A 144,179-nucleotide genomic window follows, 5' to 3' on the forward strand; every position below is an offset into this window, starting at 1 on the left:
ACTTCCGTCTGCTACATATCTGAATCAAATAACGAAGGGGAAAGGTATTGGTGATAGGTTCCAAACCGATACAAATATAACTGACATGGATTCCAAGATGTTAGATCCAACCCATTCAAGCTGGCTAAGGATTTTGTTTATGTACTGAAAAAGAGTTAACCTGACAGTACTGCAAAGTGTTTTACTATACTGTCATACCTGGTATGACAATCTGGTGTATTTTTAGAGGCATTGATTATTAGATTTTTACAGATTATTTCAAATCTGATTTGTATTTAGATTTGTGACTCTGTTGGACTGGCAAAACAGGTAGCTTTTCATGCAGAACCGGTAATCTTTTTTAGGGGAAAGTACCCTCGTGAATGGAAAGATGGTATATATAGCATGTGTAATAGAATATGTTCTGCAAGGTGCTTCTAGATGCAGTGAATGCTGCTGTGCAGTACTCTAAGGGATCTGTTTTACTGAACTTAAACCTGAGATAAAAAGACTTTGAGCCATGTTTACTTAGGAACAATATTCAAGATGACTTCTTAATACCTTTACCAAACATACCTGTCCATTAAGAGAAGACTAATCAAGTGTTTAATGGTTTTGAACACGTTTTTTTCATTGAACGCGTTTTTCAAAGTAATATCTGTTTACACCTCGTAAGCCTGAACTCCATGGTCCATACCCTGTGTAATATTTATTTTGTATAATACTAAATGTGCATTCATCTTTTGATCCAGAAGAGAAAACCTGTTTGAAGTAAGAAGAAATATTTATTTTTGCACTAATTCCTGGAAGTACTAAACTCCAATGAAACAGTTGTCTCTCTGATAGGGGCCTCAAAGTAATAGGAAATGTAGAAAGAAAAGAAAATACTTATAATCCAGGTTGTGTTATAAGTTCTGACTGTTTTATAGTTTATTGCAGGGTGTTTCTGGTGTTCAGGAATGGAAGCAGTCTTCAGAATATTTCCCACCAGCTGGTGATGGCCCAGTCCTTCAGAGCTAGAGGCGGTTGGCACTGATGAAGGAAGGAAGGGAGGGAGCTCAGGACCTCTCTGCTAGACATCTGGAGGTGCACAGAGGGAACGCTATCCTTAACTCTCCTCACACACAGGAGCTGGGGCTAACAACGGCAATCTCCTCCTGCTCTTTCTGCTGCAGATGTTAAGTTCTATGCAGAAACTTAACTGCATCTGGCTCCTGTCGCAGGAGAGAGAAGGGAGCAGTGCCTGCTGCAGGAATAAGTCTGCTGTGTTGGGGCTGCTACTGCAACAGGAGCTAGAGCAGCTCGTGGGATGCCACAGGCCCCATAGCATATAGAAGGGACTGAGCAGCCATGGAAGTGGTCACAATATTCCTGCCTTAAAAGAGGAGGTGGCATGGGAGGCTGAGCTACAAAGAGACTTGAGGCTCCCTTCCCGAGGTAGGTAGCTCCAATGCCAGCATGTTTCACCCCCGCAGCAGCCAGTTGCAGAAGTACCTGCTTTGGGGATTGCCCAGTCGGGCCCAATGGCATCAGCCTGTGGCCAGAGTTGGCCAGCACACTGTTACATGGACCATACAAATCTGAGGCTTTTTTTTTTTTTTTAAACAACAACAAAAATGGCATTTTTGTTTATAGTCTTGTATTCTCATCTCATCTGTAAGAGACTGTTTTTAATTCTTTTGAAAAAAAAAAAAAAGTACAGAAAGGCAGCAAATGCATCTTTTCTTTTTTCTCCTTTTTGGACCTAGATACAGGCTTACAGATAGTTGCATGGCAGCCAGTTTCTCTCTGGAAACAGATCCAGTTTGTGTTTCTTTCTCTTATGATCTTTGTTTTTTGCACTATTTCTGCTTTCTGTCAATCAAATAACATGCCAACACAGCTCAAGGTTATTGTGTCTTCCTTAAGTACATGCTGAAGACGAAGTAAGTGTGAAACAGCTCAGGAAGAATGTGATTAGTGGTATCCAGTTTCTAGAATCTAGTCACCGAGCTGTCAGAGTAAGATTAGCTGGAATAGCCAACGCTCCACGGGGAGGACAGATAATACATTAGCAATCTCACCAGAAAGCACTGCTGACAGAGAATTGATATTTTTTATTGACCCCAACCATTAATGTCTTAGAATTAAGCATGTAACTATGAGGAAGAAATCAGGAGAAAAAGATGGGACATGAAATAATTGTTAAGGAACTTTTCAGATTTCACTACTTATGATTGGAATTGCTTCATGTTTAGCTCAGGCTTTCCCATCTATTGCCATTAAATCTAGTTTTCTAAAATAGTGTAGGAGTGAATTGCATTTCTCTTGCAGTGGATGATTCTTCTCTCATAACCACTGAAAATAAGTTAATGAGGAGAGCAGTGCTTAACAAAAACAATGAGATAAGGTGAATGAAATCAGGATTTTCTGCTTGTTCAGGAGACTCTTGCTGGTATAAAATGAGTAAAAAGATAGAAATGCATCCAGGAGAGTGACACAAGCTGCAGGAGCAAATGGCAAGTCAAGAAAAGTCAGGCAATTAAAGTAGAACAGAACTAATTCACTGAAAAGTGTTTTTGTTAATCAAAAAACATAAAATGCTAAATATTTACTTTGAGAGTACAATTTTTAACATGAACACCTTAAGTCCTCCTGGAAGCTACTGGTGTAGAATTTCACCGTCTATTATTGTAAGAAAATTACCGATTGGTTTCCATTCCCATAATTTAATTCTCCTGATTAATATTTCCTGTTACTTTTTAATTAGGGCACTTCCGGGCACTTTCAGCTGAAGCTGTAGTTTGCTTCATGTGAACCTGGTATTATTTCAGAAAGTATTTTTTCAAGTACACTATTTTAAAAGGATGTTGCATAGGTCAGCAGTGTTTTTTAGGACTAAGTTATGTTGCTAATTCCAGCCTAACAGTTACTGATTTTTTTTTTCCCCTTGGATAAGGGTATTAAGTTTATCACGCTATGAAGACCATGCAAGTCTTGCTGCCAGTTGTTTCAAGCTACCTACATTCTTTATGTATATAACATCATGAATATCAAGTCGCATAAGAAGCATGGACAAACTATGGAAATGCATTTTATTGCATTACAGATAATACCTAGCACTCCCTCTATGGCCAGGAATATATTTCTTGAAGTCTAAACTAGAGGACAAGCTAACGGTCTTATGCAACTTAGCCACATGGAACTGGTAACAAGTGTGTTGTATTAACTAACGTAGATTTGATAGTCTATTATTTCCTTAATCTTTTTAGGTTTTAAACTATATCAAGACAACTTACTATCTAACAGTCAATAACGTTTAAGAGTTCAAAAATATTTCCCTTCTACAATCCAGTCAAATTTCATCTTTATATGGATGTGAACCCACAGCTAAAAAAAAAAAAAAAACTGATATGCTAAACCATTTATAAAGATGTAATTGATGTACACTGATATAAAGAAACAAAACTGACTGTGCATATGTTTAAGGTGAATTCTGATGAATTACAGTTGCACAGAATGTAGGGAAAGCCACTGGAGGATGTCTTGTTATATAGTCTCTTATTATTTCAGAATTCACAAAGAGAACAAAAATCTGCCTCTGCTTACTGAGTTTAGTTAACATCTAGTCTAACAGCAAGAGCTGATATTTTATATTCTTTCCTTTGCTCTATTTTTAAAAATTTCTTGCAAGTCAGGCAGTCTCCAAGGCTTCTTTTTTTCCCACCCAGGTACTAAGTGTTTGTTGTTGTTGTTGTTGTTGTTTTCCCTGCCACAGTGGTATCTAAGTTCTTATGACAAGAATAAGTTGTTGTGTCATTGTGAATGCACTTGTATCCCTAATGAAGTCTATATTGTAAGCCAAGGATTTTGTAAAATCTTTCAGGTTATTTTTATGATACAGTGGAGTGGTCAAATTCTTACGATAATGTTCTGGATTGGTCCTTTTCTAGTGAAGTGTAATTTTTGCAATGTTTGAGACTAACACATTTTTTCCCTGAATAGCTGTATTAAAGCCTCCACTAGTATACTTAATTTAGCTTTGATTGTTGTGTCTTAATCTTGGAAGCATGAACAATAAATCATATATTATGCCAGAGCTTCAGTCAGCATTTTGTAGGTTAAATAAAAGCTTAAGTATAGTAACTTCCAGGGAGGAATTTGTACTGATGCGAAAGCTGCCTGCTTATTTCATAATACTGATTTTGAGGATGCTCCATTACTGGTGACAGGATGCATTCCCTCCCACTGAATGAAGTTTTAATGTGCAGTTGAATCCCTCTGTTGTCAAACCATATCTCAATTCCCTTAAGTTTAATCTTATTAGCCAGATATACTCGGAGGAAGTTGCTGTACTTGGGAATGCTGATAACGTCTGCAACAATTAAAGACTGAACATTCATAGAAAATCCTTACTCTCCTAGCTGGCTGTTTTAGCGCACATGTTGCTCTGGTTACCTGACGATGTGTAGCACTTTGTACAGAGCTGTCATTATGGTAATGATCAGAATTCATGTGTACAGAAGCTATACCAGCACAACTATTAACATGGGTACTTACATATTTTCACTGGCTTCATTAGTTTTCTTAATTACATGACAGACACCATGTAAAAAGCAAGGGCCATAACTATATTATGGTTAAATTTGTATTTTATAAAATCTGTAGATTTTTCTGGAGAAAAGCAGACTTTTGAATTATGTAACTTTAAGTGAACACAGATGCATGTATAACAAGAAAATCTATGCTTACCTGATAAATACTATTAATACCACCTGTGTTGATTTTTTTTTAAATACACAGACTGGCATCAGTACTATTTTTAGAAAGAATAAGCATGCTACAGGTCTGCGTGTATCATGTAAGACTTTAAGACAACAGTGGTGATTGCTCTCAGGTAAATGCTTTCTAAGCTTAAGTTGCAACTGTTTCAAGAGCAACTCCAAAAAAATGCAAGCATGTCTTGGGACAGCACTGTAAAAGGAAGCTAGTTGTAGAGAGAGCAATCCAATACATAGTGGATGAGACATGTCAATACCTGAGACTGAGATGCAGAAGTAACCTGTTTCAGAAGTACTGTTGCCTTGTTGAAACATTGGTGTTTCACACTAGCTGCTGTAATAAGCAGGCATCTGTAGCTGTTAATCCCAGCTTAATGCTTAGGAAGTGGGATCATGTAACTGGGTGAAAAAAAAGACATCTACTTATGCTGCTTTCTAGAACTTTGCTGTAGGTCTTCATAAATAAAACCTCTACTTTGGGGCAATAGAAGGGAAGGTACAAGATTTAAAAACAATTATGTCCCTTCCTGGTTTTAATTAACTTCATGGCCTTCAACCAAAACTTGAGTTTAACCTTGCAGTTGGAGGTAGCATTACATGTTATGACAGCCTTTTACCTAGCAATAATGCAAGGTTTACAGCCCTACCTCTGATTTTAACAGTTCTTTAAATTTTCACAGTAAGTATTTAAAGCAGTATGGCCATAACTTTCAGATATTTTATATTCCACCGTATTCATATAGAATGGGATCACCAATACTTACAGTTTGAGGTTGTCCCCATTTTCTTCAGGGGTAAGGGGGGATGCTGAAACTTCATATTCCTTAATTTACATATGAGATAAAAATCCCCAAATAAAAAAGAGATGCATAAGGTAGTCTTACCCACTTCACCATTCCCTCCAAATTACAGAGCTAATAATTAAGTGCAGTTGAGGTTGGAGGTTCCTAGGTAGTTTTTCTGTCCATAAAGATCATATTCCTTGTATAGTATGTAGTCTTTCAGGCAGTTTGGCAGTGGAAGGAAGGTCATGAAGACAGGACAACGGAGACGCAACCGACCCATGCATTCTCGTATCTTCAGACGACAAAGGTGCTTTAGAGAGCGAGGATTTGCTAGAAATAAGAAGGTGAGATTGATAAGTTATTTGTTTCTGTGCAATTATTTGCCTACACCTCTCAAAAACGTTGCTCCAGTTTTTACTACATGTTCTTTCTGTGAATTGATGGATAAAATGAACGTGACTGTCCCTGGATGACTGCACCTGTCAGGATCTAGCATTTTTACCTCAGCCCATGCCTCTGAGTTATATTTACAAGCACTGTCAGCTAAAGCAACAGACTGTGTTTCTGTCAAGTTAGCTAAATGTGTGGTAAAGGAGTTTAAGTAGTCCAAGTCGAGCAAACATCCTTTAACCCCAAATAGTTGGTCAATGTTCTCTGCCAAGCTGAAGAAGCTACTAAAAGTAGAATTTTGATTTATAGCTTTTTAATCTGTGTACAAATGAAAAGGACATAGAGTTGATCTAGACTGGAATTCCAATCACTCAGTTAAAGACACTAATTTATTAGTTATTCCATCACCTTGAGATGGGGGAAGAGCTTTTCTACCCTTGAAGAGGATTGTGTTGTCTACCTTGTAACTGAAGTTCCCAAGTCCTCCACATGGACTGTGCAGTCTGTCAGACTTCTGAAAGAGACTTAATTTAAATGCTACACAGACTGAGTTATGTTGCAGAGACACCTCATTGTCAAAACGTAACTTCTGGCCTAACAAGGGTCAAGAATAAATAAAAATAATGCCAACAACAAAGGTTGCAATCCCAGAACAACTTGTGTATCATTTCACATCTAAATATCAGATACTTACTTAAAATTGAATTGATGTCTGCCCAGAGTTCCTGTTCTTTGAGAACTGCTTCTAGCTTCCAGCAGATGTTAACGTGATCGACATAATCTAACATTACTCTCACCACTTTCCCAGAAAGATGCTTCAGCCATGACAAGGTTATCACTTCACAGAACTGAGGGAACAAAAACGTTTAGTAAGAAAACATTCAATACTCCTGTGAATGACTTCCCCCTCTGCAGGACAAGAACAATTATTTAACTTAAGCAGAATGCTAGGAAGAGTAAGTGTTCAGTCTGTTAGGGAAGCTTTAGAGGTTGTCACAGCTTGTGTTAAGCCTCACTAGTACAATCTGAAAATCTGAGAGACTTACTCTGTACTATATCCAAAACTGAACTTAAACAGCTACATATTTGGTAACTAAGTAATTAAACGGAAGTGCTACCATTCCCTAAGAGAAATGCCAAACCCTCAGTTGGGAATTTAAACTTATGGACAGTGCTGGTGCTGGAGGAGACCTATGTCCCAATATGCTGGAGAGGGAACCTGCCAGCCTGGTGCATGCTGCACCCCTTTATCTTGGGAGCAGAGGGGCAGGCGCTGATCTCTTCTCTCTGGTGACCAGTGATAGGACCTGAGGAAAGAGGTTGAGGCACAACAGCGGATGGATTCAGGCTGGGTATCAGGAAAGGGGTGGTTGGGCACTGAAACAAGCTCCCCAGGGCATGGCTCCAAGCCTGCCAGAGTTCAAGAAGTGACAATACTCTCAGACACATGGCCTGATTTTTTGGTGGTGCTTTAGGGACCCAGGAGCTGGACTTGAGGACCCTTGTGGGTCCCTTTCAACTCAGGGTATTCTATGATTTTATGATCTTCAGGTTAAATAAAGATTTATTACATTCAAATGGACTTTATAAAAAAAATACACTAACTCTGATGGGTGTCTCTAGGAACCTGTTTAGATCAATCCAGGTTTGTTAATTTTTGCTCCCTGTTTATCATGCCAGATTAAGGGAGTTGCTACAACAGGCTTCCACTATTAGTGACGAGATGCAGGCTGGCTTGCTGGGTTGTCTTGTAAGTCCCTGCTTTCACAGCATGGAGAGCAAATTCTGTACTTATCAACAGCGTATCATTAGCTGTATTTTCACAGTTCTGTAGCATTGTTTATGATAGATGTTGCCATGAGGCCTCATTCATGACAGCAAACTACCTTATTTTAAAACCTTTATGTGTCACTGTTCCAACATTTCCTTTTTAGACAGATCACATTTGGAAGTATATTTTCACATAGTTGTATGAAGGATACTGGCAGTAAAACACCAAAATACAAAGCCACCTTATACGCTTACCATTGTATCTTTGATAACAGTCGAAGTCCATCCATCAGTCACGTACTGCGAATGGGAAGTGTTTCCTCGAGGGCAATCAAAGCAGCGGTGCACATCATAGCCATAGTTCATCAGCATTCTCAACATGACTTCATCTTTCAGAGCATACTGTAGAGCTGATGGGAAATGTGTTGTATTCACTCTGCAGAAGTAATTGACATTAGCCCCATGTCGGAGCAGTAGATTCATCAACTCATAGTTGCCCATTCTCAAGGCTATTTGCAGACAGTTGATGGGATCTTGGTTTGGCAAGGCTCCAGCATTTAGCAGCAGCTGTGTTGAACAGATATCCCCATTTGAAACAGCAAAGTATAAGGCTGATTTTCGGCGGTCATCGTAGCCTTTGCGAATTCTTTGATCCAACATAAAATTGGCATCAAACCCAGATTTGAGAAGAAACTCAAGGCACTGAGGATGAGCTCCTGCTGCTGCTGAGTGAATCGGACTTATTCCACTTTCTTTAATGGCATCAAAATTAGTAACCGGAACTAAATTCTTTAAGGCACTGAAGAAGATGAAAAAAGAGAGAGAATCTTGGAATCTGAAGCACACTGGTTCACCTACCTCGATCTTTGAATTTCTGTGTTGCTGGGCTTCAAAATTTATCCTGACAGTATTCAATGTCTTAATTAAGAAATCAGTACCATGGCATGCTATACCTCTGCATTCACTTTAATTGCTAAGAATTAGATAGTTAGCCAGCAATGGATACTATGAATTTACACCAGCTTCTCATAAAAATGTATGCTATTATTCATGGACAGCCCCAGTCCTTGCTAGAGGAATAGTTGTTCCTTCTCAAATAAAAGCTTTCCGTGAATGCTGAGAGCAACGTTTTGTTGTTTAACCTATAGGAATCAGGGAATTAATACAATATATTCTAATATTAATACCTACATAGTACAACATAATGTTTAAATTAATACATTATATTTAAAAATAGTTTAAATATATGTATTAATAAAGGAATTAAAAATCCTTAGATTCTTAAGCACCATGGAACATTCCCAGTATCAAAGAGTTGTTTCTTACTTAGTGGTTGCGATTTTAACATCACTATCTTCAACTGACTTTCATGTCTTTAAAATAGGGATAATCCATGTCTCCTAAACCTATTAAAGTATTTAGTATGTTTCTGTTCCTATGGTAGGATGGAGATGAGATTTATCCAAAGAGAGTATGTTCATCCTAAACTGGTGACGCTTTTATACTGATTGGTCTCTTACGTTCAGACAGAAAACTCCTATTTACTTGGCTGGTTTTTTTTTTTCTGCAAAACTACAGATTCACCACCTGCTTTTAATATGGCAGAATTAGCAAAACTGGTATTTTTGATGTCATTTTTAGTTGTTTTTTAAGTATATTAACTTACAGAAAGTGTCCTCTATATGCAGCTCTGTGGATTGGCAAATGACCTGAGTGCTTTGGTACATTGGCATCAGCCCCATATTCTAGCAAAAGGCTCAGGGAATCAGGATTTCCTCCTCCTGCTGCTTCAAATAATACAGAAGAACAGTCCATTGCCTGTGAAAGAACATCAGCACCTGAAAAGAAGGATCAAGGATTTTCACAGTATTCATTGTAAATTTTCAGCAATAATTAGTATTTCAACCCTTCTCCTCCAGTGACAAGACATTGTGAATTCTATTCTTCAACACATAAAAAACCATTATGTCATAAGCTTTTATATTGGATCCTTGATTTTAAAAGTGATTACATAATCTGGAAACAGGAAGGTCCAAATTACTTTGAACTCCATAACACAATAAGACTTGATAGGAGAGCATTAGGCAAGCAAGAGGTTTAGTTCTTATTCATAAAAATAATTGTTGTTTGTTTGTTGTTTTTTTTTTTTTTTTGCTTACACACAATGAATTTCAGCTCTCCTTTACGAAGGCCTAACAGATATAACAGGAAATGTAAGAGTCCAGTGCTGCTGAGCATCACATATAACTTCCCACCACAAAAGTCTGTCAGGCCTTCCCTCAGGTTAGCTGTCTACCTGAGAAAACAATATTGCATATTAAATAAAAATTACAACTACTCACCAAAACATTAATGTATGGCTTGAATATTACAAAGAGTGTAGTCTTATTAGACCTTAACTAAACCACAACAATCCTTGGGGCACAGACAGTATTTTATTTGCTTTAGTAATGAAAGTTACTTTTGCTGTTAACTCTAAAGGCATGTCTTGCAATAACTGGTTATAATCCAATCACAAAGCTTTGCAAAGACCAATAAAATGTGTGTAACTAGGATAACTATTTTAGAGGAAAGATATATAGATGTCTTATAACATGAAAATTAGATACTATGAATTCTTCTGGCATACCTCAATCCATGTGATTTGGGATTTAACAGTTTCAAACAATGTAAGACATAATTTAGTAATCACCCAAAAACGCAAACAGAACTCTCCTGCAATGTATCAGTTTTGCAAAGCACTCACTGGTGACTATAGTTGGCTGTAGAAAAAGTAATCTCTCAAAATAGATATTATATGTTTGTTTCTGTTATCATCACAGGCTGTATAATCAATAACGTAACAGTCCTTTCATTTCCTTTCACTTCTGTAAGTGAAAGAGGATTCACTTTGTTCCATTTGGACTTTAAACATTTCATATAACATGTAGCTTACAATTTCTATTCTCTGGACCAACAATGAACCTATATGTTACTAAATGAATCTACTGCATTTTAAAACAGGTCCACTGATCAGCTGAGGTTGGAAAAGACCTCTGGAGACTGTCCAGTCCAACCCTGTGCTCAAGCAGTGTCAGCTACAGCAGACTGTCCAGGTCCATGCTTGGCTTTAAGGATTTCCAAGCATTTCCTAGGTTTCAATTTGTGTCCATTGCCTCCTGCCCTTAATGGGCACCACAGAGAAGCTGGGTCTGTCTTCTTTACAACCTCCCCTCAGATATTTATGACATTGGCAAGATTCCTCTGCCCTGAGCCTTCATTTCCCATAACATCTTATATAATCAAGTCTCACCTTTTTGCAATAAGAGTTCCATGATTTCTGTGTGTCCAGCTTGTGCAGCCAGTGCAAGAGGTGTGAGCCCATATCCGCTGCGAGGGTCAGGATCTGCTCCAGAACGAAGCAGAAGCTTCACCAGATCCTTTCTGCCTAGTCTGGCTGCTTCATGCAAAGCAGTCCTCTTGTGGACACACTGCAAATTCACTTTTGCACCAGAATTTATCAACAAGGTGGCAATCTCATATGAATTGTATTTAATTGCTGTAATAAAAATAAATAAATAATTAAATAATAATAACAAAAAAAACATTAGCCAGACTGTTAGCCCACACTGTTCCGTGTAGCTTGGCTTCTGTTAGGTGGCAGCCCAGGAATGCTCAAACTGTTCCCACACTGCTATTTATACAAGAAGCAATGTCACTATTTATACTGCAAGACATGCCAAGCTACACTGAAAGGTTTAACTTCTCACCACGTTTGTTCTTCGTTTTCAGGATAAAAAAATATATATACAAAAGAATAATTTTATGGTAATCTCTTTTCCTCTCTCTACTCATCTCATCTGTTGCGTTTGCTCTTCTAACAGAATGCAAGGTTCCCTGCCACTAGATTGAGATCATATACGTGGGCTTACTGCAGTCAGAAGCCAGCCTGCTGTAGTTAAATTTCATAGGCAGTTACCATAATACGAAAAAGTTTACAATGACTGTGCCATATACCTTCTCATCCTAATAAGCCACAGCTGTCAAGACAGTAAGGATCTTTTAAGAGTGATTTGCATTGGCTCCAGCAAATGGAATTAATAGGCAACACCTTCCTCTCCTCTCTTTGATCTTCCTGGCTGTGCAGGACTGAATAGTGTGCCACAGCTACCTGAAACAGCATTCACAGCACACCGTAACCCGTGATGTTCCATTATCTGTAACCTGCGTGGCTGCTTTAGGTAGATCTCACACATTCCCTTTTTGGGGGATGATGCACTTTAATATAGTGCACTTAAAAGTATCTAGGAATATTCTGCATCTTGTCTAAATGGGTAGCCCTGAACAGAAGCTTTAGTCATTTCAAATGAATGAACTGAGTCCTACAGATGGTTCATAGGATTTTTCCTCTTTCTTTGACTATTGTTTTGAAAAAAGCCACCCTTCTAACAAGGAAAAACTTACAGGTTTGTTCCATAAACTTACAGAGCTCCTCCAGAACTCAGATAATGAGAACAGACCTTCCTTTTATTGGCTAGAACTCAGCAATAACAATAGCATAATAGTCTAAATCAGAGAAGACAATGTACATAGAAGTGTTCTGAAAATCATCTTGGCAAAATACTAGGACTGGTTCTTTACAAATCAAGGCTTATAGTTCTTGTGCATGATTAAATTAAAATGGCATCCACATGGAGAGTAGTATGAGCTACACGACTTTCTCCTTAGATTTAAAAAATTCAAACAGAAGTGAATCAAGAATTTAGGCCTGGCTCACCTCATCACTTATATGTGGATTAATTCCAGTAGTGCCTGAACTGCTTTATGGTTGATGTAGTGCACGTAAATCAGCCTGCTTTGCTACTGCTTTTGAAAAGCAAAACCAATTACTTTGGTGGATTGTTTGTTTGAGAAAGAGGAATTGATGCAATGAAAGTGATACCAGGAAGTAGAGAATATGAATGTTTTATGCCTGCAGACATGAAGAACAGTGATAGCATGAAGAAGCCAGCGGACTTGGTTATCTGGCACAACTACATAAGTGATGCCAAGGAGAGCAGAGGAAGGCACTCTACTACTTTATGAAGAAAGTTATTTGATTCTTTAAGGAAAAAGATGCATGTTCAACCTGAACCTCAAATTCGTGATAGAAAATAGTTCACCTGGAGCTCCTTGCACTAGATCAGACACTGGGGAAAGACTTCTAGTTTCTCCTAGCTCTGTGCTTCCCACACTTCAATAGACCAATAAGGACAATAATTAATAAATAATGCTAAGAACCTTGTAGTGACAGTTCCTATCTTGGAATGTAAGCTCTGTAAGCTCATTTAAAGCCTTAGATCTTCTAAGAAAAACAAACAAACACATTAAATACTGAGATTAACATTTTTTGCTCCTTACAGCAAAATATTTTAGATACTGGCACAAGTCAAAGAAGTCAAATTGCAACCTAAAACATGTAACTATAATCTCACTTCATTCCCTCATCTCTCCACCCCAAAACAAGATATTCACCTACAACTAAAGGAGAATCTCCCTCTTCATTCTTAACATTGGGATTGCAGCCATTGAACAGGAGAAAGCGGACATTGTCTACAAAGCAATTTCTTACTGCCACCAAGAGAGGTGTTTCCCCTTTTAGTGTGGTCTGTTCCCACGTAATGGCACGGGAGGCTGAAATACAGAAAAGCAGAACACATCTGAAGCTGAATCCTTCTTTGTAATACTTTTTAGTGGAAAACCAGGACGACTCCATACCTTTGAATGTTATTTCAAGGATGTTCATATTTAGCTGTGATGCAGCTTCATGCACGGGAAGCCAGCCTTGCTGATCGGCCTCCTCAAAAGCCAAACTGTGCCTCACCAGCTTCTTCAGGACCTCTTCTTGGCCTATGGTATTTTGAGACAGACACATATTTGATTACTCATCATAAAACAAAATTAAGGCAACTAATATATTGAGTGCTATTTATCCCAGTGTATCAAGAATAAAAAAAACATTTTGAGAAAGCAATTTTTAATCAAGGGGTTGTTTACATGAAAAACTGCACTTAAATCAGCTGATCAAACACATAAAATGTAGGCATTGCTCAACAATGCAGTACCAAAGTGATTCCTAGGATATAGGCTTAGTGCAGTGTATTTGTACTTAACTGTCCGAATTGCTGCAATTATCATTCCACGTTCCTTACTGGCAACAAACTGGAAACTGCATAAACACAATAAAAATAAAGTGCTATAATTAATGAGAAGTTCATGATATAATTATACCTTAGCTTACATTCTGAAGACCATGTTACATTTCTTTGAGTTATGTAGGTTTTGTCAGACTTTAATACATCAAAATGCATTTTTATTGGTCTGCCTGTGCCACTAGAAATATTGGGTTTTCACCCAAAGACCACACCAACCTATTTTTTATATCACATCCTAATCTTCCTCAGTGAAGCCTTGTATTCATCTAGATATTAGATAAAATGTCACCTGACAGCTTCATACATTCCATATTTTTGAGGAAACACGTATACTTTTCCAGGGAGAACTCAGAACAAACAAGATACAAGTGGTTTCTACTATCCATGACACAAGGCCAGACATAATAATGCCAGTAAAACACCCAAAACAGAAGTAATAACACATTACCTTTCATCCTCTATTGCATTGGCACTTGTTTCATTTTTATGCATATCTTGTAAGCTTTCCTGAATAGCTTGCTGGGTAGGGATTTCATCATCAGAATTATCATCAGATATATATATAGCATTATACATGGCCAGTCAGCACAACTTGGATCACCTTTTTGTAGTAAAACACTGCCTTTTAATTGGACACAGATGTTAAGTCTTCAGGTTATGTCTGGAGTAATAGAAACAGCAATTGTTTTTTAACTATCAAGAGAAACAAAGCATAGCCTAAAATAAATGAATCATACTTCTTGTCAAGCTACCATCTTCTCCCAGGTATTCAGTCTGGAACACTACTGCATAGAGAGCTGTTCTACTCTAGAGCAGAATAAAGGTCTTCTAGTCCAATAGTATGTGCCAGCTTTTATCTCTATTCCACACACTGAACGTACAGAATAAGTACTTCATTGGCATTACTACTAGAAAGAATAAAAATAAATGAAATATAATTTTCAGATAGTTTAAATAGTCCTTCCCCCTTAAATCTTTCAGACACTCAAATACCACAATCATTCTCTGATGCTTCCTTAGTAGGAAAGCAGATCTGCAATAAAATTTGGGATGTTTTTTTGGTTTTGTTCACAAAGGGCCTGGAAGTGAAAAGTAGCTGAAAGACAGGAGATTTGTTAGTAATACCTTTTGCTCAACGTGTTTCAACAAAGATATCATTAGAGACGTATCTCGTAGTCAGAAAAAAATATTGCAAATTTTTGCTATCATGTACTTCAGTCTTTCAACTGAAACAACATCATACTCTGTGGCTGAAAAAAGACCAAACTTACCACCTTATGTACATCATCTGCAGCCATTTGGAAGAGAGAAACCTACAACTGTGCATTCTTCGTTAATGCATACCTGTGCTTGCCTAGCAGTTGTGACCACTATATATAAAAATATTGCAACAATATAAATTAAAATATACACAGAAATTAAAAAAACACTGGTGTAATCACAATAAAATTAATAATAATAATAAAAAGCTTAAGAACATCACCACAGTTAAAAGAAAAAGAAAACATTTACCAAATTGAAAGGATTCAATTAAGAACATTTTTAGGAATCTTTTAAGATTATAAAGCAAACAATGTAGCACAGAAATCCCATTTATACAATTTAAGTCTAAATGTTCGAATTAAAAAAAAATTGGAAAATCTTTACACGCAAATAGATCATTAAATATTATGTGTGTAGATGTACACTTTTTATACGCATAATCTGTAGCACTATTCCTTTGTGTATTTGGCTATGTTACTAGAGATTAAAATCAAAGATGTTCTGTTAGACTCAAACCTTTCATCCATTTTACCTCATCAAAACTTGGGCCTCTGTCTTTCAAGGGAGTTGAGCTGAAAACAAAACAAAACACTAAAAACACACGGCAGAATAAAATAAAATGAACAAATAAAACTGAAGACAAATAAATGTGATAAATGATTGAGTCTCAAATAGAATTCCAATTAAAGTTAGCAATTTATTAGCGGAATAAAGGCAAGCAAACAGCACTGGGTGCGCCAGAAACCTCTGCTCCACCAAGACGCACACCCCACAGGAACCCATTCCGGGCTTATATCCTCTCTACTTATGCATATTCATTAGGGGGGCATGTCCTCCTTCAAGCATGCCTTCTTCAGCTTTTGGAATCTTTTGGAATCTTCTGGACCCCAGACCACATGCATGCTCCCACCCCCCCAGCCTTCTGCCTAGCAACAACACTGGTCCAGGCCGTTCCTGTCCGGTGACCATTGCAGAACACAAGAACTGTATGCAGACATTAACCACCAAATGTAAAAACCATATACATACATTGATCACCAAACACAATAACTATATACAAACATTAACCATCTCCCTTTCTCCAATCTTGTGGTTATACAAGGATGTATAAGACAGTCACATTCTATCATGTGGCCCTAGCATTGCTCCACATTGACACAAATCAGATGAACACATCTCACATAAATAAATGAGAAAATGAATAAGCACAGCAAAATGAGGAAATGTCAATACAGCACTTGGAATAATTCTGGAAATGTCTTAACATTGAGCAGCAGTAATTCATAGCAAACCTGCATCATTTCATTTGTTATGCGATCCACCTAACGTGTGATTGCAAGGCCTTGCTCTGTAATTGCATATGTATCAAGAAAGAGAAATTTAGTAAGAAAACATACATACAAGTATCTATTAGCATTCAATTATACCTATAGTAGTACAATGTGTACATAAACACTTTTTTTAAAAAGTACTAATTTTCCTAGGAATTGAGAAAAAGCAGTTTTTCCTCACCTTGTGGAAGACTTCACACTTTGAAGAAGTGATTATTAAGTTGAAAGCAATATTTGCAGGATAGAAAATGATCTCAGTACAGTTTGTGTCTGTTAATAGCTCACTATAAATAACCTATCATAAGATACTCTGGGACTTTCTCCATGTTTCTTTCATACAGGTTAGTTACATTTCATAACGTGATCTGACAAATGGTACAGCAAAAGAAGGAATTTGAAGTTCTGTTTATTTACAAAATACTCTTGTTTAAGTTTTTGGAATGAGAAGCTGAGAACTGCAAGTGGTAAGTATTACCTTACGAAGAGAAAAAACGTATTAGTACTTCACAAGAGTTAATGACAGATACTGGCAGGAGCTTGTTTAAAAATTGGTAAGGCGACACATAAAGAAAACAATACAACCAATAAAAGTAAGTATAAACTATCAAATAAAATAAAGAGATGACGCTATTAAAATTACTATGCACCTCTGATTGCCTAATCACAATTTACATATAAATATTAATAGAAATGCAAACAAAAATAATACAGTCTGTAGAGTTTTTCAGAAAGAAACGTCCCAAACCTCTTCTATGTGTAACACACAGCAAGCAATGAAATGAAAAACAAAGTTGTCTAATTATAACGGTGATGGTAGGCTGGAATGAAACTTGTCTTTGCTTAATTCACTCACTGTATTTTGAGGAGGGGTCCTTACAAAGAAATGTTGATAGCTGTGTCTGCATGCAAGGTGAAAATAGATCTTTAGTAGAGGAGAGCTAAGGCAGAATGCTTGACTAATTATTATTATTATATTTTTTTTTTTAGAAAACTGAAGTATAGAATCATTGAAGGAATTGAAACTGGACTGCCTCTCTGGAGCAACAAAGAAGCAGAAATAACATTTTACGGCAGGCAGTCATAAGGGAAGTTTTGATCATTTCTGCTTAATGGAAACTGTTTGGAAAAGGAAAAAAAAAAATCCAAATTAAATCCTGAACAGATTAATTTGCTGAGCAAGGAAGAGACTTGGTAGTGCCTAGTACAGATAGTTTAAAAATTTCTCATACTGCAGTCTTCATTGTTGCAGAACAGAACATAGGCTATGTATAACACAAGACTGAAATCCCCAAACTTACTATCTATTGGGTTTCCACTCACATAATTCAGCACTCTTAATGCTTCAAGTTCATTAATTGTAATGTTTCTCACAGAAAGTGCAGACGCTTTGCTTTCAGTTAAGATGTATTTAGCAATATTTTAGTAATGCATAAAATTTATGTTTACACTTTAATAATGTTTCCAAAGGTTAAAAGCCTAGACGTACCTTTTACAGATTGTACTAATAATAACACATACTTATTTAAGGCAAAATACTGAGGATCAGAAAACACATGCCCTCTTTTAAGATTAAAAAAAAAAGTCTCTAAGTTTCTGTTATACAGCATGCTCCACCTCTGTAAGCAAACAAAAAGAAAGGTATCTTTTGACATTTGTATCTGAACTGTTCAAAGTTAGTCATCCAGCTGGCAGAGCAATGCAACACCTCGCTTGATCCAGTGTTGGACTGGTTTATCCGTGTTAAGCGTCAGAGCAATGACAAAGTTAGTGGAGTGTCCCGTAGTAGATAAGACTCCTTTACGCTCACTTGTCTTGTAGAGAGGGCAAACGTACGCATTAGATTTCTTTACATCCGATTTTGCAGCTTTAAAAAAAAAATAAAGGAAACCAAGATATTACGTACAGCAGATTTATTGATAGGAATATAACCTTCACATTAAGTACTAATCTAAATATTAAGTACTTACAGTAACATCCTTAAAGCTAAGTAAAAATAGCAATATTGCTTTGTGAGCACCACAGTATCTTTTTTTTTTTTTTTTTTTTTTTCCCCTTTAAAAAAGCCAGAAAACTAGTTTAATTGCAATTTGTTTTCAGGAATTGATGCTTTTCTGCAATTCTACAAACTTTATAATAATTCAAAAACACATTCAAATCTGAACAGTTGCATAATGAAAGCATTTTGCATTCTGCTTTCATGTTAGGATTAACATTTAGACACAAGCTTTTCGAATTTCCCTAAGAATTATGGTCCAGCAGCCACAGAGCCTAACTGCAGTTCAAATCACTGGAGATTCAACAATCCTCGTATAACTAGACTGTTCACGTGCAACTTGCACAGTGTTTAAAATCGTGCAAGCCTGAGAACAGATTCACCCAATGCCAGAAGGCACAGACAGAAAAAGTGGAAACTTTGTGTGACTGCATATTAGATAATTACATCTAAGTTGCAGCAACTGCAATATAAAGTCTTACCTAAGCAAATAAATGAAAATCAGCTATATACTGTTCCTAATCAAAGAAAAGAGTCATAGAAAATATTTTACTGGCATCACAGAAAACTAGGAGCAGATAAAAATGATCTGAGCAAACCTTGCTAAATCATGCAAGGTAAAAGAGTAAGTCTTTGTAAGTCAATTCAAAGTTCTCCTCAACCTGAGTAAACCAGGAATTCAAACACCATGTGTTTTTCCTACCAAAATTATCTTTTGGTTGAGAAACAGATCAGGTTAATCTAAATAATCAATTTGTCAAATTAATAATTACAAACACCTGTGGAGAGGGGGACAGGCCTATTGCTCAGATGAGTGAGACTGTGGTTGCCAACTTGACTCATTCAATCTTTTATGTAAAAGTCAAAGATCAGGTGCATGTTTGGGTGCTTTGGTGAGGGTACGAGCATTGGTCTTCTGTAACAAAGGAATTCATTGTTCAAATATCTTGTCAAATAGCACATACTTCAAGGTAATTATACTCACTTGGCTTTATCCAGATGATTGGCATTATATCAAAGAGCAATTTGGGATACTGCTCAGCTAACATTCCCCTGGTGAGAGAAAGCAACAAAGGCATTATTTGTGGCTTGGTATTAAACCAAGCCAAGGGTGAGAGAAAAAATAACATCTCAGTGCTCTTTTTTGACATTTGTTTTCCATTTGCCATACATGAAAAAGTATTTTTATATATAAAATGCTTCTATCTAGCAATATAATGTTTATTTGAGGAATTTGTAAGAAAACCAAAGGAAGTGCTACAGTCACACCAGTCTTAGAGTCTTAAGATGACTCAGGCTAGCTACCAATTATTGGTTATTTTTTTTTTTTTTTTTTAAATGGAGTATCTGCTTGAAATCCTTCTGCAGCTCATGCTGGCAGAAGATTTTTTGAAGGATTTATATTTTAATGCAGATTAGCACATCCCAACAGCAAAATAATATTTAAAAGAGTCACTGTTTTATTTTCTTATCCTGAGACCATGAGAAGAATGAATATATTTTCAAGTGTGTTATTTTAATAGTATGAAAAGTAACACTTAAAATACTTAAATCTTGTTTTAGCACTTAAGAATGCTTTCTAAAACTGTACTAAAATAATTTGTTACTGACTTTGTCCTGTCCCAGCGAGCTCCATCTAAAAATAATCCGTGTATATAAACACCATCTACTGGTGCAGTATCAGCAGTGTCCTGAGGAATAACCTACAAGAAATAAGTGATCTGTGTTAATAAACTTTCATAAGTGTTTGCTTTTTCAGGTATTATACCTACTGCCAATTTTCCGAAAATTGATCCAAAATCAGAATAATGTAGTACCTTATTTTGGGTACTACTTTTATACAAAATCATAAGGACAAAAGTTTTCTGTGGTTTGTTAGTTGCCCTTAGTGTAGGTTATAAGCTAAGGCTTTAATCACACAGACAAATACACACTGTGTAGGCTGTTTTTTCTCTGAGTGGAGGCCCAGGTCCAATGAGAGAACTACTTTCAAAATTTATTTTTGAAAAGAACTACTTCTCAAAGAAAAATTTCTTTTTGAAAGAACTACTTTCAAAATTTCTTTTACAGAAATGTGCCTACCTTATCACATAATTAAATGTATGTCTTCAGTTGCAGCATGACAATTGCAAAATGAACATTTCAGTCAGGATTTACTTAGTGCATCTCACTGTAACATCAGGACCCAGATTAATAAAATACACACTTATAATTTATCTGTACCTGAAATTCATATCCCAGAAGGTCAATAGGGATTCTGTGCTTCCTAGCATAGTTTTGCATAGCTCCAGTTAAAAATGCTTGAGTAAAATAGAATCCTGATAGCCAAAAAACTGTGGGCTTCCCTAATTCATACCAGTCCTGGAAAGAGGAAAATGATACATTCAATAATCAGAAAGAGACAAATCCTGTGTTCTTTGATCACTTTCTACATAATTGGATTTAAAGAATCTAGCAAAATCTATCACTGCTTTCCCAGTATTCCTTTAACATAACGGGCAAGTTATATGAAAAAAGAAGATTACATAATTAGTAGTACTGCCTCTTGTACATTACCTGTAAAAATTTCAGTCTTTCCAGAAAATCTAGAATATAGCTCCCTAATGGTTTTAGACTAGGATATGAATGCTTAGCCCACTTCTCAGGAACTTTTCCAATAAGTAGACTGCCACACAGAGCCTCCAATTCTGCATCCATAACAACCAATCCTTTAATGGCTTTCTTCAGGTTAATTAGCGTAATACGAATAGTTCGGATTAAACTAGAATTAAAAAATAAGACAATTAATGTTAAGTTCTTTATGATTTGTAAGATACTACATCTTCACTGAAAAAAAAAAAAGGACTATGGAATGATCTATGGAACTTGTATAACTAGTATATAACTGTAACTGCTTCTTTAAAGACACACATTTAAAGTTACAGAGTTATTTAAGACTACAAAGAGTTTAATACATTATTTTTTTAATCTTTAATATAATTTATACTGTATGGTAAGAAGATAAATTTGGAACTCCAAATGTATATACATTGTATACTAGATGAAGGAAAAAGTTTTAGATTATAAAATAAGGGGTGGGTAAGGTCTGAAACAAAGGAAAACTTGGAGAATTAAGGCCACAGAGTATTATTAAAATTTTGGGAGAAACTGAAGTAGAAGAGGTGAAGAGAGAAATAAAGGAAAAGGAGAACAGAGAAAAATAAGGAAGAAAGAATGGAGGAGCAGGGAGGGATAAGAAAGAAAACTAGGAAAACAAAACAAGAGAGAGATTAAGGACCCAAAGAGAAAAATAAAAATGAATAGATACGTAATCCGAGGAAAAAAAAAAAAAAGAGAGAGAGAGAGAGAATTATAGCAAGAAAGGCATCAGGAAAGGGGAAAAAAGAAAGAATTTAAAAGCAAAAGCATATGAGATGATATAGAAATAAGCAGACATACTTCCAGCTACCAAGGAAATAATCTGTGTGAAGATTACAGTTTCTTACCCCTTTGCCCTGCAGGCCAGAAATGTGAAGGAAGAAAGTAAAATATAATGAAATACATTGAAAAAGTAGTTAAAAAAAAATAAAAACCATAAAAATATTTACATTCTTTTAAAATGCCTCCTTAAGACTCTTCGACTCCCTTCTTCTACCATGCACTTTTTCAGTTCATTTTGCCGCCAGACCATTTTCCCCAAAATGTATCCTACACTCTGAATTTCCAGTGTTTACGGTATATGAGTGGCAGAAAAACATCCTCTGTTAATGGAGTTGTTTGGGTTACATTTAATAAAATTAAACTGTCTTACTTGTTAAATCTTTCCATTTCTTGCACCAACACAGTGTTCATACTTTCTTCGTATCTCACAGGATATTTAGTTAGGCAACTTTCAATGTCAAAATCATTTGGAAGCTGTAAATGTCAACACATTTAGAAATCATTCCACATATTGTTATAAATTGGAGTTATATTAAAAGCATGCAGATATGAAAAGCTGCAGAGTAATAGGTACCATTAAACTTACTCATGAGTATTTAATCAATACTGTGTTTAGTAGCATAATCCAAATAAAAGCAATTAAATTATATTTATCTTTTAAAAACCACCAAGATTTTTCCTTACCATGAAAAATTACAAATACATTTCCATTTTCTTTAATTTTAAACTTGTTCATGTGAATGAAACAACTATTCTTTCAAGCTTCATTTGCTGTTTTCTCTGTCCTATCTCCTGTCTACTTTGTAAAAATAATTTCAGATGGAACGCAGCCACACAATTTCTTACTTTCATATTGCACTTAATTCCTTCCAGTATATTTTTCCTCCAATATGAAGTAAATTTTACAGTGAAAATTCTGTCTAAAGAATTTCTGCTTTGTAAAAAGGTAAATTGGAGTCATTGGTATATTACAGTACCTTGCTGAGAATATCATCTGCAATTTCATAAAGAGTGCTGTCACCACCTCCAGAAGAAGTTCCCTGAATGTCTCCTCCTTGTGTTAAAAGCAGAGATTCAAAGAGGATCTTAATTTGCTGAAGATCTTTTGAAATATCCACATTTTCATGCAAACCAAATACCTCTGGTTCCTGACTAAAGGGAAGACTCTAGGACAAAATACAGTAAACATTTGCATGAGATATAGCAACAGACTGAGAATTAAATCCAAGACTTGTTTAGAAGCTGAGTGAAAAACTACTACTGACTTCAACAGAAAGTGGGTAAGGACCTTAATGATGGGTATTAACAGACAATATTACTGGTGATAGAGCCATCAACACACACACAGAAAGCCATTTCTAAGGAATTCTTGATTATCTGTGCTACATCCTCCTATCTACCTTAGTGAGTCCCTCTCCCTCGCAGAAACACATACTAGACCATGGCAAGGATCTTACAAGGATGTTAGGCAAGAAGCCAAGCACACAGTTAAACATGCTGCAAACCCCTCCCTCCCCCCTTTTTTTTTTGTTTTGTTTTGTTTTGTTTTGTTTAATGCAGAGAAGCTTTTAAGGGATGTGTTCTTAGCCCATCTTCATTATGACAGTGCTACTTTTTACCTTAATAAATTCAATGTAGTCCTCATATGTGCCTTTTGGTGGAGCATAATAGATTCCACTGGGAGAAAAAGTGTAACGAGGATTATCAATTATTTCAGGATTATAAAAGTCATCCAGCATCGTCAGCAGTAAGCGTCTGTCCCAGTCATCTGTCACACGACCTCCATAATTGCACTCACCAGTTAGGTAAGATACAGCTTCAAACGGAACATGGCTATATTCATTTATGAATAACTGAAACACAAGAGAGACTTGAAATATCTGCAGAGCGAAAGTCTGACCTACAAAGTGAACACCTGGAAGCTGTAGTGCATGCAAAACTGCCACTTACAGAGTTTTCTCCCCACTTAAGTGTTAGAATTTCCAAAGTTCTGACACCCACACCCTCTACCCGCCAATGCCCGTCCTAGGTAAAATTAACAGGAGTTAGTAGTAAAAGCTTCTCATGAACATCAAAACTAATAAATCATTCAAGTCATTCTTGAATTATTTACAGAGGGATAGTTTCTTCAACCTAAAGTTTCTAGAAGGACACTTTTCTTTCATGTGCATGAAGAAATGTGTTTCACACAATATTTCTTCCAACCTTCAGAACCTTCTGATCTCTTTCATTAATTGCTTGATAACTTCAACAGCTCAACCTTGACTTCTGTAAATCAGTTTTAGCTCTCCTGATTTTGATCTATTAAAGGACCTGCAGAAGACTCAAGGCCAAGCAGTGTAGAGTACTTTGTTTTAGGGGACAACAACAGTCTGGGACTCTGTTTAATTAACATTACATATATAAAAACAAAATTCCTTTTGCTAATCACAAAAGCCACCATAATAGGTGACTGTTACTAACATGGTGTTACTTATAGTACAATGAACTCTTACATATGACAATTTAAAATGTATTGTACTTATATATACTCATTATATGCCGTAAGTCCATATGAACCAAAATCTCATGCAGAACAATTTTATTTCATTTGTCATTCTGAAAATATTTATAATATGATTGAAGTTCCTTGCCTTTGTGGGTGAAGTGAGGTCATGGAAGTCTGATTAAAATTCTGTAAACATTTGATATAACTGAAGTGGATGATCCTTCCCGACTATCAGGCTCTTCCTATGGTTCATAAAATCAAAGATTAAATAAAAGCAGTGATAGATGATTTTACCTGCAGCTGTCTGATACTAATCCTCAAGTCTGATTCATTAAACCCATAGGGTATATTCCAACCAAGAGGCCCAAATTTTCTTCTCTCCTGAACCAGGGCATGGAAAAAACAGACTCCATAGAGCAGTTTCTCCCATACCTTCAAGAAAAACAGAACAGGACAAAACAAAAAAGTATCATTAACTGACTTACATGTTCATGTTATTCAGGAATTTATACCAAGAAAAAAGCATTTGATTACCACTCTCTGTCCAGTGTACAAATACAGGCAACTATGAAGTACATCATGATTATTTGACTTGGGAATAGATACGAACACATTTGCCGCGTATGCAAGCACACTTAGGTGTGCCGTTATCATAAATTTCACAGAATGGTTTGAGTTGGAAGGGACCTTTAAATATCCTCTAGTTCCAATACTCCTGCCATGGGCAGGGAGCATTCCACTAGACCGGTTGCTCCAGGTCCCATCCAACCTGTTCTTGAACACCTCCAGGAAGGGGGCATCCAGAGCCTCTCTGGGCAACCTGTTGCAGTATCTAACCATCCTCACAGTAAATATTTACTTCCTTATATCTAGGCTAAATCTACTCACTTTTATTTTAAAACTATTTCCCCTTGTCCTGTCACTGCACACCCTGATAAAGAGTATGCCCATCCTCCCTGTAGTCCCCCTTTATGTACTGGAAGCTCTCCACAAAGCTTCTTTATGCTAAACAACTCCCAGTTCTCTCAGCCTCTCTTCATAGAACTGTCCCAGCTCTCTGGATCATTTTTGTGTCCCTCCTGTTGACATACACTAATAGGTCCACATCTCTCTTGTACTGGGGGCCCCAGACCTGGATGCAGTATTCCAGGTGGGGTCTCATGAGTGGGCAAAGTAGAGGAGAATCACCTCCTTTCACCTGCTTGCCATGCTTCTTTTGACGCAGCCCAGGACACAGTTGGCTTTCTGGGCTGATAGTACACATTGCTGGCTCATATTGAGCTTCTCAACCATCAGAACCCCATGTCTTTCTCTACAGGGCTGCTCTCAATCTATTCATCACCCAGTCTGGTAATGTTGTGGATTGCTGACCCTGGTGCAGCACCTTACACTTGGCTTTGTTGAACTGCATGAGCTTTGCTTGTGTCCATCTCTCAAGCCTATCAAGGTCCCTCTGGATGGCATCCCTTCCTTCTGAAGTGTCATCTGCACCAGCCAGCTAGATGTCATCTGCAGACTTGCAGAGAGGACATTCAGACCCACTGTCCATGTGACCAATGAAAATGTTAAAGTTTTATACAAGCTTTTTCTCTTTTTCCATATAAAGGGGTGCTGACTTCATAAAAATTCAAATATCAGATATTTAATTTTAAGCCTCAATAGACAAACATATAAAATATAGTTGTACTGTTAAATGTAAATCCTTAGTTGCACCCACTCACAGCTATATATAATGATTACAATATTCTTTGCTGACTAATCCTGCTGTTTTTTCACTTCCTTCACAGGTGATGATTACCTAAGTGGTTCCTTACTTATCAGGAAGAGATATGGGCACTGCAGTACTAGTCCCTGAGAGCAAGAAAAGGATTTGAGTGCTTACCATCTCAACAGTGATAATGCTTATATTTATCCTAATTTTGTACTTTCAAAAGGAAGTTTGGCTTTGCATGTGCTTCTGTTTGGAATGGCATTACAGCTGAGTTCTGCCCCTCGGTTACACAACTTGGACAGGTATCCTCTTCTGATAAATGTTCGAAGTTCATGCAAATTGTATAATACGTACATGTAACATTTTAGTTTTGTGTAATTTAATAAAGACAAAGAAAATATTCTAGCTATTGCCACATGAAATTACCCAGTATAGCAATTCTCAGTTCATCATTTTAATCATTCTAAAACCTAAACTCACAATCGCTTCAGCTTATGATATTCACTGGACAGAAATCAGTGTATCTGTGGATCAAAACAAAAACAGCCAACAACAAAAACACCACTGCCACACACAAACAAACAAACAGTCAAGAGATAAAGAGATGAGAAAATTACCAGCTCCTTTTCAGGGCATCCAGAGAAGAACACAGGATCAGAAATAGGATCAGAAAGAAATGACTGAAGTAGGTTTAACCGGAGACCAGTAGGAGGTTCATTTGTCATCTTTACTCCGTTTTGCAGAATAGTTACTGGGAACTAGAAATTAAAAAATAGCAAAACTGCACTCAGAAAGTATGGAATATACCTTATATTATCATAATATATTATTACATTGTGTTTGTTATATTATCAATTATTTGTAAGAAATCACATTTTAAACATCAACAGCTTAAAAAAGTACTCAAAGACAAAGAAAGCTAAGACTATGTTGTAAACTACAAACCTGTATTTTAAAGAGTTTTGTTGGTATTCTATACCTTACAGGTAAAATGTATGCTGCAAAATTAAATTTTTCCATTTATGTGAAAGAAAACCTCACAGACAACAAAAAAACTCCTTAATTACCCATGCTGGCAATATGCAGTTCCATTCACTACTATACAAAATATCACACATCATAATATCAAAGTATTAAAAAAGAAGATTGCTATTTTTATTTTTAGAACTAATTTTTAAATGACCTTTCTTGATTAAATTATCTCTTCAGCAGCCTCTAAGCATTTTAGAGAAGTTCCACATTATTAGTTCCTTCAGGGATATAAAAATTTGGCTTAAAATTTCACCAGCTTTTCCCTTCTATAAATAAATACTGTTTGTCAATACATGTACCTTTGGGGACGGGTAACTAGTAAGCCAAAGTCTGAAGGCTGGATGACATTTTTCACTGCTAAACTCTTCACATATTTTCTCCAGTACCGGCATCCAGGAGACAGCTAAATGACAATTTTGTAAACAAACCCAGGTTCCTTCTTCCATTCCTTCTTGAATCATTTTCGTAGCAATAGGTCCTTGTCCTTGTCCTAATGAGATGGACTGAAAATTATTTCCAACCATCTCTTTGTCATTTGCAAATTTCAGAAGGCCTTGAACAGAAAGCATACTATTTTAGCATCTTCATTAAAAAGAAGTTATGTCATGAAAAAATAAAAAATGTTAATTACTATTGTATAAAAATGTATATACAACAAGAAGGTATAGTTTTGATGTACAGTGTAATTATTCAGTATTAAATACCATTGTCCTTTTTAAGGAGCATATGATTGTATCAGTCCAACATAATGCACTCAAATCTACTTGTACTAAGGGCAAAATAATCCCCATTGTGTACTGAAGAGGAAGCGCAGGTCTCTAATCTGAAAAATTGTTCTTGGCTTTCATTTTCTCTTTGTGTATATACTTACTGGACATGGGATCTGCTCCTGGAGATAGCACAAATATTAGAGGGATTGTAGAATTTGAATCTAAGTAACTTTTTGTTAGATCGAAAGGTGGTGGCTCTACAAATTTCTTCCCCAATTTATCTGTTACAAACGTTGTTATAGCTGGACCAATCTGGTGAAGTAAATACAGACTATTAAATTAAATCAAAAATAAATGAGTATTTCGCAGCACCTTCAAAGTACACTGTACCCTAACTCAGTTGAATTCCTCAGCAAAACACCCAGAGAGACCTCTCTAGTTTGCACAGATGTAAGACTAGTTTTGCTGAATGCTTCAGAAGCATAGATTTCAGCTCATGTTGTCACCCCCTCCCTTTCTTTTCTTTTTTTTTTTTCTTTTCACCCACAGGCGATAAAAATGTTTTTAAAAAATAAAAGGTAAAATAACTCATATGAGCAATACTGAATCATACTAAGACTTTAATTGAGGCTTTACCTAGTGTGAAAGATGACCATGTTTCCCCCTTAGAATTAATTATAAATAATTACACTAATGTTCACTAATAGACAGTTGCAACACGTACTTTAAATCCTAACATTTTCCTAAACAGCACACAATACAATTTGCTAAATGAAATAAGGAAGAATGTGTTAAAAGTTCTATTTGGCTGTTCAACACATTTCATCTCTCTATTCGCATTTAACCCTTAGTATGAAAGCACATGGTACTGGAAACTCTGTGCATTTCTTCTTGTTAACATGTCCTACTCTTAGGTATAAGGGGTGCATCAAAGAACAGACTGAACACAAATGAGCACTTGAAGAAAACTAGAACAAATAGTATACTCTGAAAAATGCATTAAAATCACATCAAATGGAATATATCAGATGATGCTTCCAGTGTTTTAACTGCTTAATTGAAAAATAAGAATAGCATTTATTTTCTTAATAACCAATCTGTTCTTCATCATATTTTCTTTTAACAACTATTGCAAACTATGGTACAAGACCTACAACAGTCTCCAAACACATGATAATGTATCATTTTACCTTGTCTGGCCTTAAGCACCGAAGAATTATCATCTTTTGTAATTCATTTAATGTATTATTCCATTGTTCTGGTAATGGAAAGCTTTGTGGCTCTTTGCTGTCATAAATTTTTTGCCATTCGCCTATATTTTCAGTCACGTTATTCCTAGAGAAAAAAGTGCTTACAATTACTGTAAATACCTGGAGTGTTTTTTGATGTTTATCAAAAAGACATCTATATCAGAAAATAATCCAACAGCTCAATGAGGCTCTTTCCCTAGCATGCTGTTGCAGACATAGAAGACTCCACCTGAAAGGTTCTGAATTGACAGTAAGCTCTGCTTCCTTTTCTATTCAGCATTGTGGTACTTGAAAAAATCACAGATGTGGGATGATGGCATGAATTTTTGGCTTCTTGTATTTCAGGGAAAACTCCAGAACATTTATTTTCAGCATGTTAAGCGTAATTTGGTCAAAAACAATTATGGATAATTCATATCATTTTACTATACCTCAGTCCTTTTAAAGCAGGGATTTCACTTGCACGACATAATTCATCCCAGCTCTTATCTGGTAGCCAAGATGGATCTGGATTCTGGTATTTATTCTTGAGACCCACACCACCAGTTAGTAAGAACATAAACTCTTGACGTTCAATTTCATTTTTAGCCCTATATTCCAGGTGGGGGGAAAAAAAAAAGAGCTGGATAATATTCTATTATTGCGATATAATTTTATATGACAAAGAGTTTTTTTTAATGAATTATACTTCACTGCCATTTAGCAATACTTCTACTGCAGTAACAGCTGAGATCAGATCACAGTATTCTAGGCAAACAAGAAATTGTATGGTAAACAATGACTGATAACTACAGTAACAGTTTCAAGATGTAAAAGGATATATCTACATATTTGTTTTTAAAAAGTGTTATTATTCCTAATTTTTAAAGGCTTAATAGAAAAAATAGATTCTGGGAACACAATAAAGCAACAAATTGGGCCATATACAGGTGTTTACACACTGTTATTGAATAGATATGTGCATTATAGTCACAACCATGCTATTTTGAATTTATCTTTCCTTTCACAATGCATTAGCACAAAATTACCAAAAAAAAGCACAGAAGGACAAATAAAAAGACAGCAGACAAGAGATGACTACAACTGAGATCTCATGATGGATGCAAAATGGTATAAGAGGAAGACGAGGGAAAATGGGAAAAAAATAAAAAGACAAAAGCTTAGAAGTTGCTAGAATGGCACAATAATATCAGACTTTATTTATAAATTTGGTCTTAAGTAATAGCAATAGCTTTTGATACCACGTAGCACTATCCATTTTCTTTAAAGGGATATATTTTCTTTAAAAGCTGTATCAGTGACAAAGCCATTGGTCTAAATATGAAGAAAAACATTTTTTCCATAATGTGCCCAAAGGCAGTGATACATGTACCTACATCTCTCACTTGTACATATTATGAGTATTAAAACCCCCAAATATTCTTGACTTTTTCCCCAGTAAGAAAATCATCGGTTTCTGTTATTAAAAAATTTTAAAAAATGAGCTTACATGAGAAGATTACAGCAGAGTAAAAAGGAAAAGAGCAGCTTGTCCTTTTCAAACAGTGAGCGACATACATTGCAGTACAAATTGTATGTAAAGTGATCAGTTAGGTATCGAAGTCGCTTCTCCAAAATTTTGGATTTGTTACTAAAAAGAAACAAATGATGTGAGACTTCAGATTTAATAATTTAAGCAAATCAGTTAAGAATCTAAATCTATTTAACATTGTGGATGAATCATATTAAACCTGCATGCTCCACAAGAGACTTAGATGCCCATTTCCCCCCAAATTCAATTATACTCAATGCTTTACAGCTCTGTTGAGAGTTCCAAGCAAAATAATGAACTGATTCGCTGGAGTTAGGTGGCAGCACTCTTGTAGTGTTCATGCTTTCTATAAGCAACATTCTTAAAAATACTTAAATATTAGATTCCAGTGCATGCTTACAGTTCATGATTTGCTCAAACAGTGACTAAAAAGAATGTTTATTTTACTAACAAATTATACTTTGTCTCAAAAACCTACATTTAAAGAGGGCTGAGAGGTTTAAAAACAGAAGGAACTGTTCAGAAGAAGAGAATGAAAACACCTTATTTTACACCAGAAATATTGTATTTACCTATCATGAATAGAGTTGATGAAGAGATTAACAAACCAGATAAGGGAGTATTGGTACATGGGATCAATGTTTGCCAGGTCTGCAATACTGAAGAACAGCACCGATGAATGCTTTGCAATTGGTCGATAGCCTTCTCGAGATTCAGCTATTTTAAGTTCCGTTTTCTCTGCAACCTACATATCAATAGTAATTTCAAGTTGTTGTTTTTTTCCAAAGACAAGCTTTCAATATTCTTTTTAGAACAACAATGTTCCTACCTAATAACATCATTAAAATATTTCTACACAGCACTTTCTAACACCACAGTAAAACAACTTTAATGTTCCAAAATGCACAATCACAATAGGTGATGCCTACACTAGTAAAATGAGCACTTTAACGCAGTAGTGCCTGATCTATTTATCTATACTGCAGGATGCAGTAATCAAAACAAAGGACAAACACAGCACAACAGTTCTGATGCATCATTTAGCAGCAACTATTCTAGAATAGTCCAAACTTTATTTTTTCATTTCACAAGCACAGGATTTCTTCCTTGCATCTAATCCAGTTTTTTGCTAGTTGCAAATTTTACATTTAATTTCTACATATTATTAAGGAAAAACATTATCATTCCTTACCTGCTGTTTTTTTGTGATTTCGTTAGCCATTATTTTAGCAGAATCCAAGATCTCAATAGCACTCTCATCTTCCAGAATATTCCCTTCAGATGACTGTAAGGTTTCTAAAATTTTCCTCTCGATTTCTTTTAGTTTCTTTTTATTGGCTGCAGACTGAAGGATGAGAATATTTCTTTCCTCTTCTAATTCTGGTCTGATGAAGAAAAACACGTATAGCAAACAGTCAATTCTCATCTTCCACTGACTATAAAGGAAGCCCATGAAGACATCTCTCTGTTCCCACCATAAACATTTGTGAGTATTCTTATCAGTTTAAATGGGCTGCTACTGTTGAACATATATTTATAACAGAGTACAGATTTCTTTGCATAACTTCAGTATTTGAAAATGAATTACTGAGTTTTAACATCTTAGCACTTTACAAATGTCGGCACATCCAAGTTTTACTTCACTATATCTCTGGTGTCTGAAAAAAAAGTGTGATATACAGAGTACATTCACTCCTGGAAGCACTTTTTTAGCAAGCAGAATTTAGCCCAATTTCATAGACAGTTCTGTATTACCCAGAAACTACTTTATGTCTCTGTGAAGGTTCAGATAAGACCTGTATTAAGTTTCAGAGGTACTCTGTCTTTACTTAGAAATTAAAACTAAATCCTAATACTTCAGCAGCTATGTCTGGAGGCTGAATCAACTTGCAAAAACACAGTAATGATTTAAACATAGAAAACTATAAAATATTTAATTATTTAAACAATCAAGGAATATTACAGGAGAAAATTGCCATTAAAAACAAACAAACAAAAACAATGATTTTACATATGCTATTTTGATTATCCTGTTGACACTTACCTCACAGTAAACATGACGTGATCTACTTGCATTTCAGTGAAGTCCTAGCAAACTTTGTATAGGACAACTTAGAAAACCAAAGGTTTTTTTTAGGCTGTTACTGAGCAACACTTACAACACACAATGTTCATTTTGCTTTACAACAAATTCACCTGTCATTTCCTTGGAATTATGCCATAAAATAGTTTAAATGGTGGTTTTTCATACAGAGACACTTACCTCTCTTTCGCTACAACAATACCTAGCAACTGGTCTTCAAGTCCCTCTGGTGTTATCATAAAATTGAGTAAAGAAACCTTTGTAGCAAGTTCAGGCAAATAATGTGGATTTCTCAGTTTTGTGGTAATAAAAAACTTGAAATCACTGGAATACTCAATAATGATCTCACCAAGCCTGATACAATCCATGCCTCCTAAAATTAAGATCAGAAACATTAAGAAAAACTTTATGTCAATTGCTTATAGAAAAAAAATATATATATTTCTGTGATGAATTAAAAGCAAGTTTCTTTTCAATGACAATTTTCTGAAAAGTAAAAATAAATAAGTCTGATACTCTGCAAAATTTTCACATTGAGTGAAATTTTCAAACTGATTCAATCCAATTTCTACTGTACTTTCAATGTACATACACAATACCAGAGATGGTAATTGAGAACAGTGAAATTATTCTCAAATACCAAATTCTTAGGGACTACCCTTTCCTTCAATTATCTCTCTGAAATAAACTCCAGTGAACAGTGTTTCAATGTTTCCCCTTTTTATTTCAGAAGGGAGGAACACATACTTACACAAGTCTGCATTTTGCATTTTCCGTCTTTTTCCAGATAAAAGAGAAAGAAAAGTTGAAAACCAAAGTCACAGCTACTCAGCAAGGTTCAGAGAAGCACAAGAAAACTGTGGAGGTAGCAGTAAACCAGGAAGTAAACCAGACAGTACCATAGACTAAAAGACGAACAGTAATGTAATCCATGATTCAAAATTAATTTTTATGTACCTTGCTTAAAAGTCTGTTTAAGTAGCAGAGGTTCAAGTGATGGGTCTAGTTCTTCCCCAACATTTTCCAGCAGAAGTGGAGTTCCAAACTGAATGCAGTTCTCCAGGGTTCTCATATAATCTGTGTCACTGACCTTGATAACATTCAGGCGGTTTTCTTTCTCAAGATTCTTGATCCATTTATTTGCTTGACCTTGAGGATCAATCATTAATGGCCTAGAATATATAAGACAATTTTCTCAGTTCTTGCAGAAATTTCAAGCTATCTTAAAAAGTTTCTGTGTCAGGTAGTCAAGGGAAAAGTAATAAAATCTTGATTTCAGTTATTTTAAAGCTTCACTGACAAATGGATGTACAAGTGTTTTATCACATCTTGAAAAGTAATAGCAAAAATAGCTTTAAGGGGTGCAAAAAATGTTCATAACTTTTTTCATAAAATACACCTGAATGCAGAATTCTATGAAAATCTTGTTCTGTCCCTCCACTTTAATTATCAGCATTTATTTATCTATATTTTAAATTAAATTTATTTTTACAAATTCTGATAGTTTTGAGTTCTCTCTCACATATCTTTGCACCAAAAAAAAATCAACTATCAGTTGCAATTTGAATATGAGACATTAGTGTATTAGTTGGTATAAGATTGGAATTGTAAGAAGGGCAGAGCAAGATGACTGTATTTTAATTTTGTTGAAAAAAAAAATGATCCCCTTTACTCTTGCTGATTTTATCCATATTTATGTATTTTAACAGAATGAACAACATCAAACATCTCCTCTTAGTGCACCCTTCAGAGAATTTAAGTAACATTCGAAGAATGGAATTACACACTGTAATCCAAATGCAGCCTGAATCTATAGTTAAGACTCTTAAGATAACACAGATCACAGGAACATTACTAGGACGTTTTATAATCTTATGTTCCGGCTGAGTGCAGACTATTCGGAGATATCTAATGGGAGCTTTCACAACACTGCACCTCCTTAAAGCTTCCAGTAACTACATACTCAAATTCCTCTAGTCTAATACCTCTCAAATTTATTAAATTCACAGGACCAGGATAAAAGGTTTCCAGCTCTGCTTTCTGGTACATTGTATTTACAAAGGCTAAAGTGTCTCTAGATGTTTGGTTTTTTGTTTGTTTTGTGTGTCTGTGTCTGTGTGTGTGTGTAAGTGAAATCTTGTTTTTGTTTGGATGTGAATATTAAGCCTTTTTGTCACCTACCAACGTCTTGAATTCTCAACAATGACCCCATTGTCTACAGAAAAGACATCAGTTGGTAAACCAGCAATATTCCAGGCTCTTATTTTTATTGGGTCACCAAGAGTATTACTCAAAGAGAAATTCTCAGAACAAGGGATATTTTTCTCCTGCAAGAAAAGAAAAATAGAAAGAAAAAAAGAAAGAAAGAAAAAAAAAAATGAACCTTTATTACATGTTTCTTTACATCTTGTATTAAATGCCTTCAATTCAGATGGACAAAGTACATTTCCTTTTAAGAGTTTTTTTTAAGAGGTTTTAAAGTTAATTCTTCCATTTAAAGGCAAAAGAGAATATTCTGAGATTATATTTAAATAATAATCAAGCCTCACAAAGTCAATGACGTGCTCTCAATTTCAAATATGTTACTTTAAGTCTGAGGTAAATTCACTGAATCAGTGAAGTCTAAATTTACAGAATATTGGATTAGCAGAATTTATCTCACTTATTTTAATGAGCTTTATTAGGCTAGTAATAAATTAAAAGGGATTTTAGGTTTAGGCACACATTATGAAGCCTTTTGCAGTAGTCTGAAAAAAAAATAAAAATAAAAAATAAGATAATGTTCTAACCTTGCACAGCTTGCTCCAATCTTTCGTACATTCTTGTCGAAATCCAGCAGTAAATGCTCCCAGATAAGCTATCACACCAGCTGATATCAGAACATCTCCTGTCAAATTATCATACACATCTTGAAGATCATTTGCAGCGTTATTCCATCTATGACAAGCAGAAGTTAAAGAATAAAATGGTGCTGAAACCTCCACATTTATGGCATTGATGACAAACATCAACCTTTTTATTGCTCTTGTATCATATATGTATGTACATGTTATATCTATATCTCTATACAGAGAGATGTTGTTATATATATATTACATTGTTGTTTCTTCACATTTTGAACACTCTCTACAATTCCCCCAATGTTGCTGCCTGCATTTTTATATTACTAATAATTAAGGATCTTTCAAGGGCCCAAACAGTTACAATCCCAAACTATACAGCCTTCAGACAGCATTAAAGGCTTAGAGAACTGATGTAGAAACTAATGTTACTACAATAGATACTATATCTGACTTTTGAACTTTAATCTGACCTTGATTTCTCTCCACCAAGGCCTCCAATCAACTTCTCTGCTCGTTCTAGTTTTTTAGCACACAGATCAACCTGGAATTCTAAACGAGCCTTTTCTTCAGTTTTCTCAGTAAAGGTTCTTTCCAAAGCAGCCAAACGATTTTCGACTGCTGCAAGTTCATCTCTCTTCTGATTCAAGAGTGCCAGTGTCTCTGCTAAGGATTGCTGTGCCTCTCTCAAACGATCTTTCTTGGGTGCAACCACCTAATCAATTGCAAAAAACACACAAATGCACATTTTGTATATTTATTATTTAATAACAATGCTTAAGGTGAAGATATCAAGCAAAGGAAAAAATTCATAATCACTGTGGGATTAGGATCAAAAACTTACCTTTGCAACCCTGTCATACACCTCCATTGCCATTATCCACTTACACAATCCCTCTGCTGCTGAGGAAGCTTTAGCCACCTTTGGTGGATCAAACTCTGGATTAGTCAGGTATTCAGCCCGAATCTTCTGCATGACAGCTGCCTGGATAATGAATGCATTACAGGTCATTCAAGTTTTCATGTGGGAAAGGCTTGCTGCTGACACTGATTGCCATTTCTCTATACATTGAAATAGTAAAGAACTGCTCTGCATTTATCAATTGTTGTAGAAATCACTTCTCATTTGTTTCCTTAAATTTCCCAGTCACTCTTTGCAATCTTTCATGTTTTCATCCTAATCCTATCCTTATCCTTCATAGCCACACAATTAGTAGAATAAAATAATATTTTCTATTTTTTCCCCCCTGGAAGAAAACATATACATGGCAAAAACTACTGAAAATTTAAACAAAAAACCATACCGGAATATTGTCCTTGTCATACTCTTTCAAATCCTTTAAGAAATTCATGTCACCAAGCAGTTTCTTGCTTGGACCCCAATAATCTAAAATCTACAAAAGAAAGCAGGAAATAACTTTTCAAACTTTAAAACAAACACACACAAAAAAGAGAAACCTTTTCTAATTAGCTCATGTATATTTAATACTGATGATCTTTAATCTCATTGACACAACAATGAAGTCTATCATATCAAATATTTTCCCCCAACCATATCTAAAAATCAGGTAGTGACTCAAGGAAGAATCATTTATTATCTCTTTACCTATATATGAGTTAAGCAAACAAGTGCTCTGTGTTGTGACAAAGAACATGAATTACACTTTTATTTGAAACTCAAAGTCAGTCATACTACCTTGCCTCCAGTCCCTGAAGGATCTGGAATTCTTTCAGGTTTTATGTCTTTCATGACACAGACAGCAGCCATGACAAGTTTGACACCAGATGGAGGATTTTTCATTGATTTGACAATTGATATATCAGAAGGCTAAAATAAAAATCACATTAAAAAAAAATAAATTATGATGTTATGCTTTTCTCACCATAAATGAACAGGAAATAAATAAATAAATAAAAAGGAAATTACAGCACCATTGCCAATGAACATAATTATAAAGGACTTTAAGGACTTTTAGAAGGGATGATACAGCATTAGCAAGACAATTAAAAATACCCATTAATTTATCCTATGCAGAGGTAATAAAAATGAAAGAAATAGTAGTAACTGTAAACTAATGATTAACTAAAATTATATTTTTAAAAGTCTGGGTCAGAATACTTTCATATGCTTTCATAAGCATAATCTAATATACATCTCATATACTTCATAACTCCTACAAAGCAAGTCCTGCAGGACTTTGTAAAAAATACTGCTTTCAGATAATGTCTAAGTCATGACAAAGTCATGACAAAGAGGAAACCTTTCACTTAAAGATCCAGATAATTCTTAACCACAAACGTAGGCCTTCTTACACATTAGTGGTCAACTTTAACTTCGCTGAAAGAGACAATTCAGCTGATACCACTTCAGGTTTTGGGTAGTTTCCCCACAAGGTGGACTTTCTTGCAAGGGAACAAACAAAATTTTAAATGTACAACCCCTCTCTCCCCTTCCCTACCCACCCCCCTCCTGTAATCCGAGTACATTGGAATGAACATCTACTGAACCATAACTGTTAACAGGTATGGTATCTCTTTTGCCAAAACCCAGGAAATTTAGTACTTTTTAATATCCTTTCATCTCAGTGCATTCTTTCCCAAATAAATGGAAGAGTATCATCATATTAAGTAACTCTTCTGACTGTTGAAGTTTAGATTAGCTTGCCTTTAAAGTGTCAAGAGCATTAAGTGCAGCCTCCAGCGCTGGGATCGCCTCTGCCAGATCACTTTCACACTCATTTTTCAAAGCCTGAGCTTCTTCAGCTTTTTCTGTCGCAATTTCTTCATCTACTTTTACAATTTTTCTTTTTTGTTCTACTTCTGCAGATTCTATTTCTATAGTCTAAAGAAAAAGATATGGGTGAGCTTCCTATTGAATGATGAAACAAATGGAGATTACCTAGGTTAGTAGTTACGGAGTAATTTGATATTCTCTTTTTATTTATTCAGTATTTCAATATTTTCATGTATTTTCAATTTATGTTAAAGGAATAATTTATTTCTTAGCATTGTTATGGATCTTGCAGCACTGTTATGGACCTTTAACAGTAGGTACACTGCATGAAATCAGATTACCATCAATAAAAGCTAAAGTATGTTCAAAGTTCATGAAAGAAAACAAGTTTGTGCATAAGGCTGTAATTCAAAAATGACTAGCTTTTACAGTGAGTTTTCATAGCTTCAGTTTGTAATACTGACTACAGAAATTTATTTTCTGTTCAGGGACATGTCAACCCTTCAGCCCTTCACTCTCTCTTCAGTTCTGCAGAAGTTATATTTATTTTTCTTAGATGCTGTTTGCTGGTAGTGGTGGAGCTGAAATCTCAGTTTCTTAGAGTAGGTAGAAGACATACCGCTGTATCTGTAAAAACACTTACAAGCATCAGAAGCAGGTGCACAGAAATGTTACTCAAATTTCGCTTTTTTTGTGATACAACAATAATATACCAAATAAGTGTCTTTTCTCAAGTCAGAGTTTTCAAATACACTTAAGGGACTGTTCCCAAATCCCAATAAATTTCTATGAAGTTACTCCTTTTTAGGATCCTCTTAAATATCAAGTATATAATCCCTGTGCATGCAAAGACAAACCATGCAATACTTATTTTGTATGCTGAAAAACTACGATGTTTGTGAATAATTGTGAGAAACCCAGTCTAACCCCTATTAGTGTGAATGTTTCTCTAACATCCTTTAGCACGGAGCTTAGGCAAGGACTGTATATTCATTTGACTGTATATGTATTTTAGATAAAAAGTAAAATTTTCTTCCAGTTCAAAGGATATAAACACAAACAGCGCCAAATTTTACAGTACTGCTAACTGCAGTAAACAAGAAGCTCAAAAACCTAAACTCAGTTCTTATTTCCTAAAAGGTACATATCAGTAACCATATGTAGGCATATTCTTTAGAATCTGTCAACAGTCAGCTGAGACACGAAACTACACTGTATGATTAGATTCCTCATTCAAAACTAATTACTATGAAGGTGAAATTATGGATACAACATATATATATGCACATGCCTGTGTTAAAAATACAATGTTTTATGCAACTCTACCTTCATCATGTTTGCATTATCCAATTTAGCCTCTTCCAGTTTGGGCTGCAGCTGAACTAGCTCTTGTTTCATCTCACCAACCTATACATATGCAAAAGAATTATCAGGATTCTGAATTGCAGAATATAATTTCCAACAATTTATTTAGAACCCAAATTTTATCCAATGACTAATATATTGGTGGAAGAAAACAACATTTGTTTTCAAATCAAAACACTTTCAAATCAAAACACTTATTTTTATCTCGTGTACAATCTCTAATTTAAGAAGTACATTCATTTTTAGTACATTCACATAACTATTTAGGAAGGGAAAGTCTGTTCACATACTGCTTAGAAATGCATGCTTAGAGGCCTTTGGACTCTAACATGAGAGCTATGAATGCAGGTAAAAAAGACAAAACAAATTGTATTTTTACTGTTTAAGATTGATCAGAATCTTGAGATAATTTGTTTGAAATTAATCACACAAATTATTAGGTATAACAGAAAAATAATATATCATTAAAAACCTGTATGGGTCACTTGTATTTACTGAAATGTACTGCCCCTCATCGTTAGAAAATATATTTTTCAAACGAGAAATATTTTGTTCACACGAACCCAAACTAGAATGCAAATCATTTCTTAATTTTAACCAGATTTGGAACCAGAAAATTAATGCTGCTCCCCATTTTAAGCATTTTAATCCATTTCTAAACTTCCACATATTTAAAGATCTGAAGTAGTGATTTTGACTTATCTCTCTAGCAAAAGACCTCCTTCTGCCAACCACTCTGTATTTTCAGTTCCACTTCCGTCCCAAATCACCTGTGATTCAGCAAAAGCTAGTTTATCTAGTCCATTCATGTATTTCTTCTTGGCTGTCATTACAGAGTCTCGTTTCTCAGTCAGAAGTTTCCGAAAGGCAGCAATAAGTTCAAGATAAGAAGTTGGAGTAACATAATTATGGCGTTTGAGACTTTGAAAAAACCTATTAGAAATAAAGAATACCTTTAATTGTTGTTATTATTTTTAGCTTAACTATTGGTAGAAAAGGTATGCAATTAACTATTTGTCAATTAACAGAAGTAAATGGTTGCCACAATTTTATATATTTTAGGCAGACAAAGCTTATACATTAATTTATAAGACAGAAATAAGTAGTAATGAAACTCGGCCTCCTATCTTGTTTCTTGCCTCTTATAAATCAATTTTTGAGTTCTCTGATGTTCATTTTACTCCTTTCATTAGCATAATCCTTTTCTTCTTAATATTTCTAGAAATTAACACGTTGTTTTTAAAAGAAACAGACTGACCTTGAGGAAAGTGATAAAACTGAAGTATGAAAGTACTGACAGATGGGCACAACCTCCTGACGCTCTCTGTCTGTGAGCTCAAGTGTTTCTAAGAACTTATTTGCCACACGCTCAAGGGCATCTTCGGGCCATGGCTGATGGGGAAATGAGGAGAGAAGAATGTGTAAAATTTAGCTGTTAGCAGTATTCATAGTTTGAAATACCAGTATGAGATACGCTAGTCCCAGCTAGGTCTGAGGAATGATGAACTGATATGAGAGTTACATCAGGCAGCAAGGTCACTGCCCATGCAATCTGTTCTGGTGACTCCTGGATGATCTTCTAGTTAAAAGCTGCATATTGTCATGCTATCCAAACATTTCTGCATCTATGTTATCCTTTGGTAGATTAATCAATTGACTTCAGCACCAAGCCAAACTATAAAGCTAACTGCACTATAATTGAGAATAACTTTGCTTTTTAGCAAGGATCAGTAGTTTTCCGAGTTTTATTCTGATACAAAAGATTTACTTACAGTATTCTAACAGGACTTGTATTTGCTTAACAAACAGCAGGAACTATGACCATACTCACTACTTTAGAAGTGTAAAATTTGTAGCAACAAAACGTGAATTTCTTTAGTTCAAGAAATACTGAGACTGCACACCAAAGAGCTCCCAAAAATATTATCAAAACTGTCAATGCTATTTCAAAATTTTGAAAAACAGAGTAATTCTATACCATGAAAACACAGAAATGGTTAAAAACTTATATAGTTCATTGACAAAAAAAAAAAAAATCACATACCTGGAACCAATCAATAGTACAGCAGTTGATGAGTGAGGGAAACTGTCTCAGACGATTGCGGAAAGCATCTCCAATTGGGCTGAATGCTACCACTATATGGAGATTTTCTTTGCAGCGGTTCACAAAAAATGCAAATAAGGCCAAGGGACTGAGTTCTTCATGTTTATTGCCAGCCTGAGCTAGTGTACGAACACCCTTGGGAATGATACATAGGGTAAAAGCTGTTATATAATTTCTCATTAAGTACTTCTGAAGTCCTTTAACGATCGTGTTAATGATAGTAACACCACAAAATATATTTTTTTATTTGATAAATGAAATAAGTAGTATAAACTAGAAAGAAAGAATGAATACTAAGCACTAGTTGAGAAAAAGTAAATGAATAAATATTGTAAATATTTATGAGTATGTAAATATGAGTAAGTAGTACATTTACTGTAAATCTGTGACACTAACAAATAATTCTAGAAAAGATCACCTGTTGCACTGAACAACTGAGAAGACATCAGAACAAAAATTGAAAAAAAAATAGATTCCAAGTTCCAGATAGACAAGACACATTAGGATAAGACAGATGGCTAAGACACATTTGGAAAATCAAAATTTTAAATTACCTCCCTCATGAAATAAAGGACAAAAGTCTTCAGGTGATAAACAAATAAAATCAGACTTAATTACAACCCATCTTCAGTCATTCAAAGAGATTTAGGACATATGAACAGATGAGGCAAATTACTACTCTCATTACACAAAAACACATGTTGTTTTCATCTACATTTTAAATGCTATATAAGTTCCCTAAACAGCACGTCACGACATTAACTTACTGAGAACATTTTCAATATTAATATTACACTAAAATATGCTGTATTTACCTAATTGGAAAGGAATATTCAAGTTTCAAACATATTCTATTCATTTATTTTTTGAAAAAAAAAAACTCCTCTTTCTCAAAAAAAAAAAAAAAAAAAAAAAAAAGACTACTTCATAAAAGTATTATCCTCAGTCAACAATCCATGAAACACTTAGGTCTTACTGTAACTCCCTACAACTCAACTTATTCCACCACAAGAGCATGTATGCTTTACATAACCCTGCAATTAAAGTAAATGACAAATTCAGATTAGTAGCAATAAAGTGGAAATATTTTGATGAAGTAGATTTAAATGAGTAACAAGTAACTTTGTCCCAGTTGGCATATTACAGATAGCTACCAAGCGCTAGCATACACCAATTGGATATGTTTGTACAAAGTGTAAAATTGTAAAAGGGACACATTATGTATATGCAACTTGAGATATACAGAGATTGATGCCTCCACCTCCCCCAACCAGTGATTGCTATTTTGAAAATTCCAAGCATGATTTAAGTTATTTTTGTTTATTTATTAATTGCCCAAGTACAATGCATCTTCACTTCTAAGCCTGATTTCATGGAGCACCCTCCCCCATCTTTTCTCTGATCAGATGCGTCAAGACTGAAACGCTGTCAAACAGTGTCGTAGATCACAAGAGTCTACTGACAAAGTCAGTCTTTTTTTTTTTCTCAAAATACATCTTTGTCCTGAATGGATCAATGAAAACATTATGAGGTACATTCTTCTTCTGCACAATATAATGCAAAAAATAACTATGGCCCCAGCATATTAACATATTTGTGAACAACATTTCCTATGTGCACAACTTAATGGGTTTGTGAGCAGAGTGTGAGGTCAGAATTAAAGCTTGTAGTAGGCACAAGCTATTCCAGCTTACTAATAACTAGCTGATTTATCTAAAAATCTCAAAAAAACTCACAAAATTGAATGCATATATCCAAAAGCCACTTTGAATTAAGGCATACTTCATACTGAACTGATAAAATAGCTTAAATAGGAAATGACAGAGAATAAGAGAATTTATAAAGATACCTCTATAATTTCTTGCTTTTCATCTGCTGCAAAAAGATTGGGTACCTCCCCAGTGTTGAGGACACTGTCAATGTCTTCTAAAAAACTTTCTTCTTTAATTTGTGTGTCTGTGATTATGAATACAGTTTTCAAGCCCTTTACACCTGCGTTCTTCAGCAGACTCTAAAAATACAAGACAGTTAAAATATTGTATAGTCTGAAACATCCTTCTTCAAAATCAAGTCAAAATGCAAACAGGTTATTAATACTCACTTTCAGGTCTTCTCTCCATTCATTTGTGCCATAGGATTTTGAAATCTCTGGTTGAAAAACGCACATTTTTGACATAAATGCTGCTAGACGAGTCAAAGACTGACGTCCACTTCCTCCCATTCCAACCAACAAAGCATTACCCCCTGACTGCTTCAGTATACGGCTTATACGAGACAAATGTTCCAACACATACCTAAATTTTAAATGTGTTAATTACCAGAATGGCAGAAATATATATACATCTGTGCACCAATAAACCCATTAAAAATGTACAGAAGTACCATCTCCAAAACAAATTTCTGAAGGCACAGGGAGGGTGAGAAAGGGAGTTATATACACCAAGATAAAATAAAATCAAAAACAAATGTGTTATAATTTATATGTGAAATAGAGGAGGGAACAACATCTTCAGAAAGCAGTACCTGCACATCACTGAGAGCCCTACCTATTGTGAAAATACAGTCATGGTTTATTTTGGAATATGCATCAAGATCTACAGGAGGCCTTGCTTAAGCACTTGGTGTAGGGTAGTTAAGGTAAGCTGAGTAGTTCCAAGTGGCCTTAAAAATAGTTAAAGCATTTCAAAGTCTTGTTCATTTTGATTGATTAGAAAAATAATGTAGTCAAATGAGGATGTTATCCATGAGAGGGGTCTCTAAGGCTAAAGACATGCATGTTTCTCCTTCCTCCTGGCTGCCCTTCTGTGAGGTAACTGGGTTATTGCTTCTATGCCCAGGAAGAGACCTTCAGTCTGAGGCTGTGAGCTCTTCACACTCCCAGTATAGTTGTATATACAGGTACTTACAAATCTAGATTGTCAAAATGACCTAGACTAAATAAACTGTGTGTAAGCTAACCCTAGTCACCTTCACAGATCATCTACATGTCAAATTACACTGGTAATTATGAAGGGACAGTAACCTCTACCAACAGGGAGGTGGCTGCAGGCTAAACTGACATCAGTCTTCACTGGTAACAGAAGCCCAGCAGAAGTCAAGCACCCACCAGATTTGGTGCACAAGGCTTCTGTAACAGCTGAAGAATACATTCAGAATCCCTCAGGAAAAACAAACAAACAAACAAAAAATCTCATTATTTACTCTCAGATAGAAAAATGCAGAGCCATAACAGAAAAATTAGTTCATTTCCATCCAAAAAAGTGCAACACTAGGACCACAAAGGGGACAAAACAAAAAATACAGCCTGTAAAACTGGATATGCTGAATTAGCAACTACTGCTCAGAGCAATTTGTATTACAATAATACAGAGTGTACACACCTGAAAACCACAAGGTTCATTCTTGTTTTGTGCGTTTGATTATATTCATCCAGACACTGCTCTACAACTTCACCAAACAGCTGAGTGCTTGTAATTTCAACATAAAGTCTTTCATCTCCCTCAAGTTCTGGATACATGTAGTCACCAAAAAACAAACTTCTCATGTTTTCTTCTGTCACCTATTGTATATATACAACAAATTATGAAGTAGTGTCTAATGATAATATTTCTCAGCAGGAATTTTAGGAAAGAAAGGAGAATTTAGACAAATGCTCGAGAAAGCGGAACAAGCACACTGAAATATTATAACTCACAAACAACACCCACCTCAAAATTCTGTATTTCCCATATTAAACAATATTTTTTTAAAAATAAATTGCTCTTGAACATAATTGTCTTGATTAGGCATTTATAGTCTCATGATAGTAACTGCCAGATTATACCAAATTTGTAAGATGTATGTCTCTATGCTTCACAAATTTCAACATATGAATTGGGCAACTATGACCACAAAGTCATTTCTTCTATACAGCAATGAAGGGGGGGACGACGGGGGGACAACAAGGAATATGACATGACTTATACAACATTCAAAATACTAAAATGTCAATACAATTACAGAACACATTTTACCACATGGTAATTCAAAGATTTAAAAAGGGAATGTCTTTTCTGTTCAGTAAATCAGGTCTCTGGAAGTCACTTTTTAAATGAAATGTTATTTTGAAAAGCAATTTTATATATGTCAGTCAAACACCTTCCAAACATTTAACTCTTTTTTTCTTTTCAAAGAAGTAATTTTGCCAAATTCAACTCTAATTTTCAAGCATAATTAATCCAAAATCTCACTTGTGATTGAGAAACTTTCTAGTCCTAAATTTTTAACAAAAACAATGATTTTGCAACAGCTTAAATGAGATACTCACAGGGGTGTTTTCTTGCCTCAGATGTGCAAAAACTGAATCAAATGCTTCTTTGAAATGTTCTTTCACAATATCTTTAATTAAATTGAACAACCATGCTCTATCATCGTCTTCCACTAGGCGGTCATAGAAGACACGAAATACCTCATGTACAAACAAACGAATCATTACGTGTTTGCTTTCAACTGAATTTCTCTTAATGAGCAAACAGCCATGCATAACACGTGAAAAGTCACGCAAGTTGAATGTATAATGAGATTTGGCTGGTGTGGGCAAAAGATTTTTGATAGCTTTCTTATACACCTAAAGGCAATAAAAACAAAAACAAAAGAGCAAAAATTGACTGTATTATTATAATAAATCTTTCAAAATGTCTTTCTTCCAAAATTGTATTTTTCTGAGGAAAACATTTCACACGTTTCAGAAATCCTAAGAATGTCTAAAGATCTCAAAGTCCAGTGAATATATCAGATTCTTCTCATGAAGTTCTGGAACATATATACAATATTAATCTAAATTTGCAAATGGGATAAGTAATCAATTGTGTAATGCTAATTTCCTAGTTTTCAGGTGTTTGAATCTATTTGTTTGTATACCTACAAATTACTCAAAACTAAAAAGAAAACCCACAAAAATGATGAATGGTCAGATTAAGAAAAGTATCTTTTGATGATGTTTTACTGTAATTTTGAATGCATCAGTTGTCAATAGCTTATGTTGTATGATGGAAATAATGTCATTTGACATTACATTTAACATACATAACATATTAAGGAAATGCCAGCAGAGGACACTTTTGATCTGTCTCTGTGTACCCATATGTGAAGAAAATTACCAAACATTAAACTTGCAAAACAAAACAAAAACAAAACAAAACTCTAAAACAAAAGTTTAACAGTCATACTATATCCATGGTACTGTCTACACACTTATTTCACCTGTTGTCTCATACCTAAAGCCTAGTTCTTCCATTACACGTTAATCCTAGGAGTCAGAAGATACAACTTACTTGGATGTAAATCCATGCTAGAATAGATTCTGTCTCCTGACAGAAGTGAACAGTTTAAATAGCATAGACAGTCAAATGCACTCAAACAGCTGTATGTAATAACTGTACTGGGCTGCTACTGTTATTTTCTGCCTAAAGAAGCAAAATTTTCTTGCAAATTTCTTTCTTTCTTTTTTTTTAGAAGGATAAACTGAAAGCACAAAGAGATTTCCAGTGGCAATATTCAGTCAGCCTCATCATTCACGCTTTGAATGTCTTATCTGACAGGAGTTCCAAAGTATCAGCTCTATTAGGCCTTGGAACAAGGTGGATTCAGTCTTGAATACAGCCTTGGATATAACCAGAACTAGCGTGTAAGTGTGAGAAAGGCCTCAGTTCTGCAGCAGAAGAGAAACTCACTTGCTAATAATTCCAAACTCACGTCCCCTGTGAAACTTGACCCATTTGATTTTACCTTTGGAGCTTAACGGATTTTTTGTCAGAATTCCTCACCGGTCAAATATTAGCTACCTGATGCATTTCAATTTTGAATAATTAATGGTAGGCATGAGATTTGTTAACATTGCTACTACTTTTGGCTACATAACCTGTTAAAGCTATATGTATATGTAAGATGTTGTCTTTAACTTGATGCTTCTTTGCAAAGATGTCACAAATTGCCATTCCTTTTTTACACGTACCTTGCAAATATGATACTTGCCAAAATCTGCAACATGGAAGTTGGAAGAGTCTCCACAGAAGTGGAGAAGATGATTTCTTCAATCTTAATCTCTCAAAGAAAGATTTGGGGAGTGTAGAAACTGCTGTTTTCATTTTGCCTTTGCATGAGATAGCTTCTTGTGCCTGTCTAACTCCAAAGAGACTGCAGTCTGACCTACTTTATGTATGTGGATAGGTACCATGAAGCCCTTATACATTCCAAAAGACTTTTCCTAGAATAAGAAGGTTACTGCAGCCATAAAGCTAAGAAAATTTTATCACAGCATATGAGGCTGTATGTTAAAAATAACAAGGAACAAAATATGTAAAATCTCTATTTCACCAATTAAATTATTATAGAGCTAGTGGAATTTTACTAAACAAACTAAAGGAAACTTCAATTAAGGTACTCTCCTCTTACCTCTAAAGTGGCAGTGACAATTTGATTTCCAATTGAGAAGAACTCGGGAGGAAATTCCTGAGCCCGTAGGTAGAAAACTACTACAGTAGAGAAAATGCGGACCATTGTTTCATCACTAAAAGAATTAATAGTGCAGATGTTGAAGTGTCGCAAAAATCGAGGAGTTACAGGATTCCTCCCACCGCCTGGAGGCCCCATAGCAGCAAGTAACTGTATATCAACGAGTGTAATTTTAGATGTATCCTTTAAATCGTACCTTCAAAATAAATTGTAATGTGACATTTAGTTAGAGAAAGATATAACACATGTGATAAAGGTTAAATGCATCCATACTACAGAATGCTGTCTGTGTGCATAACATATGTACATGCATAAAAAATACAACAATTAAAACCAAAAAACAATAAAACCACAAACTAGTCTTGTAACTAACTATGCCCCAGCTCATCTTAACACATCAAGCTGGCCTGAAAAAAAGATTATTTGTTTAATAAGGGTTAAATAAAACCTGATCTGAAATTCTGAAACAAATATTAAAAACTGTAATGTGGCAAAATATGTATTCTCTCTATTCAAGAGTATCAGACATTTGAGCAGTGCCTGGAATCACAAAAGTAACAATATTCAGAAAGTGCCTGGAATCACAGAGTAATTCAGGCTGGAAGCAACCCCAGGAGACCACCTCGTTCAATCTTCCAGTCAGAGCTGAGCCAAAAAATCTCAAAAGCTAGGATATAGCTTGTTTCTCTTCATGCCTACTACCAGATCTGATTTCAATGTTATTAAAAAAAAAAAAAAAAAAAAAAGTTAATTAAAAATATTCTAATTACTTGGGTATCAGTAAAAAACAATGCATTGAGTAAAATCAAAAGTTACATATAATTGCATTCTAAAAAATACATGTGCCAATTCACTGTGAGGAGGAGGAAGAGAATGGAAAGTAACAAAGAACACTGAAAAAAATAAAGAGATAAATGCTGACATAGAAAAAGTAAAGTGTAAAAGAATTATTTTATTTATATGTAAAAATACTGAATTTCATCAATAGCACTTGCAAACCAAACCAAAAAAAAAAAAAAGATTATCAATTTCCTAAATTGAAAAATCACTTAAAGAGCAACATAAAAGTTGCTTCAACTTTAAATGATGTTTTTCATATAAACATATTTTTTTCATAAAAATATCATAAATTCTACAAAGCATTTTAAGAAAGTTTTGAGAGAAAATTCAAGTGAATAATTATGCAGCAACGTGAACTTTTTACTTTTATTTCAAATAATTACCAAATTCCATGGTCAAAGAACTGCCTTAAAAGTTCTATAGGAGGCTGTGCACCATACTTCTCCAAAGCAGGCATATTCATATCATCTACAAAAATAATGCACTTTTTTCCCATTGGAGGGCCAAAGACTCCTTTACGCCTCTTGTCCAGCCTGGCCATAATAATGTTCTACAATGCAGACAGGAATATTCAGAACACAGATTAAATATTCATATAGATCATCTTTTTGAAGCACCAATTGTCTCTTCTACCAACCTGAGTCTGATTGGCACTGGTTCGAGCTGAAAAATTAATGAAGAAGGGAAAATAGCGCTCCTTTTCCAAGTTGTTCATTAACTTGTCCTTGACATAGACAGATTTCCCAGTACCTGTTGGTCCCACTAAAAGCATTGGTCTTCACCAAGAAAGAAAAAAGAAAGTATAGACCACAGAAATCTAAACAACTAAAAATTAATTACAACTAGAAGACAATGGTTTTAAGTTCTCCTATCTCTAAAAATATTAAATGCCTTAAAAAAAAAAAAAAAAAAAAAAGCTATAAAGTTTTAAAATACTCATTCACATAACCTCTTTGTAATTGACAAAAGGATCAGAGGTGGAGAAAGAGACATTTCTCATTCTCTCATTATACTGGCTTTGGAGTATATATGGACCTATATGGAACTTAAATTTCTCCTGATAGGTCTTTCAGCAATTTAAACTTCATAAAATTTTCAGCCTTGAAATTCAACTTGAAATTGTTACATTTTGTTCTTTTGTATAATAATATATAATATAATAAATATATATTTAAATACCAAAGAAGAAAGAGTACAAAAAGTCCTCAAGCTGTTGTTGTAACTGAATCATCAGAAAGATACAGAATGAACACACTTAAGCAGAATTATAACAGGACTTCATTGAAACAAAGCAAAACAAACCTAGACTTTAAGGCAACAAATTGTATTCTTCATAATAAATACCTATTTTTAACAGGCCAAACAAACCTTGAGGGCTTGATGAAAAACATGAAGTCAATGGAAAGAGTGAAAGATGTTTCTACGTATGACAAATAGTTCTGAAATTTGTATTGAAGTTACTTACTTTCCATGGGCAATGAATAGTTCCATCAAATAGGTGTATCTGACTGTATCCATAGTTGGGACTATGATATCTTGAATCTTCAAATTTTTATCACTGTAATTAATATTTTTAATAAATCCATTCCAATGAACCCAACTTCCTCTGCCTTTCAGCTAGGAAAAAATACAGGCTTTTAGTTCGGAAAAGAAAAACCAAAACCAAAACAAAAAGCAACCAGACAAAAGAACAAAACAAACAAACAAACAAACAAAAAAGAACATATGCCTAACTTTACAACAGCAAGTAGTATCTAGCATTTCCAATGGATGCAATAAACACAACTGTAACATAAACAAGTTGCCCACAGACACAATATCCATCTTTATAGAAAGCAGCCATCTTTCCTTCTGTGCAAAACCAGACTTGACCCTGTCAGCTTAGCTTTATCTAAAAAGGGACCATAACTGATGTGCACAGCTTGGTATTGTCTAAAAAAAAAAATGGTCAGCATACTAGTATTTTAAAAATAATAACAAATGAAATATGTACTATAGGATTTGATTCAACACCAACATTTTACAACATCCAACAATCTTTGTAAAGTTAAAGTATACATCTACCTCTATTTTCCTTCCTTTCAGACTGTAAAAATTTCCTTCCATCAATACAGAAGCAAGCAATCTTACCTCAAACACGTAGTCATAGACCAAGCCTTTCTCTTCAAAGGGACATTCCCATTTTCCCACTACCTTTGGTACAGGATTTGTTCCAGATTTTCCAGCCAAAGTTTCCCTCAAAAAACTATCAAAAATAATTCTGCTATCACCATCACAAGTTCCACCAATGGACCAGATTGTGGCAAAAGCAAAGCAACCCTGCAAAAACAAAAAGATGAGCAACCGTCCAAAAAGATAACATAATCTGAACACTGTGTAGTCTCATTAACAAACTTAATTCTGAAAAGTATTTAAGCATATAGGTGTTACAGGTTGCCCTTGAATAAACTTGGTCTAAAGAGATCTAGAAATCTGAGTAATGACAGAGCAAACTAAAACCGACTTGGAAAAAAAAAAAAAAAAAAAAGGCCATGGAGTAAATTATTATGTTACATGACAGAGCCTGAGAAGGACAGCTCAATTATGGTCTCTAATTGCAAACCAGGATTTCAGAATTTTCAAATTCAATTTTTAATACAGGCTCCTACATTCTGGTGTGTGTTTTTTTCCCCATCTATCTTAAGAACCACCAAACAAGGTTAGACAGAGAGTCCACCTACTATAACTTCTAGAGAAAACTTGTCCCAGGGAAATTTTGCTCAAACAAGTCAATCGGTAACAGTAGTTATCCCAGATAACAAGAAAAACAGTAAAATATCTAATCACATTTGTTACTTGTAATGCTGCTGTCACATCTGGGCACTTCCAAAGTTTGTGGGAAGGGAACAACAAAGAAGCAAAGTTGTTTCTCATATCTTTTACTCCTAAACTAAGTTGTTTTGGTTAGTCCAACTAGTTTTGAAAACAGGCATATGCAGAAACAGATACATACACATTTCACAGCATGATCAAAGAACAAACAAACAAACAAACAACAACAACAAAAAAAAAAAAACACAAAACCAACCATAATCCACACATGGATGTTTTTGTTGGTGGGATCTTCTTGTACAGGTTGACAAATCAACATTTCAAAAAGCCGTGTAAGAGCTACTACAGTATTGCTATTGCTTGTAGGTACCAGTTCCTAAGAGATACAAAAGGACAGGTATACTTTATGAGTTAAGTTAGCTTACATTTTGGAGTCAAAATACTAAAGTAATTAAACTATTAGCCAAGTCAAAACAAATACTCAAAGGCTAGATTTACACTGATTTTCATTCAAAAGATCATTTACTTCTCTCTGTCCTTGAAATGTCACAATATATGGGTTGTTAACCATGTTCATGGCTGTCATCGGACCTCCTATTCTTACATCTTTAAATAAAAAGAAAACACAAAGGAACAACTACAATGAACAAGCAAAAGCCCATGCGCTAAAAAGCATGCACTAAAAAAATGCATAGTTTGAAAAAAACACATGTTCCCTAAATCTTTAAAAAGTGCTTTCTCTATTCAAAACAACATCTTAAAAGGAAAAAAATAAAAAACAAACAAAACAAAACAACATAAAAAAACAACACACAGAGAAAACCACCACCAAAAATGCAAAAAAAAAGCATGACTTTCCACTCAATACTTTGAATGAGTAATTTGTTTTTGAAAAGAACAAGGTGAAAACTATGATGAACTTACAGCACATCTTACCTAATGTTCTCTTTCTAACTTTTCACACCGGACACAAGAGGTGCACTTCCCAAAATAATGGGTGGCTGCTGCATAGACACTGTTATTATCCTTGTCAAGAGAGAACAGCTCTCACTACCCAAGTAAGAAGAATGCAAGCGGATACCTAACTACTGCAGGAAAAAATTTCAAACAATACCTTGCACTGTTTCTGACGGAGTTGTAATGCTGGTGGTATTAACCAATCAAAAAGTCCCTGTAGAAGATCCTGATGTACCTTTAGGTTAAGAGGTTCAGGCAGTTTACTTAACCAAGAGGTAACAAGTGGTGTCCAGCCCAGTTGTGAAGGCTCCAAATAAATCATGCCACAGCGACTGACTGTAGCAGGCTAAGAAAGAATGGTAAACTCACTGTATTATATATTTAATTTATTGAACTTGGTTTTATATCTCCATTAAATACAGAACTTACAGATGCCTGGGAAAGGTCCATTGTTTCAAAAATTAGACTCATCTGAAGGGACATTTGGATGATTTCTCCACTCATCAAACAAAGCTTCAATTAAGAAAAAAATCAAAATGAAGATTACAAAGAAAGAAAACATGCAGTTGTCAATTACCCTTCCTATCACACTGGAGGTATACATGAGAGATAGCAAACACAAGTTTAATCAGAAGCAATGCCAACCACATAAAATGTTTAGTAATTTGGAGCAAAAAACAGTAGTTTACAAGCACTACCTAAATTCTTCACTTACACCATAGTACTCTACATTATCCTACCAGTACGTTCGTAACTATAAACCCTACATATGACAGAATAAAGAAAGGCAGCAACCAGAAAGGAGAAAGGATATCTGCTACTCTTGTTGCTATTAATAAAGAATTCCAGTTGGAGATTTGATATTAAGGGAATACTATACATTAAACATCTTACAGGTTGATACTGTGATTATGATTCCAATAAAGAAAAAAGAAAACAACAAAAAGTAATCACAAAACTTAATGACTTATTCCCGAAGCCACCTTGCATTTGAAAAGCCAAGTTTTTCTGTTTGCTTTTGTGTTTTTATATGTAGAAGAATATTTTCAAAATGTCATATATCATTTAGGCATTTATTTACTCTGATACCTTTTTGTTGTCATCCAGAACCGTGTTCATGCTTTCTATCCACAGAGTATCAATTGGGCCATCAAAGATAACCCATTTGCGTTCAGGAGTCTCAGATAATGCAAATTCTCTGAAAGTATTAGCAACTATACCATCTGTCCACTGGAAGGGGAGAATGTAGGAATTAAAGGTAAAAAGAAATAGTATACATATTTCAATTTAAAGTACCGGTAATCCTATTAGTAAGTATTTGCCAATGACTGTTTTAATTGAACGGAAAAAAAAAGTAAACTATTCATTTTCATTTTTCTTCTCTTTAACTATTCTCTTGCTCTGCAGAGAGCAGAGTACAGCTTTGCAGGTTCACAAAGGGCCACACAACATCAGCAAATTTAGAAACAGACAGTGATCTTTCGCCTTTAAAAATACATTTTGTTAAAACAAACAGAAGACAGCCAATTTATTTCACAGAAAATTATAAGTGCTTCTTTTCTGGCTTGCATCAGCTTCTTCCCAGACTCATCCTAAGTTTCAGTATTTCATATTCACTTTTCTATATTCTTTCTTCTCCAAACCTAAGCTTTACAGTGGGGAACTGATGAGTTTTAAGTTTTTCGAGATAGTTTTGGCACTACTTTGATTGCACTAGTTCAGAATTGGCAGAGAAATGAATCCAGTTACGCTTGGTATGTCTCCCGAGCATGTATAGATCTATATTAGGACAATGCCTCTCAGAATGGCATTGCTTATTTTGCGTATTAAAACCTACATAACTTCATACACACTTACTGCTGCATTTATTTTCAACATTAATTTGAAACCAGCCATCTGAGTTAGAACAACACTAATTAAAATTGTGTTCTCACATGTGTTTAAAGTGATAAAACCACAAATTCAAAAAGAAAGAACCCATATTGTTATGTTTGCTTATTGCTTCTTAAAACCAACCAACTAGTAACGTTATTAACAATACAGCCCTACAAACACTGGGTTCCAGAGAATGAAGAAACACTGGAAGTGGGACTTAAAAGTCGGAAGCAGAAGCCTTTCCTGCCCTGAAAACAGCTGTTCAATAACACCATGAGTTAACCCCTGAAGTTAAAAGGTAGTTCAACAAGTACATTCATACAAGCCCCATGAAAGCCACAGCATGTGACAGGAGGAAACAGATAAAGACAGGCAATTACTACACACTATTTTAAAAACATGCATTACCTCATGAGATACCAAATCAAACTGCCCAAAAAGCTGACCCATAGTGATTGATTTTGGATTCACAGTCCTGAAAATTACTCTTTCTTCTTCACCATAACCACGCTCTTTCATAAGAGACAGCGTATCCGCCAACACATGTAGAACTTTGGTCTTCCCAGAAAAAGGTTCCCCTACCAGCATAAAGCTGTTAGATGGAAGATAAATAAATAAATAAATAAAAAGCCATTAATAGATGTCTTGCAATTTTTACTTTTACAGACCACATGAAGGCCAACAACATCTTATATATATGCTTACATATAATATGCTTAAATATTTTGGTAGATCTGGCCCACATATCTAGAAAAAAAACTTTCTAAAGGAGTTGCATTCAAAATCATACATGAACTTGCAAGCCTATATTGTGTATCTGCCTGATTTTTACAACACACACACACACACCACCCTCACATACCCCCTAGAACTGATCAGAAGAGACCTGATAACTAACAGACTAACACATTGCTCACTACAGCTGACTGATGGCCAGTCAATCTCCGAGCAATGCCAGCAACCTGGCAACTTCCATTGCTCAGCACAATGCCACGTGGCACAGACTATCCCTTTGGCCAGGCTGGGCCAGCTGTCTTGGTTCTGTCCCCTCCCAGCTCCTTGTGCACCCCCAGCCTGCCCACTGGCAGGTGGTATAAGAAGCTGCAAACTCCTTGACTCAGTATAAGCACTGCTCTGCAACAACTGTAACATCGGTGTGTTACCAGCATTATTCTCACGCTAAATCCAAAACACAGCACCATGCCAGCCACTATGAAGAAAATTAGCTCTATTCAGGCCAAAATCTGGACACTAGATTCACGAGAATTTTGGTACGCGTTAAAGTAGTATTGGTAACCAACTGTTTCAACACAAACATTTTGTCACCATTAAAACTTTTTATATGTGATGTAGATAACCATGGTATAAACACAAATGACAACAAATACAGATTGTGAAACAGTAATGGGAATCTTACCCATGTCTAACAATCATCATTTCATACGTCTGTATCATTTTCTCTATGAAAGCTTTTACAGGTTGGACATTATGTCGAATACAACATTCACTCGCACATTCCAGAAAATCCTAAAATCAAAACAAATCAGTCTTATCATTTGCTACAAGTTTTTCTTTTCTTTTCCTTCTCCCCCCCCTTTTAAAACCCTGTTCTCGTGTTTACAAATTATAAATGTATAATTCCAGATTAAGTATATTTATTATTTTAATTCATTAGTAAAATTACAAGTAAATATTCATTGCACCATATCAATTAAATTCATCTCTTGGACTACAGTAGAACAGTTTATGATCATTGAGAAGGGTTTCACATTAATTAATAACTGTAACACTACTAACCAGAATACAGCAAGCATCCCTGAAAAAAAAAAATCACTTCTGTACTTCCTATGTTAGAACAGGAGTTAACTACAAATTTTATCCTGAGGGAAAGGCATATCAGCAGCAGCAAACCAACGCTGTGCATCAGTATATTACACTTTTGACAGGAGTCTGGTATTTACTGGAAATTTTTTAAAAGTTTTGTTTTTTCCACCATCTTTATCTTCTTCCCAATGATCCCCCTACAAAGGAACTGTGCTTTTTTTGTTGTTGTAAGCAAAAGAAAATGCAAGCACAAAGCTTAATCTCACTTAAATGTATCCAACAATTAGGATCAATTACATCCAAAAATTAGGATGGAAATCAGCCGGTCACTCTGAAATCCAGTAAATTTGCAGATCAGTTTCTGATTTGTAAGATGCCTTACACAGCCCTTCTGGATGTAAGGGAACTCAAATATGAATTAAATTCACAACAGATCCAAGAATTTTCTGTGGTACAAAGTTTCATTGCAAACATTCACAGTTTTCCATATCTCACAACAACTTACAAATTACCTTATTAATTACACTTGGTTAAAAGATAAACAAGCAAAACTAATAATTATTACTAACAAAAGGTTACAAGTATACTTACATTGTAGTCTGCATCAGGAAGTTTGATTCCAGGAAATAGATCACTAGTTATACCCATGAACAGAGGTATATCACATGACAAAAATTTGGGCTCGTTCACATCCTTAATTGATCTAAGAAGCTAGAGAAAACAATCACACAGTTTATTGTTCTCATTAGAAACAAAGAATAAACTGTTCAGAAATTAAAACAAAATGTAATAAAGATGATTAATTATATGGTGTCTTTGATAAGCAGTTAAGCACAACTGTGCCATCAGAAGAGTGCTGGAAAGTGCAGCATGTACTTAACAGATAATAATAAAAAAATAACAAAAGACAATCTTTGTTTCACAAATAGGTAAACTAAATAAAGTGGAGTAGTGATGTGACAATGAAGATGTGGTGGAACTGCCCTCAGAACTCAGAACTGTATGCACCAGTAAAATTCCTTATAAATTATTCTTTGAACTCACCAATACATCTTCATCTTCCTTCGGAAATTTCAATTTTAGATTCCCAGCAGCCACCAAAACAGCTTTAACTGCTCGCATACCATAGTCATAGTGGTACTGAGAGGAAAGCTGTTCTGAGCAAAGCCTGTACGTCATTACTATCTTCACCGACAGTGACTTTGCATTCAGAAATCCATATGAATAGAGAGAAATTTCTGCTATCAGAGCATAGTTAGGAACCATCATGGCTACTGTTCGGAAAAGAACCTGAAACACGTACCCAAAGAAATATCATTAGATAATTTTTGTGGGTAATGGATCATCCCACCACAGCATTTCTACTTTCTACTGAAGTACCAGAAATAGGTATTTTTTACTACTATTTTAAAAATATTTTTCTAAGAAAAGGCATATATTTTACTATTTTACCTTCAGATTATCTGGAAGTTCAGAACGTCCTGCATAACCTGGATTCATAGTGATAGCTACAAAACAGTTGGGGTTAAGTTTCAGTTCAGTTCCTTCAAAGACAAACTCTTCTAGCTTCATCTGTATGGCTCTCTGGATGCAAAGGATCTGCTGTGCCACAACAGACAACACTTCCAGTTCAATGCGATTGAATTCATCAAAACACGCCCATGCACCTGATGAAGCCAATCCCTTGAAAAACTGTAAAATTAAGAAAGACAGTAATAATATCTCTAACACGATTTTCAAGGATTCAAAAGAAACTATCATGTTGGAAGCTTAATTATATGAAAGATACAATTATGATAATATCTAAGCCTGTTTAGAGCAAAAGTCAGTGATGTAATGACAAAGTCTTTGTTTTAAAGAAAGCTAAATCACAAGATTCTGATCTGACAAACTTACAGGATTTCATGATGCATAGAAAATTTAGCATTTGTAGGGACTGTTATATTGTGTCCAAAGTTAGCAAACCACAGGTGACACTCATTTATTCAAGTGTCTCTGCAAAGCAAGCACCCCAAAATTTTTCATCCTAATAAATAAAATACAAAGCCTAACATTTATTTCTATTTACCTTTCCCATTGCCAGGTAATCGAGGCCATCAGAACAGTTGAAGACAACACACTGCACAGCCAGAGCTTTTGCTAAATCTTTGGTGGTCTCTGTTTTACCTGTTCCTGCTGGACCCTCTGGGGCCCCACCAAGGTTTAAATAAAAAGCTCCAATCTAAGGAACAGAAAGTTTATGGAAATTATCAGTATTTCATTTGTATGAAATTATTCTGAATGAAAATGTTACTTTAAATTGTATTAAATAAATAAAATGACTATATGAAACTAAAAGTACATTTATATATTAGGTAAATTTAAAAATAGTCTGAAATTTACTTACGTCTTAGAAATAGATACAAGAGAAATGAATTTTCCCTAAAAGAGAATTTAGGTTTATACATTATGATCATGACCATGATTAGTTACTCAAATGTTATTGAATCCAGTCTTTCAGGTCTTGTTTAGATACATCTTTCAAACCAGACTTGAAGCAATTAGTTTACTCTTTTTTACCTCCACTTTTACTTTAATATACCTTTTTGTTTTTCTTTCCTACACTGTCCCCCTTTGTTGCATTTGTACTTTTCACAGTATATCATTTTGGTATGCATGGTAGTTTTCCATTGTCAAGTTAGTTGATGATAGAACAGTCCAAAGCTAAACACCTCTAAGAGGAGTAGGGAGACTAAAAAGCTGCTAAACTACTAGTCTTAGGAAAGCTATGATCACAAGTGGATCGTTCTCCGTTTCATTTAACAACTACAGGGCATCAGAAATGGATTTAATGTTCTCATAACCTAGAAAACAACAAAACCTAAACAGACAAGTTTTTCTGTACAGATTTAAAAAATCATATTCACAACAAAACATTCCACTTAAAGTTATGTTGATAAGCTGTCCAGATTTGCTACTCTAGCTCAATTTCATTTTTAATAATCTATAGAAATTATGATCTTTGAAAATTGCCTTTTACAGAAACAGCAGTCTCACAACAACTGAAAGCCCTAAAAGTATGGCTGTAATGGACAATGAAAAAAATAACATACAACAGTAAATATGGTATTTAGTACCACTTATTGTTGAGATCATACCAAGGTGCGATAACACCTGTCTGTTAGAGGAGTAATGACGAGGCGTGGTGAGTTTCCAAGGTATTCATAGGCATATTTTACATTGCAATTAATGATGCAGACACGAACGTTCTCAGATTCCCAGTAATACCGTAGTTGTGCAAGCCACTGAAAGTCTGTTTCACTCTGTACACCTGATAAGTACATAATTAAAAGCAAAAGAAGTGTTAGATAACTGTATTTTCTTAGATTGAAATTTTAAAACAACTTTGAAATTATTATTGTTTATTCTCACATCCAAATACTCACGTACATTTTATGCTCATGTCTTAAAACTGTTGTTTTATGCAGCAAAATCAGATTGGTTAGCTATTTTTAATTAACTCAGCATTATGGAATTAAAGACACACAGAAAGAAAAATATTTTTAAAAAAGAAGTACCACTTTGAATCATTTCCATGACGACATCTCTAGCATGAACATCAATAGTAACCAAGGCACCCAGTGTAGTCCTTGTTTGCTTTGAAAGTTTTCCTCTTACCAGCTCTACGATATCATTAAGTTGAAGCTGAAGTGTATTATAGTAATCCTTTAAACCCTGGGAAAAACAAAGGTAATTATGAAACTGAGTAAATGACAGCTTCAAGTGTTCCAGACTTCTTCACAGTAAATAAATACCTTAATGGAGATTGCTTATTAAACCTATATATTCTCGTATCATCTTTTTTTTCCCATCAACTTCTCTCTCAATCACAGTTTTGCATGTATGTTTCAAAACTACATTTTAATCCAGGCTTGCTCTAAACAAGAATATTCAAGTACCCAAATCAAAGGTATAAATCACTTTGCAGATATTCATGCCTATCAAACTCACATGCTGATGTTTTATCAAATTTTATTTTGATTGTAGAAAGAGAAGATTTGACTAGGCAAAATACATCAGCTGAAATGAAAAATGAATAAAAATTTTAAAATAAAATAAAATAGGCATTGCATAATACCTCTGGTCCATTGTAAAGAACTTCATGTACCTCACTTGTCCAGAACATCTGAGACACACACAAAACTACTTGTCCAGGCCACTCCAGAACCCAACTTTTTCTCTCAGTCTCTAGATACGCCTGAAAGAGATAAATGTCATGTTAACTTGTTCCTGGTGCCATAACTTCACCTATATGAAGACTTGTGATCAGTGAGAATTTTATGAAGCCGAAAGACATCCTTAAAATACAAATCTATTTCTCTTTGTGCCATTGTTATTATTTTATCACAAAAAACATACTACAAAATCCATACCATTCTTGACTTAGCAATAACATCATGTACACTCTTCAGCATAATATCTTCTACTTGAATTAACCACTTCTCCACTGCACCTCGAGCTTCAGTAGTAGAAATCTTTGAAATCAGTTCAACACATTCTCCTTCGGAACTATACATTGCTTTAATATCCAGATTGGGAAGGAAATGTAGCTTAGCAATGCCTTCAAAACACTTCTTCAAGTGAGGCTGAACTCTGAGAGGATCTTTAGTCTCCGATAGGATCTCCAACATTTCATCATTAGACAAGAAAAAGAAGCTAGAAAAAGATTGAGAAAAAAAGAACAAGTTTTTTTTTTTTTTTTTTTAAGAGTAAAAAATTTTTTAAAAAATAAAAAAAAATAAAGGAAAGGAAGCTAACTGAATTATCAAACTACTTTAAAGGTTCACCTTACTGAACAACAATATAAATGTTCAGGACTTTTGTTTTTGAAATAGCCTAAGCACATCATACCGGGGAAAGAAGAGACGTTTTTTCTCAAGATAAGCATTAAGCCCTTTCATGATTTTGTCAAGAAGCTCATTACAGTTCTGAAGCTTCTCCAACAACCCTAGCAAGGAAGTAGCAACAAGAACCTGTAATAACAAACATATGCAAACTATAAGTTATAAATAAGATACTTTGCACATCAAAACTTACTCAACTAAGGTACAACATTGTTTCATTCCTAGAAAGCCTAGGCAGCTACTGTAGCTGGTCATTGCATATTCTATTAAAAAAAAAATGCCAAAAAGAAACTGAGAGAAACTACTGTTTCTTTTTAATACAGTCTATCTTCCTTACCTTTGGGTCTTTGGCACAATATTTCATAATATCCTTCCAGTGTTTATCCACAGTTTGAAAGAGACGCCCCTCTTCTGGCATCTGTTGCATGATATCCTCAGAAGAAAAAATGGGTTCCAAATAAAGCCATTGTGCTTGCACTTTCAGCCATTCATCAGTTATCTCCTGAATTTGAATTAGGCGATTTTCCCATTCCTTAATAAATATTTAAAGAATGTTACATGGATATTTCCACAAAAATAGTATTAAAGAGAATAATTAGAGGAAAAGAGGACACTGTGGTGCTCTAGGTCCCAAGGAGAAAATAAAACAGAAGTGTCTAGCAGTCAGCAAAATTATGGAAAAATATTTAGGAGTATTTATGTTCACTTAAATAGATGGCCAAAGGAGTTCAGAAATTTAATGTATCTGGAAATTAATTTCCCAAAATTCAGTTATCACTTTAGTCTTATGATCTTTTAATAACTTAATGGTTCAGTAACAACCTGCAGGTTACCAATGACAAATTCTGTTCCATCTCCCACAGCAAAGAGCTCTTGGTTTGCAGCTGAATTATAGCAGGGACACAAGAATACCAGAAAGACCACTAGATCAGAGGAAAGATCCAGCCAGACCAGTATCCTGTCTCTAAAGTAGACAATAGCAGATGACTCTGGAAGAGGCTGGCTGTAAAGTATAAGTACCCTTTACAGGATTATTACATGTTAACTGGGCCTGCCTGAATCACCTATTTCAAAACAAATTGAAAGAATTAGAGAGGGTAACTACAAAGCAAATTGACCAGCTTCTCTCCTGACAGCAGACATAGCATTAGCATCACAAAGACTATATCTGCAAATAGACAAGCAGCTGTAAATTGACCCCATTATTGTTCTAAGGCCTGTTTAAATAAATAAATAAATAAATTCTCCCAGCCCTCAAAAAGTTTCCCTGCCCAAAAATAAACACTATAGTTCATAATTTGATTCCAAAACTCGAGGACTAAATCACTAAATGTCTATTATTTGAACAATAATGAAATCTTACTTTGAAGAGATTAAGAAGCAAAGTTAAAGACCATAACTGAAACAGCAATTTTCAAAGTATGTGAATCAAAGTTTTTTTGGTTGCACTTGTATCTGAATGGCAACAGAGAGAGGAACCAAAACTTGAGATGTAGAGGGAACTGCAGCACTGAGAAATAATGTAGGAAAGACTTAAATGAACTCCAAAGCGTCTTGCTAAAGTAACAATAATACATTTTCACTAACATCAAATAATAATGTTGTAATACTGTTGGCTTACTCTTGCATTACAGTTATTATGCAAATCAAAATGGAAAAAAGTATGTTTTTCTCATCATACTCTGATTTCTTTGTCAAATGGCTTAATGAAAGGCGATCCCCTCATTGTCTGAGTTTTCACAATCTGATCATCGAGAATGGCTTGAATCTCATCCACTGCAGACAGAATGTGAACACCAGTTTCACGATACACAGTCGTATTGAAGGAAATTGAATCCCAAGTTTCCATCATGGCGTGCATTGCTTTTTCTAAGGAAAATTCCTACCATATGAAAAGAAAATAATTTATTCTACTTACTTTATTATTTTTTTCAAAATGATTAATTCAATACATAAACTTACTGAGCTGAATAAACTATTTTGATCTAACAGCATAAGTTATTTTTAATGTTTTTCTTAGTAATTCTAGTGCATAGAAAGCAGTACCCTCAGGAAATACAAAGGGCATAACATGAAAGACAAATGTTTACACACTCACAGTTATCTTTTAATGGGCCAAAGTCTCACCAAATCTCTTTAGTATAAGGGCAAAGGCAAAAAGTCTAGCAGGTCATAAAAGCCAGCACAAAGTGACCTGACATTATATTTGTCACTATCAAATCTCCATGCTTACCTTACTCGCACCCACACTTATAGCTTCAAGTTCTTCCAAATAAGGGGCTAGATTCTGCTTTAAAACTTTTCTCAGGGTAGTTCCAGAGTCTGGTGTTAAATCATATCCTACTATATTTGACATCTGCTGCCAATGACGAGTTCGCATGCCAGGGTTACAAAAGACATTCACAGTGGGAATATTCTCCTAGTTGAGAAAAAAAACATTTATAACATGAAAATTGCAATGTGCATTATTTCTCAACTTTTTTTCTCATCACTGTTTTGCATTTAAAATTCTGTTGCAGTAGCTGATGACAAATGAAAAATGAAATGAAATGAAATGACAGATGAAAATCTTTTCTGAAAAGTGCAGACAGATCAGACAGATCCATTCAATTCCTAAGTAATTGCAGTAAATTACTGAAGAAGAAATATGAAACTATGAAGCAAAGATCTTGGCAAGAAAGTGAAAAGGAACAAAATTTCAACTATGTTATGTTAAATCAGACTTCTACTTAATATAATACATGGTCCCAGGCCAAAATTATTAACTACATTCTTAAATGTTTCCCTGAATCCCCAAAGCACTTTTCCCCTGTATGAATTCACTCTTTAACTGTCCACATCCCTAAAACTGCTAAAAAATCTATAATCCTATTAAAATAAATGGGACAGTACAATGCAGGCATGGTGATTCGGAGCTCTGTCTCTCTCTATCACAATAGGAAGAAGAAATAACTTCCAGAGGATGCTTCAGGGTGCTTAGGTTCAAGCATTTTTCTTTAGTTTCCCGTGACTAGATTTAGATGTCCACAAACACAGAGCAGCAAAACAGTAAATCCTTGTACACTAGTTCACATGTAGGGTCTAATCAATGCAAGTTTAACAAACATTCCTAAAAAAAAAATGCATAGCCATTACTATTACTCAAACAAGCAGTAGCTTTCTGCTATCTGGCCTTCCTTTTGAGGTCCTGCTGGACAGAATGGAAGAGGAAAGGCTTTGCACTCCTGAGTCTCTGAACATTTGCATGAGATCAGAAGGAATTTGGCCCTGTTGCACCATTCAACTTACTAGGAAAGTTAGTAGTTCCAGCTGGGTTTTACTTGTATGAAACATCAATATCCTAACTTAAGGAGGAAAACTCTGACACTGCAGCATTTACCCATACTGAGTAATTAATTTAGGATTTGTCCCTTAGCATTAAATATTAATAACCCTCGCCATTTTATATTTACCTTAAAGTCTTTAATCTGCTCAAGAACTGAAGAACACATCGTAAGAGTTGGATTTGCCTTTATTTCTTCTCCTTTCTTCTCTTTTACGGTTTTGTGTTGTGATGTCTTTTTCAACTCCTGCTGAATTTTCTTATGTTTTTGTTTGAAGACTTTTGACATTTTGTGTATCTCTCGAGAAAAATCATCAATCTCAGCCTCCATGCTTTCCCCATTTAGTTCCAAAAAGGCACCATCCAACCATCTGAGGAAAAAAAATAATTTAAAAAAGTTAAAAAACAGAATAGCAAAAGTACTCCACAAACATTTAACACGTTGTTTTGCAACACAAATGAGTCAGATTAATTTAATAGTTATTTACATGAGAGTAAAGCTCTTGTTTCCAGTTACCATCATTTTACACAAAATTCTAACGCGCTACTAAGGGTGGCTTGATCATGCTCTTCTGTGTATTTCTGTCCTGCTCTCAAAAAAGATTAATACTTTCTAGTCTTATTGAAAGAATGCAAGAACTGGTAAGAAATCTCACTTAATTTAGCGTCGTATTACAGTTCTTGTGGTAATATCTAGCCACTGGAGAGCAACATAATTATTTGAGCACATCTACATGGCACTTTGGACAGACATTAAAGTATGGTTTTCATTACACACAGACTGTGACCTTCCTAATTAAACTTCTTCCTCTTCTGGTATACAAAATGGTTCATACCTAACCATTTTTTTTTGTCCCAATACATTTCTTTCACAGAACTTGTCTTATTTATAGACTTACCAGTGTGACCAATACAGTTAGAATTCAATATGAAATATACTTATTTGTATTGCATTTAAAAACAAACCAAAACAAAACACAACAGATGTTTTCTAGCTGAATTAAAAACAACCCTAATATATAAACTATAGTACCATTAAACTTGGATTTCTAGCAACTGATAAAAGCTTACAAGAAAACATATGGCATGTTCTATATCTGACATGAACAAAAATAGCATGAGTATTTTGTCCATTCTCCCTCATTTACCCTCAAGTATATAATATTGAAATACCTCTTCTGTGTTTGCTGCCATTTCAGTATAAGTTGAAAGAGTTTCTGATACGGTTCAATATCAACTTTTAAGTTGCTGAGGAGTGGGAAGTCACTCAATTTCCACTTGAACAGAGTCTCTTCCTTATTAATATGAGCTACTGATTCATCTGCCTCTTGTATGCGTTTCTGTAATGCTCTCAAGTCAGCTACATACTGAAATCAAATAATAGTATGTCTTGAGAAATAACTAAGCAATAGTCTGAACAGCTATCAAAATAAAGCATCAAAACATAATAAGTCTCCATATTTTTGTCTGTTGACTTCCCCAAGGGTAGAGAGGCCTTGCAGAGAGATCTTGATAGAGTGCTGGGCAATCACCAGACGTATGAAATTTAAGAACAAATGCTGGATTCTGCTCCTGGCATGTTTGGTTTGTTCAGCCCAGAGCAAAGTAAGCTCAAGGGAGGCCTCATGGCAGCCTGCAGCTTCCTCCCAAGAGGAAGGAACCTATTAGCTAATTTAAGCACAATTTTATAGTAAACTTTCATTTCTGCCAGATGTTATTACCAATAAAGCCCAAGAAAACAGAGGGGTGGGGGTAGAGATTTTAATGAGTTTTGACATTATGGCAAGAGGGTAATACTCTTTGTACTTCACATTTGCTAACAGAATTGATTACTTAAATCTAAATTCCTTCCATGATTCCTACGTTTTAAACATACAGAACATTTCTATCCATTTTATACTAAATGTTAGTCATACCTGTTGCATGCAGTCCAGTTCTGAGTATTCTTCAAATTCTGTTACAGAATGTGCCAGCTTTTCTAATTCCACCATCAGTTTCTCAGATTTCTGTATTAATTCTTGTTCTCCTTTACGTTTGGACTCTTCAATCATCTACAAAACAGACAATTGTTTTTATAGTAAAAAGCAATGCAGAAGTGGTTGTAAATCCCCACAATAATTAACATACATTGTGCTGCCTAAATTAAATATTCAGCACAGGCAGAAAATAAATGATACAGGCAAGTTATTATCCTTAAAATAAACACATTTCTTGAGGAGTTGCTTCCTGTATGTCCCATTTAAATGTGTGCAGCCTCTGTATGTTAATGTGGAACCCGTACCTCAATAATCGTAGCAGTTAGAATTGCATAAAGGACTCCATAAAGAGATAGGGAAGCTCCAATTGCTACAGCACAGGGTAAATGTTGACACAGAAGGACCGGATGTATTACAGCAAAGAATAAAGAGATTCTCGTCTTTAGGATTCAATGATTTATTGCCAAAAAAGGAGACATCTACAGTCGTTGAAGGCCAATGCTATCCTTCACGTATCTACTGCTATAAAAGGCAGAAATTATAGAACACAAGAAAACTCTAAAGCACAGGATCTGCACAAAAGTGGGTTACTTTTAAGGTATCAAAAAATAAACCAATCTCTGCAAAAGAGTTCTCCAAAGACAAGAATATTACTGCCATATAAAAATTGTGAAGGACAAACAGAACTTCTCCAGAGGAACCAGTTATTTTCAACTGCATTACAGTATGATTGGCAGCAGTTTTAAACTGAAAGAGGGTAGATTTAGATTGGATATAAGGAAGAAATTTTCCACAATGAGGGTGGTGAGACACTGCAACAGGTTGCACAGAAAAGTTGTGGATACCCAATGATTGGAAATGTTCACAGCTGGTTTGGACAGGATTTTCGGCAACCTGATCTAGTGAAAGATCCCATTCAGCAGGGAGGTTGGGCTAGATGAATTTTAAGGGTCCCTTCTATGATACTGGGATTATATGAGGATTGGACTTATATCTAACAGTATAAAATGCAAACTTGCAGACTTGTGAAGACCTGATGTAAAAATATTCTTTTCCTTAAGCTCTAGCACAATGCAAGTTGCCAGATAGTCAGCTACCAAGAGATTCACTTCTGAAGGACTCCCATTAATATGTCAGATACGCTCTGTACCAACATTTTCATTAAAATAATTTGAACAAGCTTCATGAATTCTCTGTGTACAAGTAGAAAATTAATACCACTCATTTGGGGTTGGTGGTGTTACATTAATGTAAAATATTTTGTTTGCACGTTATGAGACAATCTCACAGTCTTGGTATATTTTAAGTTAGAGACTTATTCAATATCCTTGGACATATTCCATAGCATGGAAATCAAGCATAGTGGAAGAGAAATCTTCAACTGTAATATTTAAAAGCTATTTTTATATAAAAAAATGTTAAATGGCATTTCTAAAAGTCGTTAATAAATCCAATGACAAATTCTACACAATTACTACAAAGAGAAAGAAGAACACCAAAAGACTTGACTTACTATATCATAGCCAGAGAGAAAGAATGGGAAGAAGGCGAGGGAGAGGGAGAGGGAGAGGGAGAGGGAGAGGGAGAGGGAGAGGGAGAGGGAGAGGGAGAGGGAGGGATCTAATGTTCTCTTTGCAACTGTAGATGTCATGTATTTTCTATTAGCGATGGCTACCTAAGTAACACAATTCCTACCATTCATTACTAAGACATGTTATTAAGGGCTGGCATTTATATTTTCAGTAACAGTCAATTGCATTGTAGTAATTTTTTACATTCCTATGAATTACCTAGTATTGAGCACGAACAAATTAAGATATTAGGACTTGTTGAAGGTTTTAAGTTGCAATGACAATTTTCTGCATTTTTAAATTACTCCAGAAAGCCCTCTTTTGATATAAAAACCTGGAAATGCATTATTTAAGCTCTTCCAAATGAGTAAGGTTCATGTTATATGTATAGATACATTTAGCTGCTGAAAAAATAAATAGCCCAATAGAAGTGAAAAATCTAGCAGGTCAAAATATACCATAAACAAAGAAAATACCCTTACATTATCATGTTCATCAAAAATAGGGTCAATCTTCTTTGGCCATAGAAAAACTGCTGCATTCAGTGCAATGTCTTCAGGAGCAAATAAGAAAACATCTAAGAAGTAATTCATTTGCCAACAGCACTCCTATAATAGAGATATCACAAAACTTTATGTATCATAGGTCTGTTTAAGACACAGGGTAGGAAAAAATTATCTACAATGATGCAATAGGAATCTACATTTCATGGGCTTTTCAGAAGAAAAAGAAGAGCTACTTCAGGCAATTGAATTTTAATATTCAAAATACATTAAAAAGTTACACAGATCCCTGCCCCCTTCACAAACTTCTTTCTCTAAATACAACTTCAGTGGCCTGTTAATCTAAGTGTGGAATCTTCAGATATCAAGTCCAGAGAAGGGCTACGAAGCTGGTGAAGTGTCTGGAGAACAAGTCTTACGAGGAGTGGCTGAGGGAGCTGGGACTGTTTAGCCTGGAGAAGAGGAGGCTCAGGGGTGACCTTATTGCACTCTACAGGTACCTGAAGGGAGGCTGTAGCGAGGTGGCAGTTGGTCTATTCTCCCACATGCCTGGTGACAGGACAAGGGGGAATGGGCTAAAGTTGAGCCAGGGGAGGTTTAGGTTGGATATGAGGAAGAACTTCTTTACTGAATGGGTTGTTAGTCACTGGAATAGGCTACCCAGGGAAGTGGTTGAGTCACCATCCCTGGAGGTCTTTAAAAGATGTTTAGATGTAGAGCTTAGGGATATGATTTAGTGGAAGATTTGTTAGCGTTAGGTCAGAGGTTGGACTCGGTGATCTTGGAGGTCTCTTCCAACCTAGACTATTCTGTGATTCTGTGATTTTATAACATTATGCAACATAAATGTGTTATGCTTAAAGTCGTATTACCAAACAAGAAAATCTGATGCACATCATCGTAATGTATAACAAAGCACAGAGGTTCTTATCCAGTAATGTTTTTGGCTGACACACACCTTACACAATTTTCCAGGTTTGTTCTCCAAGCACAGACGTGGTACTAGTGCTAATGTATCATCATCTATATTCTGCTCAAACAGTGAATTGCTTCTTGTGTGTTCTAAGCCATGATTTTTTATACATAAAATTATCTTTATACTTGCACGTTGCTTTTACACAAATAGCTTTTTTAAGCAGCCCTGAAATAAGTTTATAGGCACAAACAATAACCTGAATGCCTTTCAGTCTGCTTTATTTTATCAAAAGTTGCATTTCCTCACTGATGTGCAGAACACTTGGGGGGAATCAGAAGCCTAGCTTGTTTCTCAAAGAAAAGCACATGACAAAGAATGAGCAGAACTTTCCACTTTAGTATGAAGCAACACTGATGGTACAATTTATTAATACATGCAATAAGACTAGCCTAAATTCTCTGCACTCCAGAATGAATTCTGTATTTGTATACACCAGCACATTTTGTAAAAAATAAGAATGAAAGAATAGTCATTTACCTTGATCCTTAGCAAGAGGTCCTGAACACCTTTGGTTTTGACCTCCTTTATGTAAGCTATTGATTCCATCATTTCCTCTGTGGTCTCAGGAACTTTTAATGCACGTTCTTTAATTGTTTCAAATTCTCTACATATCCTATAAATTAATTTTTACATAAAATATAATTTTCTTAAGATTTTTGTTTGGCTTCTTAAAGATTTTTAAAGATTTTAAGATTTTTTAAAAACTTTTTAAGATTTTAGTTCAGCTTGAATGGAATTAAAGTTCAAATTACTGTCTTTTAAGTATTACCCCTGTACAGCTCCATTACTTTATGAAGTTAAATATACGAAATTAAATAGAGAATATGAACAAGTAAGCGTAGCAAAATACTATTTATTAACTTACTATAATAGGTTTGTTTGAATTTGGGGGTATTCTTTTGCAACAAATGCTTCAACTATTTTTAATAAGTACACAAAGTACTTAAGTAACTTAAGCACAGTATCATTAGCACACACTCAAACATATCCCTAATACATATTCTTTCGTACAGCTAATACAGAATTGCTGTAAAACAGGACTATAATTTGTCCATTTTAACTGAACAATTTAATATGACTTCACTAATGATCTAATCTATACCTGCAAGTTAACCATTAGAATCCATTAGTATTAGTATCTGTCATTATCTATGAAAGCCTAGAGGTATCATCTACCATGTAATACGAGAATCCAGGCCATCTTTGACAGTGCTGTACTACTGTATTTCACACTTAAAAAGCCATAATATTAACGAAGCCCTTTGATCTTTTAACTCTCCCATTATCCAAGCTTAATACTAATTTCCTCCACTAGTTTTTAAGTCTAGAGCAGAGGAAAAAATGCATCAGCTGGAGCACCTTCCATGAATTTTTTAGTTAGTCAAGAGCCTTCATTAAAAAGAGTATGGTATATTTGCATTTCTTCTAAATATTTCCACTATGGATTTAGCACACATAACATTCATGAACAAAAAATTCCACTTACTTTTCATTTTCTTCTCTGTAATTTGCAACTATTCTGTCCATCAACATTTTTGCAAAGGTGTTTGCACTACTAGCCAAACCTTGCTTTAAATCCTCACAGTTCAAACAGATCATTGGAAAATAAGCCACCTCTTGTAAACTCAAGATTTCCTTCTCGAGGGTGAAGAATTCATCTATGAACTTCAAAAGAACATTAGATTTTACATTGCAGGGATGTTATTTAAACAGTTGGCTGAATGAAAAAGTATTACACATTCAAGAAAATACTCATTTTTTCTACTTACCACGTACACTTTTACAGAAAGAAAAAGTTTATGTTGTGCATTTGGAGGCAGTCAACATAACTTTTAGCTACAGGCTGAATACCTGTTATTCTCTGATCCCTTTTTATTATTGCTATACATACAGTAAATATGACTTACAAAATGTAGAAATAAAAACTTACAGCAGTGTATTCACCAAAACTGTGTTGTTCTGCTTCAAATCTTTCTACACGTGCCTGTGCAGTTCCATCTACAAGCCAGCCATACTTTTCAACTGCAATTCAAGAAATACACATTTTATAACACCCTGTACAGTAAGTTACTTATTTCAAAGTAACACAGCCATTATTTAAACATAGTCTTTTGTCACTCACCATAGTTTTCAAAATATTCCTTTGGACCTTCCAAGTTGTCTTTGATAGAGCTTTTCAGTGTAGATGTGGCCCATGATATGATGTGAGTAGGAAGCTCAGTGTCCAGACAAGTAGTGTCTCCCGCTAGCCAAGAATGTACTGTTTGGACATTCTAATAGAAGAGCAACTTCCAATTATTGAATTTAAATATAAAAGCAGTACAGGGATACATTTACTTTAAAAGTAAATTGCAATCTCCAGAAGACGTGATATCAGAAAAGTATGAGACCCTAATCACAATTAAGGCCAGGCACTTGACACGGACCTAGAACAACTCCAGATTCAAGTTTAACAAGAAACATGTAAGATGGACAAAAATTAATGATATTATCCAATCTTACATAAATCTGAATTCTGTCCTACATACAAAATAACACAACTAAATCCAAAACACTTTTCTGAAAGTACTGCCATGCATGATTAAAGGCCAATACTCAGTTTGCAGGGATACACCTAAAAGCCACTAGGAAAGGCTTGCCTTCCCTGCGTCCCAGGTTGGTTCCTATAATATAAATCCTTAATAATATAAATCCTTAGATATTGTATATACTAGTTGTTTGGTGCCTTTTTTTTTTTTTTTTAAGCAAGGAATATCAACTCTGATTTTCTTTGTTTTTCTTTGTGGATCTTAATTATTAATGCAAGTTTATGGTAAATCATCACACGTAAATAAGGTGTTAGAGATATTTCTACACAAAATATTAGTTCACAGTGTACACTGAAAAACTACTTGATTTTCAGTGTTAAAAAGACTTGCCTTAAAAAATGCATAAATAAATTGTTAAGTGTGTCTATTTGTATTTAAAGAACCTCCAGGTTTTCTAAACATACAAAAGAGAAAATATATATATAAAAGATTATCTTCTAGCTAGCTTTCTATCCTGGTTAAGTTTTCAGACTGACTTCTATTCAATGAACAGGCCGACTATTCATTTGTGGACATACACAGTTTTGCAGTTTAAAACAGCAGACTAAAACAACCAGTAGCAAATGTGCCAATTTTTCATGAAAAAGGAATAGCAAAATGAGTTTCAGAGCCTAGAGTTCTACTGAGCATCACAATTCATTACATGACCTGCAGAATCCTCAGGGAAAACAATTATCAGGAGATGCATCTGCTTCTCATTACCATCATAGTCGGAGTCCTAAATTACTACTATCTACACATGCTGAGCTGCTTAGCACTTACATATTTAAATAAAGATAAAAGCATACCTGGAGAGTCTGTCCTATACAATTCACTATAGACAGAATTGCTTCTTCCAGGTCTTGGAAGCTTGGATAAAATTCCATTTTTTTTTCATCAAGAATCAGTTCCATCTTAAATAAAGGTAGATGACTTCTGTCTTCAGGATCAAAAAGTTTCACAAATGCTTCAACATTTCTTCTCAAGAATTCTTTCAGCTAGATCATAAAATATATCTCCTATTAGTTGAAAGAACAGGGAGCCCCATCCCACCTTCCCTTCATTCAGTAAATCAGTTTTCCATTCACTGTAGTACTTTTGGCCTGATTCATAGATAGCTGAAGTAGTATGAATCTTTCTAATGACTTCAGTGGGTATTAGTCTCAACCCTTTAAGAGCTCAAGCTGATAAACATGTACACAAACACTTCAGTAAAGTCCACACAACTATTCTTGCTACAAAACTAAGTCTATTATTAATATGTGCCTTAAATATGAGTGAAATAACTGGAATGCATTCTCCTCTAAATGCGGTGGTGGTTTTTTGGTGTTTGTTGTATCTGTTTGGTTTTTGATGCACTGTGTTTTTTTTAATATGACAATTATTTGATTAGAATATTTTCCATTATTGTTCTACAGTGTGAATAAAGGTTTTATCCTAAAAATGTCTGCCTTCTTGAAATGCTGAACTTAGATATTCCCACTGATTATTATATTCATAAATAGAACGACGTAAAAACAGTTGTTTCAACATGATGTTAAAGGACTGATAATTTTCAGTAAACTCAAAACCCCCCTACATTTCACATGAAGTTAATCACAAGGAGGAAGGATATTTACCTGATTAATCATGAGCGTAGCCACACAGTTGTAAAAAGAGTTAACCTGATCTAAGTTTATACTATTCGATGCCTCCTTCTCAGTGAAGAGACTGATAACTCTTTGATACCATGTATTCAGTATCTTCTCTTCTGCTTTTGAACAGCATATAGAGACATCAGTCTTTAAAGATTCACAGTCAATTGGCCCCTTCAATCTAGAAAAGAAAATTACAATTACAGCCCACTGTATACAGAAAAGAGTAAAAAAAAAAAAAAAGGAGTGAAGCAATACTAATGTTATACTGTGTTAGAAGTTAGAAACACATTCTTTCTTAGAAAAGAAAGAATTCTTCATTTTCTTTCCCAGAAAATGAAGAACAGTTACCAGAAAAAAATGAGGTAAAGACAATGAAGTTCCAAGATTAAAAATAGAAATTAAGTAACTGATGAAAAATAGTAAAAATAAGAAATATGACCCACTTCAGCCAGAGTTTAATGGAGATCATGGCATTGACATTAACTAAATAATGAGGAGACCTTAACATAATTACAGACAAAACATCAACCAAAACAGCTGATATTACCAGAAATTTAAGGGCAAGTAAAATATTTATGCTTAGAAGAAAAGTTAAATTAAATGTGCGACAACACAAAGTTGTGACAGCACACTATGATTCTATGTACACAAAGTAACCTGCCCAAAGAATTTTAAATGACAGATTGAACAAATTTGTTACAGAAAAAAGCCCCAAAACACAGTAATTAATAGAAATGCACAAACTCTTTTGTTTACCAGCTTCAAAAATCTATCAGTTAATAATTCACCAAAGCAGACTTTACCTGAAACTTGAAAAATCCACTATAAGAAAGGTAGAAAATGCTGAATAACCAAAATCCAGTAAAGTTTTCATTGTGGGGTGAAGAATATGCAAATTAGAAAGGATCCGATTTTTTGCTTGGATAAAACTGTTATGCCATGGTCTAGAAAAATCTAGGCCTCTGAATAAACAAACAAACAAACAACAACAAGTGAAGAGTTCAAGTAATACTTGAGTAAAATATTCTTACAGATAAACAAGAGTATCAAAAACCTTATTCCTGAAAACAAACATTTACTTAAGTGCCATGCATACATCCGCAGTATAATGCCATGGAAGCCATAATGACACTCTGTCTAACCACCCATGATTTTATACATCAGAGTATTTTCAAATGACCTGCTCCTCCAGAAGCTCTATCAACATAAACTTCAAACTTCAATAAACTGCTAACAAGAAGTATTTATCATCAATGTTTAGGTGGCAGATGTTCTAATGTTCCAGAAATTGTACAATTCAGATAATTATATTCTGTCTACCTCAATACCTCTTCTGCTTTGCAGAATATAATACTCTTTGCATTTGGTCTCAAGGTTTCACCCCATAGCACCAAGGCCAAATGAAACCTTGGCACTGGATGCAGTTTCAGCATGTTAAACTACTGCATGATGTTGTTGTCTGCCAGTAAAGTGTCCTGCATGGACACACTTCATTCCGGAGGCAACTTTAGTACCTAGACACTCAGGGCTGGAAGTCTCATTTGCACTCATTGGTTCTACTCTGTGCAACTGTAGCAAAAGCATTAAAACATTGTCAACTTTGTAATTCTGAACTTCAACTATAAAATCTGCTATGAACAGAAAAAACACCTTATTAAGGGTCTCCAGAATTAATATTATGCCATAACTCTGTTCATGCAGCTCAATTAGAATTTCTCACGTGCAACAGAGTGTTTTGCCTATGGGTAATTTGCTAATTTAGTCCACTTACAAAGGTGATAAAGGCAAAGGTGCCTCCTCTTCATATTCAAGCCCTTTTACATCTGGCTTAATAAGAACACTTCGCACTAGGAAGAAAAGAAAGTAAAAATCAATAAATGTATGAGCATGTTCAATAGGCACTGTACTTCCTCTGTCATTCTCCACATCGGCTTACATACATAGTGGGATGGAAAGGTAAGTGTATATCCAAGTCTCCAAAAAATCATTCTCCCAAAGGTAGCTCAAAATCACAGCTTTAGAAAATACCCATACAGAATCAGGTGTATAACTTCCAGCCAGTCTGTCCCTTATTGACTAAATAAACTAGTATTTAAATAATTAGGTATTAATGGCAATTTTATTTCATATAAATATAGTGGGATACTATAATTTTCCCACTGATGACATTATAAAGTTGGTCCTAGTTTAAATTGTTGATTTTTTTAAATTGCTGTTTTAAAAAAGATCATCCTTTCACTAAAATATTGACGAAAAATGGCTAAATTTTAGTTTTCAGATATTAAAGATGTAAATAAAGATGTTAAGACATGATTTCAAGGGAATCCACTTTCAAAATTCAAGTTTATGAATCTCATTTGAAAGTTTAAAATTTCAGATAAGTTGTGAGTGATTTCTGAAAATAGTTAATTATCTTTGCAAATTTCATTGGGATCTTATTCATGAGAGCAAGCATCAGAAAAAATATGCATGTGCTTGTGGACAAACGGCTTAAAAAAGCTGCTATTCCTGAAGCTGCAAAAAAAAATAAAGGATGACTAGTACATAGGAAGGTTCTACTGTCTTTAGTAGAAAACAGCCATACATTCATGCACCAAATTATATAAAAAGGTTAAAGGCTTAATGAAATACAGACATGAGTGTGAAGTCTACATCTGCCTTTGCTGGAGCCATAGCTTGAGACTGGTTACGATAGGATTATATAACTTTTTACTAGTCCAAACGAAAGAAATGAATGGCTAATTGCAGAAGTCATGCCTCGCTGAAAGAACAATCTAGAAAAAATATTTTCTGTGGGAGAATATGTAACGGCTTATAATATCTATAATATCTATATTATATGTGTATATATAATACACATGTGCTATATACATTATTATCATAAATAACATACCACATTATAAGCTGTTACATATTATACACACATATATACACATAACACGCACATACAGTAATATTAATACTGTGTAGCTTGTGGTACTTACCCACACATCTTTTCATGCTCTTTTCAAAGTCCTTTATTATCTCCCCTAAAAGCTTTTCAACTAACAGCTCTCTGTCTTTACTTTCCATGAGTGACTTTGGCACCAGCGCAAGCACAGACTTCAGACATTGCTGCTGAATGGGAACCACTGGGTTACTTTGCACACACTTCTTCATAAAGAGATAGTTGGTCTGAAAGGACAGTATTATCAGAGGTCTAATAATGGGCTGTGTAAATATTTTTTTACATTAGGTTTCACAATGAAGTCCCTTTTTATTTGTCATTTTTTACACCTATGGCTGGGAAACAATCAAATCTTTTAAGTATTCACTCAGCAGTGCACTAAAAGCTACTCACAAGCTGATAAAATGCATTCGCTGTCTTAGTACCAAATACAAAGTATTGCACCCTTTCTCTCTGTTTCTCTGATGAAGTTTCTGACTGACAATAAGAGTCCCAAGTTCATACAACCGTTCTTTGGACAAACATTCATCTAGCAAAGAGTATGCACAAATAGGTGTGTTTTTTTGGTTTTGTTTTGCCAAACAAATAGGTATCTATGCTTTTGAGTGATGCATTTGTTATAAAACGGTACATATATTGTCTTCAAAATGAGTTTGTCTAACATCAACCAAGAAAAATGTAAGCTCCTTTAGGTTACTTAACACAAGTATTTCAATGTTAATTTAAGTTGAAAGTGGCTTTCAGAGATAAACTATTTTTAAAACTATACACAATTCAATTCAAAAAATTATACCAGAATTCACACATCTTTATTCCTTGTTGAAATCAAATGAACAATGTCAAAGACTACTTTTTGTAAAGGCTAAAGTATGATCTACGACCTCAACTGAAAAAAAACTCTGAAGCCTCATAGGATATTTTCTATGTAATGATCTTTAAGGAAATTTTAGATCAAAACTTTACTGCTGGACATACACATGCTTTCAGTAGCAGAAAATGCTTTCCTTCTTCTGGATCATAAGAAAGGATTCCCATTTTTGCCTCCGATTGCAGTTTTCACCCTACAAGACTATTGCAAAGTTGTTGTTTTTTTCTGTTTAACAGATACAAATACCACATAACATACTCAACTCTTCTGAACAGAGATAATTTACTATTCCATTTTTAAAAAGCAGAAGAAAGAATATAACTCACTCGTCGTTGTTTTTGCTCACTGTTCATCTGTATAAAAAAGAACAAAAAATCCTAATGTATTAAGAACATATACTCAAAAAAAGTCAGAAATGTAAAAGTTGATTTTTAAATTTAACAGGTATGATTCCTAAGTGAAGACTTAACTGTATATATACAGGTATCAACTTCAATAGGACTACTTGTGCATATAAATCCATTTATGAATTACTAAGAACTGAGATAAGAAGTATCTTCAAGTAAATACTGACAAGTAAGAGCATAAATGCCCAATATCAAAGCATAAAACTGGCAATAATACTGAAGAAATTCACACTCACAGTGGCAGGTAGTTCTGGGATAGGGGGTGCAGGAGCTCTGTGATATTTTTCTTCCATGGATTCAGAATAGACTTTTAAAGCTCGATCAATTCTAAAGTAAAATGTACAGTCAGAAGTTCAGAACAGATACAAATACTATATTAAAAATAATGCAGTTATTTTAATTGACGTAACCTGTTTTTTCATGTTTGCCAACTGTCTGATCACTAAAAAGTGAGGCTCTTTTTGCATATTCTGTCTTCTCTTACAGAAAGAGACACATTTATCTTAATCACAATCAATATACACATATATATACACATATGTATATATTTCTATTATATACATCTTGATCAGTCTCACCAATTGCCCAGTGCTCCTGCTGGGATTGTACTTTTCCTCAACAAACAACAACAGATCTTGTCCAACTGTATTATGAAACAAGAAACAATGTACAGAATAGAACTCCTAGTTCTTTTTTACTTCCTCTGGTTATAAATTGCTAAATAACTATCAGAAAACTTTAAAGGTTAATGTTGGCATGACCTTATGAATTAAAATATTTTAGTCCATTCTTCTGGGATATAGCCTGTGCATATCTTACAAAGAGTATTCCAGCTTCACCTCAATATAACTCAGCTAAAAAACTCCCAAATGGAAGTAAGACTGACAGTTCCAAGCATACACATGTATTAATACTTCATGAAAAAGCCAGAAAGATCCGTGAGTCTGGATGCAAATTCCTACTGATCTATCATGCTTACGAGAAACCCCTGCTGGAAACAGAGCAACAGTACAGTTAACATACTGAGCAGATCCATATATAAAAATATACTTCTTATTCAGCTTCAGCAAGGTGGATCCTTCCTGCAGGCTCTTTAATTTATCAGACCAAGGAAATTAAGATTGCAATTCCTCTACCCATGCAAAGGAACTGAACTGGGCACAATGAATTCAGGAGTACATACAGTATAGAAATACTCTCCAGGAACACATTTGGCTCTTTAATCAAACTACTAAAAGATTTCAAATAATATTTCCATATTTCTATTTAAAATATTATTTGGTTTCACATTGTACATGTATACTTTAAAAGGTACACTTTTAAATCTTGAGTATACACTAGTGAGAAAATTATATGAAATAATCAGCCCTCTAAAAAAAATTTACCTATCATCCTGGCAGCTGTGCTCCTCCACAAGTAACACAAATCGCTAACTTCAGGAGCTAATCCACTAAGATTAGTGACAGAGAAGCCTTTTAGAAGGAGACCCACATTTGGATCACTCATACAAAAGAAAACAAGTGATCCAGATTCTGATTCTCTTTGAATTGTTTTTCGCAGCCTTTCATAAGCAATATTCAAAACTGGAAGGTTATCTTTTTCCTCACAACTAGCCCCAACAAACATATCTCAAGCAGATTTTAGGTGCTGTAAAATAAAAACAATCAGAGATTCCAACAAGCAAATGCTCTTCTACTAACAAATGCTGTTATTATTTCCCTGATGTCTAGAGTGTGATGTTTCATTCATTTGAACTTCAACACTTCTTGAATTACATGAAACTCACAGTAACTGATTAAGCATCTCTTGCTGTTCTTTGCTTCTTCGGTAAGTCAGTAGCTTATTCTCTATTGGTGACATATCTGATGTGACTGTTGAAGGTAAAACCGTGGGAAGAAACAAAGTTCTCAAAGTCTTTTTATTGGAAGGTGCTCCACCTGAGTGTAGCATCTAAAACCATAACAAAAAGGCAATATGAGAATACAATTATTCATGTCCTGAAAGCAACTTAACAGATGCATATATTAAATTGAATTTACATAAGACATAAAATGTGGTAGCCGCAAGGATATCTACAATTTAGATATGAAAATGTGTGTTTCAGAAAACAGAAAAATACTGCACATGCTAAAATTGCAAAGTTCAACAGAAGGTACATACAAAGTCTGCAATCATATAAAATGATGGTACATTTCATTAACTCAAGATTTGTACATTGCATAAGAGTTAAGTTCCGTTACAAAATTCTTCAGGTGCTAACCCACCACCAGTACGAAGCACAGAAGGTATCAGCAAAGTAGTCTATCAACCCCCAGCCCTGGGCAGACTGCACCAGAACAGCTCAGTCTCACAGTTCCTATTCTGATAGGGCCTCAAACAATCTAACTGAATATGGGGCCCAAATGGATAAGAAGCAACTTGAGTGTGAGTTTGCAAAGACTAAAGTGAGATTACTGAAACAAGAGACAAGTGAGGAGTTAGTGTGGTTGAAGGAATGTGGCAAAATCCTGGCTTGTGTGTGCAAAGTTACCATTCAAGTTACGGTTTCGCAGGGCGCTGTCATTTGGTGAGCTGGATACGGGATTCAAACTAGGTGGTTTGTCTGAGAGACAGACAGGAGTTTTGGGTTGCGATCACAGTTTTGGGAAGTAGTTGGGCTGCGCAACAAGAGAGTGGAGACAGATAAGGATTTGAAGGAGGAGTCTTGGTCAGGGGAGCGGATGAAGATGTGTAGTAAGGAAAAGGAGGTAAGGAAAGAATAGCAACCACCACAGTTACAGACATTTGGCAAACAAAATTTGTTAATCTCCTCGTATAAGGACTGAAGAATAGAAAAAAACACCGATGGATTCAGGTGCACTAAGACTATCTTTCTGCAGAGGCTTCAGTGTGGCGTGCAGCCAACATGGCAATCCCCACAGCCTCAGGGCACGGTTCCCCTGGAAACGCGACGCCCAAACTCGCGAGTGCGTTTCCTCAGGTTCCCGCCGGGGAACGGAAAGCCAGAGCTGCCTCCTACGTTAGTGCTACGTCCTAAAAGTGAATTAAAGCGGGGACGGGGAGAAGGACGGGGACGGGCCCGGCAAAAGAAACACAGCTGGGCTGAGGAGAGCCGAGGGGCTCCTCCTGTCAGCTCCCCCGGCCCAGCGGGACAGCCCTGTTGGGACAGAGGGGGAACAGCAGCCCCAACCCAGCCCAGCCCAGCCCCAGCCTCCCCGGAGGACCCCCGGTCCCCGCCGCCCTCACCTCCCCGGGGCGGCCGGGCACAACGGCGGCAGATCGGGACAGCGCCGCGGTTGCCGGGAGCCGAGCGGGCGGCGCTGGCGGGCGGGGCGAGGCGGGGCCCGGGGCCGCCACCGTTGGTCACCGCCCCGCGGGGGCCGCCCGGCCGCCTTCCCTCAGCGGCGCCATCTCGGCTCGGCGCCTCCACAGCCGGTCGCGCCCGGCGGGGGCCGCGCGTGATGGCGGGGGCTGAGGCTGTGGGGGCAGCAGCTCGAGGCTGTTTTCGACAGAGCTGAGCGCCTTTATAACGGACGTTGGCAGCCCGGGGCTGTGGGGATAAAAATGGGGAAACGGGAGGGTGCCGGTGGTAAAATATATATATATATTATATATATATATAACTGTTATGGAACTAGTAGGCGCGCTCCTGCCTGTGGGACACCCGCCACTGCAATGGCGAATAGAATTGCCACTTCACGGAGATCCTCGCCTGAGCCCATGTTATTGGCTACAGAGTGTTTCTCACATGGACGATTTCATTTCACCTTCGATAACCGCTTCTGAGCGGCAAACAAGCCCCAAACCCTGCACGGGGGCAGGAGACGCCCTCAGGGAGCCCCCCGGGACGGGCGGGACCGGACCCCGCAGCCCCCTGGGAAGGGGGAGGCGGGCGGCTGAGGGGCCGTGACGTCACCGCCCCGCCCCAGCCGCCCGCCTCAGGGCAGCCCCGCCTGCCTCGCTCGGGCACGAGCCGCGACGGTTGGGTGCCCCGCCCCGCCGCCAGGCCGTGCGTGTGCCGTCACTTCCGGCCGGAAGCGGGCGGGCGACGCCGTCTCCATGTGGCAGCGGCTGCGCGCCGCTCTCGGCCGGCTCCGCGCGGGCGGCCCGGCCCCGGGCCACGTCCCCGTCGCCGCGGGAGTGGAGCGGGCCGGCATGGAGCGGGCCGTGGTGCGCTGCGTGCCGGCAGAGCCCAAGCTGAGCGTGCGGCTCGTGCTGCCCGACGGCAGCGCCAGGCACATGCAGCGCGACCAGGCGGAGCCGCTGGGCCGGGCGCTGGCCCGCCTCGCCGCCACCGCCGCCAAGGGCCGCGCCAAGGCGGCCAAGAAGAGCAGGAAGGCGCGGGCCGAGCCGGCGGAAGAGGAGGCGGCGGCGGCCGGGGCGGAGGCGGTGCCGGCGGTGCGGCTGTTCTCCAGCGACGGGCTGGCGGTGGCCGAGGAGGTGCCGAACGCGGCGGCGTGGCAGGACGGCGCCGTGCTGCAGGTGGGCGAGGCGCGGTACCGCGTGGAGCGCAACCCGCCCACCGTCACTGAGCTGCGGCTGCCCCACTCGCTGCTGGCCGGCTTCCCCGTGTGCCCCAAGGTGAGCGCCGAGTTCGCCGCCCCGAGGCACTGCGTCTTCCGCTGGTACCGCCAGCGGCGGCCCGCAGACGGGGAAGGCGGTGAGGGAGACACGGCCTGGGTGGAGGAGGCGGCGGGCACCGAGCGGGTCTTCACGCCCTGCAACGCGCTCGTGGGGCTGCGGCTCAAGCTGCGCTGCACGCCCAGCGACGGGGAGCAGCGCTACGGGCAGCCCTGCGAGGTGGAGAGCAGCGGGCCCGTGGAGGCCGGCCCCGGCGCCTGCACCTTCGACTCGCGGCACCTGTACACCAGGAAGGTGTGCGGCCACGGCTCCATCCGCACTGTCTCCTACAACATCCTGGCCGACACCTACGCTCAGACGGAGTTTTCCCGCACCGTGCTGTACCCGTACTGTGCCCCATACGCCCTGGAGATCGACTACCGGCAGAACCTGCTGAAGAAGGAGCTGGCAGGCTACAGCGCTGACCTCATCTGCTTGCAAGAAGTGGACAAGTCTGTCTTCGTGGACAGCCTGGCTCCAGCTCTGGACGCGTTTGGACTAGAAGGGCTCTTCAAGATCAAGGAGAAACAGCACGAGGGCCTGGCCACTTTCTACCGCAGGGACAAGTTCAGCCTTCTCAGCCAGCATGACATAGCATTCAGTGAAGCCCTGCTCTCAGACCCGCTGCACAAGGAGCTGTGCGATAAGCTGGCCGAGTACCCTGCGGTGCGGGAGAAGGTGCTGCAGAGATCATCGGTGCTGCAGGTATCAGATCTTACGTGTCTGTTCCTTGTTTCCCTTTCCCCCTGTACCCCAGCAGCTGAACTGGGTGTGTTTGGGTGCCCAGCTGCAGGAGGAAAGGAGACAAAGTACTAGGAATGTGAAACAATGACAGAACAGGGGGATGCTCTCCACCAGCTAGGGTAACAATAACGAGTAGGGCAAATGAGCGATTTAATGTGAAGGAAACGTTGACATTTGGACTTGATACATGGAACAACATCAAATCTGGAAAAAATGCAAGCTTACTTTGCTTGAAGATGAAATCAGCTGTTTCAGGATCAGTCTGGGCTTGGTGTTGATTGCTGGTTTGTGGCATTTGCTGCCTGGTTATTCACCAGAACATTTGTCAAATACCTGGTGTCAGTGGAATTCTGTAGTGGTCATACTGGCAATATAAGTGGCTGATATCTATACTTTACACAGAGGATAAATAGACTCTATTTAAGAACTGTACCATTCATTGGTTTATAAGTCTCAGATTCTGTTGTTCTGAATGGCATCAAGGCATAAGCTAAGTAACGCACATTTTAAAAAACGTGTAGTACCTTTATTTAAAATTTATCAAAGACTTCTTTTTCTTAAAGGTTTCCGTTCTTCAGTCTGCAACCGATCCTTCCCAGAAGATTTGTGTAGCTAACACCCATCTGTACTGGCATCCAAAAGGTAACTTTCCTGCATTCCTGTATATGGGATGACTGGATTCTCCTTCCTGGGGAGAACTGGTTTATCCCTATTTTTTTGTGGCTATTACCTTTTCTTGTGGAACTGAGGATTTCCTGCTCAATTCCTTGTATAGATAAAACCAAGCCAGGCTACTAGATTTATCATCTTCCATATAGTGAGATTGTTCTGGTTTGCCAGGGTGTCAGTAAAATATAGCTGAAAGTCAGTCATGTTATGCACAATTTGTCTGAAGTACAGACTATAAAATGTAGCCCTGTGTGTGCTCATGGCTCCCCAGTCCTTTTGTACCTGAAGGGGAACCAGGTTTGGCTAGAGAAGCTTTCAGAAGAGACTGTCCTCTTTTAAAATTTTATCTTAGTTCTGATCCTTTTAGGAACAATATTAGGATGGTTTCCAAATGTTGTAAAGCTCCTGTGATATGGATGTCTAAGGTTTGTAGTATTCAGGTTTGTGAATTGGAAGTTAAGCATTGTCTGCTTCTGCAAAATTCTGTAGTTGCAAATAAAGGCATCTCTATGTACAAAAACTGTTCTAAAATAAAGTGCACAGGGAACTTAAAGCAAGAGTACCATTTTAGAGCCATACATGACACATACCTAAATTAGCACCTCCTGAAAACTCTTCCAGTGCTACTATGAAGTACTTTAAGCAATACCTTTTTATATTCTCAGGTGGGAACATTCGTCTCATCCAAATCGCTGTAGCCCTGTCTCACCTCAAGCACGTAGCATGTGACTTGCATCCCAGTACACCAGTCATATTCTGTGGAGACTTTAACAGCACGCCGTCGTCTGGAACTTACAGTTTTATCAGCAGTGGTGGCATTGCCGAAGATCATGAAGACTGGGTCTCTAATGGGGAAGAAGAAAGGTGCAATATGCCTCTAACCCACCCCTTCAAACTGCAAAGCGCTTGTGGAGAACCTGCTTACACAAACTATGTTGGTGGGTTTCATGGATGTCTGGACTACATTTTCATTGACAAAACTGCTCTAGAGGTTGAACAGGTCATTCCATTGCCAAGTCATGAAGAAGTAACAACTCATCAGGCTTTGCCGAGTGTTTCACATCCTTCTGATCATATAGCACTAATATGTGACTTAAAGTGGAAATAGATCAGTTCCTCTGTGGTGCTTTTTGGGGTTTTCAATCATCTATTTACTGTTGGGAAACTGAGGTTGTACCCTAGCTTGTATGCTACTAAAAGGAAAGAACTACTGAAAAACTTGTGTTTAATGGTTCTACCAAACATTATCTCACTGTTCAGAATATTTGCATGATAACTTTCCATTTTTTATATGCTAATAGGAAAATATTTAAGATGGGGAGTTTTGAAACTTGGATTATCATATGCCTTTTTATAGGTTTTTAAAGATTAAAACTTTGTTAAAAAAGCTATATGAATTTAGTAAGTGTACAAACTGAACCCTGTTTAATTCAGAACCAAATGCAGAACCTGAAAAGAAATGACTTCAGTTAGTACCATATTATGGTGATTATTGTCAAAGACAAAACTTCTAAAATAAATTCAGAAATTGTCTTGTGCCTAGTTTTTTAGCAAGTAGCATGATGGATGTACTGGCTGCTTTCTGAAAAGAAGGTCTTTAATTATCAGTGAATAGACTTCTTCAGTCAGCAACTGTGCTAAATTGAGTATCATAATTGATGTGGAAGCACTTTGCCCACCTAGTATGGGTAATGAGGGTAACTTCAGCACCTGTTAAAACTAGATTCCATATATAGGCTGCATCCACGTTTCTTCTGTTTTCTATCTTCTGTTTTCTATTGTCATTAGTAATATAAGAAATATTTAAGTTTAAGGCAGCTGACTTGGGGCAGGAGGGAACTTTTTAACCATCTGTCTTCAAGCAGGGGGAGGGGCAAAATAATTTGGGTGGTCTGTTATCTATGCCTAAGTTTATAAAAGTGACTTGTTCTATTAAAAATAAAGTTTTTTTTTTTCTGTATTTTTTTTCCTGTCTAGAACTGTCTTCCCTGTTGTGTAGGAGATAATTTGGATGTTGGGAAATGTATTTTACCCATACCATCACTGAAGGTGTTAGAGGAGTATGAATCATTAACTATTATTTCCTTGCGTAATTAGTTTATATGAAACAAAACACCCTTTAAAAACACTTTCACTAGATGCTGACTAATAAAGTTCCCTTTTTGATTGTCACTGTTCTTATTTGACTTCCTAGTTACTGGTATCTTTCACAGCAAAAGAAGTCCTGAAGTGCTACTGAAAAAAAAAAAGTTCTCCAACTATATTCTAAGAGGCAAAAGAAACAAGCAGAACTGTGATGTATCTGCAGACTGAACACTTACAATAGCAAGTATGTTAAAAGATTTAACAGAATCTGTGCTTAGACAGAATAAAAGTACTAAGGAGGAGAATAAAAAAAGGTAATTCAGAACTTTGTGGGTTTGGTAACTGTCCAGGAAGTAGAGCTGAAATTCAATGCTATGCTTAGTTTTGTGCTTACTTTAGTTACTTACAATACTTTCACAACTCTGCCTTCCATGCTAATGTTGAAATTGCTATTCAGTTTAAGTCTCTGGAAAGAGTCAGGAGATAACTTAGTCATGCTTGGATAGACAATAACCTTGAGAAACATCGTTATCTAACCTGATAAGGGTTGGAAAGCATGTGCTTTTGTCATGTAGGTGTGCTGCAGAAGTGGATGCTTCCTTGTAGAAAGACTGAAGCTTTGCTATTTTTGAGAAAAAAAAAACAGCTGGATAGGTGCAGCTGGCTCTGACACTGAGCTGGTATAAGAGTGAGAATAGTAAGATAACTCTGCCTTGACATACATGCTATCACTTGAGCGTACCACTTGTCCAGAGCCTTTTGTGTTACTAGTTGATGCTATCCCTGATTTTGTAGCTCATAAAGCCTCATAGCAGGAGGCTTTATGAAATACTGCCACAGAGGGCATGAGAAATGCTTTCTTCAGAGAAGCTAGCAAGGGATCTAAAAAGCTAAAAGGAGTGTGTTAAGGAATTGCAGGCAAAGATGATCTCTGAACCCTTTCCTAGTATATAGAAAAAAATCAAGGATTATTTTAAAATAAACAGGAGCCAAAACTTGTGCCCCTATGGTCACAAAGGGTGCTTGTAACTGGCTCCAGTTGCAGGGAAAGCTAACTTTCTCCATAAAGGTAAACAGGAACGGACAAAAGGACTGTTCCCATAATACGTGTTGTTTTTTTTTAAATGTTCATTTTTCAAGCAACATAAGCAGTCATTTTCTCTTTTTCCTCTCATCCCAACCTCTTTTACTTGACCCTACTCCACCACCTCTGAGTTCTGGTTATTTGTTCCTGCTTATGCATACCAGCCTAAAATACAGAAACAATCCAGCTAAAATCCAGGTCTTTTCTGAATTGTATTAACATTTCACTGGGTCATTGTCCTGAGCTGGTTCACCATAAGCATCTTGTGCCCTAAAAACAAGATACAGGCTTGGAAGTGGGAATAAGTCATCAAGGCAGTGCCTGCTTCAGCATCATTTCAACGTCACTGAAAGTGCTCTCATTTACAGTAATGAGCTTTGGTAAGCTTATATGTAAAACCTTCAGATGACAATTTTTGCTAATTAGCATTTTAACCAAGCCAAACGGTAGCCAAGGGCCTTTGGATGATTGAAGTGGAGGCAGAATGCAAAATGTGGCAACAAATGACATGAGATTATTGCAATACAGAATGAAGGACAGTACCCAACCCGTAAAATCAGAACCTAAACACTTTGGATTGGTCCTTGGTCAGTTACTGGTCTCTCCTAATTAATTTAAAAGAGAAATGAAATTCAGCCTTGCATACGATTTGGTGGTGGTATCTGTCCTCTTGTACACTACAGAGCTGATAGTAAAAAACATCCATGGTTTATAACTGAACTACAAGATACAGAAATAAGAAGAAAATTTTGAGCATAGAATGGAGACTGTAAACCTCATACCTGGGCAAAGAATATTCACTGATTTAGTAAATGAGGGAAAGCTTACACCTGAAGACCTAATGTTTGCAAGCATATGGCATGTTAAAGAGAAACCTCTCAGCCACTTAGAACGTTAAGATCCCTTGTTGCACTTTTAAGCTTGAAGGTGATGTTGTATTGCTTACATAGGTTCCCCTTAGAAATTGAGAACAAGCATGCTTTTCCTCCTTTTTAATACCTATCCATTACAACTGGGTTACTCTAAAACGTTAAAAAAAAAAATCTCCATAGTACCACAAGATGGAGCTGCACAGAGAACAGACTTGCCTGGTATTGTGTCTCCCTTCCAAGAAGCAGCAGGTGCCTCTTAATCCCCGTATCGGTAATTCGGGTTGCTTCTTTTGCCTCCTTACAGACTAGGGAGAGGAAGAGCACAGAACAGCTGGCATCTGGAGGAAGCAACTGATAAGGGATAGCATGGCCCAGTACAGGCCCAGTAAAGTAAGTAGACGGTCCTTGCACATGGCATTTAATCCCTTCATATCTTTGGGAAGAAATACAGCCCTGCAAATTAGCGCTGGCTGTTCTCCAGCCCAAGTATCCCTGGTTTAATTAGTAAAATGCAGCAGCCCGGGCTGACTGCCAATAGCAGCAATGTGTCAGGCATTAGGCAGGCATTTCTGGAGTGAGAACACAGCACCGGGGTTTAGGTAAGGAAAAACAAAAGAATTCAGATTTTCTTCCTGGGAGGCAAGGGACGAGTGGGGTGGTGGAAGGAGCAAGCCTTAGGTACACCACTAACCCGCACCTTCCATGCTCCCAGCCTGTTTTTACATCTTGTGAAGTTATGCATCATACTTCCTACCCTACACAACTACACAAGGTGATTTTAGCTCTCTTTTTAGTTTCCTCTATTCAACTACCCCTATCTTGCCTAGCAATTCTTCCCTAAAGCAGCATTAATAGGAGCCCCATTAAGCTTGTTGCCATTTTATTTCATAATCCTAAACTCAACTGTGATTCCAGCAATTGGAATTCTCCATCTCCTCCACATAAATAAAATAAAAATAAAAAACCAGGCCGTATTCTTTTAGCATTTTTCAAGTATGTTCATTACTACACCTTTCTAGCCAGTTAAAGGAAAAAGGAACATCTCATTTTCCCTTCTAATCCATTTTCCCTTCTCTCATGTAGGATGCACTAAACTCAGGAGAGCACTGCTCCAGCATATGCTCTCACTAGCTGTCATCTCAGAGACAGACAATTCTTTTCGCCCTGGCTCCTGCCTTCCCGTGTAAGCTGAAGTCTTCACTTCACCCCTCATGCAGACCTCACTGCACTTTTAAATGAGGTTGAAGATCCTTACTACTTTGACTGATTTTGTGAATCACTCATTTAATAGCAGAATTACAACCTACTGGTACACTAAGCCAAACATGGTGACCCTGTGCCACATTAACTGCTACTCATATTCTGTAACTCAGAAGTGTAGTTGCTACCAGATTTAATTACTCAAAAGCATTTTAAAGAATTAAAACAATGAAGTAATCTATCTTTACGAAAAATAATGTTTCCTTCAAGATAAGTCTTTTTTCCTATGCACCTGCTTGTGTTTTTAGTCTAATGTCTACCTTGGAAGAGGAGATGGCATTAAATGTGTCACAATAATTATTTCATTTTACCCCCCTGGGACCAGCAATACATCCCACATTACAGACCAACCAGCTCTTTTGAGCAAGGTGTTCCTTTCAAGGTTTATTTCAAGCAACTGCCTTACAAGAAATATGCATATTAACAGCTGCTGATCCAAAGAGCAGACCTATCCACTCAGGTTAATATGTAATCAGCAACCCATTAAAGGTGCAAGCAAAGCCTTACTCACCTTAACTATCTCCTGGGTTTCTGTTACATACTGAGGAGAGTCAATGACTCGCTCCAAGAGCTCTGGAATTTCCTCCAGTTATGTGTGTTTGCGGTATCACTACTTCCTAGAAACTTCAGCCTCAGCTACAGCAGAACCTGCCTTGGGAGTTGCTCTTAATCTAAGCTTGCTTGAGCTTATCAGACCTTGTCACCGAGATTTCTTGTAGCAAGATAGCAAGACCTGGGCTAAAAATAAGAGAAAAGCGTGAGCTAAATCTGCAGTGAAATCATGCTTTGGGTTCCTAAAGACATATAATTAATATGCAAGATTGAGCCATGTTTGTATCTGTACAGCACACAGAACAAGATAAAAACATTCTAAAAAAGCACATTCATTTAAATATTTTGGAACCATGGTAGGGAAGGGGGGGGGGGCCCCCCAGAAGTATGAAAGCACACAGTAGCAGTTACACAGACCTTATTTTTGGGGCTGACCATCACCATAAACATAGTATTGGTTAAAGCCCTGTATAATTTGAGTTAACTTTCTAGCTAGCCACCAACAGAATTTGTGATTCTCCTGCTATCCCCCAAATTGTTTTTAGATGTAGAAACAACTACGAAACAGACGTGCATGCTTTTCAGGCAGTTCGTACTTGTTTTATTACCATTTTTGTAACTGTTAGTATTTTCATATCTGGACATCTTAAAAAGAATTTTAGATTTACAACTTCAAAAGACACTTACAGAATCATATGTCTTTATGACAACTACTCTACTGCACTGTATACAACTTTGTTGCCCACTTTGTGTCCCCATCTATATAGCTCCAAACAAGTGAAAATGAGATTTATGTTCACATTCAAGCTGCAGGAAAACTCAGTTTATGCAAAATGATTAAGTGACAACTTGCAATTCAACTATTTCAGGAATCAAGAAGAGCATACACAAAACTATACATTTTATCATTTTATTAGGAATAATTCCAAGTGGGTTATGAATAAACTAATCCATTGAGTTTGATGAATTTTCCAAAATTTCTTTATGAAGATATGTTCACCAACAAACAGTAAAACTTCAGCAGAACTATTATACACTGGGCAAAAATAGTCAGGCTGATACCAAAAAGCAACATGCAACATAAAAAAAGATACAATATAAAGGAAGACAATCTGCTGAATATTAAAAACAACCTCAACATGAGCTCTTCGCAACCAGCACAGAACTATTCTACCCATCGAATCCAATTCACACAAAGGCAAGTTGGGCTAATAGAACCCAAAGATCAATAAAAATGTTCCTCAGTGCAGTAGATTTGAATAGTGTTTTAGAGCATTTTCTTGGCGGGAACAAGCAATATTAGGAATTCTTCTTGGCAAGGGATAGAAATAAATACATACAGAATGCTACATTTTTAAATCAGCAGACTGTCTGAGGAATGAAACAGGGCATCAGTAAACTAAAAGTAGCAGGGAAGAAAAAAAAATTAAAACATTAATTTATCAGGGCTCAAAAAAAGTATTCAAAACAGATCTCAAAGATGTCACAATAACTATATTCAGGCATTCAGACTAACAAGGGGAATAAAATCAGAAGATACACTTTTTCCAAGTTAAGGAGAATTTTACCCAAGCATATTGCTACCTTTGCAACATGTAGCTCGGTAAACAATAATTGGCAACAAAATAAGTTGAAACGCTTTAATATCCTGCCCAAATATCAGTTCCAGATACTGTAATAACCAAGATGCAAACTAATTTTGTTGTAACAAGCCTAGACCACTTATATCAAACATGTCCCTGGTGAAAGAGTCATCCAGTTTGATTTAGCGTTTTGAGAGTTCATTTGACAGCCAGTCAAGTCCCTCATACAGACCAGTTCCTTGCGTAGCACAGGTAGCTTGGACATACCACTGTTAACACAGAACACAGACAAAAAGAGTAAACTTAGCTTGCATTTTGCTAGTATTTAAATTATCACTATATGTGACACTCAGATCAACGCTCAAATAGTATTCTTTAAACATCATTTTGCACCACAGATTCAATATTGAGCAGAGGGTATTTTCTAAAGTCTTATATATATTTTTCAAAATAGGTAGGTTTTAAACATCATCCAACAGCTCAGCGTTGGCCTACCAAATGCCAGAACACCGTTTAGTGCATCAAGAATTCAAAATTTGCATTTGTTTTCTATGCAAAAAGATAGCTTCTTGGTTTTCCAAGACAGCTCTCCAAGAAATGGGTGTGAAATTATTGCATTTAATGGACCTCTAAGACATCTTAAATTATAATCCTGGTGTGTCAACAAAGAGATTGAGTATTACCTAAAGATAGATGGTTTATGTGAAGCAACCATACATCTCTAAGGCTTGCGCAGCTGGAATCTAATGACTCAGGAGCTACTTAATTTCCTCCCATCTTTGTACAGGTAAGAATGCAGAATGCATTTTCTCCCCACGAATAGCTAGTACTGGGACAAGAGGCAAGCCCACCACACTCTTTGTCAAAGATTGACAGCTAGAGTTCAGTAACAGCCTGGAGTATTTCTGTTTTTCCAGAAAGAGGTAAGAGATGAAACAGCTGTACAAATTGGACTATACTCCTATATCACCTATTTTGAAGGAAAATCTTAAGCATTGTCCAGAGTTGAATAGCAGGTACACTCATCTTTCTACAAGAAGAGGTAGAAACTTCCCTTTCCTTTAAAGAGAAATTATTTTTATGATATATAATAAGAGAAGCCAGAGTTAGCAACCAGGCAAGTTCAGCACTTACAGTTCTGCTACGCAGGGACTGAAGACCTAGTTTATCTGTCATTTCACTGATTGCCATGGCATTTGGCAGATCTTGTTTGTTTGCGAACAGAAGCAGCACTGCATCTCGCAGCTCATCCTCTTGAAGCTAATAGGAAAAAAACGGCCATGTTATTGAATCATCTCAGTTAAGTATGTCAACAAGCACTAAAGAAGTCTAAATACTGTTTAAGGCATAATTTTTTTAAATTTTTGCTCCTGCAGTCACTATCAAGTCCATAGTGAAATTTATCTGGTACCAACTTAAATTCCACAGGTAAGGAAATATTCTTTAATTAGGCATTTAAATTTATTAGGACATTGCCACAAAACTGTCTTTTACTAGAATTGTTCTTCCATCTGCTGCATTTCTCTTAATGTTCTAGCAAACGAAAGAAAGGTTTTGACACATTGGTAGTTCTTGAGCTAAAACTCTCTACAGAGTTGTAACTACAACTCAATGCACTACTTAATCTAGCACTACCCGATGCATACAATAGGCACTCTACAAACTCCCTGAACTATAGAAAAAATCTGTTCAGGAATCTGATACATTAAAAAAATAGGAGGTATCAACATTTACCATTTTCTGCAGCTCTTCTGCTGCTTCCTGGATTCTCTCTCTGTCATTGCTATCCACCACAAAAATGAGGCCCTGCAAGAAGTTAAGCAGTTTTGAATAACTATTGTAAAATGCACACATGCAATATCATTTTAAAAATTAAAGAACTCCGATGGAATATTGTGACTGTCCCCCCTCTTATGGAAGCAAATTTGACAAAAAAAAAAAAAAACTGTTCAAGGAATGCAAGATACCTGTCTGAACAGCTACATAATGAGTAGCAACTGCAAAATTAAGCTACATCTTTTAAATAAATTTAAGAAAAATTAAACCCAGAAATATCAGTTTATATGCTAGATAAGGAACTGTTAATTAAAAAAAAAAAAAAAAAAAAAAGAGAAGCAAGATTTCATAAGCTAACATATTACTGAATACTGACAGATTCTAAGGGCTTCATCCATGAGGCTATGCTCATGACTAAGACCTGAAGCCTTCAGGGTAACAACCTAGCTTCCACTAGAATAAAATTCAGGTATCCTCAGAACTTGAGGAAGATAGTAAGGAACCCTTCTGACAGGAAGGAACAGAAGACAACTTCCCATATTTATTCTACAGAACAAAGTATACAGAGTACAGAACGATGAGTCTTTGCAAAACAGGTCATTAACTACTGTTGTTTTAGAACTCTTACCTGTGTGTTTTGGAAATAATGCCTCCAAAGAGGTCTGATTTTATCTTGACCACCAACATCCCAAACCGTGAAACAAATGTTTTTGTATTCTACTGTTTCCACATTAAAACCTGAAATAAGAGAGTCACGTAGTTAGAAATAGTTAATGCTATTGTTCAAATGCAATTCTAATCATACTAAAGATAGCAACTTCAAGTCTTACTTCCAGCAATCTATTCCTGTTAAGACATCTTATCTTTTGGGAGATCAAAGCAAAAACTGACTGAAGGAAAGAAAGAAAATCACTTCCACCCAAGTACACCACTTTTTGTTCAGAGCCTTTCAGCCACAACCTGCTGGAGGCTCACGGTGTTTGGGCTAAGTACTGATACCTCATCGGTTCCTATACCCCTGAGCACCTGCTGCTGGCTACTGTCAGACGCCGGATTCCAGTCTGGATGCATATTTGTTGGGACACAGTAGGACAGTTACTCTGCCATGGCATTACCAGATCTTACAAATTATTCTGAAAAGCCCACGTTTGTCTTAATTCCTACACTAACAGCAAGGACAGCAAATTCCTACACTCCTCAGCAGCCCACCTCCACAACAGAAACACAGAGTAATGAGAATGAAGACAAGAATTGGTTAAAGACACGAGAACTGGTTATCTTACCAATAGTGGGAATTGTGGTGACAATTTCTCCTAGCTTCAGCTTATAAAGGATGGTTGTCTTACCAGCAGCATCCAAACCAACTAAAAGAAACAGAAAATTTGGTTTAGTTCACAATATGAACTACAACCTCTCCATTTCAAAGGTAGGCCATTTGAAATGTGGAGTGTTAGCTTTTTATACCACCCCAAGAGGATATAACTGTTTAAATACTCTAAGTCACTGTTGATACAGTACTGTATGCTTTGCCACACCTCTACCCAGCACCAAGACGGAACACAGGCAGCAAAGAAAACAAGCTCAATAACACATTTTCAACCACAACCTACAGACGCAGAAGCTTCTAGTCATCTTCCTTCACGTTTGTGCTACTTAAGTTTTCTCATTCTCTTTGAAAGTTTCTTCTCTGTAAGTCAAGATGGCCTTGAGTGCCTGGAAACATTCTACAAGCAGAATGTTGCTTCTAACTGATCACACAACTGCTACTCTCCCTCACTGCAGTCCCTTGTTCCTTCACTAAGATATTTCTTTTGCAGTAACAAAACCACAAGCATGTTCGGTAAATCCTGCCCTCCCTCCATGTAGCCCATAAGGGCTGTAATTCTCTCTGTGACCTCACTTCTACTCACTGAGACCCCCAAGGATGCTTTCTTTGGGAGACTCTTTCCACTTTTGATCTTTACAGAAGGCCTCCTGCACTGGAATTTGCTCTTCTGGTGCTACAGCTAAAATTAAGCTTGCTGTTTTAAAAGGCAAGTTCTAGGGTAAAAACGTGATCCTTAAAAAAAGGAAACTGAAGCCTTGAAGATGTTTTTTTGGGAAGCATCACTGACATTGTAGGCACACGCTGTAATTTCCTAAAGTTGTTTGTGCAACTGCTTCGTGTTAGACATTTCAGAGCTTGCAAGAGCAACTCAAAATACAATTCTTTATTTCATAATCCAATGCTGAGCACAAACACCTAAATAAAAAGTAGGTTCTAAGCACTCAGCAAGCAACAGCTTGAATAAGATGTCTGTTTGTGCAATTTAAAGTTTCTGCCCAAGCAAAAATAAAACCCTCATAGAATAATTAAATAATACTTATAGCAGAAACCAACTGTCATCGTTGCTTGATAACACTGCTAAGTGTTCTCCATTAATTTCCTACTTGGTGGCTGCCATACATAAGCTTTGAGTGCTCAATGACTTGACTACTAATAATACAACCGTTTCCTTGGCATTGCAATAACATGGAATTGAAAATACCCTACTTATTCAGAACGAAACCCAACTCTTAAAAAGCTGCCTCCTTCTCAAGACAGAAACTGCTGTTACAGGAAACTATTTACAAAACCTAAGCGTTCTATATTTCAATACCACAAACAGGATCATACATGTGATGCAGTTTCTTTGGTATTGTCATTGTGTTTGAAAAAAAAAAAAAAAAAAAAAAGTTGTTCTAATTATTAATATAATGGAGTAAAAGGGGAAAAAAAACCTACCATCATGAACAAAGCTCTTTGAGGAGGAATAGACTCCCCAAATGCTCAAATTAAACTTAAAAATCTTAAAGTCTTATTTAGAGTTACTGTCTTAGCACTGGTCTAGAACCAGACATGAACAAAAAAACAGCACAGTTTCACAGGAACAAGTCATGAAACTTGTAAGCATTAGCATTTTCCCTGTATCGATGAAGTGCCAGGTAGCCTTAAAAAACCCTTTAAGCAAACTCTGAAACTCTCGTACACTCCATCTAAGCTGAAAAACATTTTAATGTTGAAACCCAATATTATTCTTATGTAGGTCATCCTCAAGCAAATGTTTCTAGGATGCCTAGATATTTACAAGAAAGCATGCTGTGTACATGCATCGTATACAGAGGTTTTCCAGTAAGGGAATTTGAAGTGAACCACCAAATTAAAGCTACACATACTCACAAACTTCTCCCAATCAACAACAAAAAAACAGTTAGAAATTAGTCACGAATTTTAAGTTGCCTGACCTTCAGAAACGATTGCCCCAGCTACCCACCCTGCTCTTGCTCCAGAACCTACTGCTGCCTCCATGGCATTGGCAGGCCACGTTAGCTATGTGAGCACAAAGCCCAGAGCCTTTGCTTAAACCCACTGTTACCCACAATTTTAATTAAGCCGTTGGACTTTGCACAGAGGCAGGCTCAGTTAAGGACAGACGTTTTCTTCTTCCAACTCCACTGTTGAGACAGCAGCTTTTAACAGAGGGGAAGAGTTTCTGCGAATCACCATGATCCCACTTGCAGGAACTGCCACTTCAAATTACAAACCTAAACTTTAAATTATCAATAGCTACCAGCAGCATAGCCTCCGTTCATACTTTTTATTCCAGTTTGCTGATTTTCCCCTTTCTTAGAACAACAGAAGTCAGAGCACCAAGTCACATTTAATTTTTAGAGCCACTAGGAAGTGTATCTATTGCTTTTAGGAGTCCAGCAGTTTATACTACTTGCTGGATCATGTGTTTTCCAAGAATAAACACATTTATGTTTATTCTGTAACCCTAAATGTAAATCTATGAGTTACTTCCGTATCATAAAGTTTAGGTTTTGATCTTGATAGTAACCTCAATTTAAGTCTTAAATCTTCAAATGACACAAATTTCCAACTCTAGATGTCTACTCTGCTCCCACTGGGACTATCCATCACCAAGAGGACAAGGTGTAAGCCCAGAATCTCGATGTAGGGTATTACAGCCAACACTTAACAGCACAAAGCACTGAGATTACAATTCAAGTACAAATGGGAAGCTCAGACTTGCACTTGAAACAATTTAAGTCAAACATCCTCTTCCTCTAGCTAGAGAAAAAACACCTACAGCGCTTCGAGCTGCTTGTAGAAGAAGGGTAGTTATATGTCCTTTACTTCTCTTCAGGACATTTTATTTAGTCTGTCCATCATGCTTCTACATCTCCAGCGTGCAGTTTGCTTGTCCCTGGGAGCACCAACCCCACCACATCACATCCCTCCAGCAATCACCAGCTTCCTACTTTGATCAGAGAGGGGGCAGGGGGAGCTTCCACTGGATTTAACTAATTACAGAAGTCTACCTTGTGACAAACAACAGCTTAAAGATAAACAAAATTAACGCAGCCCAATTCATTAGAGATGGCTATTCCTTCACTTTTCTCTTACCTCGATACCACTTCTCTCAACACTTGTCTTTATTTATCCTTACTTAGTCCTCTTTCAGGCTTAGTTTCAAGTGGTAACTCTTTGGAGGCCCCAAAGGGGCAATTCTCAACACAGCTTCAAAAAAGCACATGCATGAAGAAAGCCAACAGCATGCAAGTGGACAGTAGTTTTAAAAAAAACACAACAACAACAACACCTGCTAAATAGTTGTGTCCTGCATGATAACGTTTCCCAAAGAATCTGGCCTCTTTTTTTTTTTTAATGTTTTTAACAAACACCTTTGTATTTGAAGCTTCTGAGTAGCTATTATCTTGGTTAACATTCACACAACTACACCAGAAGATAGCAGGCTGAATTATGGCACTGAAAGCCACCCAACGAGCACTGTTCCTTTTTAAGCATAAGAAGTATGAGTGAAGTTTTACAGACACATACACGTAGGATCAGGACTCGGTTTCTCCGCTGTAGTGCCCCGGTTGCCTTGTCTAACAGTAAGTCATTTGATCCTTCCCTTTTGTTATTTCTTTTCTCTTACATCACTTCCAATTATAAAGTAGATCCAGGAATTATTTTACATTCCTTTCTTCAGAAGCATGTTCATATTTCTGAAATATACCTTATTACTCAAGTGCACTTGAAAAGAAAGCTCTGTAATGACATACCAGCCACCTTTCACTACAAACGTAGCTTGAGACTATGAAAGATAATGTGCCGTTTGCTGTTGGTAAGGAAAGTTTCAGGTGCCCTCAAAATACCCAGTGATAGGTACTCGAATTCTGCAGAACTCAGAAACATCAAGTCTGTTTTACGAGATAGATTAATTCTACTTAACTTGAATTTTACAGAAACAGAAGAAAGCTGCAAAAGGGAAGTATGAATTATGAATGAGTCATCTGCTCACTACCAACTCACTCCTATAATATTTCCCCCCTAAATATTTCTTCACGAACATCTTACCCCATGCAGTTACTTCATCAGTATGCTACATGCAAAAAAAATAACTGCCTAACCTTGTGAGCTCATTTTCAAAGCATAAATCCAAAGTTAGCACCTCTGAGGAAAAGTTCAGTTCAGTTTCAGCGTTCAGACATCTCTCCTCAAATTGCCAACATACGATGTACGATGCTACATTGAGCTTCTTTGCCACATTACAGTTGAATCATGCAATTCACAGAACATATTCTGCCTCTAAACACCCACTTTAGGGCCTATACTATGCCCTCATCATGATATAGGGAACGTTTTTTCCTCTCATACTACGTAACAAGCATGGAGCATTCTCCTGCTCTCACCCTGCCCTATATTTGAATACAGTAAAAGCAATGAAATCGTAGTCAGAAGAAACTGGTGCAGTTGAACCAACTAGCAGAAAGTACGACTGCCTAACCCATACCTAACCTCATTTGAACTAATTACCAGCGAAGAAACGAAAGCCCTGGCAAGTTCTTTTGATTCGTCTGGCGTTGCGTGCCTGTTTTCATTATTTTGCAGAATGCAAAAGAGCTACAAGCATCATTGACACCATCTCATGTTACAGTCGAGCTCATTTGAAGATTTCGCATCACCCATTTAGAGTCAGATGAAGAATCCGACTGCCAGGCAGACAGTCAAATCACTTCCTTGAAACTAACAGATATCCTGTGTTGTCTCAAAAGACAAAAATTACTCAGGTTATTTTGAAATGGATGAGAGTCTCTCATTTCAAGCACAGAATTTACAATAAAAATGACTGCGCGTGTAGCAAAGAACTTTGTCATCACAAAATGTATGCAGAGCACTTAAAATCATCATTTAAAAAAGGTGCATTTGGTGTCTGCAGTGCAGCATTAAGGCTGAGCCAGCATGCCAAGAAGTTTCATAGTCAGGACCCAGTCCTATTGCTGGCTATGTTACAGAGAACAATTCATGAAATTTCTTAGGACAAGCTGCATCGGTCAACTACGAGTCAAGTTCCAGTCGCTTTGGTAAAAGAATGTGAGGAAAAAAAAAATGGGGGGTTCAGATCCGGTTGTGCATAAAGCTCCGCGGGTGGAGGAAGGAAGGGAAGAGTTGGAGCGGAGGAGGAAATGGTGAAGGCAGGCAGTGTGTGCTCGCTTTGACCTTTTGAACTGCAACCTTACAGTGGGAATCTTCAACAGCCCCTAGCTCCAGCTGCTGCACGATCTGCTCCCAAAGAACCATAATCCAAATCCAGATAAATAATTACGGCCAGGCAGTAAAACTAATTAAGCGTTAAAAAAAAGCCAACCTATGGGGTTTTACGGTCTCGTGCGCGGAGCGGGGAGGAATCCCAGCGCGCAGATGCTCTGCCCGGGCCTCCTTTCGCAAGGCAGCGGCGCCGAGACATCGGCCGTGGCGGGGGCGAGGGGCGAACCCCAGGACCCCCCAGCCCTGAGGGGAGAACCTCGGGGTTCAAACAGCTGTGTGGGGGGCGGGAGGAGAGGGCGAGGACGGGTGAGGAGAACGAGGATGAGGAGGAGGAAGGGCAGCCCCCCCACACCCCCATCCCCACCCTTCGCTCCTCAACGACCCTGAGGAGAGCGGCAGGGAGGCGCCCCGCGCCCGGCCGTGAGGGAAGGAGGAGGATGAGGAGGAGGAGGCCGGGCCCGGCTGCGGGCAGGACGCGAGGCCCGGCGGGCCCTTACCCATGAGGATGCGCATCTGCTTCTTGCCGAAGAGGCGGGAGAAGAGCGAGGAGATGGTGAGGCCCATGGCGGCGGCGGCAGCGGGAGGGGAGCGCGGCCCGGCTCCGGGAACGGCTGGCGGCGGGCGGGCGGCGCCGATTTATACGGGGCGGGCGGCGGCGGCGGCTGCTCGGTGCCCGGAGCCTCGTCGCTCCCTCGCTCGCTCTGTGCCACGTCACGCTCGCCACGGCCGCCCCGGCTCCAACGCGGACAAAATCACGTCACGCTCGCCACATCCCCGCCCGCCGCCCTGCCCGAACGCCCAACGGCGGCGGGGACTACGCTTCCCGGCAGGCGCCGCGGCCGCTCCGCGCTTTGCTCTCCTCTCAGCGCTGCCGCTGGTGCGTGCCGGGGGATGTAGGCGAAGGGCTTCGCTCCCGCCTCGCAGCTGCTTCCGGCTGCCCCCGGAGCGCAGCATGCCGGGAAATGTAGTCCGCGGGCCGCGCAGAGGCCCAGGCCTTGCATTATGCGTGGCCCCAGCTCGCCCCCCGGCCCCTGGGGCTCGCCCACCTCGCCCCCGGGGCTCCCCAAGCCTCGCTGGCACAGCCAGGGCTGCTGAGAGCATGAGATAGGGTGGTTTTGGGGGTAAAACAACCCTAGAGAGACCTCAAAGATGTCCCAGTAACAAACAAAACACGCAGTATAAAACAAAAAGGTAAAAAAACACAAAACGCCAAGCCCCCCAGGCACAGGAGCGCTGATCGCAGCAGGACTTTTCCTGACGTTGATTCTCTGACTGGAGCTGGAAGGCGCAGAGGGAACGTAAACAAGGGTGATGCTGGCACCAGCGGCGTGTGTGTGGCTGCCCCGGCAGGAAGGAGGCAGCACATCGAAGCAGGAATGAAAACCAAAACAAGCCACGTTTTAGTAGCAACGTGCACATTTGGGGGAGGTATGATGTGAGAAGGAAAATCCCCAATCCCCAGATAAAGGTTTCTTTAGTCTGTACAGAACTGTGTTTATTTTCAAGCCTGGCTCCGGGTTCTGAGCCCTCCGGTGAAAGGGGCAGGTGGAAGGGCAGGGGGCAACCAGAAACCTGCAGCCAGGCAGGGCACGGCTGCTCCTCCTGACCACCTCTGGCTTCGACTTGCAGCTGTACGCGAAGGGCCTTCTGAACCACCATTACAAAAAGCATTACAGAGCAGTGTCAAAGATGGCAAACAACCCAATACAACTTTCCTTTTTGCCTTTCTTTTGAGCAAGGTTCAAATAATTTCATTTAAATACCCAGTTCAGGGATTTAAGCTAACACCACCTCAATTAAAGGAAGGTGAATTGAACTTCGTTTGGAACCTGCTTCCCGCTGTCATGTTTCTCCAGCGCCCATCAGCTGTGTGCAGGAAGCTGTTTGAAGAGTGGATAAATGTTGCTTGGAAGTCAGTCCCTGCTATTTGGATTCTTAAGGATCCGGCAACTCTATCCCACCATAACCATAATGCATGACCAAACTACAGCAACACTCCACTGTACCATGTATTTCTGGTCACCTACACTATACAGCTTCACAAGGTCAGACTAAGCAGAGGTGTCTAAGAGGTGCTGAGCAGCTTTGCTTACCCAAGAGAAAAAAAGAAAGTCACACCCTGCCTCTAAAACTCATAACTTCCAAAAAACAAAACCGTTTATTTTCTTTTACAAAAATACATATTTGCAGTCATGTAATAATATTTATCAGTTGTTACCAGCTTATATGGTTCCAAGAAACTACACAGTGCTCCAAGTTAAATTTAGTATAAGAATGGCCACTTATTAATTTCTAGATTAGAAATTATATTCATCATGATGTGCAAAAGAAATTCCAAGTTAGAAAGTAATGCTAAAGTGAAGTAGTTTAAGTAACATCATAGATACATTAAACTTTTGGTCATGAATAATTGTATACAAACCATAACAGTATTAAAATACACATCTTCATAAAAATACAATTGTGACACTTTATCTAAATAAGACACTTTTAGAAAGATGGTATGAAATATTTATCATACAAAAGCATTTTCTTATAGCAGGATTACAATGTCATATGTTTTTAAAAATTCTATCCAAGCACTTAAAAGCAGATTTTTTGATAACCGTGATCCACTTGTTATATAAAAGTTTATGCTGTGCGTACACTATAGCATTATGTTTATTCTACTTGAAATTGGTCAAAGTACAACACTGCATGTGGAGCAGCTGAGTTTTAGTATACCACGGAACCTTGTTCAACAAAAACATCATGTTCTTGTTGCTTAGTATGCAAGAGGAAATTATTCTTTATGCACGTCTGCTGTATGTTTAGTATATGATACCAAGAACAATTTCCTGCTACAATCTTTTCTTGCCACAGTTTGACCTCTCCATAGGCTTTTGTCAGCTGAAGCCAACATCATCTCCTCCCACCCTGTTAGCTCCTCAAAGACCCTACTGGTGTAAGTAAAAACAAACAAAAATAATTAAAAAAATATATTTATAAAAATTTCAAACAGAAGCTATGATCTCCAACCGAAACAGATCGTGTATCAGCTAACTCTACTGAAGTCATTGATTTTAAATTCTGTTTTAGAACACAACTGCTTACTTCCTGTGATGAATACTGTTACTGTGATGAATACATTTACACTGGTGATCCACTTTAAATCCTGAATGTCAGCAGTTTAAAGCCACAAATTAGTATGTATTTATTTAAGGCATGTGAATAAGAGCACCCTAATTAACTGACATTGAATAGAAAAGGCTTCTCTTCAGGAAATTTCTGTCAGCTGCCTTCTGTTCTCTAATGATTCTCTAAATCAATATGGTCTTTGGAAAGAGGTTAAGAAGGTGAAAGGAAGAATGTTAAGAACCAGTCTGATGATTTCAGCTGTCCCTGAAACAGTTTTGTAAACTGTTGATGGTTTACCAGTGAAATACCTCAAATATGATGCATACTGACCAAGTCACATATTATCCAAGTTGTTTTTTTAAAAAAACAAGAACAAAAACAAACAAAAGGCAGATACTACATCAACAGGACAGTACAGGATCAATATTGCCTACCCCTGAGTTAACAGGATTGGGTATAGCAGCACCAATTAGAAATCATTCTGCAATGCCAGCACTGCACTGTGGTCCTATACTGTGGTATAATTTCAGATGCCCACAGATTTTTCTTTAAGAGCACTTATTTGAAACATAATTAGACACAGGAATTCCTTTAGTTGCATTGGTACTTAAGTGGGGAAAAAACAGTGAAAATATTACAGTGGACTATACTAGTAGTGTAGTCCATTTGTAGTGTTAACGTACTATTTAGATATGCGTCCTGAACTGTGTAAGCCACTGTCTTCCACAACACTACACTCACCTTCTATTTTCTGCACACATACAAACACACACACACAAAAAGCCAGTAGAAATCACGTTGTGCCAGTTTTGAGCAAGATGTCCTGCAAGTCATCTGGAAGTGCTAGTATAATATCGTGGATGTGCGCCTGCAGCTTTTTCAGTGTGTCAGTTTTCACGGGAAGATGTTCTCTGTCAGCCTGCAACTGCAAAATGTACAATACGAAATGACTTCTATAAGAAATGACTTCTACAAGAAATGACTTCTACCAAAAATGCCAGTTTATCTCAAGACACACCAAAATAACATATTAGGAAATCTGGGAAATTAATTCCTCATTTGTCAACTGAATAGGTATTTGGGCCTGCCACATCAGGTTTCCTCAACATGCATACACCAGCATGAGCTAACACTGATTTGGACTTCCAGAAATGACAAGAAAGTTTGGTCTTCTGCTTCTGTGAGGATTCAGCCTTGCTCCCAACCAGTTCCAAGTGGTTTTAACAAGATCTCTTTACAATGCTTCTAACATAGCTGGCTAATGGTGGGAAGCTGGCTCGCTTTCAGTCATGGCTGAACTGTTTGTTTATAATAACTGGAATGACTGATTCCTTTAGCCACCTAGATTTTAAAGAGTATTTTTGCTGAAGTACTTGTGAACACAACTATATAATGCTTCTATCTGGTTTATCAGGATAGATTAATTACAAGCGTGTTTAATTCACATACTTACCAGCTTGTTCTTTAACTTTAAGACAAGATCCACCGTTTCTACTTCAGTATGCTTCTGACTCCAGAAAACCAAATTCTAACAGAATAAAAATTAGACATTGAAGTATTTATGGCAACACATAATTTTCAAAAGTGGAATTAATTTACACCTACTGTTCATAGTGGCTCTTCTCCTTTTCCTTATTTTTATGTCATTTACCTAACTTGTTTTACTCACATACCGTCTCTGAACTGCAAAATCTGCTTTATTTGCAGGTTTGCCCAGGACTTAATATAAAAGTCCTAAGGCACAACCACAGTACAAACAAACATAGAAAAAAAATCATGCCAAACAGGCTTAGTTTCAAAAATAGCATCTACAATGCAAAATAGCAGTGAGTATTTTCCAAATCAGATTGGCCAGCATGATTATAGATTAAAATAGTGCCAAGCTGCACTTCGTGTTTCTAGGGCATTAAAGGAAATCTATCACATAGCTGATAACCAGCTAAATGTACTTCAGTGAATTTCCTTATGCCAATTCTGTTCTCCTCTTCCTTTACTATTCACTTATTAAAGACATTTTCTCATGTACAGAAAGATTTTAACTATTAGATTGAAAGAAAAAGCTAATAAGGAGCAGAAACTGTAATAAATTTGTGACAAAAATCCTTCTCTTTGTAATAAATTAGTATCAAATACAGTTAGATATATTCTAGGTGAGCTAACTGACCTAGCTATTGCCCTGAAAACTATTAGGCTGCTCTACTTGAACAATCTGTTTGGATTCCTATAAACTCCTGTTTAGGAACTGACAAATCCAGGGATAAAAATCAATAGCTTATTTTAAATTAACTAGTGGATCTATCTATATATATTTAACTTTAAAGCTGCGATGTACTATTTGCTTTTCCTATTCTCTGTTTAGCTGTACAAACTCTTCTCTTTTTGTGATGCCTTTATTTCAGCCAACTGTTTTGACACAAATTATGCTGATACCTACCTCAGCTGCTTATGTAAAGAATGGATCTTACAACATATGATCGTTACATACAAATGACAGATTTCACATCTCAGTTTCTAATTATTATTGATTAGTTGTAGGCTTATTTCCTATCAATAAATAATCAGTTGTCAACTTTCTGTGGTATTCACTTAGTTTATGCCTTCAAAGTTAAATAGCAGCTCGAAGTGTGTTACGTCAAGTGAAACAAAGGGAAAAAAAGCTGAATGAAATAACATTACCAAATAGGAGGAAAAAAAAAAACACCATTTTAGGAAAAATGTGAAATTCAAAATATATAAAAAGAAGAAAAAGATTAAAGATTTGTTTTATAAATGATGAGTCATTAAAAAAAAGTGAACTGCCTTTCATACTGTTCTCTTTTGTTATGTTAGTTCTAGCCTGTACTTGGTTAACAAATTCATGTTTTGTTACACGTACTTGACAAAGTTATCCATTTTTTATGTTCAACCAATGCAAACAGAAGTAAAACTGACTTGAGGGAGATATTTTTATTATTACAAGTTGATAAATACAGTCATAAGCATGCATTTTTCTAACCTCATTACAGAGTGCCTCTAAATGAAGGGCCTCCAACTTCTGTGTCATTTCTTTCTGCCGGCTCCTAAACCAGCCATCAAAATTTGGTGATTTCAAAAAATGCCTGTTAAAACACAGAAACAAAATAAATTTGTATTTTAATTACAATTCTGATAAGTTTTCTACATCATCAACTGTAAAATAGTTATGTTTGACGTTGAATAAGGATGAGGACCCTTTCTCTGTTTACTTTCACAAAAATGTGATGTAACAGTACCTTCTATTAATCCAGAAAAGTATTGAGAAATCAATGTAAGTAAAGGGTGTCTGAGAGACAATAAATATTAGACATTTTGTCAAGATAAAAGCAAGGCTGAATTTTAAATATCCTTATTTTTACTTTTGTGTTTTATTGGAATCAGGTATGAAGTTAAGGGGAAAGCCCAGTTCTAACCTCCCGACAGATAATACCTGTTTACAGGGACAATTTCTATTAAAGTATATTTTCCAAAAGTCAGTTTTATAAAGTCTTACTCAAACCAATACTGATAATAAGCATGCTCAGGAAAAATACAAAACTACTTTTTTTTTTTATAATGCTTATGAAAGAAATGACCTGTAAAGTCCTATCCAATCTCCTTTTAAACCGGAAGTGAGCTGTGGTCCTGCTTTTTCTAGTGTCTTCATGAATTCATCTTGGCTAAAATGCCTCAGTTGTGGTGGACTCTATAGAAAGAGGAAAAAAAAAATCATTAGAATACCGTGTCTTCTCCAGTCACCAACCTCCAGCTCATGCCGATCGTATTTCCTTACCTTCCACGGTGATATACATTTTTGCAAAGGCATTAGGCTTGCCACATAACGTTCCTAGAGAAAGGGAAAAAAAAAGGTTGCTTGCATAACCAGTATTTAAGATACACAGTCCACGTATATATTTACTTATCACTTGTGACCACAGAGCGTTCTCTTCTAAGTAATGGTACAGGGTGGGGTCATGCATATTTACCACATGAGAATATAAGAAGGAGCTTATCTAATCCCATTTTCATTTCTCAACTACAGAACCTGACACCAGCAAGGTTCTAGAAGGACGTAGGAAAAGGGAAAGCAGGACAGAAAGCAAACAAATATGTGAAATATATATACCCTGAACTCCAGACACTAGTTAATACTTTCTCTTCCTAATTTGGTAGTTCATAGGTACCTTCATATCATGGGTGAATGCCAAACACTAATCCTGTGTTGTATCAAGTATTTGGAAGGGTGTTTAAGAGCATCTTGCACAAAGAAATACAGAACTACCCTACCAAACGCTGTATCAGCTGTGGGCCTCTGCAGTAGCAATGCTTGGCAAGGGCACTGGCAGCACTTCAGCTGGTTATCTCAAGCATCAGTGGTAGAGACATTTCTTAGGAATGCCAATCCAAAGCTTAAACTCTGACTACAGGGGGCAGCTCCACCTTGCCGGCTCACACAAGCACATCAATATAAGCTGTTGCACATGGCCATACTTTTTTGATCTACAAACATAATCGGCTTTGAGAACATTATGAAAACAGAAATTGGATGCCAATCATGGCATGCTCTGAAACGATGAAAGTTCAGCTCATCCACAGAGTGTTTAGGGAGCTCAGAAAGGGATCGTCAGTATGTAAAAATCCAGTGCCTTAGGTATCACTTCCCTGTTTTTAGACACTTGCCCAGAGAAATGACTCAACCTTGTACAGAACTGTTTGCGAATGTCCTAACTCCAAATGCTAGGTAAGAGCACATTAGAACACATTTAACATCATCCCAAGGACTAGAGAACAGATGGCAAATTTCAGCTTCAGTGCTAGTCAAAGCCTCCAAGCTGTCAGTCTGCACGGATTCAGCAACCTAAACTCAATATTCATCTGTCAGCATAAATGTTCGTCACTAGCCTGCAACCACTAGAACAGGGTTTCAATTTACAGGACAGGTAAGTTTTTACTATTAGAATAGATACATTTTCCTATTTTTAAGTTTTTCAGCCAATTCTCATCTCAGTCAAGAATTAAAATCAATCTGGTGAACGTTTAGCATTGCAAGAAACCCTGCTTACTGGTTACAAATCAGGCAAAATTTGCCCCCTTAGCTTACGCTTAGAGATTTGAACAGGTGAAGTAACAGGTTTAGAGAGTGAAACAGCAAGCATCTGCCACTTGCTGAAGAGCAGGATACTGTAGAATAAATTATTCTGATTCACTGAAAAAAACAATTTATATGACACTGTATTAGATGAAAAGTAGGCACATCTCAACCTTCAATGTAAGTCAGTCTCTCCTTTGCAAAATTTTAAACAGCATCTCCTAGTCATCTGAACATGTAGAGTTTGCTGGGTAGTAGTTTTATTGCACCCAAAACCAGAAAAGTTCACTTGATAAAGCAAACTCCTGTGAGAATCATTCCTTTACAGGTTGAGCTGGCTGATCTGTCATGCATTAGTAGAGAGATTACCCCTCAGCTATCGTAACAAATTACTGCAAGAATCAACAATTTTAGAGCTCCTCTCGTCACCAAGTACTTTCCAACTCTACTTTTTCAATCCTGCCATTTCTCAAGTTCAGGGGAAACACCCCTGTATTTAAATGCCCACACACACAAAAATAAAAACCTCCAACAAAAAAAAGTTCAAACAGACAAAGGGCAGGGGTGTCATTTTCAAGTGTTGAGGAAGGATTAAACAAACTTCCTTCTTAGCCTGTGTTAAAATATATGCCGTTATACTTTGCATAAACACTATGCAATTACATCACAAGCAAGCATCTGGAAATGCTACCAACATACACAATGAAGCATTCGTTTTTTGAAATCCGAACCTGTTGTCGAGGAATATAAACATTTCCTCCTTTGATATTAAGCTACCACATCGTTTTAATGCTAATTACCATAACTGAAGAAACGTAAGACCACCATATCTTAGAAAAGTCAAGACATAGCCTAATGTTAAAATTTCTGCAGCTCAAATATTATTCATGGAATCACAGAACTACTATGCTGAACAGTCCCAACTGTCTTAGCCTTTCCTGGTGTGCTCCAATTCCTCAGTCAATCACCCTACTGGCCCTTCGCTGGACTCTCTCCAGTAGTTCCATGACTCTTGTACTGAGGAGCCCAGACCTATACACGATACTGCAGGTATCTGGTGTGGCTTCACCAGTGCTGACTAAAAGGGAAGGATCACCCCCTTTGATCTGCTGGAAACAGCCCTCCTCCTGCAGCCCAGGATACCACTGGTCCTCTTTGCTACAAGGGCACACTGCTGACTTGTGGTTCACTCGGTGTTCACCAGGACCCCCGGATCCTTTTCTGCAGATCTGCCTTCCGGCTGGCCAGGCCCCATATGGAATGATGCATAGGGTTATTCCTCTCCAGGGACAGGACTCTGCATTTCTCTTTGCTGAACTGCATGAGGTTTCTGTCAGCTCATTTCTCCATCCTGTTGAGGTCCCTGAGTGGCAGGACAACCCTCCAGAGTATCAGCCACTCTTCCCAGAGTTGTGTCACCTGCAAACTTGCTGAGGGTATACTGTCACCAAAAAAAACCCTACCTTGTATTACGTATAGAAAAAAAAGTCTAACAACTTACTAGTGGAATAATGAAACTTTCTGTCAATTCCAGAAAGTATCTCCGAAGAATCACACTCTGTGCTTCTGTAGGACGTTTCTGTTGCACACCCTTAAAAAAGAAATCAGATTAAGTCTGATATGTAAGTAGGGTTTTTGAATATTTGTTCTAATATTGCTGTACTCGTTTGCCATAAGCTTACACATTACACCCCCTCTCCTGAACCATGAAAGGAAAGCAATAGGATCGAGTTTTTTCTGTGCATTCAAGCCTTCAGTAGCTAATTTTTTAGTTTGTAAGCTCTGATTCTTGAACACCTCATGGGTGAAATTTCTAGTCTAAAGAGACACGAGGAGGATGGCAGAAGGTAGAAAAGCCAGAACGGATAAACTGATTGCTCATTTCAATCATCTAAAACATTAAGCTAGCTTCGTGAATTTTACCATTCATGTTGTTATAGAAACATATATAAGAAGGCCTTTCTTCTACAATGAGGATTTCAAAGTATCTATTCAGTTATGAATCAGGGCAAAGGAATCAGAATGCAATTTCTTTTTACTTATGGAGACAGAGCTCAACCCAAAATGAGGACATTGTAAGAAAGCATACTATACAGTTTCCATTAAGAGACTTACGGCATTACCTTTTGTAACTGTTTAACAATTTCTTCGTCTTTGTTCAAGTATGGCTTATAAGAGGTATAAACACCTAAAGAAAAAAAGCAGAAGCATACAGCCAAAGGAAAAATGGTTTGTTTGTTTGTTTTAAACTAAAAATACTGGTAATTTAACTCTGAGGCAACTTGATTACCAGGTTTGGAGTCCAAAGTTTTTAGGTTCTTCAGTTTTTTCACTTTCACCTGCTTTGGAACATCACCTGCCAAGACATTCAAAGCCACCTTACTAGAAATCTCCATTCCTGTTGCTAGGTATTAGTATGCTGCTATATGTTGCAATGATTTTTAGAAAATAAATATCTAAAAATCTACAGTTTCTAACTACAGTTTAGAAATTATATATTTATTTTAATACAATAATGTTATAAAATTTTATATTATCAAATATTTATATCTATTTATAATATTTTCCAAGACGTCATCTATTCTAAGAGGTATCAGAAACACTAACAAGCATTCAAGTAAATATACAGAAACATCCAGTAAAAACATCGACACCATCACACAGGCTTTTAATTTTTAATTTATATAAAAGTTCCCTGTTAAAAAAAAAAAAAAATACTGACAACCTTCTGAACCAAAGTAGCCAAAGAAAAATACTGACTGTTGAGCAATGAATGTTTGTTTCATTCGCTTACAATTTTATTCAATCTTCCTTTATTTCTCTTAGGGTAAACACTTTCAGGAACAAATCACTAGTAACTTAGCCAAATTGAAGTGATTAGATATATATGAAACTAAACAGTAGTCAGAGACTACATGTTATAACAAAATCCATTTAAGTCACTGTTTCAAAGTAAGTGTTTTTGTTTGTTTGTTTGTTTTGTTTTTGCTTCTAGTCAAATATATTCTTGTCCAGCCCTAAGATCCTAAATCCTGTTAACAATCTTGCAGCCTTGGCAGAACTTTCCTCTTATATCCAGTTGGATAATAGTATAAATTACAACTGAAACTGCAGAGTGGGGAGAAAAGGAAAAAATAAAAATAAATCACAAGCCCTCTCTTTGTCCCTAAGGAAATAAAGTTTAAATTTTTAAAGGCAGGTCAGACAGATGCAACTCCAGAACTTCCCAACTAAGCATTTTACACAGTTCCTCCAAAACTGCAGAATTTCACATTTGAAATCGTGTATCCAATTTGAAAGCAACCTGGTACATGGCCTTTCAGATCGATAGTCTAAGTAAGATTCTATTTTTCAGATCTTAAGTACACAGTTGCATCCTCCTCCTTATGAAACAGGTATTCGGAAGCATGGACAGGGATAATATTTTGATGTAAAGCAAAAACTTCCATGATTATTAAAAAATGTATATATAAAATTTGATTAAAAAAAATCTTCCAGGATTATATTGAACACAGTAATCTTTAATTACTTTGGTATATGCAAAGTAACTTGTTTTTACAAATTTTATGGTATATTACCCTAACTGGATATTCATACAGTCCTACTTTCAGAACACAGAAGCTGTCACAGCAAACAACTATGTTCAGGAATTTCCTATCATAAATGGAGCACTGCAGGATTTTATTACAGACTAGCCATTCATATGTTATCAACTATTACATTAAAATTAAGGAAGTCATCCACCTTGAACAAATAATTATTACTGTAATGTTAGAAGGTTAGAATTATTTTATTAACTTAGCTTTTTTAATGCATCTTACTTTCTGTGCACTTGCTGCAACTGATCTATTACATTCTGCTAATCCTAAAATTAGTATCAGAATCAACATTTCTCAATTTAATACATTTTTCGTAGAATACAGAACCAGGATTGTGTGAAAGTTTAGAGAAAACTTTATTACTGATTCATATTGCCACCTTTTGCATTAAAGACTGGGCAATACAAAACATATAGTACTGAAGAGCCTAATTTCACTTCACAGATTTTTATTTATTTTTTTGACAGGTATTTGGTTAGTAGTAAACTAATTCATTAAACTAAACTAAATTACATGTTTGTTTATAAATAAGCACACAGTTAGATCTTGTCATGCAGGATTGTAGAGGATGTTTATACTTTACCTGGAAGTTTAATATCTCCAATCCGAATAATGTGGGGCCAGTGCTGGAGTGTTTTCGCAAAAAAAGGATTCGTCACCCCTAGAATGACAGATGGTCTAGAAAAATAATGACAATGTTTAAAATATGACAGCAAGAGCATGTATCTTAATCAATATAAGAGGTCAACTTTAATTCTTAACTTGGAATTATTCTGGTTTTGTATTTAAGAGTTGAATTTTAAGCTGCAGGTAAGACACAACATGTTTAAAAATTCTAAGTTTTAGAAAACAGCTGGACAGATGTCTCAAAGTCTGAACAGAAGCAGAGAATAAAAGTGCCATACCTGCCACTTGACGCTCTTAGCTATTTCCTGCCCATTTGCAATGATGAGAACAGGGAATCTAACATTATTGTGGGCTTTTGTTGTTTTAAATGAGCAGAAATTTAACCCTATATTTGAGAAGCTAATTGCTATGTTTCAAAGTTTGATTATGACAGACTCTCAGTTCTTGAATGTTGATGTCCAATGCAACTGCTGTTTGTTCAAAACTTCTCAGTTGAGCTACCGCTCAGAGGACAAGATTAAGGAAAAAGACACTTGCTGTTCTACTTCCTTTCCAACACTTCAGTGTCCTTTGTTAAAAAGCAATGATTAGGTTATTAAGTACATGAACATTGTAAACTTGGGCACAATGCTATTAAACTGCCAGATTTTCCTTTCTACTCTGTGTATAGGAACCAGCTTTGAGGACGCATACAGGCAGAAAAAGAGGCAGTAAATGCAGGGCTGCAGAATTTGGGACTCATATTATGATTACATCGTTTTAGTCCTGTATTTTTCTATATAGTGGCTGCCATCCATTTTATAGCCAAATGTTAGCTAAGGAGAGAGTACAACCTCACTGGAACTGCTATACTAAAAATAGCTTATAATTACTTCTTCAGATTGGTTTTAAGAATCTCATGTTTTTAACATGATGACAAGTTGGCATAAATTTTTATGCTAATCTACCACTATTTTTGACTTACATTCCTGCTTCCACTTACTAATTATAATAATATATATTTTTTAAACTCAGGCATTCAGAGATAGGACAAAAATCTGAACACAGCTTTGTAGCTTAGTATAATTCCCGAACTATGGAAATAGCAATTTTCATCTCTCAGCCCCATTACACCATAGAATGAGCAGTGCAAAATCACATCAGTATCTCTGGAGTCTTTGCTTGCTTGTCACTGACTCAAGTTTCACCAGTAAATCACTTCTTCCCAGTCCTACTGCTGTTCAAGCATGTTCACCTGGAAACATTTCATTCCACATATTTGTTATATATTTCCACACACACACACTCTTGTGAATTCAGTTGCATTATTTTTGGTGTTTCTATAATCCTGCTAAAGTAATTTCTATTGCTGATTTAAATTCAGTGAGATTTGCAAATACTACTCATGATTGATATTATCATAGGAGATTTACATTTTCTCTTCCAAAACAATATAAAGATCAGTGTCCATAAAAATGTTTCAACATATTCTTCCGTTGTAATCTGAAAAAAATCCATTTGTGATGACTTATCTAATATTCTTATCGTCGTCATGAGAAATAATCAACATAAGAAACAGTAAATAGTCTCAGAGATCACAACCCTAGGGATGGATAAGTCTAGCCTAGCCTAACTTAACACAGCAATTATTTCATGCCTATTGTGTGGGAACTAAAAAGCAGCTCTCACACACAGTTGATTTGGACCAATATACACAAACTGAAGTGCTTTTACTAACTGGAGGAAAACCACCAAGGTTTAAAGTAAGGCTTTCTTTCACACAGAGAAGTTTCTCCAGGTGAAGGTAAATTGGTAGAAAATCATGAGGAACGTGGTTTTATTGCTATGGGTAACACAACAGCAAAATTTTGTGGTATACTACTTGGTCACTTTTAGGAGCATACTTACCAGAACTAATTCTGATTTTGTATCATGTTACTAAAGTAACATTTAAAAAAGCGTAAGTCAAAACAAAGAGGAAAAAAAACACTCCTTGATCCCCTCTCCCTAAAGAGAATGAAATACACAATCTGCATCATCCAAATTCTTCCCCTTCTTAGAACCACCGCTTTAAGCACCTATTTCTATCTAGCCTTGCCATGTTTTCTGTAAGAAAGCCAGAGAAATTCTAAGGTACTGAATAACCTTTATATTTTGATACAGATGAGTAAAACATGGGTGAGTAAAGTTTAGTTAAATTCTTCTTGAAATTATTTTTAGAAATGAAATTACATACTGTATAACTGGAATACAACTGGAAGCACAATGCCTATGTTTAGATTTTTTTCCACTGGCAATACTTTTTTGAGAGGAAAAATACAGAAAAAAAAAAAAAAAACGAAAAACCCAACACAACTGCCACTGCCTATTGAGGAACTAGAAAAAAATGATTAAAAAATATCAGTGAATCTAACACATTTACTCCATCTCCAAATCAAGTTGCATTTAAATGGCATAAGAAATACCATAGGTATATACTCTTAAAATAAAAGTAGAATATATTAATATATTTTTTTAAAAGAAGCAAACGTCCTTAGAGCAGTTTTAAACTGTTTTGTACAGGATTTGAGATTCATGCTCTTAAAAAAGGATCTTAACTTCTGAAGTATTTACAATGTTTTATTTCTAGCAAATTTAGTGAAGAGATACTTTTTAAAGGACTGTCTCACCTAGGACACTAAATGAACTAACTTTCCAAAACAGACATGCAGATGTTGAATTCTAGATGTCACTGTGCTCAATTACTGCTTAAAATGAGTACCAAACAATTTCCAAAGGAGCTATTCCCGAGCTGATATTGCATAGGCAAAGCATTACTGAAAAGCCAAACTTAATCCTGCTTTCAGATTTCCACCTTTATTTATGCTGTACACAAGAGTCCTATCAAGCTCAAATTATGGCATTGATGAATAACTTCTTTATCCTGTCTAACTGCAGTGACCTTTTCAAATGTCTAATTATTGTATTCCATAAGATAAATCTCAAAAATCAGAATAGTTGAGCAGTATCTTAAAGCAGATTTATGGTTAAAAGTGACTTTAAGCAACACCTTCACAACAAAGTTTGGTTTACTTACGGGGCTTGTGTGCGAGTTGTATATTCTTTGAATTCACTGTCATGTATGGTGAAGTACGGCCTGAAATCACTGCAGTACTTTAATGGTGAAATACAGCTGCAGGGTAGAAAGAGAAGTTTGTTGTATGTATACAATACCAAATTTCATGAAGGAAAAAGCTAATCTAAAATTTGTAAGGCTTTGTTATATTCAGATCAACTCAAATTGCAATCAGCTGCAATCAACAATGACCCACTTGGTCATCAGTTTGGCAGCTCCATTACGTTTACCTCACAAGTCCCAACACGGTTTCTGAAGATTCTGATGGTGATGGTGCCATCACAACAAGTGGTTCTCCTAGCAGTACTAGTTCCCAAAGCATCTGGATGTGGAAGAACACTGGACAGAAACACCTAAAAACAGATTGAGAGATTTTAATACATTTAACATAGCCAGAAGGGATGCGTATCTGGTTAATAACTGTATAAAAAGAAGGTTTCCAGGAGAATTTGAGTCATTTGAAGAACATAAAATAGTATTGTAAAAGGAAACATTTAACAAACTTGCTTATTTATTGCAGTTTCATTTTGTCTGAATTCTTTTTTATGCAGCTTCACGGTAAAAGAGTATTAAAAATAATACTGATAAACAATAGCTTGTGACCTGTTAACTATGTGTTATGGAACCCTCAATCTTTGACTTGTGGGAAATTCACAGTTAGGAATAAAGCAGTCCAGATTCCTACCTGAAAAGGTCTACTTCATGAACAGTGGGTAAGGCCATAGAGACCTGAGCATTTGCCTGAAAGACATCACAATACCAGCTTTTTAGTCATCACAGGTATTAAAACAGTTTGCCTTAAGGGTTTATATATAGTAGATGCTATATACCTTATGTACCACTACCACGCTACTGCGGTTGTAGTGCATTGTCTCCCCAAGTAACTTTTTTAACGATAAAATCAAGATTTCCCCAGTATACACACACTCAACCACCCACCCCCTTATGCGACTGTCAGGCTGAAAATTATAAAAAACACTGAAGCTGTTTCAAACAAGAGCTGTGCAGCATATGAAGGCACAGACAGATTTATTTTATAACCAGCTTCTACAGGAAAATATTTTTGATGGGATTTTTGTCCTCCAAAAATAGTTTTGTATAGCTTCACTCGTTAAAAGGATGCTTAAATTAAGTCATTTTGTTACCACTTATCCTTTTCCAGCAGGAGGACAACTCGTGTCATCTGATATGCCCAGGGTAACAGGATTAAAATACTTTTATATGAAGAATCCAACACTAGACTCCTATTCAAAATTTCAAAGACTGGATTTCATTATTATCAAAATATGTAAGGATTTGCTATCAATCTTTTATGAATAAGTTTAAAAAGAAAGAATGAAGGCAGCTATTTAGCTTTGTCTTATGGTTATACACAACAGCAGTATCTAATCTCTACCTGGTGCATGTTCTGTACTATTTGGGTTGTTCCAGGCTTGTCACGATATGTTGGAATCCGCAGCTAAGAAAGAAAGACAAATAATTTCTCCTCCTTGTATCAAATCTGGCATTGAACTAAAACAATCACTTACAGATAAATTGCAACATCTAAAGAGAATGTAATACAGTACTGTGCTTAACTTACTCTCCAGAACATTCACGTAACAGTGAATACACAGCTTAAGACTACAGACAATGATAACAGGAATCAATATGCAATGCTACGTAGCACTATATTGCAATTTGAATATTAGAATATGAAAACTATACTTCAATAAAAAGACTGCTGATTACATTAGTCGCAACTCTTACAATAAATTCAAACCAAACCCAAAATATTCAAATGCTCAAGAGAACAATCTAAAACAAGGTTATGGGTTTTTAAGGTGATAGAGAATTACTGTTAGGAGGGGAAAGAAAAAAAAAAGACTGTCAAAACATCAGACTTCTAGGTGAGTATGGTACAAAACTCAAATATAGTAAACAACAATCTTCTCCTGTCCTCGCAGTCCACATCTGTCAGTCCTGCAGTATTACAAATTTAATCATACTGAAAGCTGGTGTGCACAAATAGATGTAGTTTATACACAACAATTAATCTCACTGCCCCAGCAGTGTAAAAGCCAAACAAACCAAAATATGGGGACAAAACAAACCAAAATAAGGGACAATGCCACCAAAGATTGAAATTACGGCTTCTTGCACTTTAGGAATGCCATTTCACATCTAATGGGCAGGAATTACTGACAAGATAAATACAGGCAATATGCAAACGGGACATATGTAACATACCATTATCATGCAGTGTCCAGAAGACTGCAATATTAAATTCCTGCCTACAAAATAGCTTCAGAAACTTCTCCTTTCTCTCCCTGGTAAGGCAAATGTGTCTGGCCATAAGCTTGAAACTATCTGCTAAGAATGTACTTCTGCCTGTAACCTCTGGATCCATTGACTCCATTTAATTGCATTTCAGATAAAGATACTGTGGCTCCCAGAGGCACAATTCTTGGCCACCATTTAATCTCTACGGTTCTCCATGCACCAGATCCAACTTCTTTAATAGGTTTCTTCAGACGTATTTTCAGTTTCACTGAGAATTATCAACAGGCCAAGAAATTAGTTTCTGGTGCATGGGCCAAAACAGATTTTTGTTTGTCAAATTTCAATAACAAGAATGTTTTTCATCAATACATTTCATTTAGTTTACTGGAATTTAATTACCAGTATTTTCAAGTGTCACTTAATATTTGACAAATATAATTGACATTAAAGCATATTCCAGAAGGTAATTATAGAGACTGCAATTAATAGTTGTCTTGAAATATCTCTTTTTAATATCCACAAAAAACATATGTTAACCTATGCACCAGAAACAATAAATAAAAAATGACCCCCTCAATCAAGGAACCTAATGAAGACCTCCCCAGCTTTTACTCAGAGTGGAATGTAAGTCTATTCTTGTTCTGAATGAAGTATGAAAGTATGAGACACCGAAAACAAGGCAGAATACAGCAAGTACATACACAGCAAACGGAGAGGAAAACACCCTCAGAGAAAAGAAATGCTGGAATACTTACCTTCATTATAATACCCATGATAGGCAAATGCAGTATCTCCCCTGGAATTGGTGGTGGCCAGCGATCAACATCACTACAGACTTAAAGAAAAAAGTATAGAAGTATAACACACATACATACAGCCAGTATGGATATGCATTAACTCACGGTATCGTAGTCACCTTTGTGCACACTTCATTTTTAAGTTAGTGCTAATACCCCACAATATTACATTTTCTTCACTCCATACTCTAAGGAAGTTTTACAGCATTGTTGACTTTCTTAATATACTATTTCATTAGAACTAGAAAGTTTTTCATTTCAAGCAAATCGTATCGTCTTCTGTTTTTATAGCAGATTTGTAATTCTTTGAAGAAATATTATGAGAAAGCATGAAAGCACATTATTAATAAACTGTGAACATTACACAAACACTTAAGCAAATCAGCTACTGTAGAACAGATGGACACAAGTAATTATGGGGGAAAAAAGTCCCAAGAGATATAAAAGGTTTGCCTACAAAGTTTTCCTGCATTTTGTTGTAAGCAATTACAAGTATCATTACTAATTCTAGTAGTAATTTTGTTTTAGAACTTATTTTGTTCATAATACAACCTGCCAAAAGTCTGCCTTATATACAGGTAATTCTTTTAGCAAGAACAATTGCCATAACGTGCTGCTCAAAGTACAAAGACTCAGATTTAATATGGGGCAGGCTGATGCACCTGTTATCAGTGCTGCCTGCCCTGTTGCTTCTCGTATTTGGTTAAAACAACCCCCCCCTTGCCAATGCAAGATGACATTTGTACAGTTGCTTAAGAAAAGTTGTCAGAATGCCCAAGAGGACTCAATTTGTGAAGAGTACACATTAAAGGTTGCCATCAGCTACTTGTACCAAATAGCTAGTTCTAAAATTTATGACAAAATCTTAAATATTTTTTCAGTAGGGATCAACTGTCCCACAAAGGGACAAGACCAGATTACTTCTTTTCAATGATCTAGGTAGAAATCAAGCCAGTTTGCTGAAGTTTTAGCCCTCTACCCTGCAAAAACACAAATGCATGAACTCGACTGTGACTGTTTGTTATTTTTTCCAAAACAGGTATGTGATAACGTAGGAGCGCTTCCAGAGCTACGTAACAGTAGCACTACCTGCTTCCAGGAAAGCTTCACTTTTTTCAAAATATTCTGGTGCTATTTGCTTAAGCACAGTGCGAAAGAGATGGACATATGGCAGCTTGCTGATGAGGACCAGCGACTGGAACAAAACAAAAATATAACTTTAAGGTAATCACTTGTATTGCAGTTCTACTGATTATCCTCAGAGAACACCAAGTGTGACTCCCCCCCTCCCTCCCAACAAGCTAACCACATATTTTACCACAGCCAATTGAGAAAGAACTCCCCAAAGTTCCCAACTTTTTGTTTTAACATAAAACAGTTTTCTTCCAAACAGTGCTGCTGGAACATAACAAAGCTGACATAAAATTAAATCAGTTTACTACAAATCACCAAAGAAGTTAGTTAAGAGAGCAAGATATTCTTCCTGCTTCTCTAAGGTCACTGAAAAATAATTAACCTTGACATTTGTATTTTCCTAGGATAACTGAAATTACCTTCTGGAAATAGCCTCTTTTTAGTGATTTGTCTCGAACTTGTCTGAAATATACATAGCCATAGTAATATGCTGGATCTTTCTGCAAAAGAACCAAAATAATTAAATGTATCAACCTGATAATGTCTGTCTTTTGGAAGGATTCTACACGTATTTTAGAAGTTTATTTACCTGCAAACTCCTAAGTTGATTAGATACAAAAAGAGTACTCTGCATTAAAATATTTTCAATTACTTCAAAGAGAAAGCACCAGTGTGTGGAAGTAGTTGTGCTTTCTGGCTTTACTATTTTCATATCTACATTCTCCTGAAATACCATGAAAGCAAGAATAGAATTAATTCCCTGAGGAATCAACACTCAAATTTTGCAAAATTGCACTAAAAAGATTTTAGTAGTTAAAAAAAAAATTAAGAAATCCTGACTCGAGAAGATAAAAACTAGTCTTTTAATGTGTGTTATAAAATATGCTTGGAATGTTAAGGAAGCATGCTCTCACATTTCAACAGTAAAACATCAGCTTCATACTTTGTACATGCAGGAATTCAACTATTTGCTGCATAAACAGATTCAAATTGAATCTGAGAGTCAAACTCCCACTAGCATAGTTAAAATACCAAGAATGACTTTTTTGTCACTACCTCTTTTAGATAACTCCTCCATCTTCAAGAACATGAAGAGAGGAAACAGAGAGAGCCCTCTCAACTTTGTGGGTTTTTGTTTGTTTGCTTTGTCTTGTTTGTTAACATTACAAAGTACTTCAGATTCCCTATAAGGTAAGGGTTCCTGCGATATGATATTCAGGTTTCCAGTCAGTAACAAAATAGCTCTGGTCATCAGTTTGACTCTTTGCAGTCCAAAATCCATTCTTAGTTACTTATTATGATAATGATATAATAGAAAAAACATCTGCTCAGCTTTATCTTTCAGGACATCCAGTTCAGCTTTTGTTTTGCAAGCATTAATCTAAGTGTTAAGACCTATTAATTAACATTATCCAGAAGAAATTAACATTATTATTATCATTTTTTAATTTCCAACCTTTAAGTAAACTGGTAGATCTCTATCCAATTGGTCCAGAAAGCAACACAATGAAACTTTCCTTCCAGGAGACCGTCGAAATCTAAAACAAAACTGTGTGTCCCCAAGACAACCTACATAGGGGGAAGAAATAAACAACAAATGACAGTATTTTGAATTTGCTTAAGCATTAGGACTTGTCCACAGAAAGAAGTAAAATAGTTCTGGTTCAATTATTTTGCACTGCTATCATGCCCATTTATTTATAAAATATATAAATTTGGGGTGAGTGATTTGGCACCTGTGGCAGCAATAAATAGCTTTTCTTCAACAAGAGAAAGAAAAGTCCTTCTACCTCACAGTGAGTTTATTAACTGTAAAGACTTAAGACCGTAATGTCCCTGAAGAGCTCCACTAACAGCTGTCCTCCTGCTGTTATTACCTATTTTATTGGTCTGGCTGTACAGGTCTCATCTTGAACAAATTTCTCTGTTCAATGACAGCATTTACCCTTTTTTGATACCAAGCTGGGCCAAGTTAATAGAGAAGCTGCACTGTAAGAGCAAGCCTAGGACTAAATTAATAACTTTGAGGGTTGCAAAGTGAACTGAACAGAAGTGAAATTCAGACGTATTTATGTTTTGACAGCGTGTTCAGAATAATACATATATTTAAACACAAATATTTGCTACTAACACAAAGTCACATCAGAAGAATTCCAGGAAAGGACAAAACAGGCTGTCCCATAATACCCACAGAGTAAAGTTTCCCTTCATTTCTATTGAAATAAATTTCTGAAAGGAAAATCTAATTAAGTATATTGACTATTCGCAGTCTGAAAATAAATTCTGGCCAACTTTGTACCAGACATCAAAGAAAGTTTCTCCAGGTGGAACACGAGAACTATAGTATCAGAACTTGTAGCACTGATGCCCTCGTGACTATGTTCTTGCCATTAAAACTGTTGCTTGCCGTTGAAACAGAGGACACTCCAAAAAAAAAAACACCTGACGTTCAAGTAAAAGCTAGATAAGCTGAACAGACGGCTGTTTGGCTAGAATCTTAAGAACACGCAAGCACATTGCGCATTGCGGCAAACCTGTTAAAAAAATTGCCCCTTTGGAATGCAGCGTTATTAACATGAAAACAATAAATTGAAAAGCAACCTCCCAAGCATTGCCAAGCTATGATAAGCAGACTATTTTTACTCTAACAATGGAAACCTTCTTGTAAGCGACTATAAAAAAGATCTATTGCTAAACCTATAGCTATTCTTATTGCAGTAGGTTTCCAGATGGTAAAGGACATTCAGCATGGGGAAGCAAGTGTAACTTCTTCAGTAGAGTTTTGCTCTTACAGCTGTTAGACAACATTTGTTGAGCTTTACAGGAAAAGAAAAATCAGGAAGTGACTACTGATAATCTGGATTCTTAACAGCTGTCCTTATACTGGCCAGTGCTAATGCTGCACTGAACAGTGCGGCAAAGCTCCACACTCCAGCTAACTCTTCTTCAGACTTACAAGCTCAATTTTTTATTTTTTTTTTTAAACTTCTCGATCAGCCACATGCTTACTGCTACAGCAACCACAGGTAGCCCAAATCCTTAGCGAAATCCATATGCATGTGCAACTAGAAGCATGGATTAATAACGGCATGGTCAGAACATTGAGACCTGAGGCTCAGAATCCCTTGAATTACCCTTTATCATTAATATCCTGGAGAATTCATTATACTGTGAATGATATTTATTTAAGAAGTTCTTCATGTACATAGAATTCAAGAAGAATGGCAAATGACTGTTTTTTTCTTTACTAGCCATGCAGAAGAGTCAAATATACTGTTTTAAAAATAACAGTAACACAGAACTTCACATAAAAACACAAGTGTTATGACCTGGCACCTGATTAAATCTTTTTTTTTTTTTTCCTAAATTCATGGTCACTAAGAGTCTTAGGATGACTTCTATTCATAGATATAAAAACAAAAAGATGAAGTGATCTGTCAAGTTCTCCACACAAATAAATACCCAAACCAAACAACCCCTCCCAGGCCCTTTATGCCTTTTTAAGCCATGAGAACCTAGGAAAGACCGACCGCAAATTTAGCTACAAGCTAGTAACTTCCTCTACTGCTGTATTACACAAAGCTTTTACGTATATGTTACATCCTACAATCTAAAATAAGTCAGAAAGGATAGCACATACTTCCAGCTAATTTTTAAACACGGGTTTTATGCAGGTAATCCCTCTACACCATTTGAAACTTCACCCTACCAAAAATCAAGAATGACCAAGAACTTCAGATAGTCACATCACAAAGAGAAGAAAGGTGGTTTTTTTTTTTTCCTGCTGAAAGGAAACCCTCTTTACATATACCTATTCTGCCTAAAATAACTTTACTAACACTTACTTGGAAAAGGAAAAAAAAATCAGCCTTTGTTCCTAATGCATTATTTTGTACCTTTGATACCTTTCAAAGGTTGGACAAATTTACAACCATTAACACAGAGTAAGAAGAAGACAACTCATTTTCTCTTTCAATAATAGAAAGACGCTTTTCCTCTATTTATACATAGGATATCAAGAACAGTGAAAGTATCTTAAGTTTAATGACATTAAGACAAAGAGGAAAAATAGCTAAGGCAGTTTTTTAAACGATGTATGTCAGAGCTCTCTCATATGTATTAAAAGCATACATCTGCATCACTTGATATCAGAGTTATGCTGCAGAACAACCAGAGAGTAAGAGCAGTATAGGGACAAATCTGCTACTACAAGCTCTGATTTTTGTAAAGAAAATGTGAAAAGAAGTGTCTGTACTTTCGCCATCTCTTTCTGCAGGTGGTCTAAGTCATCAGCCACATGCCTCTAATTCCTCTTTGGCAGCAGAACAGGAAAAGTTTAGATGAATGAAAAATTCAGCAAGCAGGACCACACAGCAACAAAAGCAAAGAACAGAGAAGAAAATTTAAGGTAATGTACATTTTTCCTTCAGGACTGTTCTCTCTCTTGAATTTAAAAGTCCATCTCACTGTTAAGAATTGAGAAAATATACATTTACTCCTTTACAAGAAGAGGGTCCCAAATCCTTCCCATACGTTTCTGAACTCTGTGCCTACACTCTTCTCTTCAACAATATTCTTACTTTGTTTAAAGGAGATACTAAGATATTCATTCTTTACTGGCAAAGAACTTTAAAACTTCTGCATGTGTGTCACCTGGAAGTTGTCACATACATTCCCAGTATTTCACTTAGACTAAATAAAGACTTCTGAGACCTTACTGCAATACAGACAATTATATTAAGTTATGTTAGACTGTGATATTAAGATTTGTGCATGAAGAATCTAATCTAAAACCATGGATATTTACTGTTAAATGCTTTTTTAACATAGCAACAGATGAATACTGAGTAAAAGAAGCACTTACCCGAGTTGGAATCTGGAAAAGACAAATAGCAAATACTGGTTTTCTAAGGAATAGGAAAAAGGAAGAGAGCAGTTACATTTTCTGAAATTACTAAACTAAAAACAAATGATATACTTACACAGCAACCAAGACTTACCTCTTTATCTGTGAGTTTTGAATGTGGAGGATATATTACCTACAGGAAAAAAGAAATATTTTATTTGAAAATAAACAGGATATAAAGTAAAAAGCTTCCCAAACATTTTTACAATACAACCCTAAAATACTTGCAAGCTTTGGCTATTTTCAGTGATAAGTTATTAACACTGTGTCTGTTCTTATTTTACAAATGCTTTTAGGTTAATGACCTTTGAGAGTAAAGATATTTACATGGTGTTCTGGGTGCCAGTTGGAGACCACACGGGTACACTGAAAAATTCAGAGTACTTGACATTTTGGTGCAACTGGTCTTAGGGAAGAGCTATCCTTGATATTTAACTTGTACCTAGGAGATGCAGCAAATTATTCCAAAGCAAGTCAGTAACGTTTTATTGCCTGAAACCTGTTGCACTGGATAGTTAGGTAGGAATAATCAAAAATTCAACTGCAGTATTAACATAGATTAATACTAACTGGTGAAGGATGAACACTGGCCCCTAATGAGAGAGATGGCAACTGCAAGAGCTCAATGAATAAACTCAAAAAAACACTTGAAATGACAGAACAAAATATATATATATACATTTCTTATTGTTTACAATGCATAAAACAAAAACAGTGCAACACAATATGGAAATATTTACAAAAAAAAAGGAACTGGATGTACAAAATTCATGATTATGCCATTAAGTAAGAACAGAACGTAGAGGAAAAAAATAATGAGATGCTTGAACTTCAACTAAAAGGTACTAAAAAAACCCTACTAAAACGGGCGGCTAGCCTGTTAGCAAAGGAAATCCAACATAAATTCAAAAACAATGCAATGCGAGAAGGTGTTGAAAATGAAGCTGCCTATCAAAAGAATGCAAGGTGGACAAAAGAAAAGAACACAGCGGACACAACACTGCAGAATTATGGGATACCATCAATCCCTTGTTTCCAAGCATTTGCCTTTGTAATCTACATGTCTTTTACACACATTTTTCTTTCCTTACTGAATCAATAAATTAACTTGCTGGGCAAGAAAGAAAATAATAGACCTAGAGGACTCATTTTCTGAAAAATGGATTCCAGTGTTACAGCAGACCCAGAGCCACAGACTCCAACCTTATTATTAGTGCATGTTCTTATAAGTGAAACTTGAAAAGTTCCTTAAAAAGAAGCAACTCACAAAGTGCAATTACCGGAGGAAATGTAACTTTGCACCTACTTGGAAATCACCTCCCTCCTATTCCCCCCAGTCATCAGAACTTTCTCCTAGAATTGCAGATTTGGGCATGGAGCTGCTTCTGTCTAAGGAGTTTCCAAAAAAGAAATAACATATCTTGTGGGTTTGAAACAATGCAAGTGATTACTTTGCATTTCCATGTCTTAATTGTCTGCAATGTTAAGTAACTTCGTTGTTAAGGATTCCAATGAAAACTTACCTAATTATTTGTCCTGCAGCAACATAACTGAAACGACTCAGGCCTTACTCCTGTATACATTTTGAGTTTCACTTTGTGTGTGCTTTCAACTAAAATTGGTGGGACTGTTAACAGTTTTGAGTTGTTTGCTGATACGACAAGGGATACTCTATGCTCCCCTCATCCACCATGAACACCATCTGCTTAAGTCGCAGGTTATAAAGAAATGCCTATCTTAGTTGTTAGCAACACCTTACAATGTTAGATGAATGTAACTCAGACAATAACCCCCGTGTGCCTGTTTATTATCTGTATTTCCCTTGCAGCCAACAATGCATATCAATTACATACTTTAAACATTTTAATAACTACCTTTGTTGAATTTTAAGCCACTCTGCCATACTCTTGTCCTAACAGCACTTTAATAACAACCCAAAAAACTAGAGAAAGGTCACTTTTCCTTCCACACCAACTGTGTTTGCTGCACAGTCATATGATGAACACGGTGGAACAGGATGTGAAACTGATCCAAATGAAAGTACTTTTTCAGTTTGTTTGTCATCCCAGTCACATAATCATTAAAGTCGGAAAAGGCCTTGGAAAAGATCATCTGGCCCAATGCAGCTCAATGTGCTGCTTCAGAGATGTCTGTGCAAGATGGTAACAGGCAGCTGGGAGCGAAAGAGCTGCGCTGTGGGGCAGCATCAGTAGCTCACAGCTCGACGTTCATTTAATAGTGCAAGGAATGTACTTAAACGGCTATTTTGGCCTTCCTCGGGGCTCCTCCAGGGCACCCTCTTGGCTCTCCCCGGGCTCGCCGTGACATTTTGCCGACCCCGCTCCCCTCATGCCCCCCGCCGCGTAACGCCGGCCCCAGAGGAAGCTCCCGATGCCCCCAGAAAACGCTCCCGATGCCTGCGGGGCGCAGGAAGGGCCCTGCCCGGAGCCGGGCAGCCTGGGGAGGGTGAAACGCGGCCGCGCTGCCCGCACCTAACGGTGCCCACACGGCCGCCTCACGTACCTCCACCGCCTGCCCCAGCTCCAGGTCGAAGCCCACGACGCACACGCAGTGCAGCCAGGCCGAGAAGCGGTCCCAGGGCAGCAGCGCCAGGCACGGCTCCGCGTCCTGCCCGCCCTCGGCACCGGCCCCGCCGCCGCCATCCCCGGCGCCGCCGCTGCCCGGGCCCGGCTCCCGCAGCGCCATGGCGCCGCCGCGCGTCACGTGACGGGCCCGGCGGCACCGCCCCTGCCGCCTCCCCCCCCCCGCGCCGCGAGTGGGAGAGGCCGCGCGGGGGCCGCGAGGGAGGGGGCGGGCGGCGGCTCCGGGCACAACCATCGTCACCGCGGGGGAGGCTCGGGGGACTTCTGCGCCCCCGGGCCGGCTGGAGCTGGGCTAACAGATGGGGAAGGAAACAGAGCTCCTAAAACCTGGGTCGGTGTCCTAGCCAGAAGCCAAGGGTTGCTCTTCATTTAATGTCTCCGAAATATTCTTCCAAGTGTTCTTTTAGCACAGTCCGCGTCCCGTGGAGTTCGTGGCATTCAAGGTAAAGTGCTACACTGAGAAATAAATAAATAAATGATCACAGCTCTCCAGAGGGGAAAAAAAAAAAAAAAAAAAAAAAAAAAAAAAGGCTTTCCTAACCCATTACTCTTTTTATTTGGTTAGGCTTTGTCTTGACTGCTACTAGAAAAGCGTCACCTGTTGCAGATGCAGCCAGGCTGGTTGCCTTAATTAAGACCTGACACTTCCAATTCGGACTTGCAAATATTGAAACCAAGATACCACACCTGTGCATACTTAACAGAAAAGTTAGGACTATTTGGATGCACTGTTTCCTTAACTCATTAACAACATTTGTTTATCTATCAAAACCAAACTGGAAGAAATTAACGCACGCTTTGATCATTAGAGTAATTTCCTAGACAAAGGAGGAATAAATATATAACTCAGGCAAATAAAATTATAATACACAAAATTATCATTGTAATAATTTAAGATATAGCAGCCTTCTGTTATTGTAAACCACTAGTGGCAAAGTGAATTTTAGATATAAACTAAGATATGAAAGGAGTTATGTGTGCAATGGGAGCGGCTGTACAGGAAGGCTCGCGCTGGCTCCCGTTGCTTCAGGTGTTTTACCGTGATGCCATTTCAGACTCATGAGCTTTTCCAGTAGCTAATTCCCAGACTCTGTAAAAGATTGCCATCCAAAATATGATGTGACTAAGGTTTAGCTTCATCAGGTTAAACTCACAGCAGTGGCATTTAATTTGCTGATTCCATTTAAGAACTGAAGCAAGGCCTGGCCAAAAGCTTTTATCGCTTGGTTTAAGAAAAGATAATGTGTTTTGGCTTCTTATAGACCTTCCTATTATGCATTTCTTTCTAGTTTTTGTTGGCCTCCATTTTTCATGAAAACATTAAAACAAAAAGTATACTCCTAAATATGTCTATCTCTATATTTGTACACAAATAAACTACGGAGAATGAAGTCCTTTAGTAAGATTGATATTCTCTGCTTGTTTTGTTAAACGTAGGCAATGACCAGTAAATTAATTCCACCTGGTGCTTTACAGAAATAAACCTTTGTCAGGAGAAAGTTTAGAGGACAGAGATATATGATCATTGAGAAAGAAGGATTCTCACTTACTGGAGATTATCCTAACTACTAGGGAAATAACCAGTTCAGGAAAAATTTTACCTAGACATTTCAAATGCATTTCAGTTTCCACAAAATGTGATGATCTTTCTTGGTTGAGAATGGATGTCAGTCGCTTAAGAAAACGAATTAAAATGTTCCTGCATGTTTTTTAGGTATTGTAATAATAACCGAGGCTGACTGCTTTCTCCTTCAGGAAGTTTATACCGGGTCAAATCAGTGGAGGACAAAGTACAAGCTTCAAAGTTGGGAACCTATCAGCTCAGAATGCTTTGCTACGATTTGCACGTAAAATTGTAGGGCTCTGCATATGGAGTTTGCACTTACAAATCTCTTTGAACTCTGCCTTATTTTGCAGAAAGACAAATCTGTTCATATAAATATCCTACAAGGTTTGGACATGAGTATCTCCTGAAAAAACTGTCCTCTGTAATGACAGCTGATGAGTATAGGGCTATGCAGGACAGGCGGATTCTAAAAATCCAAAGCTGTTCAGCATTTGATGCTATCTTGCTTTCTTCCACCCTCTTTCAACCACAACTGCTCTCTCTGCTGTTCTGTCCTGCCTCTCAGCAGGAAGCTTCCTACCAGGTAGCAGCCAACGCAGTGTTGGCTGCTGGCTAGCCAATTTCCATCAGCTTCAGTAGGGAGTGACAGTGCGGGCTGCAGATATCCACTGCGTAACAGTGGATACACATCTTCTGCTCATCTCCCCTTGCCTCCCACCCTTGAGATTCTTATTTAAAATGATACTTAATTTGTATCAGAAAAATAGGTGTAATAAATACATTTATAAAAAATGTATTTAACACTTTTTTTCTTACTCTTTAAACCACGGAAAATTTCAAACATCTTAAAAATATCAACCTCCTATTAAAAGAAGAGCCACTAGGAGCTAATCACATGATGACTGTGTTCTGCTAAAATGATAAAGCAGGGAAGAGGCCAGACAGACCAGTTTAGAGAATTTCATTAGAAATAAAGAAACATTCTATGTAAAATTAGTTATATACTCACATTAATATAAACTGATTAATTATTAACAGTATGATACATTCATTTGCTATATACATTGTATTAATATTATCAACATATGACAATGTATATAATAGAGATTATATATAGAATACATTTTACATATAACATTTATTTTACATAGTATATAAAACCTTCTATGCATGTTACATTGTTATAACCGTATTCAGTGAAACAAGATAAATGGAGAGTCTACCTGACAGGAGAGGATTAAACCAGCTGAGTTGCTTTGTCCTTCAAAATTAAGGGTGAAATATAATGCAATGGTTCTTCAGTCAGAGAGGTGAAAGAACACAAAATAATTCTGAAACTAAAGAAGAACGGTAGCACTACAGGTATAACCACCCTTGAATAAATTCTGGCTGGTAATTAGAACAAATTTTCTAATCATTGGATCAGAAGATTTTGAAGGAAATGTTCCAACAAAAGGAGTGAGGACTAGAGTCCTAAGTTTTTCGGAGGAGCTTAGTGAGCTTGTAGAAAGTTTTTTATGTGACCACTGCCACTGTAAGATGAAGGACTCAGGAGTCGGACCCTTCTCACTCATATACCAGTGTTTATACACATACAAAATCTGTTCCAAAAGTGATTTACATGCAATGCTTCAAACACTGCAATGCAAGGTTTGTAGTTAAATATAAAGTGTAACGCAGCTCTGATATGCATTACGGGCTTTTTGTTTTCCATGATCTTTAGTTACTAGAATAATTTGACTCTTTATAAACATGATCATGAAACTAGCAAATAGCTTATTAGCAAATGCCTTTTATTCTTTTCCAGTAATGATCATTATCCTGAGGAAATGATCTTGCTCCATTTATTTCTCATGATATATCAGCAAGGACAGAAATACACTGCTAGAGAAAACATTTGTAGAAAATATATGTATTCAGAAGCTCCTGAAAACAACATGTCTGAAAATTCAAATTGGATTGTTGTTGTATTGATATGCTCTGCAACCACACCACTTAGTCTTGCCACCGTCCAGAGATATATGCTATCATGCACGCACAGAATATTGTGAATTTTATCAAGAATTGCAAGCAGTATATGTCAACAAATTGTAGAATCAGCAGTGTCACAAGAATCTTGCCATTCCTTGTTTACCTTGTTTTGTGAGACCACTTTTCCTGCCTAGGAAAAAAAAAATACTATATATCCAGTCACTGGATCTGAAAAGGAACTGTGATCAACAAACATTTGTCTGAGCTAGCTAGTCTGAGATGACACGCAGTTGGTCCTCCCCCTGGCCCTCTAGCGGACAAGAAGTGATTGCTATGAACCAAAATAATATTGTCTGTTCTCATCCAAACTGACACATTTATAGCTGCAGGAAAACTAACCTACTGCTCAGAAACAATTTTTTACTTTTTGATGCTTCAGCTTCATTCTGTATGTCCCTGCAGCTACTTGTGAGGCAAGTTCGTTTTGCAAGAGATACCACATCAGGACACAGATAGCAGTTCAAACTTTGCTGTATGTTTCCATATTATGTAACTGTAAATCCCTTTATGTAGTGTTATATTTTAAAATTTGGTATGGCTTCATGTAGGGCAATTATGCATATTATTTGATTTATTTCTGGAAATCACGAGAAATTGATTTAGTTAGCTGCTGCTGAATAAGTTTCAGAGGTGAGAACACAGCAGAAAAATGTGCATCTTCAACTTTCTCCTTATCTATTTATTCTGTTTTCATGTTCAACTTACATCATAATTTTTATATTGCAAACTGAACTTTTTCCACACAGCATGCCTCATGCATTCCATATCTAGCAATCTCTCTTTACTCAGGATCTCCCACTAAGCAATTGATTCACAACACCTTCTCAGTGACAACCTTAATCCACCATACAACATTTTGGTAGCCTTGTAGATCATCATTTCACAACATTCAGAAATTTGTCACTGAATTGGCTATAATGATGCTCAGTATTTTTTTTTTCCCCTCTTGGCAGTTACAGATAATTTAGAATTCACAGCAGGCTTTCTTCAGCAGCAGATCCTATTTTTCAACAAGTCCTTAGAACTAAAGGGTCTTTCCTGCGCTTTGGCACACTCAAACCAAAATCCAGATATTTAGCAGGTACATACATAAACTGTAACTCTGCCGCATTTCATCGTTCTGAAACAGACACCAGTTCTTTGGGGGACAAATGCAACAGACACCTCCCTTCCCTTTCCCTTATCCAAGATGGCTATAGAGCACGCTGTGTCTGCCCTCAGTTATGATGGCTATCATTAAAGTTTATGGACTTCCTGCCCAGAAGAAGGATGGCCACCGAGGTGGCATCTTGCTGCCCTTACCTAACATGGCTGCCAAAGCTCACTGCCTCTTCTGGTCGTGTGGCCAGCAGTGGTTTGCAGAAAAGATGCGTGTGCTTACACATCCCCCGTACTCCTGCTGAGCAGAGCATAGTGGTTGATTGCTCCATCCTGAACTCCCTCCATCCTCCTGTTGCTTTTCACTGTTTGAAGATGGACACTTTCTGATAAGTATCAAATACCTCATAAAATACTCATATTATAGTTTGTTTCCCCAATTCAGAATGCAACCACTTTCTGTATTTTTAAGTCTACAACTCAGCCTCTAATACCTTTTGAACTCAGTAGCCAATTTGAAATAGGATTAAAAAAAAGTCTGAGAGAGCTAAATCCATCCAACTTCTCCGAAAGCTGGCGCTCACACAGAAGAGGAGGGCTCGAGTTTAGGCCCCTTGATGAAAGCAGACAGAACTCTGTTGCTTGCTGAGCCACTTGGCAGCGCCCAGAAGTACTGGGCAGCTGGCACTGCTTGCCCCTTGGGATTGTCGTAATGGGATTTCTCCAGGGGATAGAGGGAGAAAGGTTCAGGATACCATGATATGGATAGCACAGGCTTAAAAGACGCTTAATTAAACGTGGGGTATTAGTTTGTTCTACTGGTCACAGAAGACCTTGAGAAAGATATTGTACAGACAGTACAGTATGAAATATGTTTGAATCTCATTAATATCTAAAAACCAGTACTTACTGTTCTCTGTAGAGAACAGCAGTAACTAATATCCCTCTTAGTTCTCTTAGTCCCTATAAATGCTAATGCTGCTTCTTCATCTTGGATTTGACTTTCAAACTCCTTTCTCAATTAAACATGCATACACAAATACGAGAAATGCTCTCATAAACATTCTTTTCATTCCAACACCTGTTAGTAGCATTTGTTCCCGCTACTTCTTACTCCTTTCCAATTCCTAAACATTCTCAATTATTTCTACTTTTGCAGCTCTTCCCCTCAGATTTAACTCCTGCTAGACTTTATTTCCCCATTTCCCCATCTTCTTGTTGTTTCTTTCCTCTTTTTGATTAATTATGGCATCCTGTGTGCTATAAACAACAGACATACCAAATTTGCATTTCCATAAAAGAGTAAATTAGAAATATAGTTGTCACAATAGTAAAATCTTACAAACAAGCTGATGGAGGGTATTGGGTGGTATATCATATACATACGCCATCTGTAGAATTCAGAACTACAGATACACAACCCTAAAGCTTCCATATACTAGTCTGTTTTTGTCCTCAAAAATCAAACTTGTCTCATTTTGGATTTCATCTCTTTGCTTCAAACACAGATACACAAACGTGTTTTTGCTGTTTTGTTCTTGGGATCATCAGAAGAAAAATAGAAAACTAGGCTGCAATGAATCCAACCTCCCCCCAGTAATAAGAGTCAGATTAACAGTTTAAAAAAATGACCCTGAGACTTTTATGTGCTATTACTAACAACACAGTAATCATTCTTTCTCTTAGGCACTTCACTGCCTTACCTCAACTGCTGTGTATTTCTCTCCTATATTGCGGGCTAAACTGCCTGGCACGGCTCCACTTCTTTCCTCCACGGCTGCCTGGCCTTCCTGGCATCACAAAACCCTCCCATCTCCCTAATCCCAACACCTTGTCACAGGGTAATTATAGTGCTGGCACAACCCCAGCATCTATCCTATATCAAACAATCTCTGCTTGTTTGCTTTATAGGGACTGACTGACTTAAAAATGAATTCGGACTGGAGAGACCTGTTCTGCACTAGCCTACTGTATGACCTTGAAAAAGTAACACCCTTTCCTCGATCTCTATAAAACGGGGATAACTACGGCCTTGTGCGATGCTCCCTGAACAGCTGAAGGAAAACACTGGGCCAGTGAACCCCACCTCCATCCTCCCCTGACCTTTTTGTTCCTCTGCCTTGGGCCTGCAGCAGCCGCTTCAAGGGGTCCCCCCCAGCTGCCAGACCATTCCCAAAGGCAGCAAAACACAGCCAGCCTCTCCGTCAAGCGGCATTCCCAAATTTTGCACCTAGGATCACCAAATGGCATGAATAGCACAGGGAGGGAAGGCGGGAGGTGTTGGGGAGCGCCTCGAATAAACAAGACATTGGGGACAGCGCAGAAACCCTTCTCTGCTTTGGGGTGCCCCCACCTCAGGGCAGGGGTGCCCCCTCGCTCCTCACCGAGGGCAGAACCGCGGAGCGCCCACCCTGTAGAAGGGGATGGCGCCCAGCCTGGGGGCTCCCTCACCTCAGCGACCTGCCCCGGCTCCCACATTCTAACCGTGCCCTTTCTGCGCAGCCCTTTTCCCCCTTCACAGCCCCCGAGCCCCTCACAGAAGAGCCCCTCACAGGAGAAAAACCCTCACAGGTGACCCCCCCACCCCCCGCTTCCCCCGCCCCCTGCAGAGGGCAGCAGCGGCCCCAGGGCGGCAGCGGCGGCTTCACGGGGCCGCAAGGCGGCTGCGCGGCTCCCTCCCACCCCCGGCGCCTGCGCAGCCTCCCGCGCGGAGGCTGGGGGCGGCCTCCTCGACTCGCCTCGCCTCCGGTCAGGCCCCGCCGAGGCCGGCTCCTCCCTCCGCCTGCCCTCCCCCCCCCCTCCCCCGACCCCCGCCCCTCCCCGGCTGCCGCACCGGGTAGGTTTCCAGTCACTATGGCGGCCGCTGCGCTGAAGGTAAGGGAGGGAGACCCAGCCTCCCCCACCCCCCTCCCCGGGCCGCCCCGAGCCTCCCTCGGGGCCGGGCACCGCTAGGCCGGGGGACGGAGGGGGCTGGGGAGGGGGGGGTGAGGAGGAGGAAGGGGGGCGCCGGGTGAGGGCCGCGTCTGACCCGGTTTGTTTTCGCCTCCGCAGGTCGGAGGAAAGTTTTCGCGGCCGGCGGTCGCCTGAGAGGCAGAGCTACCGAGCGGGAGGCGCCCGGGCCCGGCCGCCAGGCCTCTCCCGCCGCCGCCGGGCGGAGAAGCGTGAGGGGCCGAGGGGCGCCCCCCCCCCGATGCGCAGCCACCTGCGGAGGGGCTGAGAGGAGCGGAGCTGCGGCCGCCTCCTCCTCTTCATCCTTCTCTTCCTCGTCCTCCTCTTCCTCTCCCCGAGCAGGGGGCTCCTGGCTGGGACCCCCCGCTCGCCGCCCGGAGGGAGCCTGCCCCGCGCCCGGCCCCGCTGGCAGCAACCTGTCAGCCTGCTCCTAGGCCGGCCCCGGAGGAGTCTGCCCCCGCCTCGGCTTGTCCCCGAGAGAAGCAGTTTGCAGCCCTCTCCATGCCTTATCAAGTTCCTTATCTGAGTGGCGGCGAGGAACTGTAGAGCAGTGTCGGCTTTATCTGGGGTAGGGGAGGAAAACAGCATAGCTCCTAAGTCGAGGACCATCTATTCGGCTTTGTTTTAATATGCGAAGATGATGAAATGCGGCTTGCCCTGTGAGACGACTAGATCCCTGTTGTGGAGCGAGGGCTTCGTGGTCACCTTCCAACTCCTCACCTGTGTGCTTTGAGAGAGGACATTAATCCTTTTCCCCCTTCCCTAAACCTTTCTTTGCTTCCATGTTACGTGGGTCAGAATTTTGGTCAGTGTTGTTTACGGAAGGGGGAAAAAAAAGAAGGCAGTTGAGGTCCCAAACAAAAGTATTTGTATGACTCATCTACTTGGATTTGAGACATTCTATCCTTCTTTCAAGGAGCCTTTGCTTCTCTTTGAAGGAATCAGATGCTTGTTCCTATTCTTCCAGAGGAGGATGGATTGAAAGTTGTGCATTTTAGACTTTTTCTGGGCCACTGCTGATGTTGTTAAAAGACATAATGGGGCTTTTTCACTGGATTATTGCCAGAATTAGTTTACACACTGAAACAATGAGTTGTTAGGCCTCTCATACGTGATAATGTTTGTCGTGCTTTAATGTAAAGTTGCTGTGGAGGTTCGGCTTAAAAATTGTGGAGGACAGTCTGCATCGGAAGAGGTTCTCTTCATCTCTGGTTGGTGTGGCAACCCCAATCTGTCCTCGATGCCTTCAGCCTTGGCCATCTTCACTTGCCGCCCGAACTCTCATCCGTTTCAGGAGCGTCATGTCTACCTGGACGAGCCTGTCAAGATTGGCCGCTCAGTGGCTCGCTGCCGGCCAGCTCAGAATAATGCAACTTTTGACTGTAAGGTGCTGTCCAGGAACCATGCTCTTGTCTGGTTTGATCACAAGACAGGCAAGGTAAGACGTTTTGCTTTGCTTTCTTTATTTAAAAACAGCAACATTCACGCTTGTTTTGACAAGGCCCTGTGTGTTGCAAGTCACTTTAGTTTCACTGTAATAAATATGGTTACATGTGGAAGGAGTAAGATTTGTGTTAAAGTGATTAATTCTCAGGTAAGTTGATAATTTCTTACTGTGCGGAAACTTTACCTATTGTTAAAAGTACGTAAAGCAAGCAGTTGAAGATAAGTGATGAAGAATTTGCATGCATATTGTTCATTGCTGGGAGTAGGTGATTTTGAGGTGAGTAATAATTATAAATCTGAAAGCATAGGATTGTATGAAGGAAGTGGCGTAACAGTATTTTTTTTCAAATGCTGAGAAATTATTCACTGAGCATGTAAATAAATCTCATTGTGAGGAGCCATCAAAAAGCTGGTTTTTAAAAATGCTGGGTTTGAGTGTCATTCTTCCTACTTGTCATTTTGAAATTGTATTTAGAGTGTTTTGTTTGGGTCTGATAGAAGGCTTGTTATGACAGCAGGAATGTAGCAAATGGCATACAAGATATTTTCTCATTGATAGTGAAAATTATATTAAAATATGCCTGTGTTTTACTAACCCATCACTGTTTGTCTCAAAAAGACAGTAGATACCTTGGTAAGTGAAATTTAGGGGTTTTGCAGTGCATGTTTCGTCCACTAGGGATTGAACTGGGACAAGTAAAGCCATTTTACTTAATGACTGTCAAGTTAATTTTAAATTTCCAACAAGAAATGAACAAAGTGCAGATTTCAGTTGCTCAGTATGGTATTTTTTAAATGTTTTGATATTCCACCCTAGAACTTCGTCTGCTATAAATCAGCTCTTTTTTAGCTTCCCTGCATGCCCTTCTGTGAAATGTGGTCAGTGGAGCTCTCGATTTTGAGAATAATATGGTCTGTAATTAATGCAGTATTTCTTAGTAGTATGACACAGCATGAAGAATAGTAGAACGCAGTCAAAGTTCTTAAACCTTCCATTGTTAACTATCCCATGTTATGCAATACTTGGGCATGATGGGACAAGACAAGCATTTAATTTCTTAAGGCTGGGCTATGGCTTGGCTTTCAAGTTACCTGTGTGTAATTGTGCGAACTGCTATCTGTGCATTTCATTTAAAATGTTGTTTTGGCTCTCTAGTGTATATAATGTGCGTTCTTGGACTCTTAAGAAAACTTAACATGCAGGAAATATTGCTATTTTTAGTTTAAGCTTAGTTTTTAACCTTTGACTCAATAAAGTAAAATGTGCTGGTTTATTGTACTGTTTTTAAATTCAGAAGCATTGTACATACAGATTTTATTAACATTTCTCATGATTTATAAACATTTTAAGACCCTCATATACCCTGTGATAGCTATAAATTATTTAGCCATATTAAATGAGGCTTAATTTGATAAAGCATTGGGTGGTGAGCAAGTCTGCTAATAGAGGAGTTTAAAAGAGTCAACTGGTTTTTATTCTGTTTTTAAATGTTTACTTAGCTTGGCTTTTCTAATCCATGTCAAAAAAAAATATATGTGATTATTCCTTTTATCTAGCTGATCTAAAATAGCAACTTAGTAGTAGTAAATAAGTCAGTAGTAGTAAATAAGATGGTAACATGGCATCTCTTGAAATACTGTCGTGCGGTGAGTTAATGGGAGTCCTGATGAAAATTGCCCATGTGAGGATCTTGTTCAGTAGCCATAATGATCAACTAAATAGTTTCAGGTTTCAGGTGATGCGTTGGAATACGTTACTATAATTTTTATACGTAGTACTGTAGAAAGGGTAAAGCAGAATGTAGAATTTTGGTTTCTGTGTTTGTTTCATTAGCAATATCATCTGATTTTTGGATCTGGCTGAGTATCTGAATGGTAAATTTGGGGAAGATTGATAGTTGAAGGAGAGAAGAAGATACATCCTAAGAGATAACAGATAGAAGCTGTTGGGAAACAGCAGGTAGATGAGCTGTTGGTAAATAGTCTTAATCTTGTATCACAAAAGTGATTTAAAAAAAAACTGTTATGCTTTAAAAGATTAAACAAAACCCTAAAATTATGCCAGAATATTTGCATGTGAGAATGTTTATCATCATTGTTTACAGAACTTCAAATAAGCACGTCTCATCTAGGAATGTCATTATCCTATCAATGACGTATATTTAAACCTACATAAATTATTTTTGCCACAGTATTTGTAAACATTTCTTAGGAGCTTATGTATAGGACTTTTACCAATACTGTTTTTTTATGAAAGATAAAGGACCTTGAAATGTTAACTCTGTTACTAAGAGGAATCTTTGAATAATTCAAAATAGTTCATGAATCATCTGGGGCTATGCTTTGAAAAGCTGTGTTCTTCAATGGCAATACCAGTTTCCAGTATTCCCAGTCCATCCTCTTTGCTGCCTCTTGAGCTGTCTTTCAGTTGTACTGTAATATTTTTTTTTCCTTGAGGGTTTGAAGTTCTGTTTGTTTTTATTTCAGTAAATCACGTGAGTGATCCTGTTTGCTACATAGCCTGTAAACAACAGCATCAGCATAATCGGGAGGGAAGGGTGGAAAGTGGGGAGAGGGAGCATCAGTAAATATTGGTGAGGGAACTATTAAACAATTTTTGGGGGGGCAGGGATATGCTTAAGTTGAAGTGAATCACATAAATACACCAAGTTGAAGATGATATGTTATTCTGGGTTGAGACAGGTGAATATTTACCTTGTATAAAGACACTCTATGCGTGGGAAAAGCTGCCTGCCCAAAGGAGATAATGTCTATGTAATGCTGGCATTATTAATGATAAAAGTGGGATGCGTCTTCAAGATCACAAGTAAATAGCAATTAAATGCAGATGTTTCAAGTTACATTTCTTTTTTAAAATGTTTTTGAGCACATGTAATCCTTTTGAACATGAAACCTGAAAAAGTGATGGTGGAAGCAGTGGAGGGGGAAACCTGTACTCATTTTTTTCTGTGCTTAGTAGAATATTTATAGAAAAACAGCGCAATGTCTCCATTTGCTTGTGTTTATAGAAACAGTACAATGTATCCTTTTGCTTTTTGTGGATTTTTCTTATAGCGGTAACATGAGAAGCTTATGCTTAGAATTGATTTTGATATTATTTTTTTGGGGCGGGGGGATAATTGCATGTGGATCTTTTTAAGAGAGGCCTGTAGGAATGAGTCACTAGATATGTAGGAAGTGGATGTTGTGCTGAGCAAGGAGTGTTCCAAAAAGTGTGAATCAAAGCAAAAGAAAGTGTGCTATACTTCAGAAAATCTAAATGTGTTAGTTCAGCTTCTATCACTGCAGATGGACAGAAACAATGTAAAAGCTGTTTAATTGGAATAGTATTAAGCCTGAGTTGTTTTTTTTTGTTTTGTTTTTAAATAAGCAAGTTAAAAAGCCGTGATAATTTGTGTGTGACTTCTCCCAGGCTGAAGTGCTTCTGGCAGATGGGTTTTGGTACAAGAAGCTTTTGGTACAAACCTGAAGTTTCCAGCAGTTAGTCAGACTTTCAAAAAAGAGCTTCTCGGAGTTCATCCAGTGCCTGAGGTAGATTGTTGCGAGTGGCTTTTATAACAGAGAATTCAACTGTGTGAGAAGTATTGTCTTAGACCAAAAGGACTACAAAATAGTGGTCATTTTTAACAACTGAAAAAATCTGTAGGCACAAGCTTCCATGTTAGGGTGGCAGTTAATACTGTTTTCATTTAAGTCAGCGAGGATATGAATTGAGTTGAACAGGCTCATGTTATCTTGGTTACAGAAATGCTAATTAGTAGATTAAAAGCCAAATAGTCAACATGATAGCAGATGAAGTTTATTAAGGCTGTACTTCATGGCTTCTAGCCTTAAATTATGTGGGATAAAAGAATGTTAAAGAATGTTCCCTGCAGGGAGCACCCTCTTCAAACAAAACAACAAAAAACCAACCCCAGAGATACAGCCAGGGAACTAGAGGCTGGACAGATTTGTGTTGGTCCCTGGGAAAATCTTGGAACAAGTTTTGGAACACATTTTTGGCCACGTGAAGGAGGTGATTTGGTAAAAGTCAGCATGGATTCAGCAGGGACAAATCATCTCTGGTGAGTGTGGTTGCCTTTTATGAATAATTCACTACATTTGTGTGCAGGGGAAAGCAGCGCACACTATTTGCCTTGTCAAAAGCCCTGCTGAAGACAGTGTTTTCCATGGCAGCCTTCTGTCCCAGGTAGAGTATTGTGGTCTGGACAGCTAAACAAGTAGATTAAAAAAAAAAAACAACTGGTTGGATGATGAAGCTCAGGGAGTAGTGGTTAATAGTTGGCACTCCACCTGAATGTTGGTAATGAGCAGAATGCTACAGGAGTCTGTACTGTGACCTCTTGTATTTAACATCTTTATCGATGACCTGAGGGAGGTACTGGAGTGCACTCTCTGTGGCAGGGTCATGAAGTTGATACGCTTGAGGACAGGGCTGCCATCCAGAGAGATGTCACCTTGTAGAAGAAAGCCTCAGGAGCATGAACAGGGACGAATATGAAGTCCTGCAGCTGGGAAGGAGGAACCCCGTGCAGCTCTGCTGGCCGGGGACCGACTGCTTGGGGAGCAGCTCTGCTGGAGAGGACTTGGATAGGTCCTGGTGGGCACAGCAAGCTGAACGGGATCCAGTAGTGTGCCTAAGTAGCAAAGAAGGCTGAGAACGTGTTGGGCTGTAATAAGAGGAGCACAGCTGGCAATTATCCCCCTCAACACTTCGTTACACCACGTCTAGGGTACTACATCCAATTTGGACCAACAATATAAGAAACACATTGGTAAACAGCAGTCAGAAGATTAGTTACTCTTTTTTCTTGCTGTATTGTACAAGGGATAAACATATTTTGACTGTGGAAGGAAAAAAATAGAAAAAGTAATTATGCTGTTCAAATAACATTACATATGTTGTGTGGAGGTCAAGACTTCGGGAAGACTGGAGAAGCATAGGACGCCTTCCTAGGACATGGTGCATGTTCAGAAGTGTTTGAGTAAATCTGTTTCACAGAACTTAGTGGGATATGAAAAATGGTGTTTGGAGCTGCAGGATTTTCATGAGAGGTTATTTCTGCTGCCAGCTATAGAGGTACCTGTATGATACTCTGGGCTGCTTGGTGCTGATCTATGTATCAAATGTTTAACTTCTCATGTATGAGTAGCATTTCTTTAGATAGGTAGCATGTCTGACATTTATTTTTCCTCTAATACCTCTTTGCATTATTGTTACAGTTGTCTTTGAGAGCTGAATAGTGCTATCAGTATTTTCAGTGTTGCCCTGTGCTTGAGTCTGCAGTGTCTGTTGAAGAGACACTTTATCTTCCAGACACTGGTTATTCCAAGTGGCCTGGGAGACTGACCTGGGATCTTCCCTAATGCTCCGAGGTGAAATTTCAGTGCTTAGATGCTTTAGCCTGTACGGATACTTGTTAATATTTTTATGTAAGTGCTCCTCACCCTGAATGAACTATCCAATTTTATGCTGGTATAATCATAAGTAGGATAAGAGTAGGGAGCTATCAGTTTCGGCAAAGTTCACCAAAATGCTTCTGTTAGAAGCCATGTAGAAGATCGGCCGGCCATTTATAGCAGAGGTGAGCTGCTGCCGACAAGGATTTCCCTGCAGCGATACCATCTAGAGTCACTGCTGCAGAGCTAATACTGTAATTCTTGGAGCTGATCCATTGCAGTCATGATGCATCTGTACTGAGCCAGGAACGCCAACACATTGATTAGGTTTTAAAAACAAACAAAAATCCCTTTTGTATTTGAAATGAATTTTTACAAACCTCAAATGAATTATATTACTTAGCAGTAATGAAGGCCAGTAAATGTGTTTTCCTTAGGCCTCTGATGCCGTAGTTTGCATTTGCTCCTGGTTCTGTGCTTATAAATGTAAATCTTTACTCCCTAACACTTCTGTTATTTAAAATCTTCTAAACTTTTTTTTATTTGAAAAACTTCCATGCATTATTCGCAGCAATCCATTGCTTGTTGGCAGGTAGATTTACATTACACTAGAGAAATAATTTTCATTTGGCTTTGCCATCCCATTTCTTTTTTTAGCGAGTTAGAACAGTTTGGATTGCTTCATTATCTAGTGAAAGTAATTGAATTTGTGTCCTTTAAAGAGCCGTGTGGGTTAGTGGTGTTTAGCTGTGTCAGTGTGCTGCTTTGAGTGGATTTCAATCTGATCTGGCTAAAACTTTGCAAAATGTGTAAACAAATTCATCAGCTGATTTATTGTGTTCTGTTTTTTTGCCATTTCTTTTAATAGATAATGTAAAATGAAACTGGTGTGAACTTCATTGTTTACAGACCAACCTGGCAAGTGAAAGGGAAGGAAGAATGCTGTCTCCATCCCTAAAGCTAGCAATTTTTACAGGCTATTGCTACTAAATTATATGATTGTTTGTTGTCTCTGGATTATTATTATTTTTTTTTTGAGTCACATCAATAATTGCTTCCTGTTGATGTTACTAACTTGCTGAGTTTGGATTATCTAAGAACTCCAAGTTAAGTCTTGCTGTGGCAATGCATTGGTGTTCCCAACTTGTCTGTATTTCTAGGAATATTTCTTCAGGTAGCAGAACTGATGGAAGAAGGCTTGCAGCGTTGTCAGGTTTTTGTCCAGTATAGCCACACCTTTTTTTCAGTCTGGTTTAGGAGTGGGAACCTCTGGCAGAAAGGTGGAGTGGGCTGCACTATCTTAAGCCCCTGCAAGATGTGTGCCAGAGACTCTGAACAGCTTCCTTTTTGAAAAAGAAAATAATTGTGCTGGCGCCAGACACTCAGTCAAATACAATTTCAGTGTTACCTTGCATCAGACCCACAGGTATGTGATTGAGCGATGTCTTAGAGTTCATTTCAGTCTCAAAAATAATGATGAACTTCCAGCAGGCTTATGACAGAAAGTCCCAAATCCTGAATTAATGCTGTAGTTGAGGGGAAAAGCACAATAAACCCTAGCAGCCGTGCTATACTTGCAAAGCATAAAAAGTAAATATTAAAAGTACTGGGATTAGTCAAGGATAGTTAAGGGCACGAGGAATTTATATTTTTGCAAAAGTAAGTTACACACTAGTTAATGGTTCATCTCTGTATATTCTCATAAGTACAGCTGTAATATGTCTTCCATAAAAGTAAGGTAAAGAAGTTGTGGATGTTTGTGTATAGATGAGTAACCTTTTTAAAGGAAGGAGTAGAAATGCTTATGTTTCAAATCAAAGAAGAAAAACTTTGGTATGGGCCAAATAGACATTTGCACAGCACGTTCTTTGGAGGGCATTTGGTACTGGCTGCTGCTGTTTGCATATGCCATTGGTCTTGCCTGATACAGCATTTTATATTCTTAACTGGCACTTTCTCAGAGTTGTGCCTTTTCTGGATGTTGAGCAAGATGAAGTTTACACATAGATTTTCTAAAACTTTGATGTCTGATGATGCAATATTAATGCTCTGTAAAAGGTTTTTGTTTGTTTGTTTAACACTTTACTCCCTTCTCAAGAACAAAACAAAACAGATTTTGATGACTTTGTCTTGTTTTCTGTTATTAATTTTCTTTTCTTGAAGTGTGATACTTAACCATATAGAGTAGAAGCCAGATCTCCTGCTTTTGCAGAGCTGGGCTTTTAGCCTGTCTGCTTGTTTGCCTTTTAAATTTCTGGTGACCTTTCCAGTGATTTCTGGCACGATTAATTGGCCGCTCTCTCCTTGTCTGGTTGCTGGCTATGATAGTTGAATGAACTGACAGGCGGTGGCATTGCAAATCAATGTTGATGGTATTATTACTTGCAATTTTATTCTAGCATTGCTGTTTTCTGTAGTTAAATACCATTTCCAGGTGCTTGAAGACTCTGAAAGC

General features: G+C 37.3%; 6 protein-coding genes and 1 long non-coding RNA gene across 41 annotated transcripts in view; 3 read left to right on the plus strand and 4 right to left on the minus strand.

Annotated features, from left to right (window-relative positions):
• Positions 1-3,682: 3,682 nt before the first annotated feature.
• LOC118173167 (dynein heavy chain 12, axonemal-like) lies at positions 3,683-17,298 on the minus strand. 6 transcript variants are annotated; one of them, XM_035337478.1, is made up of 11 exons: positions 16,633-17,298; positions 15,653-15,692; positions 14,306-14,518; positions 13,816-13,871; positions 13,421-13,552; positions 13,178-13,336; positions 10,977-11,222; positions 9,351-9,522; positions 7,940-8,483; positions 6,609-6,762; positions 3,683-5,854 (listed from the first exon to the last, which is right to left on the minus strand). In XM_035337478.1, exons 3-11 carry the CDS (start codon positions 14,431-14,433, stop codon positions 5,661-5,663), a joined length of 1,785 nt encoding a protein of 594 aa, XP_035193369.1. In that variant the 5' UTR covers positions 14,434-14,518; positions 15,653-15,692; positions 16,633-17,298; the 3' UTR covers positions 3,683-5,660. The 6 variants fall into 6 exon arrangements, with proteins under 6 accessions (XP_035193369.1, XP_035193370.1, XP_035193371.1 ...); XM_035337479.1 differs by having other exon boundaries at positions 15,637-15,692; XM_035337480.1 differs by lacking the exon at positions 15,653-15,692.
• A 102-nt stretch (positions 17,299-17,400) lies between these two features.
• DNAH12 (dynein axonemal heavy chain 12) lies at positions 17,401-81,469 on the minus strand. Of its 5 annotated transcripts, XM_035337474.1 has the most exons (76): positions 81,415-81,469; positions 81,133-81,201; positions 79,955-80,118; positions 78,405-78,495; positions 78,088-78,114; positions 76,931-77,120; positions 75,718-75,793; positions 74,750-74,908; positions 73,929-74,124; positions 73,119-73,307; positions 71,865-72,015; positions 71,673-71,764; positions 71,229-71,407; positions 70,220-70,355; positions 68,746-68,871; positions 66,633-66,767; positions 65,890-66,083; positions 64,847-65,087; positions 63,628-63,813; positions 63,076-63,276; positions 61,732-61,926; positions 61,402-61,523; positions 60,924-61,206; positions 60,629-60,748; positions 60,069-60,225; positions 59,649-59,821; positions 58,580-58,732; positions 58,179-58,203; positions 57,964-58,019; positions 57,556-57,801; positions 57,103-57,222; positions 56,105-56,214; positions 55,096-55,279; positions 53,902-54,042; positions 53,242-53,325; positions 52,970-53,158; positions 52,112-52,231; positions 51,175-51,363; positions 50,510-50,661; positions 49,682-49,820; positions 49,428-49,594; positions 48,145-48,400; positions 46,019-46,318; positions 45,093-45,271; positions 43,814-44,006; positions 43,562-43,723; positions 41,653-41,847; positions 40,867-41,000; positions 40,379-40,541; positions 39,570-39,650; positions 38,175-38,351; positions 37,206-37,337; positions 36,814-36,903; positions 36,354-36,494; positions 35,983-36,224; positions 35,459-35,606; positions 34,851-34,996; positions 33,627-33,841; positions 32,850-33,042; positions 31,779-31,971; positions 31,159-31,331; positions 30,545-30,685; positions 29,487-29,645; positions 28,996-29,140; positions 27,967-28,117; positions 27,395-27,648; positions 26,681-26,821; positions 24,647-24,784; positions 23,484-23,717; positions 22,842-23,030; positions 22,235-22,338; positions 21,001-21,205; positions 20,668-20,805; positions 20,056-20,147; positions 19,430-19,497; positions 17,401-18,315 (listed from the first exon to the last, which is right to left on the minus strand). In XM_035337474.1, the coding sequence occupies exons 3-76, from the start codon at positions 80,116-80,118 to the stop codon at positions 18,125-18,127; spliced, it is 11,721 nt and encodes a 3,906-aa protein (XP_035193365.1). In that variant the 5' UTR covers positions 81,133-81,201; positions 81,415-81,469; the 3' UTR covers positions 17,401-18,124. The 5 variants fall into 5 exon arrangements, with proteins under 5 accessions (XP_035193365.1, XP_035193362.1, XP_035193364.1 ...); XM_035337471.1 differs by having other exon boundaries at positions 57,964-58,203; XM_035337473.1 differs by lacking the exon at positions 81,133-81,201 and having other exon boundaries at positions 57,964-58,203; positions 81,415-81,461.
• Positions 22,919-26,445, plus strand: LOC118173169. Its single transcript, XR_004754069.1, has 3 exons — positions 22,919-23,045; positions 23,582-23,669; positions 26,140-26,445. It is a non-coding gene; the product is annotated as an uncharacterized LOC118173169 (long non-coding RNA).
• A 702-nt stretch (positions 81,470-82,171) lies between the features above and the next one.
• Positions 82,172-85,743, plus strand: PDE12 (phosphodiesterase 12). The gene is made up of 3 exons (XM_035337924.1): positions 82,172-83,493; positions 84,096-84,174; positions 84,867-85,743. Exons 1-3 carry the CDS (start codon positions 82,228-82,230, stop codon positions 85,307-85,309), a joined length of 1,788 nt encoding a protein of 595 aa, XP_035193815.1. The 5' UTR covers positions 82,172-82,227; the 3' UTR covers positions 85,310-85,743.
• Positions 85,744-90,629: 4,886 nt separating this feature from the next.
• Positions 90,630-100,793, minus strand: ARF4 (ADP ribosylation factor 4). The gene is made up of 6 exons (XM_035337742.1): positions 100,488-100,793; positions 94,697-94,777; positions 94,042-94,151; positions 93,372-93,443; positions 92,772-92,897; positions 90,630-91,906 (listed from the first exon to the last, which is right to left on the minus strand). Exons 1-6 carry the CDS (start codon positions 100,552-100,554, stop codon positions 91,820-91,822), a joined length of 543 nt encoding a protein of 180 aa, XP_035193633.1. The 5' UTR covers positions 100,555-100,793; the 3' UTR covers positions 90,630-91,819.
• Positions 100,794-102,125: 1,332 nt separating this feature from the next.
• On the minus strand, positions 102,126-130,030 carry DENND6A (DENN domain containing 6A). Of its 3 annotated transcripts, XM_035337694.1 has the most exons (22): positions 130,003-130,030; positions 129,312-129,316; positions 127,540-127,671; positions 124,704-124,742; positions 124,568-124,610; positions 121,160-121,272; positions 120,123-120,203; positions 119,659-119,764; positions 118,528-118,607; positions 116,907-116,969; positions 116,196-116,269; positions 115,741-115,863; positions 115,472-115,567; positions 112,373-112,467; positions 110,481-110,546; positions 110,314-110,378; positions 109,692-109,781; positions 106,895-106,948; positions 106,698-106,807; positions 106,103-106,205; positions 104,561-104,635; positions 102,126-104,032 (listed from the first exon to the last, which is right to left on the minus strand). In XM_035337694.1, exons 3-22 carry the CDS (start codon positions 127,579-127,581, stop codon positions 103,901-103,903), a joined length of 1,650 nt encoding a protein of 549 aa, XP_035193585.1. In that variant the 5' UTR covers positions 127,582-127,671; positions 129,312-129,316; positions 130,003-130,030; the 3' UTR covers positions 102,126-103,900. The 3 variants fall into 3 exon arrangements, with proteins under 3 accessions (XP_035193585.1, XP_035193583.1, XP_035193584.1); XM_035337692.1 differs by lacking the exons at positions 127,540-127,671; positions 129,312-129,316; positions 130,003-130,030 and adding an exon at positions 127,133-127,355; XM_035337693.1 differs by lacking the exons at positions 127,540-127,671; positions 129,312-129,316; positions 130,003-130,030 and adding an exon at positions 127,133-127,354 and having other exon boundaries at positions 116,196-116,251.
• A 4,610-nt stretch (positions 130,031-134,640) lies between these two features.
• Positions 134,641-144,179, plus strand: part of SLMAP (sarcolemma associated protein) — a 104,640-nt gene continuing 95,101 nt past the window's right edge. For all 24 annotated transcript variants that reach the window (XM_035338096.1, XM_035338095.1, XM_035338094.1 and 21 more), the window contains exons 1-2: positions 134,641-134,782; positions 134,960-136,295. In XM_035338096.1, the coding sequence (XP_035193987.1) occupies positions 136,098-136,295 (198 nt within the window). In that variant the 5' untranslated portion in view covers positions 134,641-134,782; positions 134,960-136,097. The remainder of the gene's footprint in view (positions 134,783-134,959; positions 136,296-144,179) is intronic.

Source organism: Oxyura jamaicensis, chromosome 12 (assembly GCF_011077185.1).
Source record: "Oxyura jamaicensis isolate SHBP4307 breed ruddy duck chromosome 12, BPBGC_Ojam_1.0, whole genome shotgun sequence".
NCBI classification, from domain to species: domain Eukaryota; kingdom Metazoa; phylum Chordata; class Aves; order Anseriformes; family Anatidae; genus Oxyura; species Oxyura jamaicensis.

What these genes read in the sequence shown, in the direction of transcription:
- LOC118173167 (XM_035337480.1), bottom strand. Translation starts at nt 14,433, where the DNA reads ATGTATAATGCTATATATATATCTGATGATAATTCTGATGATGAAATC. An exon ending in AATGCAATAGAGGATGAAAG is followed by an intron (nt 13,872 to 14,305) that starts GTAATGTGTTAT and finishes GTGTTTATGCAG; the next exon opens with TTTCCAGTTTGTTGCCAGTA. An exon ending in AGACATCAATTCAATTTTAA is followed by an intron (nt 5,855 to 6,608) that starts GTAAGTATCTGA and finishes TCTTATTTCTAG; the next exon opens with CAAATCCTCGCTCTCTAAAG.
- DNAH12 (XM_035337471.1), bottom strand. Translation starts at nt 80,118, where the DNA reads ATGCTACACTCAGGTGGAGCACCTTCCAATAAAAAGACTTTGAGAACT. An exon ending in ACATCCATGTGTGGATTATG is followed by an intron (nt 51,364 to 52,111) that starts GTTGGTTTTGTG and finishes TTGTTTTTGCAG; the next exon opens with GGTTGCTTTGCTTTTGCCAC. An exon ending in CCTGCTTTAAAAGGACTGAG is followed by an intron (nt 29,141 to 29,486) that starts GTATAGTAAAAT and finishes TTTTTTCTCTAG; the next exon opens with GAATAACGTGACTGAAAATA.
- PDE12 (XM_035337924.1), top strand. Translation starts at nt 82,228, where the DNA reads ATGTGGCAGCGGCTGCGCGCCGCTCTCGGCCGGCTCCGCGCGGGCGGC. An exon ending in AGAGATCATCGGTGCTGCAG is followed by an intron (nt 83,494 to 84,095) that starts GTATCAGATCTT and finishes TTTTTCTTAAAG; the next exon opens with GTTTCCGTTCTTCAGTCTGC. An exon ending in TCTGTACTGGCATCCAAAAG is followed by an intron (nt 84,175 to 84,866) that starts GTAACTTTCCTG and finishes TTATATTCTCAG; the next exon opens with GTGGGAACATTCGTCTCATC.
- ARF4 (XM_035337742.1), bottom strand. Translation starts at nt 100,554, where the DNA reads ATGGGCCTCACCATCTCCTCGCTCTTCTCCCGCCTCTTCGGCAAGAAG. An exon ending in ATTATTTCCAAAACACACAG is followed by an intron (nt 93,444 to 94,041) that starts GTAAGAGTTCTA and finishes AACTTCTTGCAG; the next exon opens with GGCCTCATTTTTGTGGTGGA. An exon ending in CAGAAGAGCTGCAGAAAATG is followed by an intron (nt 92,898 to 93,371) that starts GTAAATGTTGAT and finishes TTTTCCTATTAG; the next exon opens with CTTCAAGAGGATGAGCTGCG.
- DENND6A (XM_035337692.1), bottom strand. Translation starts at nt 127,315, where the DNA reads ATGGCGCTGCGGGAGCCGGGCCCGGGCAGCGGCGGCGCCGGGGATGGC. An exon ending in TGAAGCTTTCCTGGAAGCAG is followed by an intron (nt 118,608 to 119,658) that starts GTAGTGCTACTG and finishes TTTTTCTTTAAG; the next exon opens with TCTGTAGTGATGTTGATCGC. An exon ending in AACTTTGGACTCCAAACCTG is followed by an intron (nt 110,379 to 110,480) that starts GTAATCAAGTTG and finishes TTTTTTCTTTAG; the next exon opens with GTGTTTATACCTCTTATAAG.